The sequence below is a fragment of the Nipponia nippon genome, unplaced genomic scaffold (genome assembly GCF_047370975.1).
Source record: "Nipponia nippon isolate SJK-2023a ecotype South Korea unplaced genomic scaffold, ASM4737097v1 scaffold_11, whole genome shotgun sequence".
Lineage (NCBI taxonomy): Eukaryota > Metazoa > Chordata > Aves > Pelecaniformes > Threskiornithidae > Nipponia > Nipponia nippon.
The window spans coordinates 20,407,016-20,510,176 of NW_028262302.1; the positions used below are offsets into that span (position 1 = coordinate 20,407,016).

At 43.6% G+C, this 103,161-nt stretch overlaps 1 protein-coding gene across 30 annotated transcripts; it reads left to right on the forward strand.

The window, feature by feature from the left end:
• The first annotated feature begins 21,059 nt into the window (after nucleotides 1-21,059).
• Nucleotides 21,060-89,026, forward strand: MARK3 (microtubule affinity regulating kinase 3). Of its 30 annotated transcripts, XR_015702346.1 has the most exons (22): nucleotides 21,060-21,838; nucleotides 30,108-30,146; nucleotides 34,683-34,874; nucleotides 40,849-40,902; nucleotides 48,619-48,667; nucleotides 49,379-49,444; nucleotides 51,998-52,068; nucleotides 57,555-57,611; nucleotides 58,608-58,844; nucleotides 58,939-59,058; nucleotides 59,791-59,890; nucleotides 60,178-60,290; nucleotides 61,079-61,316; nucleotides 62,982-63,199; nucleotides 68,524-68,627; nucleotides 73,437-73,601; nucleotides 74,326-74,583; nucleotides 76,959-76,985; nucleotides 81,790-81,834; nucleotides 84,072-84,303; nucleotides 85,307-85,418; nucleotides 88,826-89,026. XR_015702346.1 is itself a non-coding variant. In XM_087747806.1 (21 exons), the coding sequence occupies exons 1-21, from the start codon at nucleotides 21,788-21,790 to the stop codon at nucleotides 85,328-85,330; spliced, it is 2,460 nt and encodes an 819-aa protein (XP_087603932.1). In that variant the 5' UTR covers nucleotides 21,060-21,787; the 3' UTR covers nucleotides 85,331-86,585. The 30 variants fall into 30 exon arrangements, 29 of the variants coding, with proteins under 29 accessions (XP_087603932.1, XP_087603931.1, XP_087603937.1 ...); XM_087747806.1 differs by lacking the exon at nucleotides 88,826-89,026 and having other exon boundaries at nucleotides 85,307-86,585; XM_087747805.1 differs by lacking the exons at nucleotides 85,307-85,418; nucleotides 88,826-89,026 and having other exon boundaries at nucleotides 74,410-74,583; nucleotides 84,072-84,712.
• The last annotated feature ends 14,135 nt before the right edge of the window (nucleotides 89,027-103,161 follow it).

The following is a 103,161-nucleotide window of genomic DNA, read 5'->3' on the forward strand; positions in this document are numbered from 1 at the left end:
CCGGGAGGTGGGACCAGTTGGACACCGAAGTCAAAAAGCCAAGCAAGCTGTCATCCAGGGCCTGGGTGCTGAGTGCCGTTTGCAGGGACAGCGTGAAGGCAGTGCCACTCACGTCACCTGCAGCAGGACGGGGGGCTCTGGGAGGGTCCCTGCAGCCCCCCTTCCCTCCCCTGCGCCCCGCGGCTCTCTGTAATGCTCCCATCCCAGGAGGGACCAGCCAGACCCTGCAAATCTCGAGGGAGTCCCTGCATTTCTAAGAAGTGGATTTTTTTCCCCCAAAGGCAGAGCGTGATGAGAGCTGGGTCTCTGCATCCCTATTTTATTGTTTGGCTCGGAAACATTAAACCCAGGTTGGGGCATTAAACCACCCCTTGTTTACACTTTCCCAGGTGGGTATTTTCTCCATGCTGTGCTGCTGATGGAGATGGCAGGTTTCCCCCTCCCCACTCTCTCCCCACCTCCCCAGACTTTGATCCCAGCAGCTCTGGAAACTAAGCTTTGAAAATACAGTGATTTCACAGACGTGTTGATTAGGAAATGAAATTCCAAGAAGCAAATGACAACCCGGCTGCACCTCTTGGCTCTGCAAGGCTGGAGCTCCCCATCAGGAAATGTATTCTCATTTTTTTTTGACACATCCAGGGTGTTGTATTATTAATAAAAAATGCAGACAGAACTTCTTAAGAGAAAATGACTTCCAAAGAAACTGCTTTTTTTTTTTTTTTTAGTTTCTCCTGTGAATCTGTCGTCTTCCTTGATGACAGCTCAATCCTTTCTCTCTTTTGCAGAGCAAAAATGAAGCATACATTTACCCCGGAGCAGGGACAGTCTCCTGGGCATGCAGAAAGACCCCAGGGATTTGCTTCCCCTAGCAGACTGTTAATCAAGGTTTCCAGTTTCATAGGAAAATCGATTTAATGGAGGATGGAGAGAGGGCTGGGGACCATCATGGTTAATTCTACAGAAAAATAACCCCAGCCTTGCAGTCCTGTGAGGACTGGATTGCAACCAGTCCATCCAGCTGGGATGGGGAGAGGACTGGCTGATGTGGCTGCCTCCACAGCAGCCGTGATGCCATACGGTGATTCTGAGTAGGTCTTTCTTATTCAAACACCCAAAAATCCAGCTCTGAAAAACAATTTTTTTTCTCCTCCCATCTGTATTAATAGCATCATGATTTTTTGAGTGCTCCTGACACTGTTCTGAGTATATCGACCCAGGATGGGAGGGTGTTTTGGGGCTGATTCTTCTCCTTTTTACTACTGGGAAAGCAGGGATTGCCCTCAGCAGGGGGATAAGCTTGGGCAGCTTCGCACTCCCAGTCTAGGACAAGTGGGATGCCGGATCCACCCTGCCTGGCTAGTCACCACTGCGGTGGCTGGGACCTGCCAGCCTTCACCGAGACCATGCTCCGGTCCGCAGCAGGGAGAAAAAAAATACGAAAGTAGGCTCCCATTTCTGGAAACTGCCATTTCCTTGGAGTCTCGATGTCTCAGCATCAGCCTGAAGAGACAGCTGCGGGGTGGCTCAAGCTCCTCTTGCTTCACCTGTGCGTGCTTTGCTCCCTTGGGAATCAGACCCCAGGGAGCTCAACCCCTCAGCGTGGCCCCGGCAGAGCTTCTCGCAGCCTGCCCGCCTCAGAGCCATCACACCCAGCGGAGCCCCAGGCTGCTTTGCAGGCACCCACCTGTGCAAGGAAGCAAACCCAGAAATGTTTGGGTGGTGGATGCGGACAAGGCGGGCTCAGCAGCTTAGCAGAGAGCCTGGGGATGGGACAGGATCCATCAGCCTCCAGTGCCGGCCACGAAGGGTGATGGCAGGAGCTGAGCTGGTTTGGTTTTAGAGGAGGTTCAAGGAGCTCCTTGAGGCTGGCAGAACTGCTGCAGGAGGGGAAAAAACAAAACGAGCTGTGCCTGTGGGGAGCAGCCACATACCCATGGGGTATCCAGCAGCCATGGGGTTGGCGATGGTTTAGACCCGCTGGAGGGTCACAGCTGCAGCAGCGGGTGGGACTTTGGGGGGTATCACAATTTGCTTTGTCTCCAGTTTACAGTTAAATGGAAGGTTTTTAAAGAAGGCTTGAAAGGAAGATGAGGAGACGGTCGCAGAACCTTTCTGCAAGGTAGAAATACCTCTGTAGGAGGAAGAAGGAAGATAATTCGCTGGGAAACATGGCAAGTATCCAGCAAAGGAGCGACCCATCTCTGGCTGGCACCGCAGGTTTGATGTGAAAAGGCTGTAAAGGGCCTTCCAGGAAAAGACAGATCATTTTTTCCTGGATGCAGTGAGGAAAGAAGAGCTAGGGAAGCAACGCAAAGAAAACCTGTCAAAGCAACAAGCCAGGAAAAGAAGCTTTGCAGAAGTGCTTTCAATGGGTGCACGTGCTGTGACAGGGGATGTATCAGAGCCAGAGACGTTAAAAGTATATAAGATGAGAGACGGTGCTGCCCTAGATGTGAAGGACTTTATGCTGCTCTTCTCTAGCTTGGATATTCAGAGATATCCAAGCAGACAAGGTCTGACCTCCAAACACTGAACAGAGGTAGACAACAATAGACCTGCAGATCATCTTCCCCACCAGCACAGAAAGGGTAAAACTATTTCTCTCAGTGGGTTGCCTCCCTTCCCTTGGTGCTGCTTAAAAATCACTCCAGAAATTAAACCCAGGGATCAGCCCTTACATCTGTAGCTTGTTCTGCACAAGACACCCCGTTGGGAAGGGATTTTTTCTGGTGAACTGCAGGGAACTCGTTTTGTGCTCCCCAGCGCTCCTGCTGCGGCAGGCCCCCTCCCTCCCGCCTCTGGGCCGGTGGCAGGAGGCAGCTCTGCCAGGGGACAGGGGACAGAGCTGCCCCTGTTTAGAGTGATCCCACAAAAACCACAGGCTGGTGGCAGCCAGGAGCTCGTGCTTCTGCCGAAAGTCCAGTTACAGGAGTGTGCGGGGTAAGCAGCTGCTATGCGGTGTGACGGCGCTGGAACAAAGGCAGCGGCTGAATTAATCTGCAGAAAGAGCCACCTTCCTTCACTCTGCTGCCTGCAGGGTGTTTGCTGCAAGTAATAACTGAATCACAACAGCCTCGGGTAATTAGAGGGTATGGAGCTCAGGCTCAGTTCAGCTGCAGGGAATCTTGCTCCCTTCCTTCCAAGGGACACTGTGAGTAGCTCTGAGGAATTCCGGTGCTGTCCTAATTAACGATGTATCCTGTTAATGGGTGATCCTACACGCTGAATGCAGGCGTCAGACAGCAGCACCAAGGTGACGGATTTACCCATGGGAGGGAAGGAGGTGTTCTGGCATCCCGGCCCTCTTCCAGAGGAGGGGAAGAGCCCAAGGGAGGGTGAGAAGCTGAGCTGCCAGGTGATGCTGTCATCTTCTCCGGGTCCTGTCTGCCCCCAACACTCCCTCCAGGAGGTAAAGTGCATCCTATTGCAGCCATGACTTCAAATGGAGCTGGTGTCCAGGGCCTGACTGCGGGGATGCGGCAGTGGCAGGAGTTTGTGACCATGGGGGGCTTTGGAGGCTCTGCAGAGCAGCGATGGATGCTCTGTCATGGGGCTACCCATGGGGGTTGGCCCATGAGCATCCATACCAGGGCCCAGACCCTCTCTCTGCCTTTCGCTGGCCAGTCTGACAGGCAGCCCAGTAGCTGCGAAAGATGAAATGGTGGCCCTGTCTATCTTTCAGTGCATGGAAAAACATTACTTCTGCGTCTTTTTCTGGAATACATGGGAGAGCTAAATATGCAGGTCTGCCCCTCCGGAGCTCTGAGCCTCGTGGTGGTGCTCGCTCCGGTGTGTGGGCTGGAAGGTGCTGCTGGAAGGAGCTGGGGACCAGCTGCACAGGGGAGACGTAGGCTTCCCAGGTTTGCTTTCCAGCTGGGGGAATCCCAATCTGCTTCTGCTCTCTTCCTCCTGGATAAAATGGAGAATAAAACTGAAGAGTTAGCTGAATCACTAGGGGGTGTAAAGCCAGGGAGATCTGAACCAGACCTAGTCTCTTACATTCAGGGAAATCAACTCCTGGTAAGATTTTCAGAGGAGGATGAACCAACGAGGCATTCGGATCTCCTGAGCTTTTGATGGGAAGCAAGTTGCTCCCATTTCATTCCTTCTACTGCTTTTTATGTTTAGGGCTCCTGAAACCCTTGTCTGCAGCAAATGCTCTCACCTTTGCACGCCTGGAGCTCTCTGGGGACCAGGACCCACCAGAGCAGTTATTACAGAGAGTTTTCCAGGGGCTGTCCCCTTCCCTACCCCTGCTGCTACTTCCCAGTTCACTGGCAGAGAGGAGGCACAGGCATGCACATGTTTCAGTATGTGTCTCATTTTTAAGGCATTTATTTTTAGCTTGTTTTTGTGGCCGGTAGAGGATTCCACAGGAAATCCTGCAGCCATGGGATCATGAAAAGCTCAGGTTCCCGATTGTGTTACATACGTTAACAGAGATGTGATCTACACAGGGTTTTTTCAAAAGCAGCTATAAATACTTCCTCCAGCTGCACCAATATCCCCTCGTCCCTCTTCCCTCCATGGCACCTGTTGACACTCATGTACCCGGTTAAGATCAGCTGCTTCGCGGGGAAGGGAAGCCCCAAGTCTGGAGCCATCCCTCCCTGCCCTGTCGCAGCAGCACCTGGCCGGCCTGTTTCGGGAGGCCGCTTGGGCTGTCAAAATCTGCATGGCCCCGAAGGGCCGGCTCTGCTGCAGGGTTTGCTTGGCTCAGCAAGCAGCTCCCTGGGGGAAGAGGCCCAGGAACCGGCCCCAGGTGATGTGGTGGCACCTTGCCATCTGAGCCCCAGGGCAAGGGCAGCCCCAGCCTCCTGGCCAGGCAGCACCACCACTGTGAGGAGGTTGTCAGTTCTCAGCCTTGCTTCCTTCCCAGTAAGAAGCTGGCCCGGGAAGCAGGGGTGCCCCAGGCTAGTGTGCACATGCGGGTTTGCTTTTGCAGCCGTGGGGTGCGCTGCCAAGTGCATCATTTCCCTCCAGCTGTGGAAGCAGCTGGCTCTTTTGCAAGGACCCCTCCAGGCTCCCTGGAATGAGTAATGCCTGCAGGGTTGGCCTGTGTTTGTAAAATATGGAGATGTGCAGTCTATGCAGCTCAAGTTTATGGCATCCAAGCGCAGGGGAGACATTTGGGTTATTTTGGCTAGAAGAAGAGGGACTTCTTGCCCATGAGAGGTGGCTCTCGGTCTCCCCACCGGCTCTGAGCATTGCAGGGGGAAGGTGCTGCACAGGGTACCCCAGCCTGAGCTAGCACATGCCTGGAGGAAGCACCTGCCAGGAATCTCTCCCATCAGTTAAACAACTCATGCAGCCTCCGAGCTCAATCCCAAAACCCTCCTCCATGTAGAGAAAACCCCAGCAAGGTGAGAGGGAGCTGTGCTGGGGCCGGTCCTTGCTTTCCTGCAAAGACACCAGCCCCGTGCTGGCGGCTGTGGCAGACGCCGCTCGGCAAAGTCCATCCCTGAGCTGTGCCCCTGGTTTTCCCAGGCCCACGTGTTGCCATTCCTGGCTGCTGGCAAGTCAGTCCTGGCCATGCTGGCCGCCTCCACAGCAGCTGTGCTCTGCTGCGCTGCAGAAAGCCTTGGCCATCCAGGGGAGCCCGTAATATAGCGGTTGCAGACGGTGTTCCCCTTCTACGCTGGGATGGAGCCAAGACTTTGCTCCATAAACTTTCTGTTTATGCAGAAATTATTCAATTCATAAAGAGAGATTCCTTCATTTGCCGCTCTCTCCTCTACACAAGAAGCTCCCTGTCCTGCTCTCTGTCCTCCTATCCGCCCGGGTGACCTGTTCCCCTCCACCAACACAACTCAGCCTCAGCAGGTGCAGGACTTGGACCAGGCTTCCCGCTCCCTCGGAGAGCTGGAGTCATGACGCAAATGGTTAAATTTGGTGGAGGAGTTAATGGTTAATGGTGGAGAAGAGTGACCATCCCACCAAGAGCTGTTCAGACATCTTGCATCTCCTTAGCTCACTGGCTCCAGATCAGGCTGCTGTGGGAGCTGGCAAGCATGGGATGGAGCTTGGCTTGGGGTCCCTGTGGTTCAGGTGAGTGCCATAACCCCTCGCACTCCTCTGGCCCTGGGCTTGTCCAGAGAGTCCGTCCTGGAGCCAGGAGAGCCGCCTGATGAAAGTTTAGCTGAGCCTGAACCACAAAACATCTTGGCTTTCACAAATGAGCATTTGCTGGTGAAAGCTCACCGTTGGCTGCATCGTGAGACTTGGAGCCTGATGCAGGAACGGGAAGATGCACTCAGTTCAAAGTGAAAGCAACCGGACATTTACCCCGTTGCTTGGAAACTCTTCTGATCCTCGCCTACACCCTCTTAAACTGCACCTCTGAGCGTGCCACGCTCCCAGGCTGGCAGCTGCGTTCATGTCACATCCCTCTTTGTCAGCGTGCAGGACTGACCACGAGTCAAGCAAAGCCCTTCTCCCCAGGTAGACCCTGCTGAGATCCTGATGTGAGTCCTGTACAAGGGGTTTCAGACGCGTGTTGTCAGCCGTGGGATGGATGCACAGCCCCGCTGTTGCTGTACCCCAGTAGGCCCAGCAGCTTGTGCAGACGGGATGGCAGAAATCCTAGGAAAGGCTTGTGATACCAGCATGGAGAAGAGTGCAAAGGGAAAAGTGGGATTACACAGGCTCAGCTGATGGAGGAGAAGGTGAAGCCCTGGGCCAGAAGCAGAGAACAGTGTGCTTGGAGGTAAATTTGGTCTGTTTATGGGGATTTCAGACGCAGACCAAAACACTGCAGTAAAGCCCATCCTGGAGGAGCTCTCGTCACATACCGTGGGAACTGTGAGGTCCCTGGTCCTCCGACTACCCAGGGCCTCCTGGATCTGGAGAAGGTCTTGGCAGAAGGATCGAATGTAAGGAGCAGGGGAAAAGGAACAGCAGTATTTGCTTTCTTCTGCCCTGCTCCTCCCAGGCTGTTGCTTTTGTCAGGGCTCCTGACAGCCCTTTCAGCTGAAGTGCACTCCAAAAATGTGTGCCGGGGTTATATAAGACTCCGGTACCTTTGGTGACTCACGCGCCTTGTCCTGACATGCCGTTCCCCACAGCCGTTGTGTAACCTCACCGGGAAAGCACGCGGCGGCTGGCCCTGGCGATGGGGAGCTGCCGCGGGGATGGGGAGCTGCCCCGGCAATAGGGAGCTGCTGTGGGGACGGGGAGCTGCCGCGGGGATGGGGAGCCATGGCCCTGGGGGTCTTCCCCTCCCAGGGAAAGGCAAACCCACTGAAGGACCATGCCATCCCTCTTGCGCAGGGAGAGGAACGAGTCCTGCCACGGCACGGGGTTGGTCCTGCAACCGGAGGGACTGCTGGGGAAATGAAAAATGCAAGATTCATTGGACTAGAAAATTTGTGGTTGGCATCCAAACCTGTGGTTTTCCCTGTTGTGTGCTTGTAGTGAAAGGTCTACTAGTGCTTGTAATGAAAGGGCTTGTTGGTAGGAGGGCAGGAAAGGGGATATCTTCTTCCCTCAGCCAGGAAATCTTCCTCCTGCAGTAAAGGAGCCTGAGTTTTCTCTCGTTTAAGCAGGGAAACGTCAGGATGGACTCTGCTGCCGGCAGTGGAGATACCAGCTGTCTCTCTGGCACAAAAGGAGGATCAAGCCTTTGGGGAGCTCCTGGAGCTTGCAGCGGATGCACAGGCAGGGCGAGAGGCAGCCCACCTTGCAGCAGCAAGGGGTGCAGGCACCCACGGGCAGCAGCATTGGGAGTGAGCTGATATTCCCAGCAGTGGGGTGGGGACGGAGCCGCCCGAGGATGTCAGGATGGATAAGCCCATAAGGGCAAATAGCACATGGTTCCATCTCAGTGTGAGAGGCTGCAAAGGGGAGCGTGTGTGGCTGTGTACTGGGCAGCGAGTCTGCCCCGGGCTCCTCGCAGCCTGGTCCAGTTTGCCACATTTTGCCATCTGCTGGGATAGCATCTCCTGTGGCACAGAGCATGGCAGGGGCCGGCGGAGCAGAGGGGACCTCGCGCCGGCCTCACCTTCCCTCCTTATTCACCATTTGCAGCAGCTGGGCGGACACAAACTGCACTTGGGCAGCTGTACCTCAGCATTTCATATTGCTGTGGTTTGGTTTGGTTTGGTTTGGTTTGGTTTGGTTTGGTTTGGTTTGGTTTGGTTTGGTTTGGTTTGGTTTTTCACCCTGCCCATATTCTGTGTTTCAATGCATGTGCCACAAATCAAGCTCAAACATCTCAGCCCCCCAAGGCAGCAGAGCTGCTGTAGATGTGGGTATGTTGGAAGAAGACTGAGTGTTGGCAAGTCAGCAGCAAACGTCTGCTCCTCTGAACTCACGCTGCCGAGGAGGTTTGGACCTCGTCCTGCCTTGCATTTGTGTCTCTCAAAGAAATCAGAGGCACTGAGCAGCACGCTGCAGGTTCGGGTGCTGCCCTGTGACTTCAGGGCCAGCTCATCAGTTGGGACAAGTCAGGGTATCTGCACTGAAGGCAGTCCAGATGAGCAAATATTTTCCTGACATCTTGCCAGTCCTTGATTTCTGTCCAGGACTCCACACCTACCCCAGCCTACCTTCTGGTGCAGAAGTGCTGGGTTTGAATCATGCAAAGGATTCGCAGCCTGGCTCATTAGCTGAACTGAAAAATAAAGTTAATGAAACTCTTCTTATTCAGCCAAGGATCTGGTTCTCAATGTTTAGTAGCTCTGCAATGGAGTGATAACATATTGGGGCTGACTCTCGGCTTCATGACTCCACTTTTAGACTAGTGTAAAATCACAGTAATGCAGGCATCAGACTCATTATTTGTGATACAGTTATAAATTATACAATTTTTCCCCCTCAGTCCATAGCTAGAAATCACCACTTCCCACATGCGGCATATGCAATGCTTTATTTTTAAAAAATAACTTCCATCTTTCTAAAGGGTAAAAGCAGAGCAAAAAGATGAATTAATGTCACCTATTAGTAAGTTATGAAATGCTTACAAGCCCACAAAAACATGCAAGCATTCAGCTTGCTCAGGAAAGAGGGCAACTGAACCAAATTTCAGAGCGAGAACCTGGTGGAAAGCAGAAGACACCAGCTTCAGCAGAAGTGTCTGTTCCCAACTGCAGATCCGGTTCCCAGAAATGGCTCACCATGAAGCCCAGCACTGCTGACGCCGAAGGATGCTCATGAGAAGCAAACCAATTATTTTCCCAGATTAATAAGACAGAAGGATCCACAAGTCGTGTTCTAATGGCTACAACACCATGGCCACGATGAACTAAATTTGCAGGAACATGCCCTGCCTTTGCCAGCCATCCTCGTGGGCTGCTTGGGCACAGGACGTCTCTGCCGACTGGCAGCGCTGCCTGCTGTCAGCACGGCCCAGCGTTTCTGACTGTAAAACCTATTTCAGTCCCTTACATTTTGCCAGGCTCCAACCACCCGGGCTGGCCTTGGACACGCTGGCTGGCTGCCGCGCCAGGAGATCTCAGTCAAGGTAGTTTGGCAAGGGTGAGGCTGGGGGATAATGTTTTGTCCTCAACAAAAAGCTCTGAGTTGAAGAGGTAAAGAGATGCGGGTGTCCTGGGGACAGAGGGGGAATGTCTGAGATGGGGTGGGATGGACGAGGAGGGGCAAGTTGGCATAAGGAGCTGGGGGAGAGGAGGAGCTGGACCTCAGAGGACATGGGACAGAAGGAGGAAAGAGGAGTCCCTTCTCCCCATTAGGACGTGTCCCCTGCAGTGCCTGGGATGAACAAAATATTCCCGTCTGCATTTCTCCTCCGTCATCAGCTGAAACACTCTGGGCCTACGTCTCACGTTGGTTGACACATTGTGGATGGCAGCCTTCCACTGTGACAAACGCTTTGTTAGCTCCTGTCACACTTCTGCCTGGTGGCCTCGGCACTCCGGCTCTGCTGCTGGCCCCATCACCAAGGCATGGTGGGCCCACTGGGGATCTCCAGTTTGCTCCGCTGCGACCCAGGAGCGCCCGCGCAGAGGCGGGCACGCGTGCAAGCAACCTTTAGAAAGCTGAGGTGACGCAGCCGGCCGCTCCGGCGTTAGGAGACACGGAACGAAGGCTGCCTCTGCATGTTTCTCATTTCACTGTCTCCTCAAGGCTCCCCACCCAGGCTCGCCTCTGCACACAAAATGGACGGCCCTCACCTGCAGAACAACAGCTAAGCAAAAATCCTGCTCGGAGAGATACCTGAAGCAGCCCTGTGTGAGCCCTAAAGCAGTTTAACTGCTGAGCATAGGGGAAAGCAGCCCACTCCATTGCACTGATGCATTTATATTGCTCCCAGTAGAGGCACCCGCTCTAACCCAGCTAACCACACAGCACGGCCGTGCGCGGTCAGTGTATCCTGGTGAGCAGCTCTGAGATTTTCCTTTCTCCGTGCTGGCCAGAGTGTGGGCTCCACGCTGCCTTTGCAGCTGATTGCACAAACTTCCCTTGGACTTCAGCATCCGGGAGGTTTGCCGTCCCTGTTGAACTCAGCTTTGCAGGCTGCAGTCCCCTGGGGAGACGCCTTCCCCCCCAGCTCCGCAGCCTCCCCACCTCCGGCAGCAAAGCCAAGGGGACTCCTCTCCCAGGTGCAGCTCTGTGCCCCCAGAGCAGGTCCTGTATGCTGGGCACTCTGGAAAAGCAGCGTGCGGTCCTCTAATTAAAGCCTGGATCCTAATGTGCAAGTACAGAAAGGCCACATGCCAGCTGATTTACTTTGTAGCTTGAATAGCGTTTCTCTAATGTAGGTGGGTTGTTTTTTTGGTTGGGGTGGTTTTTTTTTTTTGCATGCATGCAAGAAACATAAATAGGACTTCATCTTTTATGCATTTCCCTGTGCTTTCCACATCCAGAGCTCCTCGCCATCATTTGACATCATTCCTTGTTTTGAAAGACGCACTTACTAGAAAAAGATATAAGGGTGTTTTCATCGCAGTACATCATAGTCACATACATAAAATATTAAAAGCAATATAGCTGAACCCAAAACCAATGCAGTACTTTAGAAAATAGTATTAGTCTTTTCACTAGGTGTTAGAGAACGTGATAAATCCTACTCTGTTATACATTACAGCCTTCATGGATTCCCAAGGGGAGCGAGTGTCACACTTAGAGATACCGGGAGGCTCTGTTATGAAGGGAGCAGAAGGTGGTTTCCTGTTGTATGTATGCACACACAGAGGGGTATAAATGTATGTGTGTGTGTATAGATGTTTACATAGCATTTGTCAGCGCTGCTGAGTTGCATTGGCTGTGTCTGCCCCACACCACTATCTGCCAAGGACAGAGTGCATTTCCTAAGCCCTCTCCCAGTCCATTCTGGTCTTCCTGGAGAAGCCCTGAGAGAAATCCTGAAGTCCAAGGGCACAATGCCATGGAAGGGGCTACGGGACATGGCAGTGGATGGCAAACACAGAGCAAACATAGCCCTGTGGAAACAACATGTTTTCCTCTAACAGGCAGCCCCATTAAATGAGACCTTTAATGGCCTCCAAACATCCTTGCTCAACTCATTGCAGTCGGACTTCGGTCCCAGGCGAGCCCAGGCTTGGTCTCAGGTGGCTGCAGGTGGTGCCTCAGACCTTCAGCAATGTCCCCTGGGGACAAGTGCCCTAGCAGGTCGTCTGCCTCATATAAGGAGGCAGAATGATTTTCCTCCTCTTAAAGGGTGTCCTAGAGGCTCATCCCTGCAATAACCAACTGCAATATTTACTGAAGCCAGGTAGTATGAGGAAACAAGAACTCAAGCCACCAAGGATCATACCCAGCATGGGACCTAACGTGGCCTCTCCGTTTGCTCCTCCTTAGGAGAGGAGCGGATTTACTCAAAAGGAAAACTCTCCCCGGGGTTAGTGCCCGCATGTTTTTCCAGCCACTAGCTCTCTGCCCATCCCTCAGATCCCTGTGCTTTTCCAGTCTGTCAGATCTTCCTTCATGTCCCACATGTGTGTTCCCTTCCTCTTCTCCCCCCAGAAGCCTCCCGCAGCCCACCCAGCCCCGGCCCCTCCGACGCCGTCCCCTTCCCTTCCCCTCCAGGGACAGCGGGAAACATCTCTCCTCTTAGTGGGGTTGAAACCATTTCATCTGCTAACACAGACAGACAAAAGTGCTTTCAGCAAGAGCTGTTTGAAAAATAGGAGGAAGCATTTACTGAATCTTTTAAAATCTGCTTTAAGTCCTCTCCATTCTGCTGGCTTCCAGAGGGAGGAATCTTCCCTTAGCTCAACAAGTCTTAGAAAAGGTTCATATTAAAAATTATTGGTGGCTCTTTTTCATGGGTGTTTTGGTTCTTTCTTCCTTTTTTCCATCTTGCTACCGAAAAAAAAGGGTAAGTATAAAAGGTTTCTAAAGCATTTGAAGTCATACCCCCGCATTTCTCTCCAATATTATCTTGCTTTTCAAAATCAGCTTGAATAATCTCTAATTATTGTGAAAGTTTTAAAACAAATTTAAAAGGCTGACTCCCAAAGTTCAGGTGGCTCAAGCTTCAGTAGCCACAAAAGAAAGTAAAACCAGAACCAACAGAAAATAAGAAACCCCTTTTACGGGCAGAAAATGTTAATGGGAGAAACGTTAAAGGTGTTAATAGTACCAATGCCACATTCAGCATCTCGTATAAACGGGGAAGGGAATGTTACTGTTGGCAACCTTAGGCAATGACGGGAAGTATTTATTAGCTCAACGGGATCCTATGTTTGCAAGGGTAAATCCTGCCAGGAAGACTTATCGTTCTGCTGCCAGACAAGCAAAGAGGCCAGCAGAAGGTAGGTGGCAAAGTGGGCACTCAATGAGGGCAGGCGAAGGGTGCAGAGCCCCCCGAAAGCAGCGCTCCCCAGGCAAGAGGGTGCCCTTCACGTGGTGCAGCATCCCTGGGGCTCCCCGCCTCCCTGCTCCTCATGGCTGCGGCCGCTCCAGCGGTATTTTTAGGAATGGTGAAAGGAGACTTTGGTCCAACAAATCCCAGGAGAAGTACCAGGCTAAAAAAGGGAAGGGCAAAAGGGAAGAAAAGCAATGAATGGTAATTAATGTAATATAGTTGTAGTTAGGCGTTTGCCTGTAAATCATGTGATGCTGTATAACATGTGAAAAGAAAATTAATGCAAGCTATTCAAAAGGAAACTCCATGATACACGCAGAAAACTCTTCAGCTGCACGCAGCAGGCTGAGTTTTCTCCACAGAGAATACCTGCAGCATGCACGGACTTCGCTGCCAAAAGGGACTATTCATTTATGAGGTTTATGTAGCACCAGGCACTTCAAGCAAGTCATACAGAGCTATGTGATTCATACAGATCGCAGACCTCATCCCGAAACCTTTATTGTCATCAGTGAAAAAAAGGCTAAGCTATGACTGGCACTCTTGGCCAGGAAGAAACAGAGCCAGTGCCCTGACTATTTTGGGATGAAGATGTCCCGTTCCTCCAAAGCCTGAGCTGGGAGCACGCCTTCCCCGCCGGGGCGCGCTGGCCAGGCTCGCTGCAGGGGCGGCTGGGGGGAACCTGGCCCTCACCAGCAGCTTCAGATACCCGTTCAGATAAAGACAGATGCAGATGAATACAGGACTTACTATTTGCGTGTGTTTGAAATTATGATAGTCCTAATTCCTGCTTTTTATTTTGATAATATTAAAACATCCCTTCTAATTCATTTTGTTCTTCTTTGCATCTTGAAAACTGTCCTGTGCTTAGATGATAAAACATCCTCTCTCTCTCCAGAAGTGTTTTTATGTTCTTGTGTGATGTGAATTCTAATCAGGATTGGAGCAACAGTATTAATGTGATATTTTTCCAATTCAATTTGAAGCTGTTGACCTTCTAGCAGGTATTTTCAAATCAGCAGTTCATCTTTTCCTACGAAACAAGCCCAAATATGTTATGTATTTGTCATCTCCTTGATGTTCTGAAACAAACAAAAAAAAAAAAAGGGAGGATGTTACTACACATTTACAGTAACAGTAGTAAGTATGGCTCTGTTTCTTCATCTCCTAGGTTGCTGTCACTGTCTGAGGAGAATGGAAGGCAAAAGGTGGGTTAGCACGAAAAAAGCAAAGGTGCTGTAAAGCACCATGCTGGGGACCATACACAAAACCCGTCTGCGCCGTGCATCCCTCTGGCTGGCCTTCCATAAATCCTTTTTTTAAATCCTCCATGCATTTAAAAAAGACCCTTTGTAGCCATAGCACTACGTTGTGATACAGAAACTCAAGACAAACATGCAGAGGAAATATTTCTTCCCATGCTTTTGCAAAGGTTGTTTACGATTGTAGAGTTAATTCATTGTTCAAAACCCCCTTGTTTCAGTAGAATACATAACGCGGCTGGCTTCGTCAGGGTGATTATCAAGGATGTCTTCAACACATAAGCACAGCACTACAGCTGCATGTGATCTCCAGTAACTTTCTGGGCAGTGGGGAAGCTCCAAAGGAAAGCAGATGTTGGGAAAGTTTTTGAAAAAGGCAGAGAGAAAGATCTAAGTATTTATAGGCCTGTCTCCTGACACGAGTCCCAGCAGTATAATGGAATGACTCATATGGATCTAGATTAACAAAGAATTAAGGGAGGGAAATATAATTAATGCCAATCAACAGGAGTTTATGGGAAGAGACCCTTTCAAACTGACTTGTTATCTTTCACCAAGGAGATTGCAAGATTGAGTGATAAATGTAACGAAGCTGATGTAAAACACCTGGACTTCTTTAAGGCCTTCAACTTGTTGCAGCAGGACATGTTGATTAAGAAACCAGAACAATACAAACCCAGTGTGACACATATAAAATGACTGTCTAACTAATCATCCCTTAAGCACCACCGTGGTGTTCCTGGAAGGGTGCTCGGGACACTGTGGGCAGCGGGCACTGCTCCCTGGGTGCCCCCCAAGACATTTGGCTCAGTGTCCCCCTCCAACCACTTATCGAGCCCTCAGTCCTTGTGCCCCTTCCCTTTGGTAGACCCTGGTAGACCCTGATAATCAGCTGGTTTTTCTCCAAGTTGTTTATTTTCCCCTCTAGCCCTTTCCCACCCTGGGATGGCCAGTGCGTTGTGTGAGTTTTCAAGGTGGTAATTACTTATCAACAATTTTTTAACAGCAGAAAAATGCAATATGGTCCTGTAACCCTGCAATATCGGTTCTTCATCTGCAAAAATTGATATTTTATCAAGGACTGTAAAGAAAGGAAAAGATTACTGATAAGCTTTGCAGATGACACTAAGACAGAGAGAAGAGGTGGAAATTAAAGGATGTGTCACTGGTGCGGAGCAAACCAGTTTGCAAAAATTGCACTCAGGCGAACAATACACGTTTGAGTACGACAAAAGTTAAAAATCATACTTGTAGGAATAATAAAGCATACTCAAAATAGGAGATGTGCATGTGGAGGGGAAGGGTCAGAGATACTGAAAAGGGCATGTGAGTCACAGCTGAACACAGGTTTTCAGAGTCCAGAGTTACAGTATCTGAGAGGGCTAAATGGGTTCTTTGGCTGTGGCATCAGCAAAATAAGCTATATCACATCTGTATTTGGGTTTCGTGGTATTACAGCTGGAATACCATGTCCACGTCTGGTATCCGCAGCACAAACCAATAGATAAGATGGAGACAAATCAGAGAAAACATGCACGCTAGTGCTTACAAATTGGAATAGGATGCCTTTTGGTGACAGACCCTAAGATTTCAATCTCTTCAGTCTCTTAAAAAGATGGCTGTGGGCTGAGCTGAGTCCTGGTTGGGAGTAAAAGTTCGATCACGTGGACAGTTTTCCTGGGTTGCTCATGGATTCCATGCCTCTGGCAATATTTAAATGAAAGATACAGTCTAAATCAAGCACAAGTTACTTCAGGGAAATCCACACAGAGGGACTTCAAGGCTTGGTTCTGCCTGGGCCTTCACCTGAGGTGCCTTCAGAGACTACCGAGGCTCAGCCCAAGCTTGGACTTGAACACACACTCTCCTATAAACAAGGTGGACTTACACATGGGTTTGGGTGTACACTGAGCTGCCTGTGTAGACACACTTGGAGGTCTCTGGAAAATAAAGGATTCTTCTCAGAGCAGAGCAAGGAAGGGTATAACCAACAGGGATGGCGGCTGAGAGGTTCCGCTGCCTACTGAAGGTGCAAATGGTTATTACAGGGGGGAGCTGCAGGCTGGATGCTAGATGCTCTGGGGTTGGAGACGGAGAAGGAAGCTCTGTCTAACAACTCCTTGGCAAGTCTCTCCAAGCAAAACCCAGCTCTCGGGGCTTATGGCGGGCCCTGGGAATTGCAGCCGAGCTGTGTACTTTCATTAGCCTGTCGACAATTTTAGATATTCCTTTTCAAACAAGCGTGGGCGATACCATTTTTAGATAACCTGTGCCCAAAAACCCTGGAATTTATCTCACCGCTACAAAACAATTACTTCCCACTAACACTTGGGCACACCATTTATTAATTTGCACTTGAAAACATTACGTGTGCTGGAGTCATCTATTCTTTTCCCATCATTGTGAATGGAGTCTTTGATTCAGTACCAACCACACAGGAAATGGCGTAGGAGGAACAGCAACGCGCCTGACTCAGACAGCAAAGCACCCGAAAGGATTTATGTTTAAGACGCAGCTCTGTTGGGATCATGCACTAGTGGGAATGGAAGAGGTTTGTTACAAAACACCTATTTTAGCTTCAAACATGCGGAGTCAAATTCAGAACTAGCATTACCACCAACTGGCTACTTGCCCTTTGCATCTCCTTTGTAACCCACAAGGCGTCAGGTTTATGGAAAGCTGAGGAGATATTTTCAATTCTCTCACTTTTCTAAACACTGACCTTGTGCCAACCCATGAGAGCAATGCTCCCACCCAGCTCTCTGGAGCAGTGTGATCCTGTCCCAGAGCACATGATCCGTATAGGCATTTGCATCAAGTGGTGGTGGAATTAGTGCAGGTCAGGCACTTGACAACGATCCCATCACAAAGGTTCACATCTCATGCACCATGCCATATGGCTCTGCAGGCAAAGCACAGCGTGCTTGGCCTTACAGGCAAGGAATTAAATGAGGCATGCAGTCCAGGAACCACCACTGTTTGCTCCCGTTTTCTCATAGTTGCAGCCCAGTGCCTGAACCTCCCGGATACCTGAGGAATGCAGAGCAATTGCACTGCCACGGCCGCTCTGCTGTCCCCAGGGACTTGCTCTTCTCCTGTATGGAAAGCCAACTTTGGGAGTTAAATGGGCACGGATCAAAAGAAGTCAACACACACAAGATCTTCTCCCACCTTTCAGATCTCATTCTCTGCTGGACATGGGGTCGAGGAGGAAGATCTTTCCTCTTTCCATTGTCTTCTCTGCTGTCAAAACCACATTTTGCCCTGGCCTTGCAGTGGGTTGCACTTGGGTCTCATTATAATTGAGCATGGACTATTGATTCAGGTTGCAGACAGTAATCAGTCCTTTTCTATCAATACCTTTGTCATCCCCATTTTCAAAATCACACACTTCTTCCTACTATAAAACACGGTTAAGATTGTGTATTCTTTGGAAGTCGAAATTTTAAAAAACAAATACAAATAATGACTTCAAACACAAGTAATGATCTTGGTTTTAAAGGCAACACTGATGATGAAACAGCCCTGGAAATCTTCCACTGCATGGGATTATCTTAGAATTTCTACAGGAAAAAAACCAATAAGGCATAGGAAAAAGAATGAATAATACTGTAGATGTAACACATTTTAAAATGTGTTTTGTAAAGGCTTAAAGAAACACCAAAAAGTTGCATCAGGGCTAACAACTATCATTCTAAACTGATATTTTTGTAAAAACTAAAATGATTTAATATTCGGGCAGATTCCCAGCGCACAACAAGGCAGCTATAACAATTACATCAGCTGATTCTCTGCTTGCCTCTACCAACTGATGTCTTTCAGTCCCCAGCCTTTAAAGTGAGGCGAGTGGAATAGAAATTCCTCAGTCAGTTCTGCATTTGCAATCCTTCTTCCAGAACCAAGACTCAAAACCCATGCATTCGAATACATTAAAATCAAGCCCTATGTTTTGTCCAGCAATTGCAACCAATTCCAACGTTTCTTGCTCCGATTGCAAATGCTGTTCAAGTTAGGGTCTACTCTGTGCAGCGCAGTGTTAAGAGATTCTTAGTGTGACTTTTAATGTCCAGAAGAAAAAATATCTAAATTCTTCACCACAATGATGCCGTTTTGTATCATATTGTTTTCTTTTGTTTTCAGTGTGTGGTGATGGCCAAAAGAGTGACATAAAAAAGGTACCTTAACTAGCAGATCTGCTTCCTGTGTGTCTTTGAGTCATATTCTCCAACTCTACTGGCAAAAACAAGTTTTTACAACTGTTAGCACTGTAACACTCAAAGCGCAAGTTATAGCCTATTCTGGATAACATACAAACATTGTCTTCTAAGTTCCACTTAGGAAATGACTGTCACTATCACTAGCGATAGCACAAGAACCAGAAAGCAAGATTTGATTATCAGACTGCTTTCTGAGTTTTCAGAGCCTTTAGATAGGAAAAAAATCACCTTCTGATTTGTGAATGCAGCTTAAGTAGTACCTGATAATATGCAGAATATTTATAGACAACAAAGAAGTAGGAAACCCATGCAATCAGTTTTTTGACTATGACCCAATTTCTAAGAAGAAAATGAATACACTTTGAAACAAACTCTTCTGTTTAAATGGGAGAAACAGTATATAGCAACAATGAAATATAAAAGAAAGTAGCTGCTACGAAGTTTGTCATTCCCCTGTGCAAGTTTTGCTACATGGAAAAAACAGCAGTAATCAATGTTGCCATTTATTGGCAATAAAACAGCAAAATCAGCTGCTGTTATTTTTGTGGTCTCAAGCATTTTCTTCAAAAGTTCTTATTTCAAAATCACTTTGGCAATCAGAAACATGGCTCTGAAAGACACAAACATTCCTTCCCCCACAGCTCCCCTTCCCCCTGCATCCCCATCCCAGCCTCTTTTGATTTGGGCTGTGAGTATTAAATGGGGGCTTTATTCAGGGCGATAGCAGAACTCCTATTGCATCAAGAGGCCTAGGATTTTCACCCAACTATCCACCGTTGTATAGGTCAGACTTTATCTGAGTGACCACTGCTTCCATGGAACGGCAACACAAGCACGTGTAACACAATGCGTAGCTTACTTTAATACCCCTTCGTGCCTGCGCACAGAACTTCTGCAGATTTCAGTCTTGCCAAGGCTCGGGACAGGTAAACCCAAAGGTGCAAACAGCACTACTGAGCTCGGCGTGCTGCTCACGCTCCGCGGATGGCTCCCCGGCTCCGATGCCTGCAGTTCAGCCTTCTCGTGCCAGCTGGAGTGCCCACGAGCGCAGCCTGAGAGCATTAGCCTGGTTAACAACCCAAGTAAACCTCGGTCTATTTTTACCTTTTTTCCGACTCTGTTGTAAGTCAATTACGATTTTTTAAAAACACATTGTAAAGAACATCATAGCCTACTGGCAACCGAAAAGAAAAATATGAAGCAGCAGCCCTGTGGCAAAAGCAGAGAGTCAGGAGATCTGGATACTTTTCCTGGCTTTGCTTTAGTCTTGGTGACTGACCTTGGCAAACCAGACACAGGCAACTCCCACTCCCTTCTCCCTGCAAAGGGTCCTGCCTGCTACCCAGAGAGAGCGGCTGCGCTATGAGTACGTACCGTCTGAGCATATACGCACACGGACATATATGTACGCACAGAAATATGGATCATTTGCACAAGAGGCAAGTACTCAAATCCAAAATTCCTGTCATTGACACAGAGCAAGGCGTTAGCTTTACTTGAGAGCGAGGAAGATAAGGCATCATGCAAGTCTACTGGGTTTCTCCTTCCGCAGGTCAGGTGTTGTGGAGCATTTTGTAGTCCTGATGATGAAGTAATAGACAAGCAACTTTATTTATATATTTTATATATATATTTATTGGGTAGTGTTCAAAGGTTATCTTTCTTCGCTCATGTCTCTAAAAGCGAGGAAAGTATTACCTACATTGCAGGATGGATTTCAAGGCTAAGCTGGTAAATATTTATAAGAGACATAAAGTTTGTCAGATAAATTATGCTTTAGAAGGACAAAATGTTATCGCTAGGCTGCCAGATCCCCAGAGATGCCAAGTTCTACAAATCCCACCAGATCTAGGTTTTTTTTTTCCTAGAGGTTCACATTTTCTCTGTAAAAAAACAGAAATGGATTTGTTTCTAAACCACCTATATACTGAATATACACAAGGTATTTCTCCTTCTCATTTGTAATTCATAATTAGATCTACTCATGACTATACTGCGATCGTCCTTGTACGCTTAAAAATGATTGTGCAGAGTAACTACTGGATATACGAAGCATGTTTTGATAGCCCAGGCTTCCACCCTCCTCCACCAAATGAACCAAGCATCACGTTGGTATACAAACGCAGTGCTCTGTGTCCCTTCTTTACCACACACCACCTCCCGGGCCGGCGGAGGCCAAGGGAAGGGAGGACACGCTTTGGCAGGAGGAGACCCGAGGACCGAGCCCCGAACGGGCCGTACGGAGCTCGGGCTCCGGGCTGCGGGCGGGCAGCAGGGCCTGTCCCCGCGTCCTTTCTCCGGTCACCGGCTCCCCAAGGAGGAGAGGCTGCCATTTCTCCCGCCACCCTCCGCGGCTTCATCCCCGCTGCCCCACGGTGCTCCCCGCCCCTCAGCTCCTCGCCCCGGCTCACACCGTTTCTCCTCTCACGCCCGGCCTGGCCCGGCCCGGCCGCACCGGGGGTCCCGCGGCTCCCCGAGGGCCTGTTTAGGAGTCCGCCCCCCCTCCCGCTGCAGGCCGCGCCGCCCCGGGGCTGCTCCGGGGGGCGAAGGGCGGCCGAGCCCTGCCTGCGCCCCGCCACCCGGGCCCCGGGGACGGGCAAGGATCCCGCTGATCGATCCCCGGAGGACAGGGCGGGGGGGCCGCCACACGAGGAAGGGCCCGACCCGGCCCGGCCCGGCCCGGCCCCGGCGGCCGCTGCCGGCCCCCGCCCCGCCCCGCCGCGGCCCCTAGCAACAAGCCGCCGGCACCGGCCTCCCCGGCGCGGCCGGGGGGCGGGCCCTTCCGGTTCATGTCGGAGCTGGGCTCGGCGCGGAGGAAGCCGGGCGGCCATCTTGGCTCGTCCGGGAGCGGCGGAGGGGCGGGGGGCAGGCAGGCAGGCGAGCGTCGGGCGGGCACCCAGCTTCCCCAGCTCGGCCGCTGGCCCGCGGGGTGCCGGCCTTCTCGGAGCCTGGGGCGGGCCGGGATGCGAGCGGCGGCCCGGTGAAGCGGGGCCGCGGCGGGGGAAGGAGAGGGGAGCCCCCTCGGCAGCGGGCCTGCGCTAGCCGCCGTGCCCCGGCTGCGGCGGAGAGCGGCCGGCCAGTAGGAGCCGGGCTGCGCGGCGCCCCGCTGCCGCCTCCTCCCCGCCCGCCCTGCGTTCCCCCCCGCGTTCCCCCCCCCCCTCCCCGGAGCCGCTCCCTCGCCGCCTCCCTTCCCCCGGCTCCATCCCTCCCCGCTTGATGAGGCGGCCCCCTCCCCGCTGCTGACCCCCGCGGACCCCGGCCTGGCCGTAGGATGATCCCGGAGGACTCGGAGGGGGCGAGGCCGCTCCGCTCCCCGAGGGGGATCTAGCTCGGGCGTGGGGCGCCGCCGGAGGGTGGGGGGCACCGACGCGACGCCGCCCCCCGCCAGCCACCTCGTCCTTCATGGTGGCTCCCTGCGACCACCATCTCCGAGCAGACGCGCAGCCCGGCCCGGGGGCCCGTGTGTGTGTCTGTGCGCGCCGCCGTCGCGGGCAGCGCGGCCGCCCGAGTGAAGTAAAATGTCCACTCGGACTCCATTGCCCACGGTGAACGAGCGCGACACCGAGAACGTGAGTACCGCCGGCCGCGGGGGGACCGGCCCGGGGGCGCCGGGCCCGGCCGGCCGCGGGGGCGTCGGCCCGCGGGGGGCTGCCGTTACCCTCGTCCCGCGTTCGCTGTTCCCACGTTACCCGTTTATTTTTGATTAATTATTTTTTACACACACACCCACACCCACACACACCCCTCACCCCCCCCCCCCCCCCCCAGCGGGGTTCGCGTGGTTCGTAGCATTTGCATCCCTCCCGCAAAGCCGGTGTCCCCTCCCGAACGCTTTATGCGTGGATCGGTTGGTTGTGGCGGTCACCGGGCAGAGGGGGGACCCGCGGCGGGGAGGGGGGCCCGGTGGGTTGCTGTCTTCTCCTCATGGGCAAGCTTGCTGCTAAAAGCAGCCGAATTAAACCTCCGGTAAACAGACGGGAGTCATCTTTGGAAGGGGTGGGCTAGGTGACCTAGATAATAGGCCTCTTCCCTGCTTAATTTGCAGGGTTCTAGATGATAATGACGCTGTTCGACTAGTCACCTGTTCAGATGACATTAAAAGGGTTTCTTTATTGGAATTATCTTCCAGACAAGGGAGCCTGTTCCTTCCCCCCCCCCCCCCGCCCCGGTTTTTCATTTTTTTCCTTAACAAAGCCAGGGTTTAGGACTTAACATTTTATTTACAAGATTGAGTCCAATGCTGTATTAACAATCGCACAGGTCGTATGCTAAAGGAAGAAAGAAAAAAAAAAAAAAAGTAGTCCTACCACATGAGCAGATAGCCACAAACGAAGCTCAGTAGGAAACTCCCTTTCTGCAGATAGGAACTGTGTTTCTTTTGAGTTAAAACTTACTTGATCCCGGTGTATCCTGTCTAACCATTTTTCTGCATAGGCTCTGACATGTCCCCAAACGATAAACAGAAGGGAGTTGTCATTTGCTGTAGTCTAACATGAGTCGATCAGTAAACTTTGTATTCAGCTTTCTGTAAAGGCTATCTGATATTCTTTAGAAGACACATGCTAAGCTTGACAGAGGAAGCTTTTTTTTTTTTTTTGCGAGGGTTTCTTATGTTTTGGACTGGCATAAAAAGTGGAAACTTTGGTTAAAGATCAGGAAAAACTGTTGGATTGCTCCAGACTATAAATAGTCCAAGAAAAGTGGTGGTAGCCCCATTGTTTAAAACAAGACCAGACAAAGCATTAGAAAACATGCTGCATGGAACAATTACTGCATTACTAGGGATTTAGATTTTATTGACATAATAGGCACTTCTAACTTCTGTGATCTTTATTTGTTTTAGCACTAGGTGCAACCTGCAGGCTAAGGGCTGTATTGAGCAAAAAGCCAGCTAAGCATATTTGTTTGTAAAATCTCAATGAGCTTCCTGCCTTGTGGAAGAAAATAATTAAAAAATTATGCGGCCCTTCCTATGCCATGGGGAGAATTGAAGTTGTAGCATACTCTACAAAATACTATACAAATTTTATTCAGATAATTGCTTTAGTCTATAAGCAAACCTGACTAAGGTCTTCAAGCTCCACGTATATGTGTGGAGGCCACCCAGTAAATCATTTTAGAAAGTGTTCAGATCAAGTTCTCTAACGTAATTAATTTAAACTCTGCTGTGGATAATGGTGGAAAGACTTGGTATGTGCTCAAGGAAATACATTATTCACAAGCTGTGTGTTCTAGCACTTGAAGTTAGATTTTTACATGTCTTCCACTTAAGGCACCTTGTTCTCACTTCCAAAATATTGGTCTAACACTTCTCTTTAGTAATCTTTGTAATTTAACATATGGGGATTGTCTTGCTTGCAGATGAATTGCTTTAGGTTTAGATTAAGGCCTGTCTTTCAACTGCTGTAATCTGGGCTGGTGACCACAGAAATACCTGTAGGTAGCGATATGGACAGGGAGTGATTAATCCGAGTAATCACCAAATCCATTGAACCGGCCCCCTCACTACAATACCGTATCCCTCAAGAAGCTGTCTCTGATGTTCTGGCCGTCAGCTATCTAGAAATTCACCAAAACGCATTCTTTTCAGCCTTGCTTAAAACTAAATTGGAATCTGACATTTAGTCTGCGTGAATTACCTCTACAGCTGTGAATGCCAAGTCTCCTTTTTTTTTTTAATACCAAATGTGACGATTTTGATACTTCAGCTAGCTGTTCTTCTACCCCAAAGCTGGGTGTATTGTGTTGGCAGGTAAATGGAGCCCTTGATTCTCTTTCACATAAGAGAAGTCTAATTAGTTCATATTCACAGGACTCTCTGAAGCTCAGTTGGGAAGAGGCGTAAGAGGTGCCAAGGTATTCAGACAGCCCTTGGGCCGTGGTTGTGGACCCCCTTAATGCCTTCTCTCTGCTTGGAAGGTTACCACTGCTGACAGAGGCTTGGCTGGTGTGGAATCTGGTTGAAGTGTGCTGATCATAGCTTATCCGTGCCTATACTTGCAGTTTTGAAAATGAAGTTAGCCTCCAGAATGACGGTGAGCGTAAATTATCATTGTCTATGCTTGCAGTTAACCACGTTCAGTGGTTGGCAACTCCTGTTGAACAGACAAGGTCTAACTGTCAGTACTTGATTTTTTTTTTCTTTTTTTTAAGGCAGTGTATACCACTTCTTATCGAGCCGCTTCATGCATGTACTGCTGAAGTGGAAATACTGTCACAGTGACTTTCCCCAAAAGCCACTCAGAGCTATCAAGCCTTTAGTGCCTTTGAGATTAAAGAATTTGGCTCCGAGTCACCTGGTTTTGAGAGGAAAGGCATCCCAGATGATCTGTGATCATAGGAACTTCACACTTGGACAGTTGGAAGCTGGCTGTTGGCCTGCGATGAGCTGGCTTCTCACCGCAAAGGTGGAGCAGCTCCTCGCTGGCCATGTCTTGTGCAGTAATGGCTGCCAGCTGCTCAGGGGACAGAAGCAAATGAGAGGATCAGATCTTCTCTGTCTTCTACAGAATTATGTTCTGCATGTGGGAGGAAAAGCAACAGAGGCAGCAGAGACCTCCTTCATCCAAAACCGGGAGACAAGGCAGACACAGACTAAGGACCTGTAGGTGACAGAAGAATGAGTAAACTTGTTTTACTAGTGATGAGGAGGAAGGCAGAGAAGATGGAGGAAGAAAGAGTGTGGAAATGCAATGGTAAAGGAAGGTAGATGGTGGAAAACAAAAGAGGAGGCACAGAGGAATGTGCATATGGCAGGATGGAGGACAAAGAAGTAGGAGCAGAAGAAACAAGATTGTGGAGAGTAGGACAAATATTCATTAAAAAAAATTCCCAGAGAGTGGTAAGATGATGGAGAACTGTAGATGGAAACAAGGAAATAGAGGTGGTATGGAGGTTGGTAGATAATTTTTTTAAGAGCATGAAATAGAAAAGAAAAACCTTAGACTAAACAGTTTAATTTGAACCCTGTGTCCATTGCACAGCTGTGTTTCTCGCAGAAAAAAGGTAACTGTTTTGAATGTTAGTACTGCAGGCCTATCTGAATTAAAATTTAAGTAATTTGAGGAAAAGCGAGACTAAAATATACTCTTATCTCCATGACTGTGCCTAATGTGAAAAATTAGCTATTGAAAAATGCCAGTGTGATGGCAACTGTGCTTGTACAAGCTTGTAAAAAAGGATTCTGTGCAGCAAAAGTATCTAATTTTTTTTTTATTTAAAAAGGTTTAGTAAAGGCAGGGTTAGGTTCAAAAATTTACTTTTAAGATACTGTGAAGGTTAGTGCAGTACCTCTTGATTTATTACCAATTAGCTATGAAATGCATTAGAGCATTTGCAGACAATATGCAAGCTTGCATTATTCTATATATTATTTATCAGTCTTCTCCTATTACAAATAGATCTGTAATCGGAATGCTTTCTTCCGTAGCATGAAATGCTGTTGGTTTGGGTTTTTTTGTTTGTTGGGGTTTTTTTGGGTTTTTTTTGGTTTTTTTTTTTTAAAGAAGCAGGTGAGGAGGGAATCATTCCTGTGGCCAAGAGTTCTGGTATATTTTCTTCTACAGGGACCATCTACGTTCTTCCATGTTTTTCACCAGTTGTCATAAATGTTCTGGTTTGAATTAAATTAGGTGAAGGTGGCAAAATAACTAGAAATAAAATATGTTTTAGGAATTCATCTGGGATGTATTTTTTTAATCCCAGATCTTCATAGAGCAGGAAAATGCTTTTTGTGCATTTCTTACTGCCTGGGATGCCTGGTAGGTCCAGTATTGTGTTTGTACTCAAAAAATACCCGATTAGGTTGCGTGACGTTGCGAGTCACTGACTGTTAGTATTTTCACATTTCAAAGTGAGAGCTTTTATTCTTCAGTTCTGCTAAACAGCCTGTGCCGTGTTGTTTAATCCTTTGGTTTCACTGTCAGCTGGGATGGATCGGAGGCTTCTGGGGGCGTCAGCCTTGGCTGCCTCTTTCCACCCATGATTTGTGCCAGCACTAATTACTGTGGGGCTGTGCGACGAGTCTGGTCGGCTCTCTGATCTGACTGAAATGAACCCTTAAGAAAGGTGGGTTTATCCCCATTCTGTGTGGCTGCAAATACAGACACAGAGGAGAGGATGGGAAGGTCCAGTTCAGGTGGGGAAGGCTAGAAATGCTTCTTACTATTTTTGTTTCGGTTTGATTTAAGCCAGTCATAGCACAGCACCCTGCGTCTATGATAACTTGAGTTGTGCCACAACTACAAAGACACATAACTGAAGTGGTCCACGTTTCACAAATTGTGGTATTCTGCTCCTGAAAACAAACTTCCTGTTTTCCTTTCTTACGTTATTTCACTAACAGAAAAACTAAGCTACAGAACCTTATTCCAGAAGTTGTTAAAAAATCAGACTTAGTTCATGTATTTTATTAGCACCACTGAATGTGACTTAAATTGTGGCCTGAGAAGTAGCAGTCTGGAAAACAGAACACAACTACAGAAATTATTGGAAGGAAATAAACGAGAGGAAACACGGGGTTTAGTACACTAAACTTCGTAGACTTCTCCCTAGGCTTTCTTACCCACTCACCTAATATCCTTACCTGCTCGATTCTCCATTTTAATTCTAGTCAAAAGACATCTTCGCGTCGAAGTAAGCGGACAATTCCTGTTGACTACACATCTCAGGTGACTCAAGTCAAAGGAATTCTAAGAGTGGAGGCATTTGTCTCTCCAGATCTCCATTTCGTATAAGTAGCATGTGTCTGCAACTTCCTCTTCTTCTCAGTCAAGTAATGCTGCCTCCTGGATGCCAGCCAGATCAAAAATGGAGCTCGCTTTTTTTTAGGCTCATGGCATATCAAGGTTGGCTCTGCTTAGCGTGGAGATCACATGCCACTAAAAATCTTTAGAACGTATGATGAATAGGTGCTTACTGCTCTTAAAAGATAAACCTGAAAGGTACTGAGTACACCTGTGGTAATACTCCAGTCAGTCTCCTGGATGAAACCCTTGGGTTAAGAATTCTTGGCCCGTAAAGCAGCAACTTGTTGAGCTCTGTGTGTGTATGTATATATACATATAAACAAAAATTAACTTTCAAATAAAATTTGTTCCTGCAGGGTTGATGCCTAAACAAAGTTTTCTATCTGCAAGCTCAATGTGGTCTTTTAAAACCAGCGGTGAGGGTTTTTTTTGTTTAGCATGTAATTACTGACAGTGATGATTCTGGAAACAACTTAGTTGGCAGTATTGTTGATGAAGAACAGAATACGGTTGGCTCTTCAGCTATTATTCCCCAGGCTGATGTCAATAAATATCCATTTTAATCAGCAGTAAAGAAACTTTGGCTGGAAAGATATGATGAATGTCAGATCTTGATAATGTGAAGCAACAAAAGAGCTTTTAAAAAGCTTTTCTAACTGGCACCAGACTTATCTTTTTGATTATATAAGCAGGATTTCTTCACTGTTGTGTTCAGTGCTAATCATGGAATTACAGATTCACTCTTTTTCATATGCTGTATAGAGTATGAACCAAATGATGTCAAATACATGGGCAGAAGCTATAGCAGTTGTACGTGGAAAGGACTCCTGAGCCAGACCCTGTATGCCTGCAAAGGGGAGCATCCTTTCTGTGCTGAAGGCCGTTAGTGCTTTGCTGTCGGTGCTCTCCCACTCTGATCTTCAGGGCAAGGGTGCAGTTGTCACTGGCTCTTCCCACCGCTGGTCTGTGGCCAGAACTGTGAGCGTTCAAGTGTTGGCTTTGGCCAGCAATGCTCCCTCTGCCAAGTGAAAGCCTCCTGTATGTCAGTCCATACTGTCCGCCTCCATCAGGCTGCCCAGTGTAGGGAGTTGCATTGCTGTGCTCAGTTTGAGCTGTAGCTGCGTTGTCCTGACTGTTACTCCTGTTGGTTGTTTTTTTTTTTTTTTTCTTTATTTCACCCTCCCTGCTGAGGTTCGGGAGAATTAGGAATGTGTGTCAAGAGGTATAGCCTGTGTGTGCTAAAGACTGTATTTACTCTTCAGGTTCTCCCTTTAAATTGGTGGTTTGACAAATATGACCTAATTAAACTAGCCACTCATTTTCATGAAGTGTCGTACCGGTTAAATGAGTGAGTACTATGGTAGGCTGAGAATTGCGCAGTGAATTCTTCACCTTTTGACAATGGAAGCATCCAAATTAGTGTTTTTTCTCCTTTATCAGCTATAATGTATTTCTAGAAGGTCTGTCTCTCTTGATGAGCTCTGATCCTCTCAGTTGTTCCAGTCGATCATAGCATCCATAATGGTAGGGCTGTAGCACACTTCAGTGAATAAATCTGCCTTCATGGATTGGTAACTTCAGTGCCACATTGGATAGCATTTTCCTTTGTAGGACAGCATTTAAAATTTCATGAGATGGAAGCCATGACTGTTCACGCTTAAGACTGATTATGTAGCAAGCTAGTCTAAAAACTGCCTTTTAATTATGTGTGTTGGAACCAAAGAATTGGTTATGCAAACATTGGCACGGGCATAGTGAGTCTGATAAAACCCACCTTGCTCCGTGTCCTGATTTGTGCCCTGGTCAGTGGTAGGAGGGAAGTAAGATCAGGACAAGTGCAGGACATCTTCAGCTGATGTCTTCCTATTTTATAATATAGGAAAATAATGTAATATTTTATAACATATGATTACTTAGGGATTCCCAGAGCAGTAATTGGTATATAGACAATTATGGTTGAGTGTTTGCTGTGACACCTCTTGGTGGTTGCCAGAAATGTAAGTCTGTGTTTTGACTTTCCAGTAGAATTCCTTCGTCAGCAGTCGCAGGATGCCCTGCTGTGCTGTTTCACTGATATATCTGCGCAATAAGGCGCTACTTCTGTGAATATCCTTGGGGCTAACGTTTTTTCTCTTACGCTGAGTAGTACTCAGCAGTCTGTATGTTTTTAAAGATGTTAATGATAAATGGGAAATAAAATACAACACATCATTAGGAAGGGCTGCAGTGAAATTTGTCTTCGCATGTTTCATTTAAAATACTTCTATGTTTTAAAAAACTGTGATATGTTTCCCGATAGGTTTTTCTATAAATAAGAGTGCTGGTGGGGAGTGCGCATCCAGAAATTATCCTGTATTTATATGTTGTGTGCCCAAGTTAGGGTAATGAAGCAATTTAGTGTCTCAAATGTTCATCATGTCCTGGAATGTTTAGATTATTAACATTGTAAAGGATAGGCTTTAAGTACAATTTTTTCTTAATATAATTAAAATTGCTGAATCGAATGAGGCTACCATGATTGTTAGTGGTCTGACAGCTTTCCAAGAAATTCTATAATATCACTTCATAGTATTTCATACAAAGATGAGGTAACAGCTAAGGTAATAAACATTCCTAGAGACTTTTGTAAGATTACATTTTATTAGTTCATTTGGCTGATGAGAAGGTAGTTTTCACTATTGTATAAAATAAATGCTTTTAAAAAAATGTTGATACCGTTTGTCCTCCCTGTTTTAGAAAGAAAGCTTCCTACTTACTGTAAATAAACATGGATTTTTGCAGGTCTTGGGCATTCTAATTTCTTAATGTTTTTCAGCTCTTCGAATGGATATCAGATTCTGTCTCTTCCAGGTTTTTCTCAGCTGTTGGCACCTTCTTAAGCAGTATAAGAACTCTGATACTAGTCCTCCTCTGCCCTGTGTGTTTTTAATACTCTGAATGTTAAGATACCTCTAATCATACCGATACTGGATAAAGCTAACATCTACCAAAAAGATTTCAGTTACCAGCACCTTCATACTTCATTTGCTTTTTACTTTCTTTCCTTTTCTTTTTCTTTCTCTTCATGCTAATCATTATCTGGCTATGAAAGGATGTCGGCTCATCATTGGGGGAAGGCTTTTGCGAAAAGGTGGGTTTTGCATTGTGTTCCAAATATAGTTGGTCTTAGGCTCAGTCCCTCCCTTGCAGAAAGGTCTCTCACAAATGGAGATGTTTTACTCCATTTCTGGGTTGAGTAATACCAGGGTGGGGCTGGGGGGAGGAGGAGAATGCTGCTTTTTTTTTTTTTATGAGAGAGGTTGTCCTGTTGGCTTGAAAATGGGTAGGTTTTTAGGGAGTCCTCCTATGTGCAAGCCCCCCCCCCCCCCCTTTAAAATATTTAAAAGATCTTGAAATGGAACCTGATACATGCCAAGATATGGAAGAAAGTGCTGTCTTGTCATGGGTGGATTTCAGGAGACTTATCTTTTAGAAGACATGATGACTCTGGCTAGCCTGAAGCTGCACAAAGTACCCAGTCTCCTTGCTTCAGTTCCCCATCTGCAGTATAATGGTCTTTCTTTGCATGAAGACGGGTCCTTTGGGAATCCCTCAGCCATGGCGAGTGTCATGAACGAGTGTTCCCCTTGCACAGAATGCACGTCCAGGAGATACAGCTCACCTACCACGATGTATGGAAACTTACTACAAATAAACACATGCTTGTTTTAAATCTTATGTTTTTAAGACAACTCCCCTTTCTTGTTGAAGCCATATAAATGTGGACCTGGGAAAGAACCCTGAAACTGAACAGAATCTTCAGGGGTGAGGGAGGCAAAATCTGCAGAGCTGAGGGTCTGCTTGGGAAAAGAGAAATGACCTGCATCTCAATTTAGAGACCAGAGGATGCTATTACTATTTCTCCGGGCTGAGATTGGAGCTGTTAATCTGTTTGCTGAGGAAACTACCCAGGGGGGTAGCCGAGTACAGCCAAGTGCCTTACAAGCCAATGTGTGACTTGAACTTTTCCTGGACCATCTATATTTTTGCTTTTTGCCTACACCATTTAGCTTCCCATCTACCTATCATGGCTTCTTGAAAATGATTTGGGTGGGAGAAACACTTTTACTCAGCTTTGAGTTTATGCCTGTTAGTACTGTATGCTACCAAGGCCTCTTCCTTCATTTCCATAAGCAAAAGAAAATCCATGTTGAAACCAGGAAGCTGTTTTCTGCAGTTTTTAGAAAGCTTGTGTTCTGTTCAATATAATAATCTTGTATTTGACAGAGGAAAGACTTGCTGATAGTTTTACTTATGTGAAGTGAAATATAGTCCAAATTCGATATGGTTGCAAATGGACAGATTTCTACAGAGCGAAACATGGCTATGAGCAAGTCAGTTGGAGAGAACTGAACTACTTAGGAGCACACAGCTTGGTATTAAAAAACCACAGCTGAAAAAGGTCATATTCTTGAAAGGAAATAATCTGGGTTAGGGTGGAAATGCAAACCTCCATACAAGGAGATTGTGTTAAATTTATCAACACTGGTCTAAGTAAGTTCACAGCTGTTAAGTCCTCCCTTTAAGTGCAAAGCTAGAAAGCGTGAAAAAAATGATAGGACAGAAGAAGTCATTCCTCAACAGAGGGCAGTGATGTTCTCAAGATGTGTTAACTGGGGTGGTTTCCTATGTGGAATAGAATTTGTTAGTATAACAGAATCTTTCTTTTACCTAATATTGTTTATGTGAAGTAGGATATGAGTAAGATCAGTTCTGAATAACCTGTACACAGGTCCTCTGGTTTGGGAATACATAGTACGTCATGCCCATGTCTCAGCTGCCTCCTAAGCTAGCTCAGGTCTAACAGTTTATTAGTTCAAGCACAAGACAGCACAGGTGCAGATACTCTGTTTTGAGTCAGCTGTGTGGTTCAAAAGCAGCCTACTTGCTGAATCTGTCTGCTGGAGAACCTGAGCTAATAAGCCCTGCTTGGAGGCAGGCTGGCGCTTGCTGAAGCCAGCTTCTGCGCCTGTGCCACGGATCCAGGTGTGAAAGGGCTGGAGTCTAAATAGTTCTGATACACTTCTTTTTCCGAGGTAGGTTATCAGCTCAGTGTAGTGCAAAGTAAGTAGTACAGCTGTATTCCTGGGATGCTGTACTTGAACTAAAAGTGAGCCGCCTTCTAGTATGTCCAAGAAATGTCCTCGTGGCCCTGTACAGAACATCCCAATCCCTGGTCACTGAGGGCAGCAATGTAGGAGGACATTAGCATCTAGCATCAGCAGTTGCTGCTTTTTTCTAGCTGGCCTGAATAACTTGACACTAGAAGGTACCAAAGGAGCTGACGGAGAAGTTCTCTGCATTGTGTGCCACAAGGTTTGTTAGAAGTCAAAGTTCGGGGAAGTATAGAGGATTGGCGTTGCTGTGCCAGTACATACAGGGGTAAATAAGATGGCCTGCACAACCAGCACCAGCCTGGCATTAAGGCATGCAAAACAGTGAGATTGTTGATACAGGATTTCACTGGCTTTAGTAGTTCCTTCAGCTGGGTGACTGCTCTTGTCCTTCCTCTCCTTGAGAATTATTGATCAATAAACGCTTATCCAGTTGGTACAGGTCTCGAGATATTATTGAGAACAATGAATTGTTACTAAGCATTGAATTTTTACTGGATCTTGTTACGGGTGTGCTTCTTGTTCTTGTGCCAGTTGTTAGTGGTTTGGAAGAAATGTATACTACTGCTCCTGAAAACTAGGATAAAGATTGCTAGAATATTAAATAGGGCAGGATGGGCCAATCATCGGGAACACATAATAACCAGCATGTAAGGAAACTCTGCATTTCACTTCAGCAAAATGTGACACCATGCATGTAAGGAACCAGGAATGAAAGTCATGGTGTGTGGTAAGGGAATGGGATGCAATAATTCTTAAAAAGAGTTAGAGTCAGTGTTGGGTGATCATTTACAGATGGTCTTCTGCCAAGAAGGCTAGTTCTGTCCGTGTAAAATCAGTGGAGTGTTAAACAGAAGATGCAGTCCCTGTGTTTAGTCCTACTGCACCTACTGTTGGTATGGCATGTCCAGTTCTAGCATCAGCCCCACAAAAAGATGTTAGAAAAATAGGAGAGGGTTCTGAAAAGAACAAGAAATGTTTCCTTGTCTTTAATCATTTTTACAGCAGCCTGTTTAGGGAACTCAATATATATATATATGAAACTTTGATCACGTTATCCATTCATTTTATTATAGTAATTAAGTACCTATATGGGAAGTACAAATCTGGTGACAATGCAGTAGCCAGGCGGGAAGGAGAAGCTAAAGCCAGATTGATACTACAACATTATATGCACCACAGTGTGTGTGTGTGTTTTTTAAAACAGTAACTATTGAAACAATTTTCCAAGAGTTGCTGTAGACTTCTATTAGTAGTATGTATTAAATGAAACGAATGTGTTTTTAAAAATAATTTGATCACAGCTGTTGCACTCAAATTAACAAACCAAGGAACTTAAGATGCCAGAGTATGTGGTCACAAGGTTACATCAGGTTATTAAATAGAGTGTGAAACTTGCCAAGTGTCATTCAAGCATGGATTTGTTCCTTTGTGCCTGTACTATGGTTGTTAGCTCTTGAGTTATGATCTCACATCCTTATGCTCCAGTGATTTTCAGACTGAGTGTTGCTGTATGCTGGATTTTTGGTTGTCCCTGCTGGGTTTCAGCAAGAAGAGTAGTAGCAGAAGAGCAAGATCTGGGATTTCTTGGATGACTGTGAATTTAGCGTGTCATCTTCTGTGTAGCCAGACATTTGCTCCACATTTGCAGACTACTGAGCATTTCTAACTAATACTTTAATTAGTGAGGTTGGTGTATAGACCTCAACTGTGAGTTGAGAACTAAGGGACATGAGGGGACCTGCTCTTTCGTAAACAGGCTGTCAGGAGATGAAAAAATACTTCACTATTACCTTAACCATATGATCTAATCAATAAAGACTGTTATAGGTATGATACTTACCCATTCGTTTTTACAATTAATAGCTGTTCGGGGAAACTGAGTGAAAGGAACTTAACAGATTGCAGACAGTATCTCAGATCTCTGTAACTGGTGCTCAGCCTATTAATATCTGAGGTTTCTATATGTTAGGTAAGATTTCTTCCCTTGTTCTCCAGGCCATCCTGGGTATTTTCAGTCATGAGGTTTTGTAGGAACAGGAGTCTAGTACAAGAGAAAAAAACCCTTTTGGTTTTTTATCAGTAGTATTAATCTGTCCAATAAGGGTGACCATTTTATTGTGTGTACTTTTGGAACAGCTTTGTTCGTGTCTCCTTTCCAAAGGCTTTCCTGCTCTAGTTAGACACAGTAATGCAGACAGAAATAATATCAAACACCTCCGTGTTCCATATTCAGCAGTCTAAGTTACTTACAAATGGTCGACTATTGCTGCAGTTCAGGTGGTGTTCCACTGGGTCTTTACCAAGTGATGAAATGGTTCTTGTGTTATGAACTGGGAACCTCTCTAGTTGTCCCCATCAGAGCAAAGTTCAGCGTGAATCTGAAGTTTGAGTTGGATCCTTTGAAGGTTTCTTCAAAGGAGTTGCTAATGTTTTTGAATGCTGTGTGCTTCTCAGCATTGATGTGTTTTGTCTTTATTCCTCAGCCTTATCTGTGTATGTTTTTATTGCAGCACATGTCCCATGGAGACGGACGTCAGGAAGTTTCCTCTCGAACTGGGCGCTCTGGAGCTCGCTGCAGGAACTCTATAGCTTCCTGCGCAGATGAGCAGCCGCATATTGGAAATTACAGACTCCTTAAAACGATTGGAAAGGGGAATTTTGCAAAAGTAAAACTGGCAAGGCACATCCTAACTGGCAGAGAGGTAAAGTGATATGGGTGTAAACAGTAGTGAATTGCTGTAGGTGTGAAGGTTCTCTTAGAATAGCATCGTCTAAGTCTGTGAACATTTAGCACATTTTACTAGAGATACTGCCTCTGATGTACAAAAAAACAGAAATGAAAAACTGTATTTTTTTTTTAGTAATGATTACAAAACAATTTCTCTTGAAGGTGGTCTCTTAAATTTGTGTTTTTTGACAGATCCCTGTCCCAGCTGAATTGTGTTCAAGTTTGCTGCTAGAATTCTCTGCTAAATCCTCCATTCCCAAAAAAGGGTTCGATATATAGCAATTAAATAAGCTTGCTGGAAAGACTCCCTCTTGGTGTCTCAGTACTGCACAGTGCAGGGCTGTATTGGAGGGCAAGTCAGGAATGAGAACTAACATATCTTTTTGATTACGGTCTGAGTAGCCCAAACACAGTATTTTCTTGCCAAAGCAATGTGTCTCCCAGGAGTTCTGCTAGTGTCTGCGGTGCTGGGCAGCCTTGGGAAGACACTCCAGTTTGTTCAGAGCAGTTTTGTGTGTCTTGCTCAGTGTTGTGTGGTGTAGACAAGCTTTCTCTTATATCACTTCATAGTGTCTAACTCGGCTCCATAATTAGTTTCTGCATGCCATTGCAATGTAATTACTAACTTGAACTTAATGATGGTTCTGATTTGGTGAAGTATAGTCCTGTTTGTTACAAGAAGGTGTTTCTTGGTGCTGTTTTATTAATAGCAACTCTACCTACTGAAAGAGGGAGAAACACCTTGTTGACCTTCTCTTGCCAAACATGTCTAATGAAGTAAATGTTTGTTGATACCAGCAAGGACTTTTAAAGAAGGCCATGTGGCTTATTGCAGCGCTTTAAGGGAATTTCTTTTTTTCTGAGCTAATATGGAGTTCAGTAGCACTAGGAGGAACAGAGGGGATGACATTTTGCAAGAGTTGTTGGGAGGGTGTTGTGGTTTTTTTTTTAAACTGACAGTTCCAGTGATCAGCAGTCTTCTGGTGTTAAAGTTAGTGCAATCATAGACAAAGGTTTTGGTTAATTACTTTCCATTTAAGCTCCCTCCTCTTTTTACTGATACTTAACACAGGAAATGCAAGTACTTGGTTAGTATTTCTTTTCTATTATTGTAGGTATAGGAGTTGGAGATAGGTATCATGTCACACATTGCTTTGCAAAAACTGAAGTACATTTTCTTTTATTTGCACGTAACTGTGTGTTGACCTCTGGTTCGTAATTTTTTTTATTTTTTGTATTTTTTAATTTTAACAAATAAAGTGATAGTGTAAAATCTTTGGCCAAATTTGGAAAGATTTAAGTACTAAGTTTCTTTAACTCTCATGGAATAGATGTCATCCAGTCAATTCAAAGCATAAATACTTTCCAGGACATGGCTGTTGGTCCTGCTTACCTAGAATGAGTGGCATTCCTTTGAAGGGAACAATTAAGCTAGTTTTATAGGAATATCTTGAAGGTATTTTACACTCTCTTTTTTTCTTTGTAAGAGAGATGAGTAAAAGTTTCTCATCTTGCTAGGTGAACTGTATAGCATTCATAATAATTACATATTTTAGGTGTGTACGACCAGAATCGTTCACAATATTCTGGATAACAATTTCCCCAGTGTCATTAATTTACCCTTGCCCTTACAGAAGTATTTATCTGATCAATCTTTAGATTGCGCTAACCTTTTTCATGGCTGTCACAATGATGTTTTTTGGTTGTGATCAGCAACAGCACCTTGTACTTTGTTGAATCTCACTTTCTTTGCTAACTCATCTCCAAGGTTGTTTATATCAGTTTTCCATTGTATTTGATGGTGCCTCTTAACTCCTTCAACAGACTTAATCATGATGGTTTGACTCCCTGTGCCAAGGCCACTGATACAGATATTAAACAAGATTGATCCCAAGTCTTGTCCTTGAAAAACTCTTACTCATTTATTTCCAACCTGATATCTCTTTAGCCGTTTTTTTTAATTAAAAAAGCTCTGTGCATATTTCAGCTTCTCTAGTTCAATAATTTCCATGCATCCTCCTTGACGAGGCTTTACAGTAGTCCAGATAGCCATGTCTTGTGTGTTTCCATAGGGCACAATTAACTATAGGAAAATATGTTGCATTTAACCCTTCTGTCTGTTTCCCTATTTTTTCCCTGCAAGTTTTGAGCTCAAGAATTTTGTGGTAAATGGCTCTACTAGGAAAAATAAAAGTTAAGTCTGATGCTTTCTAAACCTGTGCTGCCATTTTGTTCTTGATAGATGTTAGAAATCTGTGCTACAAGAATGCTTTATGTTCTTTTTTTTTTTTTTCCTTTAAACCTGCCACTCTTAAGAATTCTGGGATAATGTTCTCAGTCTGGCCTCAGCCAGACGGCACTCATCTTCCTGAATTTGTGATTTCCTGCCTTACACACTCATTCCTGCTGGCTGTCCTGTCCTTGTTCCTATTCTTTTTTCCATCTTATGTACCAAAACCTAAAATAAAATGCTTAGTTTTGGGAGTCACGCTTAAATGAGTTTTCATCTCTACTGTATCCTTGCTGTATTTGAACCCTGCTTATTCTCTTGTTACCTATGTGGCTATTCTTAATGTCCTTTTAAGTGTCCAGTTCAGTTTCACTTTATGGCAATTCCTTCTTTATATCTCAGCGCTAATTAACTTCTAAATCATGCAGCAGATCAGCATTTTCCTGTCACTTCTTGGGAGGAGGGTATGTTTGTTCAAGCATTCTTCTAGGGTAGTTGCTCATCTTCTTACATCTGGAGTCCTTCCGTATGAATTTTCCTGTTGCTTGAGATCCAGCTTTCGTGTTTACAACTGGAGTAAGTTCCAGGACTCTCTCATTTCCATCTTTAGTGTTTCTGGAGGATGTATGGTGAGAGCTCAGCCTCAAATTACAGAAAGGGAGAAATGTTTAGCCCTTCGGGGGGTGATGAGAACATCAGCCTAACTTGAGGGGTTGAATTGTCCTGCCAAGGAGTGCGCGGCCTTCTGCTCACTGCACGGGTATGGAGGGAGGGTTAGCTTCACTGTGCTGGAGCTGGGTTTGGAAACACTCTCCTTTGAGATCCCCTGAGCAGGAGAGCGTTATTTGTAGTCTGTCTGCCCTTTTGAAACCAAGAATCTTCATTGTAAATCTGCTTTTGTTAATTCTTTGACTTTAAGCCATGCATTTTCTGTTGTAATTTATCAAAGGTTATTTCCTCTGACAAGTTTGCTATACTTGCCAAAATTAATCTAAAAGATAAAACTACCTTTTGGTGTTACTGAGGTGGTTAGAATCACAGCCAAAAATATATGGGTCCTTCTGTTTTTAAAGTCATGTGTTCAGTTAATAGCCATGAAGCTGAAGTTTCCTAGTGAGATAGGATTCTTTCTGGATCCAAGTCTGACTCCAAGGAATCTATTGTCATCTTCTTTCTGTTCTTGCCTTGGAAAAAGTGAAATTGGAGGGAGAAAACATTCTGAATGGTAGCAGTTTGGCCAGCTTGCTCAGTGTTTCAACTTCTGATTGCTTTAACTCCCTCATTCAAGTCATGTAGGAGGAATGTTTTAAGTCATGTTATTGTGAATGGTGAAAGCAAAGTTAATTTTAATTCTACTAACAATCTCACACAGAATATCGTGGCTGATGCAGCGGTGTGATGGTGTAGCTGGACTTGCATTCCTCCAACATTGGCCGTAGCACACAATACTTGAAACCGTTCCAGGTTCACTTTGTGTAAAGAGAGCAAAGTTTCTGCTTTGGAAGGCAATTTGATGCTTTATTAACTATGCTTAGTAAACCGGAGGATTTTCTTTCTCAGGCTCGTCGGAACTGTTCTTGAGGGGAGGCTCCCTTTGCCTGTGATTTGCAGACCTTATCAAGGCACCTGAAATTGCTCCCCGTTCTGATGATGGGTTCAAGCTCTCAAAGTCAGTGTTAAGACATTGTACTCTCAGTGTTCACATGGATAGGAATTCTCTGAATTCATCCTGCCTTCAAGGCCGTAATTAGTGCACTGAACAGGCCTGGGAGTCTGCCTTTCAGAAAATTGGGGTGTGTACCTTCCCTGTATCTCCAGGGCTAAATTTGTTTGCCAGTGTCAGAGACCCCTCTGACCATCTGGCACCAATGCACCGTGTGAGAGTTGAGCTGTGTTGCAGAAACCCAATGCCTTAAGACTTCATGGGTTGAAACAAGTTTACATCTTTTAAAGATTGACCAGAATGGTACAGCTCAGAACACAAATGCATCTTTTTTCTGAGTGGAATGCACTTAGCAAGCAAACAGCCATCTTATGTGGCGTGGGTAGTCTTGGGACACCAGGTGGCTTTCAGATAACATTATCTGCTGTTGAAAAAAGCAGTGGTCACTCTACATCCAGCATGGATTTATAAGAGATTGCAGGAAGTGAATAACTTTGTTACCTTTGTGACAATAGTTCAACAGGCATAAAGGTGGAGATAAAAATCTTTTTTGGTTTCGTACACAGCTGCTAATATAAAAATACCTATTGCTTAATGTGTTTATCTCTTGTTTGTATTTTTGAAGTGATTTCTCAAGGTTTTGCCATGGAATTTTGCCTCGGGAAGTAGTGATCTTTAATTTCAGTAGCATACCTTAGAAGAAAATACTCCCCAAAGCAAAAGTAGTCTTAGATGGCTTCTTGGTGACATCTCATTCTATCTTGTATCTAGAAGGGCTCAAAATAAATCTTGAATCTCAGTTTCAGAAAACACCATATCCATCACAGAATTCTGTGATGCACACTCTGTTCCTCTCTTACCCTCTTCATCATGATGATCCATCTATGTATTTTTGCACTTGAATGTAGGGAAATAAAATTGCTTTGATATAAGATATTCTTTATTCTTTATGTTGCCAACCCCAAGTTAACGAGATCACAAAGATAGCACTCAGTGATTCAGGGAAATGGGAGCTGTGGCATGGGAAGGAGCATTGTCTACTATTAGAGCCAAAAATTCAAGGGGAATTGAAAGCCCTTGCTTCACACCAGTGAGGTATTATAATCAGCTGAGTTGCAGCATCTTGCCTCTTTGAGAGGCACCATCTCCTTGGCTTCTGCAGAGTTTTTTCTGGTATGTTTAGTCTCTAATTTAGAAAGGAAAAATACCAATTGGCATGTAGTTCTAGAAAGATTCACATTTCCTGTTCTAACTTATCGTGTATCCAAATTGCATTGCACAGGAGCTCATCTTTGTTGCTTATTCATTGCCTCAAATCTTGAGGTTCTGACTAGTTACCATGGTACTGAATTTCTCTTTTGATTATTTTGTGAAATTTTTATTTTGTTCTTTAGCATTTCTGTGCAGTATTTGATGAGAAGATGAGAACCAGTAAAGGAAGGAACTCACTCAAATTGTTGTACTACAGCCAGTGGGTTTTTGTTAATGCACAAATGATATTTCTTTTCATATCCATCACGGAGCAAATTGATACAAATATTCAGTAAATTTCCAAAGGTGGACTTAGTTCTTGCAAAATTTGTGTGGAATTACTTTCAATTTGCTCTGAAATCTCAGCTTTTAGAAGCATCTTCACAAACTTCCAATGTGCAGTCAGTACTGTGTAATCTGTTGTGTAATTATACTGTGTAAATATTATTGGTAGGCACACTGCTCTCTATCGGGGCACTGGCTGGTGTTGGAGCTTCCACTGGCATAAATGTGATGGTCTTAATGTCAAGCAAAAGACTAAGTGAGCTTCTCTCATCTTAATATGCTTAAAATACTAAGGTTTTTTCCACTCTCCTGTTTAGTTTGTTGCAGTAGAAATGAGTTACACTTTAGCTGTTAATTCTAAATGTTTCTAGTTTAAATACAAGTACATAATTTGCTGAAGAAGCTTGAATGGGTTTTGTGTAAATTTCATGTTTTCTGTTTCCATTACTGGATTTGTCCATCTTGTAATAACACTGCGTTGTTCATATGGAAAATACTGATTATGAACTCTTCCTTTAGGTTGCCATAAAAATAATTGACAAAACACAGCTGAACCCAACTAGTCTACAAAAGGTAGGTTTTTACAGTTAATCTTTCGACCGTACTGTAACTTGTTTCGTGTCGCCACCTCCTTCCATTAACCCTGAATGCCTGTGCTGGAGAATCTGAAGCATTGCATACCTTGCACACGTCTGACTACTGTATTTAATAACTAGTTTTGTAACAGATATTTTTGACAACCCTGCAGTTGTTTGAGAAGAACTCGCACAGAGCTGTAAACTGAGAAAACAGCGGTGCTAGCCACTTCCTTTGTCTCCCAAGCATAGCTAGCTCTGTAGAGAGGACGTTCGTGGTTTGGTGTCATGCCCCCATGTCTCCTTCATGCTGGTCCCTTTGTTAAGCTTAATAATACAAAGCTTATGTTCTGTCCTCTTAAACTGGCCTTGAAAATACTGCCTCTGAACTGAAGGCCAAGCAGTATCTATGCCTTTCACGTAGTTTGCAGCAGAAAGGGTGCTGCAGTTTTATGGAACAAATTGGAGCATGGCTATTCTGGTTTCTTCCCTCTAGCCTCAAATGTTTAATGTGCTGTTACAGTTGTATCGCCTTATCTATTTTAGTAAGTAGTGATAAATCCTACTCTTTCATCGAGCAAGCCAGTCTGCTTTGGAGTGCCTGCAGGAAGTACATTTAAATGTCACTTTTACCTAGGACTTTTCTAACTCTGTCCTTTTAAGTGCTGCAGTCAAAGGCTTTTTATTTACTTTTGAGTACTTTGATAAAAAAGCTCCTTGCAATATTTCTGTTTGAATGAGAGAATACCCAGAACTTACCTGCAAACAGCGTGAAATAGCATAACCAGAGTAAATTGGAAAATATACACATTTGGATTTTATACAAATACTAAAAAGATCGTGTGACTAGATGTTTTTATCAAAATTAATGGTGCAAAAGTAAATTGGAAAAACACACAAGTTCTTACATTGTATGGTTTGGTTGAGAGGCAAAGAATAACCTATAGAAGAAAGGCTCCATCATCTGAGCAGGTAGCAATTTCCTACTGACTCTGTAGACCGGGTAAAAGTAGATAATGTGGTTCCAGTTTTCTCAGAATATTTTTCAGCCTAATCCCTGAGGTTATTGGTAATTTCTGGGTAAGCAGGCAGGAAATGAAATGCAAATTAGGTAATATGATGGATTAGATAAAGTTGATTTGTGTGGCAGATCTGTGCAACTTTGAACACCTGAAAAAAAATCGTTAAATGCTTGAAGCACTTGGAAGAGAAACAAAAGCTGTGTGATCTGAAGGGGAGGGGTCAGGGCATGGGAAAAACTGTCAGAGAAAAGTAGAGGGGCTGCGTTTTCAGACAAAAATGTAAAATCTTAATCCTCCAAATGGTGTTATCTTGAGATTGGGCTGTAATGCTAGCTTGAGCTCGTATTCAGGTACAAAGCAAACCTTTTACAAGTCACAGGTGTTCAGCTGGCAAGGCCGCAAGCTGGAAGTGTGCTTGTGGGCCCTTTGGTTGCTGGGTTTCAGCCTGCTCAGTGCCCAGTCGTGTCTCCGTTGTAATTTCATTTTTATTTACAATTTAGAAAATTAGATTATAGAGTGTGATTTGTAAATTGGTCTTGTCTGCTGCTGGGTTTCTTAAATGGGAGCCTAGAAGAATAGTACAAAATAGCAGGGTGGAAATCGGATAAAATTTGAGGAGTGAGATTGCTATTGTGCTCTCCTCTCTAAGCTCATTTGTTATACGAGCACAGAAAAAAATTAGCAAGATATGTCAGCGTTCTCAATTCAAAGACTGAAAGTAATTTTCTTAAAACTAAATGCCTGCAGAGCAGGCATGTAATAAGGAGAGCAGGCAACGCAATAAGCAGAGTGAATGCACAACTCATTACTTAGCAATTTTGCTTTATCAAGGCTTTTTTTTGCAAACCCTTGCCCCTTTCCCCCCAGCGCTGTCAGCAGTGCAGTAGCCTCGGTGCATTTGAAGCCAACCGCGCACGCGACCTGTAGGTGCAGGGGAAGCTAAGATGGAAGTGCTTCTGATCTTGCGCTTCTGGAGAGAGCGATAAAATATTTGAGGTATGGTGGGGAGGGCAGGGCTGTGCCGAGAAGAGGGTGTGGTATATAGTGTCTCAGCTGTGGTGTAGCTGCATACCCTAGTCAGCCTTAGGTGGGGAAACAAATGGTGATTAAGGCTGCCGGTTCTGATTTCTTTGTATTACGTCTTCCACGCCGGTACTTCAGCTGCCAGAAAGAAGCTAACCTTGTTAAGGACTTGCTTTGCGTTCTGGAGCAGTAGTTCCCGGTATGCCCTGGCAGCGAGCTCTGGGCGGCTGCGGTCCTGACTGCTCAGTACTCAGCAGCGCAGCTCTTCGAAGAGTCGGGTCTCTTGCCTGCTGCTGGGGAAGTCTGTGATAGCCACATGCAGCTACTCTCAGCCGTTGTTTTAGGACCTAATTACTACTGTGCTGCTCTTGCTTAGCGAAGAGGAAACTGTAAGCGGTACTTCCCTGCTTTGAAAGAACAGGGAATTCGTAGAGCTTTTTTCCCATGCTGGCAGTGTTAGTCATAATCACTATTCTCCGCAAACGTACTTGTGTACCCAGTTCCAGTGAATATCGGTCTCGCTGGAAACAAGTGCTGATGCTACAGTAGTTCACTTCCTCCTAGACAAAAAAAAACCCACCTTGTTTTTTTTCCTTTTGAATTAGCAATGCCATTATATGCAAGGTTTTTTTTTTTTTTTACCAAGCCCATGTAATAGCGCTAAATCACTTCTCATTTTCCTTTTTTAGAACTTGGCTCCTCAGCCAAATATTTTTGTTCATTATGTGCAGATGTCTTGCCACTTGTTTGGGCCATTTCTTTGTTAAAGCTTTTTAGAGTTCTTAAACATCAATTTTAACATGGACCATGTGTCAATCAGTATTTTAAAAACTGCAAGAAAAGGATGAGAATTTAAAATGCTCAGGCTTTTCTGTTTATAACAAGTATTTTTTCTGTTTTCAAGTTGTGGTTTGTTTGAGGCAAACTTGTATTGTGTAGCGGCTTCCTGCTTGAGGCTCCTAATTATGTATAGGGCATATTTCAGTGAGCAGTGAGCCGGAGGAGCCTAACACACAGGTAAAGCTTGAGCTGGCCTGGGACAGCATCTCGTGAAAAGCCCCCCACTCTCGGGGGAAGGAGGCCAGGATATGTTGGTGCTCTGTATCCGACCAACGTACTGACTTGCTTTTTAGCAAACTTTTTTAGTATTTTTAAATTTATAATATATATATTTATTTTTTAACTGAAGCTCTTGCAATAGCTAATGCAGGAACACTTCTAGTCTGTCTTTTGGTGTGTTCAAAGAGAGCTGGCTTAAAAGATGGGTCCTTCTTTCCCCCCCACTACCTTGTTGTTCCAGATGTGTCACCATAATAAAATTCAAGTAAAATTGATTCAAGATTATTATTTAGTGTGTGGCTGTGCTTCCATTGCTGGTTTGTTAGGATTTTTTGCTCAATTTGTCAGCTAGCAGCATTAATTAAATGTAATTCTTTCCCCATATCTAACATGGCTCGCAGTCAAAGGACCAGACCACAACAAAGCTGAAAGCCATTTGTTTGGCAGACTGAGGATGTTTGCCTAGAAACTTTTGTAGAGCTCCTGTTGACGGAAAATGAGCTGTTCAACGAGTTGGGAGTAGTTTTTAATCGGTATTAGAAATTAAACTGATAAGCACTGTTTTCAGTTGATTGTCTGCCTTTATCATCTCATTAGGACAAGTTCCTAAAACTAAGAAGATTATTTGCTGTACTGAGAACCTTCACATTACATCTTCTGACGTTATACCTTCTGCATTCCTGTGGCAGAGAACCTCAGATGTGTGGGCTTTTATCATACCTCGCTGTTTGCAATTAATTTTACTGTGTGATGATAATTACTACTTCATTTGCTAGAAGTTGATGCACATAATATGTTGGGGGAATGAAATCTAGGAAACCTTTTTTTCAGCATACTGTGTGAAAGTTGCATGATGTTTTATGTTGTACTATGTATTATATTCTATTTCTGATAGAAGAATACGATGTCAAGTATTTGCAGATATCTCTGTGGAAGCTGCTATCTGTGTCAAAATGCCAAACATAACATTTAAACTGACTAGGGGAGGAGCACAATCTGAAGTGCATTTATCTAACTAAAATTCTAATAGAGATTTTGGTGGTGTTTGTATCCTATTCTCAAGTATTTTTATTTCGAATTTCCTCTGAGACAAAAATAGTCTTTTTTAAAAAGCTTGTTTCTAGTCACCCACTTCAACAAATGGCTCATGTGTAGAAGCTACTTTTTGACATGCTTCATTTGGGTTAGTAATGCAGAGTAGTCGTCTTGTGGACCAATGATATATTTAGAGCAGCCCAAAATGTGGTATGAGCCTGGCTTTATAACATTAGACCATCAAGTGTACAGTGTACCATGGAGGAAGTAGCTAGCTCTAGCCAAGTCAGCATACTTTATTAAAAAAAAAAAAAAAAAGAAGGTTAGAATAATGAAAATATTCATTTACATGATGATACTGTGAATTTTAGCCTCATTCTTACTGTCTTATTCTGTATTGCCCTTGGTTGACTCGCTTGGTGGCACCAATTATGACTTTGTGTATATTTCCATACTTAATCCTGTGAACGTGTTTTTTTATTTAGGTGGGTGAGGTGATGATAAATAGGCTAACGGCTGAATAGCAGCCAAGGTCTTCATCTGTGCAGCAGTGGAGTTGCCCTTGGTGAGAGTCTGACCCAATAGGCTTTGTCTGAGTATCGGGGGTGGTACGTAACAACAGTCAATTGAGACCAAATTAAGCAAACTGTCTTCAAAACTTTAAAAACTGACCAGAGGCTTTCAGTTATATAAGCTGTGATTAAAAGTATTAATGGAGTATTCAGAATATATTGTGCACCAGTTCAGCTGAACTAAATGAAAAATAGGAAAAAAAAGCTATAGATTCAACTGCTTTTAAATTTCTGATGATCAGAGAGAGATGGTGAAGTAGTCTACCTTGTCTAATTGTATATGGAAAAGCTCCAGTAATAACATAGTTTAAAAAAAAAAGGCAATTTACTTACCTCTCTGGGGGAAAAAGAAAGCGTGCATGCGTTGTTTTTGAAACTCTGTTTTGCGTGGCCAAAAATTTACTTGATCAATCAATCCTGATTGCATTTAAGCAGCTTGTCATCTAGCGAAGTGTCAGGCATAGACGTGGATAATGATAACAAGATGTAAAGCATTTGGAAAACTGGTTTTGCTCTGTGTTCAGGTAGTGTGCCATTCACAGCTGTGGCTGTAGCATGGGGAGGAAGGTCTGTTGGGCAGTGCAATGAGGATTGCTCCCCAGATCTTAGCCTTTACAGAAACATCAGAAAGCAGAGAATGGTTAGAAGAACTGGTGTCCAAATTGTGATTTTTTTTTTTCCTATTTATGTATTTAAATCCCAACCCCCACATTTATTAAAAGACACAAAGGCACAAGGGTGTTTTGTTGACTCTGTCATTTTCTGTTTGTTTCCTATGTTTCACTTTTTTTTTTTGCTTTTATTGAGTAAGTACACCTACAGGTTTTTGAGTCATTAGTAATACGTGTAGACATACTAAATGACCTCACTTTATCTGAAATCTGACCTGAGGAAAATCTTGCAGCAGCACTTTTTGCTTCCTTACTGTTAACAACAATGCTGTTATCTCTTATTTACAAAACTCTTTATTTTCTCCCATGTCTGCATTCCTGTGGAGCTGTGGACTTTCGTTCTGCTTCAGTCTCTTTACATTAAGTTCAGTATGATCTGTTACGTTACTGGTATTGCTGTCGAAGTTGGTGTTTGGTTTATAGTAAAACCACTTGATTGCTCCCGCTTTTGGAAGCATGCTGTTAGAAAATAATTGAGGCTTAAGAATGTCAGCCCTCTGGAGTCTTGGGCTGGCGTGGGGGGGGCTGCAGAGGGAGAACAGCTACGCACTTGACTGCCATATAGCGTACCGACTAAAAAGATAATTCTTTGGGTTTTCCAAATACGGTAGTCTTTGCGCTTCAGTGTTTTTTGTAATCGCTTTTTATCTTGCATCTTTTTTGGGAGAAGAAGTGCTACTACTTTCACTTCATCTGCTATTAGCCAACTTCATTAAAAGCAATGTTTTATATTGCAGTAACAACACCTGTGGCATTTTTAGTATTACACTTACAGGTTTGTCATATAATAGAATCATAGAATTGTTTGGGTTGGAAAAGACCTTTAAGATCATTGAGTCCAACCATTAACCTCGCACTGCTGAGTCCACCGCTAAACCATGTCCCTAAGCACCACATCTTCATGTCTTTTAAATACCTCCAGGAATTTATGTGCATCTTATAATTGTCTTTTGCAGAAGAGAGTTTTCAGAGGTGAAGATAATTAACAGCTGATCAGTAATAGACTTTGCTTTCAATTGTGGTTTGTTAAATGTTGTTCCTCTATTATCGTCCAGTTGCAGGAGGACAAAGTTCCCTCTGTGTGACAGGCAAAGTTGAACTGTTTGGAAGTAACTACTCAAGCAAGACCCTCTTCCCATGGGTATTGGTGTTGGGAGGGGGGCAAGATCCTTACAATCAGTATGTGGTCTCTGGATGCAGCACCGTCGATCTAACGTGGAGCTTGATATGGGCAGTTGTACTCCCTCACCACCCATCTTGCCAAAACTGATGTGCTGGGGTGGCCAAGGGAGCTGCAACAGAAAACTTAGAGATGGAGTGTTTTTGTTTGGGGGAGTTGTGTGTTTTATGAGATTTTTCTGTTAAATTCATTCCTGGAGCTTGTGCGTCAGTCCGGGTTAACACCAATGCTTGCGTAGAGGGAAGCGGTACGATCCTGTTGCATGGGAAGGTGGATGGTGAAGAGGGTGGGAGCAGGCTGATCCCTTTGAGGTCGTACCCCTGAAGTAATGGTGTTTCTTCTGTTTGCTGGGGATTGTTGGGTCAGGAAAACACCGCTTGTGTTCTGCCCTATTAATTTTGGCAGGGACGTTCAGCGTGTTGTACTGGCCGAGCAGGCTTGGAGGCTGGATGCCTGGCAGTGAGAGTCAGTGGAGCTGCGGTGACAAACCCAGGACTAGATGCTACTGTGCCTCAGTCGCCTTGCAGGAATGCTTCTGAAGGGCCGAGGGGGAGCCTTGCCTCTCCATCTCTCCTTAAAACTTGCTCCTTGCTGATGTAGTTGGATAACACGCTTTTTGTGCGATATAAGCAGCTGATTTTTCACCTGTGAGTTCCTGTGGTAGCACAGTAATTCCATGGCTTTAACAAAGTACTGAAGAGTGATGAATTCATACCGGTAACATACTGCAGTGGTCTTCAAAAGGTGCTCTGGTGGGGGTTCACGAAACTTTGGAAACTGTATTTTCTGTGAAGGGGGTGAAAGGTGGTATGAGATGTACTGGCCAGCAAGAAGCTGCATGGGTTCATAATGGTCTCTGACCCCAAAGGTCTGCAAACCTCAGAGCTAAGATCACTTCTCTCCTGAGCTATCTGGAACGCTTAGCGGGTGTTTTCAGGTTTTTGAGGGTTGATTTGTTTGGGGAGGGGTGTTAAAAGAAGCAGGCACTTAATTCTTCCCTCCAATAAGTGCTTATTTCATGAACTTCATTGAAATGCTAATAGTAATTTTTGCCCTTTGTGTTTAAATAAGTATATCAAAATGATCAGGCTTTAGGAAGAATGGGTGTGACCTATTTCATTAACTTATTTCATGTTTTTTTGTTTATTTCAGCTCTTCAGAGAAGTAAGAATAATGAAGATCTTAAATCATCCAAATATAGGTACCTTGTTTCTTTCACATAATTTTCAACTCTGGAGAAACTTCGGCTTTTTCACTGTTAAAATTGTTATGGTATGAGTTTAAAAGATGATTCTGCACTAGGGTGTCAATTTACTGTAAAGTAGCAGTAATAAATACTTTTTCAGAGCTGTGTCTTTAAAAAAAAAAAGTTTTGGTCCCTTTGCAGAAAACTGTTATTTGCATAGCTAACTGGTAGTTTTGCTCCTTTTGAGTATAATACTGATTTTGACTGAATTCAGGCTCTCATTAAGAATAAGTATATACTAAAACCAAGAAGCGCTCAAGAAATTGTTCAGGATTGTACATTTAAATGATGTAGCATTGTTACGGGACTGTCAGCAAACTGACTGATAACTCATTTGTCACCATGTATGCCAGTTCAGTGCATAAGAATGCCTATTGCTGATGCTCAAATCTGCGGACGTTCTGCTTAATTTAGTTGGTTTTCCCATGTAACAGAAGCAAAGTATTGTTTCTTGAGAAGATGTTGTTCTGTATGAATTGACCAAATGTGTTACATTATTTTTCCATTTAGGAACATTAGACAGAAAAAGCTTCTTTAGAGTAATAGTCTGATATTGTCAAGCAGCAAGCAAACAGGTTGGGTGTTTTTTTCTGACAGAATTCTCTGTGGAGTTAACATAATACTTCTGCAACTAGTTAACTGATTAATACTGGCTTTCTTTTCTAGTGAAGCTATTTGAAGTCATTGAAACTGAAAAAACTCTCTATTTAATAATGGAATATGCAAGTGGGGGTAAGTACCTCTCTGCTGCGATGACACATGTAAACAAATTGCCAAGTGGGAGAAAGCACTTGTTTTCTTTAAAGTTTTGCTTGCTTTTTCAACAAATATTAATGTCCTGGTAGTGTAAAATCTTAAGCAAAATCTTTAATATTCTCTGGGACTTCTTTGGGCAATATAATTAATTATAACTTTTAAAACCAACTTCTGAACTTATTGCAACTTAGTAACATTTGCTTTGTTTTCACAACTCAAATTTAACAGGAATCTTTATTGTAACGTTCTAACTAATTCTATTTGTTCCTGTCTAACAAATGCCAACCTTCTTAATTTATTGTATTCAGCTCCCTACCTCTGGGGCCCTATTTTGTATCAGATATTTGGTAGAAACCTGTTCAGATGGAATATTTCTGTGTTTTTTAACTGTTGCTTTCAAAAGCGCGAGTACTGCAACTTCTGTTTTTTAAATGTTGATGACATTTGACATATCTTGATCACAGACCTTCTGCTGTCAAGAATTGGTAGGCTTAGCCTTATGCCGTTTTAGGAGGAACTTAAACATTTATTCCTGATTGCAAAGGGGGAGAAAAAAAACACACATCATGCAATGTCAGATATTTTCACGAGAGCTAGAATTAAGGTATTTGGTCTTAAGTTACTCCTTCCTGGCTAAAACCTAATAGCACTCAGTTTGTCAGTGTGACCCTTTAGCATCAGCAGCTGGGAATCTCAAATAGTTGAGGCTTTTCTTTAGTTTTGGGAGGGAGATAGAGAGACTTCTTTTCAGAGAAGATCAGCGTTGAATTCTGACTCCGACTTTAGATTACGTGAAGTTTAACGAATTACTGTAAATCAGGTAATGTTTCTCTACCTGCCTATGTTTTCTTCTAGCAGCTCCCTAAATGCTCAGCCAAGATTTTTCTAAAGAGAAACAAAGTTGGTAAAACACCATTAAAATATTGGCTACTACAGGTGTTTGTGGAGGCATCTCTGTGCTGTTTGATGGTACTAGACTTAAAAGTGAAGTCCTGTTGCCATCTAGTGATTAGCTTCTAGGAGGTAGAAGGGCCAGTGGTTCTCTAAAACAGTGAGGATCTTTCTTAGGGTAATGGAGAGATACATACTGCACTGATCTAAAAGGCTGTGAGCAGTGCCCTTTGCACATGCTGTGTTGTGCAAGACAGGAATTGCTGGTAATCTCAGTGGCAGGCATCAATTTCCCATATTTCCTCTTTATCAAGATACTGGTCATGCATGATGCAGATGAACTCTCTGGCTGCAGGATGACAGAAACTATTGCTACAACTGCAACACTTTGCATAAATTCGGGTAATTCTTTCTCTGGTGTCATTTTCCCTGAATTGTGAAGAAGTGTTCAGGTTTGTTCCTTCAAGGTTTTGAAGAAACAGCTATGAAATACAGCTGAGAGTGTTATCCAGGTTGAGTATTAAATAATATACTCCAGAGGGAAGTAAGGCTACTTTGTAGAAAATCCTGACATTCCCTCAGATTGCTCAGTTGTTGCTTTCCCTGCTGTATGACTCTGGGGTTTTTATTCAAATTTGGTGGAGTTGCTTCTTTTCAAAAATAAATGTGAAGTTACTCAGCTCTTCCCTTGTGAAGTGGCTATCTACAAAACAGTGTTTTCTTGCTCAGTAGAGAATATTTAGATATTTGATCCACTTCTAAAGTTTTTACTAATTTTGCATATTAGCAAAGAATATTTAGAACTGTGTACTAGTCTGTGTTTGTAGAAGTTCTTATGTACGTGACTTGGGTTTTAGTAAAGAAAATCTCCCATGCTCTCACAAACATGTCAGTGTTTCATGGGCCAGTTGGCTGTACCTAAAGCTCAAACGTTGTAGTCTGTATTGACGTGCTATAAAATGACTGCATTGATTAAAGGGGAAAAAACCCAAAACACAACAGAACTTTTGGTACTGCTTTAGTAATCTCTTAGTTGTCCACAACCATACAACATTGAGCTTGTTCAGGAGTAATCCTTCTCAGTGTATCTTACAAATCTGATGGTTGTGTGATGGATTATGTCAGTGTGTCCTGCTGTGCTCATTATTGTGACCTTCCTTGTGGGTACCTCTTCCAAGCCTAGGTTAAAGCTAAGATTTCTGATTTTGGTTAGAACATGTTTATACATATGCACAAAGAAAAATTCTAGTGCTGATATGACAATATTTACAAATATTGTCAGATGTTCTCATATATGAAGCTTTTTTTTTGTGGGGCAAAAGAAACAGTTGTGAGAAAGTCTGTGAAAGGGTACATGTCATCTTTATTTACAAAACAGAAATATGCTGCTCAGTTTCTATCATAAATAATGGGAAGGAAATTTTTTTTTCTATATCCAGTCATTCATTAAGTCTTATTATTTTTCTTGTATAAGAGGTGACGGTGTAGTAAATTGCATGGCGGTTGTGCCTTGTTCTCTTGAGCTAACCTGTCATCATAAACTTGAAGTACAGTCATTCCAGTGAAGCTGCTGTGGGCAACTAGAAAGGAATCTCTAGATTCTGAAATTGGCATTAATGTATCATTATTGAATTGTAGGGGAAGTGTTTGACTATCTGGTTGCACATGGAAGAATGAAGGAAAAGGAGGCTAGAGCTAAATTTAGACAGGTATGTATAACATTACTATACATCAGCTTCCCCCCCATTTTTAATGCTGAAATGAGTAAAACGGCTGTCCTTTGCGTTTGACTTCTAGCAGTGTTCAGCATGTTGTGGACTTGTAGCCCCGAGTGAGAGAGAACTTGGGTTACAGTAGTACTTCGAAGGGGTTAGTCGTCCATTCAGTGGTGCTAGTTTCCTTAGTGCTGTGTGTCAGGGTGTCCAGGAGTGCCAGAACACAGTGACTGCTTGATTTGGAAGCGTATTCCATCCCAAAATTCATTTCCTCTGGGTTGTTTCATATATCCTTAGTTCAGCTGGTCTGTAACCTTATGGAAGTTATTCAAATGTGACAGGCTACAAACAGGCCAGTTTCAAAATGCAAGGCAGTGCCTGTAACAGGCATCCGTTCACATCCATCTGATTACATGAAAAGGTGCAGTTTAATAGTTATTCTAAAAAGTCATGGAAAAGTAATTTCTAGGCTTGTTAGTTTAGCTTTCTTTATGATGGATAAACTAGCCCTGCAAAGATGTTGGAATTTCATTGATCTGTAAAAAGCTTTTCCATTCTACAGTAAAGCAGTATTGAACATAACCAGATATTTTTGCGTAACTAATTAAAATCCACATCTCTGTTCTTGTAGCATCTAGAGTTTCATTTGCAGATCCGACTGGTCTGATACACTTTGATTTCAGCTCTTGTGCAGAAATTTGTAAATGCCTATGTTATTTCCATCCCTTTGGTCACTTGGATAAACTAGATAATGTTGGGAAAAGTAATAAATGTCAAAATTATGCTCCTGCTTAATGACACTTTGAAATAATGAATAGGGAAAAGAGTGTTTTATTGAATGATATGTAGGGGTTTTAAACTGGTGAATTGTGGCAATGACATGACACTGTTGGAAGGGGAGGCCCCGATAGCTTCAGTTCTTAAGTGTAGCCATACAAAAGTAGAAGAAATTTGATATAATATATGAGACTTCCAGGAAATTGATTCACGACTTTCACAAAATGCCTTGTAAAGAAAACATTTACGCTTCCCTAGTGTGGGTAGCCTGACCGAAAGGAACAATCTGGGAACTAGGAAACTGTGCCACAACTGTTTTGCTCCCTCTGCCTCATATAGTAAGAATTGTGTGAAAACAATATAAACAATAAGCTCAAAAGTAGCAATGAAAGTAAATAAAAATAGAAATGTATTTAACCTAAGGAGGCAACAAAAGCATTTCTGTGAAATCTTCATTCCTTTGTTTTCTGTCATCTCTTTTAATCTTGTATTTACCCTCTTTAATCTTTTGCAAAAAAAAAAAAAAAAAATCACGCAACACCAAAACCCAACCAACCAAAACAAGCAGCTGCAGACTTCGTATCCCCAGAAGTGATTTGTGATTACTGGAGCTATACAGCTTGATAGTAAGGAAATTTTTCTTTCCTCTTCAACAGAATCTTAAATGTCTTTTTAAAGCTGCTTCTCTCCCTTTCATATTCCGGCAGGTAGAAAACTTTCCTTTGTGATGGAGGGTTTCTGGTATGTGTTTCTGTGCTGTGTTGGAGTAGATGTGATGCGTTGTGGAGCAGTCGTTCCCACTTCAGCCGTCTCCTCTAAATCCCAGACTGTTGTCTTGCTCTTTGTAATGTCACTTGAAGAGTTTCAAAGTGACTTGAGAGGATTTGCTCTTCTCTCTGATATGAATGTTGAAAACTTCTGCTGGTATGGTTCTCTGCTCTTTGTCCTCAGTTTCTTTTATCAGGAGCTGTGTGGAAAAAGATCTTGCAGTAATTCCATTGAAATTGCACGTTTGTTCAACAATTACCAATTTTTTTCTAACAATTCGTCTCACCTTTAAGTGAAAACTTGTGGAAACAGGTCAAACATGTTTTACAGGTACACTTAGTGCTTAATTTTATGGGATAATGTGGGTAGTACAGGATATATGTGACTTCATTTTTTAAAATCAAATGTGAAGGGAAGGAATTTAATAGTTACCTGCTGAGCTGGGTATTTGACCCATCAGGAGTTGATTTTATGTACTTCAGACTCTCAGCTTGATTTTTTTCTTTTTTTTGTACTTTGGTAGACTAAATGCTGTTTGTAAAGATATATAGATGGCCTTGCTTGAATCCACTGAAATATGCAGAAGTATGTTTTCAGCCTCTTACAAGTCTTGTCTCCTGGCCCAGGCGGCTGTGCTCTGTCCTCCAACACCTGACTTCCCAGCTACTGAGCTCAACCAATTTTAGAGGACCTTGATCTCAAAGATAGGAGGTTCTTGAGAGCTTCAAAAGCATGAGTGCCTGGAAAAAAAGAGAGAACCCTAGTAATAACCCGAGGAGAGAAACTATAGCATGAGCATATTGCACTTTGCTAGAGAGAAGAGCATGCGCGCAGGACAGAAGTCAGGAAACTTTGATCAGTGCTTGGCATTTATTAGATACTAGGACTCTGACTGTGGGACAGTGTCAAAGGAAACTAGATCTTGCTGGGTTTGCAGGTCATAAAACTATTCATTTCACCTTACTGTAGTCCCAGAATAGCTTCATATAGCTTTTAGCCATTGTTGGAGGGAGAATGCTCTCTGTAGACCTTTTATCTGATTCAGTGCAGCTGTTCTCATGTTAGATAGGGACTTATGACATAATAGGGATTTTTTTTTTTAATTGACTAACTGATTTAACAGACAGTGGCTCTCTTTAAACTGAAGAAACAGTTGTGCCATGGTATCGAGCTTAGTTCTTACAATAGGTTGTATTATATCTTGTTTCCAGATCATGTTTCTTCTTTCAGTAGATGTGATTTCTGGATCAAACACTTGTGTTTTATCTGAGGAGGTACTACTTCTATAGCAGGTGAAGAGCAGAATTTGGTAATTCTCCCCTCTTTGCTTGTTAAAAAATTATTTTTTTTGTCCATTTTGTTATGCATACTTAAGGTTTTTAGCAGGAAAAAAAGAATGTAAAAGACAGTGATTGCATTATTCCAGTCACGCTTGACAAGGAACACAGGAGAGGGTACAAACACTAAAAATACAGCCATGCTCTGCAGTTCTCCATTTCAAGCTCCTTTTGTGCAGCCATGTGTGAGAAATTCAAATCCAGAATGTTTTGCATTCGTAATGTCACCTTGTTTTTCTTCCCCTGTTACAGGCTTTCAAGCAGTTCTGGTTCAGTCTTACCATCCTTTTTCCATAGAAAAATCTGCTCATATGGATAAGAATTAATGCAAAAAATGGGAAGCCAAGACTTAGGGCAGGGGGTCTGCCAAAATTCATGTGTGTTACTGCCCTCTCTTCTTCTACTGCAGCTGATTAGATCTGGCCTCCTTCAGTCCTCCGACTGTTGCCCTGCAGAAGCAGTTTAGGATTTTTAATGCTGGTAGATGTTAGGACAGATCTTGGAAAATAAAAAAATCCACAAACTATATCTTACTTGTACATTCCAGTTAAGAAAGAAAATACTCTTGACAGTGTGGAAGGGACCTTGAGAGGTCATTTATCTACCCTTTTGTCATTTAGTCCTTATGAAGAATGGTTTGTCTGCCTAGAGATAACTTGTTCTAACTTGTTCTTTAAAACCTATGATTATACAGATTTTTGAAATCCCTCCCAAGAATTGTATTTCAATGCTCCAATTGTTACCTCTAGCAAAAAGGTCTGCTGTTTCTTCCCCTCTTCTCCCCACCTGCCAAGCGTCAGCAAATTTCTCACACTCAAGTAGGTTGGGGGTGAGGGGGCTGTCAATGGAAACAGTGATGGAAGGTGGAAGACAAGGGAGTCAATCCAGTGCAGCCGTGCTTTGTGCTATTTTTCATTCAGTTTTGACTGCTGTTTTTCAATTATTAATGTCATGCACATTGCATTATTCCCCTTCCATGTAGACTGGACTCCCTTCTGCAGTCTTTGTGCTATCCTGTTGCAATGCAAAGTAGTTCAAAAGCATCTCCAAAGGAAACTGCTGATTGATCATCTGCTAGACCTTCTGCTCGTAGATAGAGTAAAAGTTTAGGAGCGAGTGGTATAGTGCTGTGTCTCTGCAGTCCGGAATAAAGCTTGAGGTGTTTGTCATGCTTGTCAGCCTTGGAAGCACCTGCAGAGCGAGCTTGTCACTGGCACTGAAGTAATGGTAGTGGAGAGGAAAGGAAGGAAGACCAAAAGGATGGTACAAGCAGTGGCATGGGAGCACTTCGGCAGTTTTCAGTAACTGTAAAAAGCTGAACTTGGAGCCTGAAAGAGGGAGCCAATGCATAAAGGAACAAGCAAAAACAGAATGAAAGTGTAGGGAATGGAAATATTTCAACTTTTCATAGACTGCTTGGTTTCTAAGGTGGCATTTTGCACCTGTGTGATTCAATAATACAGGGGCAAAAAGATTGTAACATTGGTGCTTAAGTTTTGAATGCAAAATTGGCTGGTAGGTCAGTTCTTTGACCTACCAAGAACCTTACTTTCACCTACTCTGTATTTGAGGACGAGAACCATTGCTTCTTGCCAGTACAGGAGGATCCTTAAGCTGGGCAGTCTGATGATGAGTTATTTTTTGTAACAGTAATGATACCTCATCTTTCTGTGTTGGAAATCTTAATCTTGAACAAAGAATGGAAATACATTTATTTAAGTGTAGTTATTACATTAAATCGGTTTTATGTGCAGTTCCACTTATTTTAAGGAGTCATAATATCTGCCTCAATTCTGACCATGTATGTGTGACAATAAAATGTATTTGACTGCATTTGTGATCATGTAACAATAAGGCTTTATCCAGCTTTTCCATACATGTAGAGTTCTGCAGCAATGCTTATGACTTTAAGGCAATACTGTACTAGGACACTGTACTGTGTAAATAGCTCATATAGTTTGCTGTATAAAGCAGGAAAAACTTAATGATATTTGGAAATGATGATGGAAGAAATTATTCCGTTACACTTGAGAGGCATAGAGAGTTTTTTCCATTGAGCTTGCTACTCTTGTACAGTATACAAAATACAATAAACCATATGCACTTAGACAGCAGGCCTCTGTCAGATGCACAGTTGCTTCTCACTGCGTAAGTTTTGACAAACAAGCTGTTTCCCAGTAGCTTCTGCAGTAGCTAAGCCCATTTCTTAGCCTTTTCATGCTGCGGCATGAAAAATCGCCTTTGGAGAGGGACTGGAAAACTTCAGTCTAGAGGGAAAGCTTTTATAGCTGTATACAGTATTGGAGTGGAAATACTTCAGTAACCTTTCTGAAAGTCATTGCTTCTACTGGTCTATAATTAGCCACACAGGAAAAACAAAATCCTCTTTCAAGTATAGTAGAAATGAAATAGATCAAATAACAAACACCTAAGTTATTTCACAGCTTTCCCTCAAACATGCTGGTCACTGTCATAGTTGGTTGTGTAGCTCTGAGTGGTAAGTACCTGTCAGCTTTAGTAATAAATGTTGAACTTTTTGATTAAAACTTCTGTTTCTTTGAGATGCCACTTATATAATTGGGCTTGTTTTCTATCCAGATAGTATCTGCAGTGCAGTATTGCCATCAAAAGCATATTGTTCATAGAGATCTCAAGGTGAGTAGCAAAAAGTGTGCGAAGTGTGTGTGTGTCAGCTTCTGTACCTGTGTGATCTTTGTTGTGCCGATAAAATGTAGTGTTTAATAAGCTGATTTATTTATTTTTTTGCATGTGTTTATAGAAAGGTTTGAGAAATATTTACAATATAGAACTATTTCACATAAAAGGAAGAGAATTTGTAAGGCTTTTAAATATAGAAATTTATTGGCTGCTGAAAGATAGCCTCTCACCCTGTAGTCAGATTCAAATCTGATGCACGTCAGTGTTAGCTGAGAGGTCTTTGGAAAAAAAGAAAAAAAAAAAAGGTGGTTTGATAGAGATATGACAAGTTTTGGTCTTGAACAGAATGAATTACCAGTTGTGATGATGAAACTGAAGTATGGCTTCTTTGAGGCTTGGCATGAAATGGTATATCCCTTCTTTAAACTGTGCCTTTTATATTAATAGTGTTGCTACATAACTTGTTCAACATGTCATAGCTTTGTAAGGTAAAAAAAAAACAAACCCAAAACCAAAAAAAAACCCAAACGAAAACAAACAACAAAAACACCATGCAAAATAAACCCCAAACACCACCACCAAAAAAAAAAAAACAAACCACCACCTGAAAAAAGTTTAAGGTTATGTGTATTACCAAACTTTTGCAAGAATGACACTTAATGTATGGATAGTGAGACTATATCTTGTTTCATCTTAATAGATCAAAAATGTAAGTTACAATACCTCAGGATGCGTTTCTGTGGAGAAAACAGCTGGTAATAAGACAGTTTTTTCAGGTAGCGTAACAGCTCCCATAGTCTGAAGCCATTGTACAGAGATTTTTAAAATAGGGGATATGTGAATGATAGACTAAAACATACCTGAAGACCTTGCAAGGAAGGGAATGTTAACAGATATTTCAGCTTTTTGCATTTTAAGAATGAGTGAAACAGACAATAGCATTTTAAATCAAGTATTTTAAGTTCATCTTACAAACCATTCTTTCTCTTGCAGGCTGAAAATCTATTGCTAGATGCAGATATGAACATTAAAATAGCTGACTTTGGTTTTAGCAATGAGTTTACAGTTGGAAATAAACTGGACACCTTTTGTGGCAGCCCACCATATGCTGCTCCAGAGCTCTTTCAAGGGAAGAAATATGATGGACCTGAAGTAGATGTTTGGAGTTTAGGTGTTATTCTTTATACCCTTGTGAGTGGATCTCTTCCTTTCGATGGACAAAACTTAAAGGTGCGTTTTTGTAGAACACATTGGGTGTATTTACCTAATGTTTTAAGTGATTTGCTGCTTACAACTCACTGTCTGTTCTTCTTTTGTTACCAAGGAACTTAGAGAAAGAGTGCTAAGGGGAAAATACAGGATTCCTTTCTACATGTCCACAGACTGTGAAAACCTCCTCAAACGTTTCCTGGTGCTAAACCCAACAAAGAGAGGCACTCTAGAGGTAATGGCACAAATAAAGTGCATCAGAAAGCTAGGCATAATATTTTGCAAACTATATTTTTGAGCTGTAACTTGTTATTGTCATACCATTCCTAAATAGTTTATTTGGAGTGGCTTGGGGGGGGTTGATTGAGTAAAGCATATGTCTTTTTTTTTTTTTTTAAGATTTTGTTTGCTGGGGTTACAAGACACCTGACCCCACAGTTACTTTCAAAATGAATGTGAGACTACACTGCATATGTTGTATGACTTTTCCCGATGGCTACATTGTGGATTCCTGCATTAATGAGTGATCCACCAGGGCATTTTCCACATTTTCAAATGTGAACTGGAAGTATTGACTGCTAGATTATGGTGTGGCTGCCTTTTGCCAGTGTTTTGTACCATCATGGAGCAGAAAGGCCAAAACAATACTGGCTTACGTGGACTTCCATAGTCAAGCCTGGACCTACTAGACTTGTCAGAGTTGACGCACTGCTCCTGGTCTGTGTTACGGACTTTTACCTTTCAGCTATGTGCTAGAATACAGCTGACTGGGAAGCAGCTTGGCTTGATGTGCATTGTTGATTCTCCTCACTGGAGCAAAACAAAACTGAGTAGGTGCTGGGGCCTGTTCTGGAAAAGAAAAATTAGAAAAGGCCTTAGTGTGTGGTAGATAGGGGAGTTGTTCTTTCAACAGCTCATTTTCTTTGCCAATAAGTGTATTGTACTAATAAAACCCTTTCTTTTATAGCAAATTATGAAGGACAGGTGGATCAATGCAGGGCATGAGGAGGATGAACTTAAACCTTTTGTTGAACCAGAACTAGACATTTCGGACCAGAAAAGAATAGGTAATGGAGTATTTTTCAGAATATGATACTGTTTGCATGATGTGGGTGTGTTTTGGGTTTTTTTTGTTTGTTTGTTTGTTTTTTTTCCCTTCCACCACTCTGTATTTGTTTGCCATTTGGAAAAAGTAACTATTCTTTTAATATTGATACTTCATCAGGCTTATGTTCTCACACTTAATTGTTTTGTTTAATTCTTTAAAGGTTCCATTCTTTCTCTTGAACTTAAACACTCAGCCAGCCTAAACATCACAGTGTTTGTTACTTAAAGAGTCTGTGTTTGTTTTTAGATATTATGGTAGGAATGGGATATTCTCAAGAAGAAATTCAAGAATCCCTTAGTAAAATGAAGTATGATGAAATCACAGCTACATACTTACTGCTAGGAAGGAAATCATCAGAGGTAAGTATCATTCTTACAAATGCAAAGAAACAAAGGAATCTGAAAGTGTGGTTAGCAAAGTTACAAGCAAAAATTAAGTCAGTAACTGTAGGCATTGCAGTCCTGCACAAAAGTCCATTACACTTAAGATCACATTATTCTAATCATCAGTGTCAACTGTCCAAATGATGCTGTGTTTGTTCTCACCCTGATCTGAGTCAGTAAACTCTTGCCTTTAGGCTCCCCAAAACTACCCTGCTTGCTCAGCAGTTACTCCTCTGAAGGACTTTGTTAGTGCCAGTAACTGCCAGTTACTGCCCAGTCTAGTCTAGGAGCTCAAGTGTGAATGTGCCAGCTGTAAATATTTCAGGAGAACCAAGGAGCAGGACCAAACAACCTAAAAAGGTTCTTGCATTGTAGATTACCTTTCCATCTGCTGAGAGGGCTCAGCATCAGTAAGCTGCTCTTGGTTCCTCTGCTGGAGGAGTTGGTGTGGTGTCTTCTACTAAATGTATCCTCTCTTCTGTTAAAATCTTAGAGAGCTCTGAGGATAGAGTACTGAAAGTAGAGATGGATTTTCTTCATCTGATTGTCCTTTGAGGAGCTGCAGATTCCTCTGAGTTTCGCCCAAGACAGTTGCACAAGCATCTAAGAGAATTTGGGGCCTCTAAGCAAATTCCTTGCTGTCACAAGATTTCCTGTGTACCAGAGCCACCTTCCTTCTGCCTCCCTGTTACTGCTCCTATAATGTGGTGGATGTTTAATTTATTTTGTCTGAACTTGTTTTAATATTCTCGTTTGTATTGTAGTTGGATGCAAGTGATTCAAGCTCCAGCAGCAATCTTTCACTTGCCAAAGTTAGGCCAAGTAGTGATCTTAATAATAGCACTGGACAGTCTCCTCATCACAAAGTTCAGAGAAGCATATCTTCTAGCCAGAAACAGCGGCGGTACAGTGATCATGGTGAGCAATTCTCATTTTCAGTGTTGCAGAATATAGTGACTTCCAGTTCCGTTCGGTTTCTGAATTTGTCTCCATCCCCCAAAGGTAAGGAGGATGACAGCAGTGTAGCTCACAGCATGGTGGTTAAATAATTTACTGAATAACTAATTTTTTTTTAAAATTGGCTTTCTTACAAAGCCTTCAAAAACAGCTTCTAGAGGAATGCTGAATACACCAACTTAATTCTCTTATTCTGCCTTGTGTTGTCCCTTGCATTCCTGACCGTGCTGGGAAAGTCTTGTTACACAAATTGAAGAGAATGTTGCAACCCCCTTTTTCATGAAAAGCACGGCACTCCTCCCCCATGCTCTTGTGTGTCTGTTCAGCTTTTGTTTTCTTTTGACACCAGTAGGTCAGCTTGTGTCTAAAACTTGGAAGAAATGACAATTTGCCAATATTTCTTGTGTCCTGAGGGTAGTGTCACTTGACTGTCCTGCAGGAAATAAATTTCTAAAGATCAGTGACTCAGACAAACTTAGAACTCTTCCGCTTAATGAGCGTGGAGGATAGTAGCTTAGGGTTTTCTAGATATCTTAAACATCTTCCTGCCCAGACACTAACTCATAAAAGGAGTCTATGTTTAGGTCTACTTTTAAATATCTCAAGTGCATTCAGAGGTTGTTTCCCTTGGGGAGTCTCCTGGGATGACAGTTATTGTGTTTTATGATGCCTTTTAATATATATTTATTTTATATATATTTTTATATGCATTTTTATATGTGTGTGTATAAACATACACTTTTTAATTAATTGTTATTAAAACACTGACTACAAAGTTGATGTATCTTGATGTATCTCTTCTGAGGAGGTGTAATTGAGATGGCAGGAAACACAATCCTGACATCCCCACAGGCTTTTTCCCAGTGTCCAGGAACCTATTAAAGCAAGAGAGAGCTTGGGGCTGTTGAAGGGGCGGCCTCGTTCTCAGTGTTCCTGGCACACCCAGGGAGGGTGGTGGCAGATCGCCGCTGCTTCTGGGCTGTTCAGGAGCGCAGTCCGCCGGCCATTAGTGCCACTGGTGGTCCAGGGTTGTGTCACCACGTACCTGTCTCAGGAGCCAAATTTTATCAGAAATTGGCTTGAACAGCGTGTGCCAGCTTTGTGCTAATGAAGGATCCTCTGACTTGAATGAGAATCAGTTAAGATTCTAAAGGTTTTTTTCCTACCAAACCAAACTAGTGTCAGTACTCAAACACCAGAAGACTCCATTAAATTTGTAATTCTTTCATGAAAATCAAGTAATATCTTTGCCTAATGAATTCAAATAATTGTCTGTTATTATGGCTCTCCTGTCCTTAGCAAGGTAAACAGAAGAGAGTTACCTATCTTTGAATTGTGATACAAGGGGAAGCCTTACTAGAGTTGACTTGAATATCAAATCTGTCAGATTTTATTTACAAAATGGGGGGCTTTGCTTCAGGGTGTCATGTCCTTGTGTTGTCATCGCCTCCATCCCGTCCCCCCCACCCTTAAAGAGGGGGAAGAAAAAAAAAAAAAGAAACATTTGGAAAGTGTTTTGTTTTTCACAAAATTTTACTGTCATCCAAAATATGTATATTTCAATAATTTAAATAATTACCCTTTTGCAACTCTGATTTCCAGTGTTAATTGTTTTGATTCTCGTGTGTGAATACATTTCCATTGCAGGGAAGAATAGCTAATGGACTTCCGAGAAGAACAATCCTTTTTCTGTTTCTTTTGTTTTTCAAGCTGGACCCTCCATCCCCTCAGTAGTGGCATATCCCAAAAGAAGCCAGACTAGTACTACAGACAGTGACCTCAAAGAGGAAGGAATTCAGTCAAGAAAATCCAGCAGTAGTGCTGTTGCAGGAAGGGGAATTGCACCAGCTAGTCCCATGCTTGGAAATGCCAGCAATCCCAATAAGGCTGATATTCCTGAACGTAAGAAAAGTTCGGCTGTTCCTAGTGTAAGTAGAAGTGCTTTTTTATCAAAACTGAAATATTTTCGAGGGGTGGAAAAAGTGTTGAACCTGTGATTTATCAGTGGTGTTGGTTTTACTTTTCATTCATCAAGAGTAAATGTATGTATCTCATACTCTTGCCTCTTCCCCCCCCGCCCCGCATCAGTGAGCTACTCAAGTTACCTGTTAATATTCCTGAAGTAGTTAGTAGGTATTAATAATTAGCACTAGCAGCTGTTAGTGAACAGACATAATTTGGGTATTAAAAAAAAAATAAAAAAAAAAGAAGAAACTGAACTCAAAGGCTGTCTCCTGAAATTTCATATGAGTTATTTCTGCTATCACCAACTTCTCTTCTGTGGCCTCTTGTACAGAAGAATGAAATCTCTATTTGTATTATCCCGTTTTATAGTTTCACATGTTTAAGGAACCACCTAATCTTTGTTCTCAAACAGGCTATTCCAAGTCATAGTTACATATATTAAGATTATCAAACAAATGTAGCTCTATAAACTATTCAAAGATGTATTTCAACCTGTGTTTGAAAGCAGTGTGCCTGGCTTTTGTCCTTGTGGGCTTCCCCCATCCACCCCTGAACTCCAACAACAGCAACAAACCACTCTTAAGGTGTGTAACTAGTGAATTTACAGGGTCGAGCAGTAGGCAGTGAGCTGAAAGAAAATCCTTTATTCAGTTCGGCTTTAACTTGTATACTCGTGGTGCCTCCCTCTGAGGCAAAGCTGGAAATCTGTTTTCATATAATTGCGTACAGTATATTGTTCATATACTCTTGAGTCTTGTAATATTTGATTTCTAAAACTTTGGGATTTTGTATTGAAAAACTTCCTTCTTTTCAGAAGAAATAACTTCCCAGTCCTTTATTCAACTTGCAATGGAGTGTTTTTTTGGGTTTTTTTGTTTTTTTTAAACTCTAACCCACAAAGCTGTCATATTTGCTCATATACTCAGCACCATTACTTAAAACAAATGAGAGCAGAACTTCCTGAGCTTACAGCTTTTTGACAATCTGAAGCAAAAGAAGTAAAATAAGATTTGTTTTACTTTATTGGCTCTGCATTGTCAGTTGGCTCAGTGGCTGATAGTGACTTGGCTGGAGGATTTCAGTCAAACAGATTCCTTGGAAAGACACGTTTTCTACTGCAGCAGCTGTTATTCATAAATGTGAACAAGAGCTCATGATTTTGGGGGACCCTTTTTTTTATTTTTGTGGTCCTCTGCCCTTTCCCTTCTTGGTTTTTCATCAGTCCAGAAACCGTTCAGATTTTTTTCTTCTTACATGACAACCCTTAGCTACTGAGTCTCAAAATGGTAGGATAATCAAATCAGTTTTGTCCTACATTGGACTTTACTCAGCATTGTGTAGTGCCTTATTCAAGGGCTTTGCATCACAGTTACGACATATTTTACATTTAGTGTCTTTAGTATTTTGATCTGCTGTGCTACACCACTCTCAAATCCACTAGTCTTATTTCAAATTTTGTACTACTGTAGCTGAAATAAAATTTCAGCTCATAACCATAGGATACTTCTCTCTTCTGATTCAGTGTGCAGCTGATCCAGCTGATCTTTTACAAGCAGTGGTACAAGGTGGTGAACATGGAATCAGACTGACAATGTCACTTAATTAGTGTTTAAAATTGTCTCTGTTTTATAGCTTTCCATACTGTGCAAACTCTCTTTCCCCCCACCGCCCCGCCCTAGCGATTAGTCTTTCGCTTTCTAGCTGTTGGGGATGGAGGGAAACACTGACTTTTTACGTAATTCCTGGAACTGATTAGAGAGTTCCATTTCTTATGGTATTGGCGTGCATCTAGAAGGTAAAAAAAGAATGTTGGAGTTACCATATTGTCCTGAAACTGAAAAAAGTTTGAGGTGGAGAGTGTTTGTGTTCTCACTGAGCACTTTAGTCCTAAAATCAGTAATATGATGAGAAGATCACTGAAGAGACAGAAAAATACTGTTTAAAAACAATTATTACTTTGACAGATACAGCAAAAGTAGTAGAACTGGTCCTTGCTGGAGACCCTTAGCCAGTTGTGTGCTGCTCTTACTAAATTACAAAGCTTACAAGCATGCACTTAAGGATAAGAGTTGTGCTTGTAGAGCAGATAGGTAAGTCTGGGGTTGGAGCAAGGGGCTCCAAGCTGTACTTCTGAAGTTGACAGAGCATTTAAACTCTTGCAAAAGAAATAGTTCTGCAAGCTGAACAAGTGCACGTGAAAAATCTTCAGGTTCATTGGGCAAATACTAAATTAATAACGAAAACCTGCTACAGGGGTTGCATAGTTAGCAGCAACTAATAACTCCTTCTTTATTACTCACAGCTTTGGATTTTTCCTCAATGCTTGTAATAAGGCTGTCCCAGAGCCCTTAATGTAGCTTTAAGAAAACTGGAAGAGGAGAATAGATGGTATGTTTGGAAAATCATTTAGGACCAAATAACATATTAGCGCTCTAAAATAGATAGATTGGTTCGTTATTGTAAGTCAGAAGCTGATTTCTTTGGAAGTTTTTCATCAGTCCTTGCCTTGGTGTCTCTTAATGTGAAAATAACCTGCTTAAGCAGCGGGCACAAGATTCTAGGTCCTAAAGAGGAGGACTCTGTACCACAAATTCATCCTTTCTGCTGTGATTGGACCTTGTGCATACGCTCAGAAGTCTGAACATATCTGCAAAGAAGGCAGACGATGCCACGCGGATGAACTTATGCAGCTAACCCTAATCCTCGGGGTTGTCATTCCGTCAGGGAGCATGGTGCTGTTGACACCAGTTTCAGGCTTCCTGTGGTGTGCACCTGTGCAGCTTAGCCGTGTCCAGAGATTAACAGTCTGTAGATTGGCTGAACAAAAATGTCGTAGCTGAGGAGCTTCCTAGATGAATCATGAAAGGAGGTCATAAGACTGTATTCTTGCTGAAACTGAAATTTGAAAGCTTGAAATGCTTCAATCTCCTCTCGCAACCTCTGAAATCTGAGCAAAACAACAACAAAAAAATGGATACTGATCCTTCTGTCTTTGTATTCCAGAAAAAGAGCTGGGAAAGCACATGTTTAGAGTTCTCTGATTTCAGATACGAATACCAAAACTTGTTCACTCCCTGAAAGCACATAATCTTTAAAGTTTGATCCAGCACAGAGATTGCTGTCTTGACTTTCTAGGTGTGCAGCATCACAGTACATTTTAATGTTATGTGGTGTCTTCTCAAGGGAAAAAAATGTTCTGAGGGAGCAGGTGGAAAGAAGGAAGCCACCCATTATTCTGCATATTTCCCACGAGACAAACACTGTCAGATATTCTAGGTGCTTCGTTTTCTAATATGTTCAGGAATGCAGGACAAAATTATATACAAATATTAATATTTAATAGTTTAATGTACCATTTGGTTTGCAAGGGCTCCAGAAAGCGTCTTGCACAGCATGGCCTCATGAACGTATAAACAAAACTTCACTCCCGGTGCACAGCTTTCATTGCTAGCAAGTTTAGAAAAGGGAGGGTAGTTTGCACAATGGCAAATGTCAGAGGAAAGTAGAAGAATCAATGTATTTTTAAAAATAAACAGACTTGAAGAAGAGGGATGTGTAAGGAATAAAGTACAAGGAAAGGGTGAGGGGGACTTCTGCTGATGCTTGGCACATGCCTATCCCTAAGGAATATGCAGTGAAGAATACTTGGGAACCCTTGAGACAACTACATACATCTTGTGATTTAATTAATAGTTCTGCTAATCTAAAATACTCTTTATACTCTTTGTACTTCTTAACACCAGGAGGTTGCGCAGTTCACTTTTTCATTTTTATTTGTCCATTCACGTAAAGATGTGTAACGTCAGCAGTCTTTTAAACAGACAAGATGGCTTCATTGTTAAATCTGCAGCTCAGGGATTGTGTTGCTTGAGACTCCCTGTATAGCAAATATTTTGCCTTAAGGCACTGGAGGAGCTTTTGCTGGTTATTGAGAATACTCTACTTTAACAGTTTTATTTCAGGTTCGGAAACAAAAAAAGGTTTGGCTACTCTCCTTTTGTGCTTGAACTGGTTTTTCCTTCCTTTTCTTTTATCCTCCTTCCCACGATTCTCTGCTGTGACCATTTATGTGAAACCTTTTCTTAATGCTATTTTAAGAATCCGCTGAATTTCCCTTGTCTATCATAGCAGTAATTCTTCAAAGAACTCCAAAAGGTTAGTTGAGCATGAAGTCCCCTGCCTGATTCTTAGTGGCCATCCTTACTCAACATGTGCTTATCCAGGTGCTGACCAGTCATTCCCTTAAGCTAGCCTCCTCCAAGACTTTCCCCAGCAGTGATGTTTAAAGTTAATATCCTATTTTGCTTCCTGCTTTTCCCCATGATCCTTTTCTTTAAAGAAAATTTTTAAAGGTTTTTTCCACTTTCCAACCATATGCAGTTTCCTGTGTTATGTTCTTGGGGTGGGGAGAAAAAATACAAGGCTTGCCAGCTCTTACTTCCTCTACAACCTGGGGGTGCATGTTTATCTGGACCACCATGCTTTTCCTGCAGTAATTGCATCTAACTTTTTATAATTCTGTTATCTGTGAATTACCTAGCTTCTCAGTCGTTCCTGGAAAATTGACCGCCAACTTGGGCATATCTCCACCCTCTTTCTCTGTAAAGACAGAGGCAAAGTAATTCTATTTCTTTTCTCCCCTCTTAAGTAAGGTCTGTAGTTTAAGTTCCCCTGGCTCTCTTGTCCTCAATGTATTATGCTTGTATTTAAATGTATATTTTTAAAAATGTCTTATTAAAATTCTCTGCAATTTGTCTCTAATTTCACTTATTCTTCCCTGGTCTTAAAACTTGTCTAGTGTTTTATAGTATTTTAATATTTGAAAGTCCATGTTTACCTTCCCACTGAATTTTACCACATTTTACCACATTTGTTTCTTAAGTCTTTGCTTTTCCTATCTTGTTCAAGGTTATGATTTTAACTGAAAGGAAAATTCTACAATCTATAAGTGGTAAAGTATTTCAAAAATAGGCTGTAAAGACATAGGCTATCCAGATGTAGATGAATGCTATACATGCTGGTAATTTGTAATTCAGAACATTGGTAATTAAAAACTTTAAGCAATATTAATTTTGAGCTATCAACATGAAATACGAGAACAACTTCTTAGAGATTGCATTATTCCTTAAAAATACTGAAAGGTGTTCATATATTAACTTATTTAATTATTGTAAGTTTTAAAACTGTGTAGAACTAGGATGAAGTAAAACAGCCTTCAATTATATGTAGACTTAACCCCAGAAAAGCCTTTTGTGGGGAATAACAAGCCTATGTTTTTTAATTGTAGAATAATACTGCCCCCGGAGCAATGACACGGCGCAACACATATGTTTGTAGTGAAAGAACCACTGCTGATAGGCATTCAGTGATACAAAATGGCAAGGAGAACAGGTATATGAAATGTCTTCCTATGGTGTATGTCCCTTGTCTTCACATTTCCAAAAAATTGTAATGCCTGATTTAAAAATCAGTAATACTCTAGTGTAATCCTTAATGAAAGGTGAGTACAGATCTCCGGTTATGAAGCACCTGTAAGTATGTTGTTTTTTTTTTTCTATGCTTAATTCATGCAGTCTTTATACTTAGAATGTAAAAGGAAGATCCTAATTTCTGGTTTAATACATGTCATATTTGTACAGCCTTCATCTTAAATCAGTTGTTAACTCCTGTGGACAAATAACATATGCTTGCAGAAGAGGCTTGTTTAGTGTCAGACTACAAAGTCTATCTCTCTTGGGCCATTCTCTTTTTACACTTCACTCTAAACTGTACTTTGTTGGGATTATTTGGAATACCGTTTTTTCTACGAAGTTTCAGGGAGAAAGTCAATTTTTTCTGAGCAAAGATGAAACAGTGATAGGCCATTGTCTTGGACTAATAATGTTCCTTACTGATATCCTTGTAGTCTAATTGCTTCCCAGTATTTTCAGAACTCCTCTTGAGAAGGGAAGCACTGGTATCTCCATATTCTGAGTGAAAACAGTCAGAGAAATAACAGGTTTCCTCTTACTTTACTGAATGAAAGCCTGACTGGAGCGTGCAATGGAATTCAAGTTAACCAGTTCATGTATTAGCACTATAGCCACATCTATTCCCATCCTTCCCTGTGTACCAAGGACTGAGGAGAACTGTAGAAAATAAATATAATAGTGAACGTAGACATTAGGTATAGAGTAACACGTGAAGAATACCACCAAATTTCCTGGCTGGCTGAGGTGCTTTAAGTTCTAACCAACTGTTCTTCACAGAATTTTACTGGTCTCAAAAGCTGGTAACAATTAAGTAGTTGACCGGCGCCAGGAGAGCACCCAGATAGCTCGTACTTAATAAAAATGCTTAAGCTTGGAGGAATGTGTACCTCTCTCCCACTCTTCTCAATTTTCTCCGCCTCTTCCTAATTTTATGATATATTGTAAAGGGTGGGAAGAAAATACTTTTCTTCTAGCTCACCTTGAAGTTGGTGAGAGATGTGCCATTTTTTGCACAGAATTTTTCCCCTTCCTTTTGGCCGTTTATAAGGAAGAGTGGCAAAGTTGTGATGTTGAATGGAAAGTCTGTCTGTCCCTCGTTTGAGCCCTGGAGCCTAGGGACAAAAGAACATGATTTTGACCCTGTCTCTTCCTCCTAGCTTTCTGCAAACCGAAAGTGATTAAGGCAAAAGTCAAGTATAAGTTTGAAGAGTGCCAAAAGTCTAGCTGGCCAGCTGGGCCTGCAGTCAACTGTCTTGTGAAGTACAGCACAGCTATTTGGTACTGTCTTTTAGTGTGTCTGTCTCAGCCTTCATTGGTTAGTCCTTGTTAATGTTACCAAGTTTGTTTAGATTAAAGCTCACCATCCTTTCTTTGATTTGATATGCTAATAGCTTTTTTCTTTCCAAACTCTTTGAGAAATGAATCTTCCTGTCCAAATCAGTTTTGATCAGATTTGATTACCTGATTTCTTGGTTTAAAAACATTTTTGTTTATCTTTTAAACTAATATCTTTGCAATATCTTGTCTACAATTTCTTTATTACATTTTTAAAAGTTATTAGACATTGTTTACTAGGAATGCTTGAGATTCAGATGTCCCCTTAATTCAGGAGTAACTTCATACTCCTAAGGAGCTGTGTTTTGAAGTTGTTATTTATTTTTTACCAGCTTTGAGTTTCTCAGCAAACTGCTGTCTTTCTGGTTTGTCACATATGGACATTAAGCTCAAAATTAACATTGGCAACTATATTAATTTTATTTTTGACCAATCCATAGTTGGTTATCCTTGTGTAATTTACCTTTTATTGTCAATATGGTGTCCAAACATCATTTGCTTATCCTGCAAACTTTAGCCCTATTTGGGTCATTTGAAATGTCTGAGCATTTATATTTTCATTGTCAGGAAAAAAAGAATATTCATAGCTTTTATCGTGTATTTTTGATTACTACTTTCATTACTCTTTACAGAGGGTTAAAACAAGAAAAGATAATGAGAATGCATTGCTGTTTTACAATTTGAGACTTCTCATTGTCTGAAATGCCTCAACACTAAACTGCACATTCATTTTGGCACAGTTCCAGAATTACTGTGATTTGGCACAGAGTTCAGAATTTATGTCTGAATGTATTTTGTTGCTGTAACTGGGCAAAGGCTTGACTAATCACGTGAAATGCAGGGACCTTTAATGCAGGGGCCTTTAACGCAGGCTAAATAAACATGGCTATTGACAGGACTGGCTCTTCAGAATGAATTTTGCCTGCCTTCAGGTGTTTCTGTAGTATCTCTAATAGTATTGTCCTCTCAACATGGCAAAAAGTACCTTTAGATTAGTACCTTTAGATTTGTAGTGTTTTTTCTTCTGCGAAGCAAGATCTGAAGTAGAACCTGGGCTTTGTATAAAGCCAAAGTTTTGTTAAAAATGTTTTCTGTGCTTTTGAAATGTCTATTGGTGGCAAGTGTTAAAGGCAGGAGCAATTACTATAAATGATTTGTTACAGATTGGATTTTTGATTTTCCGTAGCCAGTCAGATAGTAACTGTGACCCAGTGAAAACTTGGGAGACTTGCCTTAAAAGGCAAGATGTGCACATTTAAAGTCTCTCTTCTTTCTGTAGAGAAAGTAGTAAAATGCTGCCGGTTCTTTTTTTATCTGGTACATTGAATTCTGAGAAGGCACTATTTCGGAAGGTATGGAAACTCTGAAGAATCGATAGTCAGCTACTGGACTTGATGTTGGAGAAAGCAGTCTTGAAGACCCCGTGCCAGACTGGTAGAAGCAAAGGGTTTTTAAGTCTCACATCCCTGCTTTAACACATTGTGTGGCTGACACAGACATTCTGCTGGCGATGACTCTGTTGGCTTTCCTCCAAAGCCTGAGCATTAATTAACGTACTTGGGGACTCATGAAACATTCTTCATAATGATAGGCAATTGCTTTAAATCATTTGTAACGCAAATGATTTACAACAGCCTCAGATTTTTAATAAGCCTTGGCACTAATTGGTGAACGTTAGCTTGCTGTTTCTGTGTTCCCAGGCTAGTAATCCAAGGAAGCTGATTTCTAGCAAAGCTTCAGAGGAAGAAATAGAAATGCTTTAATATGTGTCCTGGTACCTTATTGACACCTTCAGCTGTCACATCTTTGGAGGCAGGTGACCAAATAAAACTTGGGTCTAACATGTTGTAAAACTAGATTCTTTCTGCTTTATCTTTCACAACAAATTGAGAGGAAAGGAGCTAGAAGTGCTTGAGAGGCTAGTGGCCGATTGTTTGGGGATTACTTGACTTCGGGGTATTGCTTTTGAGATGAATGTTCATTTCCTTACAATTTCTTAATGCCCTGGGGTAATGTAAAAGCTGGGCTGTGTTGCAGGCTTCGTTGCAGTAGTGGGTGTAGTCGGCATCCTGCTGGATTCAGCATTGTGAAGAGATGCATGCATGGCTCGGATGAAGTTTTTTAGATTCTGAAAAGTTAAAAATAAACCAAAATGAAGGAGATTTTGCTAACCATTTCAGCCATTCGTTCTCATGTCTGAGCTGTGAGGTGTTTTCTCCTAGTGCTTTGAGAGCTAAGCCTGAGAAATGCATCAGCTGATACTTGTAGCTGGACTAGCGTTCTTCTCTCCACAGTCTGACACACCAGAATGAGATAACAGGACTTGAACTTCAGTATGTGTAGCCATGAACTAACTTGGAAGTGAACATGCAGTGTCATGAAGCTGTCGCTGACAATTACTTTTTTCTTAACCTCGAACAATATTTCTGAATTACAGTTGCCTTACTTTTAAAGCAAACTTAAGATGAATGTTTTATGATGTTGTAGCCGGAAAGGCCCAATACATCTTGCGGCCTCTCAGTTTTCTCCCATCCTTATCATTACTAGATAACGTGAAGGCTGCAATGAGTATTTTGGTCCAAAGAAACAAACAGATTTCATGCTCCTATTTTAACATATTATATAGCTGGCAGCTTACTGGCCATTCTGCTAAGACAGCACTGTAGACCATTCCTTCAAAGCCTGAATGGTAATTTGGAGAATTTAAGGTTCATGGCCAAGCAATATGAGATGCTCTTCAACAGTCATACCTCTTCCTTCAGAGGACACCAAGTGCTATTCATTGCCTCCTACATGTGCAGGTTGATTAATAGTAGCCTTTTTGTTTGGGCCTCCGTGGACTTGTTAAAGATGATGATACTGTTGGTTTTGATTGTGCCTGTGAAGTCCCTCAGTTACCAGCTGTAGATCAAGATTTGACAGCTTGCCCAACTTACATTGATTTCTTTTAACACAGATACATTCTGAAAACAACGTATTTCACTGTGGTAATGGAACTATCATCAGTCTTTTGGAAAGTGCAGTTGGTGGGGTTTTTAATGCATTTTTTAATGTTAAGACTAACACAAAATACATCAGTGCTTTATACTAGTGCTTTGGCACAAACACTGGGTTATTCGGGTTGTGTACATCAAGGAGGGTATCACTGCAAACTAATGCTAATGGTAAGAGAATGATCACTTCATAGATGTCAAGTGCTATAGTAAGGATGTTTTTTAAGGGGAGTGTAGGGTAGTTGCTGCTGTGTTTACATAGAAGAGGGCTGTTAGAGTTCGTGTTCTTTGATAAATATCAGTTAATAGAAGGAAAAGTTTGCTTTTTTCTATGCAGTAGTTTGTTGTTGGTCCATCATGCTCTTCTTTCTGCCTCTGCCTGAACCCAAACCCCCTCACAGCCTGACAGAAATGTTCGCTTACGCAGCTAGCCCTGCTTCAGTTTGTACTACATCCTTCTCCAGTGTTCGGCTGCGACATCAGAAGTCGATGTCCATGTCAGCCTCTGTGCACACGAAGATGATGTTGCCTCCAATAGACAATGGCGCAGATAACTTCAGGCCTATGTAAGAACCTGAAATCGTTGTGAAACTAACTTACACCCACTGCTTCTTAACTTTGTGCTGTGGAATTTTAGTCCTAGATTGTTCTAGTATATATTGCCCACAAGATGTGTGTTTCCTCATTTTTTTTAGTCTTGTTTACATTTGTCTTGTGGTGTGTCAGGCTGTCTGTGACATAATCCTGCAATAATGAACCTTATTTTTTTCCCTAGTGTTAGGAGTATTGGACATTCCATATTGTCAAAGTTTGTGGGAGACTTTAACTGTGTATCCTGAAGGACTTCACTACTTGGAGTGGTTCGCTTGTAGAGAATTGTGTGGGATACTTCCAAATTAGGAAGATTTTCAAAGATGTATATATAGAACGTGCAGGGAGAGACACTAAAGTTGCCTATCGCTTCTCTTTCCTGGGAGGAAACTTTACTCATCTATTCTTTTATCAGTCTTCTCAGTGAAACATTGTATGCCTAGATTATCTGGTCTTTTCCAGGATACTCCTGTTGCATTTTTCTGCCTATGTAGGTTTCTGTTTCGGCAGCCTTTTAATCCTAACTTCTTACAAGTTTTGATTCCATACAGTGCTGTAATAATGTTGGTATTTCCAACCCTGGCCTATATAAAAGTGTCTGCTTATGCTTTACTGTAGAATGTAGTGTTTTGTGTTTCCTGCAGAACCGTAGTGCTTCTGTAAAGAAGTTCTAGCATTGTTTCTTGTTTTCTGCTCTAGCACTATTCCCGATCAAAGAACTCCTGTTGCTTCAACTCACAGCATTAGCAGTGCCACCACACCTGATCGTATTCGTTTCCCCAGAGGAACGGCTAGTCGGAGCACTTTCCACGGCCAGCTCAGAGAGCGACGTACTGCTACCTACAACGGACCGCCAGCCTCCCCCAGTCTGTCCCATGAAGCAACGCCACTCTCACAGACTCGAACCAGGGGTTCCACTAATCTATTTAGTAAACTAACTTCAAAACTAACAAGAAGGTAAGCCCCTTAAAATGGTAATGCAACATTTCCTTTTTATCGGGTAGTAGACATACCTAGTAGTTCATTGCTTAGGTTGTTTTGCACACATTCTCTGAAGAATGGCTTAACTATTTCTGCAACTTGGCTTATGATTTTTTCGTAGTTCTTTTTGGTTACAGAAGCCATTTGTTTTTAGCAGTTGAATCAAATGGGATAAAAAGTGAGACAGCTTGGTCCGTGCTGATTTTTCTGTGCTCGTTGTCCTTATGTCTGAGGTACAAATGCTGCAGAGCTGAAAGGTTTCAGCTCAGTTCAAAAGCTGCTCACTCTGACTGCATGGTCTATCAGTAGACAACATGAACTAGGATCCCAGTCTTGATATTTAATGTAGCATTAGAAGCTCAGGTTGTGTTTCTCAGTCACTTATACTGTTAATATTTTCAGAAAACCCTTGCTGGCAACACATGAATAGAAATATCACAGGTGAAGGGGTAGGGGCAGGAGACAAAAGCTTCTTTTGGCAGTAGTGCTAGTATAGGTCATATTAAAGTAAGGCAATACTGTGGTTTCAGTCTAGGCAGGAGTCTGGCCAAACCTTGAAAAACTTACTCCTATTTTGACCTTTAGTTCATGTGCAGATTCTGGTTTTGGTGTGCAGGTGTATTGGTCTGGCCAAAGCCTAGCTTAAGCAGGTGTTGTTTCTGCACTAACAGTTTTTATTCTAATTGGTCTTCTAGTTGCAAATCCACGTATGATTTAAATTAGTTCCTACAAACCCTAAAATTGAAACCCACCTATTTTCCTTCTATATTTAAAACCTGTTGGTTCACATACCGCATACTTCAGACCACTCTGATATCCACAGCTTGTGTTTGCAGAAGTGAGGGTGTGTTTATCTTTGCCTTAAGATAATTTCCATGCTTTTACCCTCCTCATCATGTGAAACTTTTTGGAATACATCATTCTGATCTTGGCCCGCTTGCTTCTGTTTTAGGTTTATATCACATCAGCACCAAACCATTTCCTTCCTGTCTGTTCTGTGACTATACATGCCTCCCTCTCAGCATCCTCTTCATAGTCTCGTATTCTTACAAAACAATGTTAAGCCAAACTCCAGTTTTTCACAACTGGCTGATTTCAATTTAGAGAATGAATTTCTTTAAAAATGTAGAAGTTGTTTCTGTGAAAAACGAAAACGTGACAGCCTAGCGCTTGGTAAATGTTTTACCCTGCTCAGCTCTCTGCCAGCTAACACTTTCCTGGTGGCTGGTTTTTTTTCTTCTTTTTCTGGAGAGAGAGATAAAGGATTAATTTTAATTATTTTTTTTTTAAATAATTAAATCATCTGCTTTTTGTCAAGTGAGGTCTTAATCAAAGACATCCTTTTGGCATGTCTTTCTTTCTGTACTTTTGTTTGTAATATCCTTACTTAATTTTCCATCTGACGTTCCAAATGCGGACGCTCAAACTGTGAACATGCAAGCTTTTCACTTGTGCTGCTGGAACATACTATTTAGCATTGTGTGTCACTCGGGTGTTCAGGCAGCATTCAAACTTCTGTCATTACCTCCGAGTTTCAGCTTTTGCAGTGCAGTGTGGTTTTCTTGAAGAAGCTTCTCCCCGCTACTTTTGGCAATAGTTTAAATTCCATCTGGACTTGATGAAATAACGTGCAGTTGTAACACAATAGCTCTGTTGCAGATGGTTGAGTTTGCACTTGGAGGACCTCTTAGGTTGGGGCTCTGTTATACTAGGTGCTGTACAAACTACTAAGGAGGTGGATAGTGCCATCAAAGGACATGGTTATGTTTCTTCTCTTTAAATAAATTAAACCTTAAAACCTGTTAATTTATTCTAGCATTCCTTAGGGGGGATCAGAATCCTTTTGATTATGAACTACTTATGTTCTGGTATAGGCAATTGTTACAGCTTCTGCCACTAAATGAAATACTTAAGGCAGTTTTTGGCACAACGTGGCTGACCTAATGTTATGAAGGAAGGAAGAAACCTAACTCTGAAGATACTCAAGATCTAATTATAGTAGAGTTACTGATGTTTGCTTTCTATTTGAAATGAAGAAAATCCAAACATATTTTTATGTGGCTTTGCAGATTATGAGTTTTAAAGTGTTTTGACACCAGTACATTTTTTTAATTCATAATAACTACTGGTGGCATATTTCCCAGAAAAATTAAGTTCGGAAGTCGCAATGCGAAGAGTTTGACTCTTTCAGACCTTAAATAATCATCTGCCTAATCTCAGAATGTATTGAAGTGTAATTTCATTGTGCGTTTTAAATGAGATCTTTTTGCATGTTTCGCTCTAAATGGCTATTTCAATTTATTTTGTACAAACCTTTTTGTTAATTATTATTTTGGCTTAATTTCTTTTAGAAACATGTCATTCAGGTTTATCAAAAGGTAGGATTTATTTATATTTAAAAAAAAAAAGTGGCTCCTGCAATTAACAACAGATTTGGCTTTCTAGCCTTGGTTTTCTGAAAACTAAACTTTCTGCTGAGAACTAAATACTTTCTTGAGAGGAAAGCATAGAATAAATCCATTAACTCATGATGATACTTAAGAATCTGTGGCACCTGTATAACAAGATGCTAAGCATGCCTTGTGAATTCTTCTTTCTTTGATAGAGTTGGTAGTACCAAAGTAATTCTGTTCTCTGTACTAATACACTTAGCATGCTTATGTTTGAAGAATGAGGTGTTTGATAACAATGATGAAAGTATAAACAAAACATAAGGTTACAAGCAAATAAAGGTAAGTGATGCTAAATTTACATTCTCTATCTCTTTGTTTTATGATACTTTAAAAAAAATCAAAGTGTTGTCTGCAGTTGATAAAATAGAAAGCAAACTGAGCATAGTTGTCAATCTAACAGTTTTGTACAGAAGATTGAATGAAGATGCAATGGCTGTGTATTTTAAAATGGGATGCATTCGCTGAAGTGAATTGCAACTGAAGTGCAAATAGAGCGCTTCAGTTGTAAACAAAAAGTGTAACATCTGTGCAAATTTATTAGCAAAAGGGAAAAGCTTGGAAGTTTGATTCACATTTCAAGCCCAAAGGATTTAATTCAGTTTTACAATTTGGGAATGAATCAAGCTGCTATATATCTTGTTAATCCATTATGACTCGTGAAAGTTGGTTATACAATCTTGATCCGTAGGTAAATTTTCCAGCAGAATTTTGTAATACTCTGTTTAGTTGTATCATATCTTGGAGCTTCTTAAAGGGTGGTACTTTCAATTTCCAACTACTGATCAAAAATAAGGAGACAGGGCCAAAAACCAGACATCTGTTTTAACTTTTAAAATGCAAGGCTATGCACGTGATTGTAATTTGAAGTTTGTCAGATCATTTCAAGGAAATACTTAAATTAAGGAGGCCTGAGATACGTAAATTGCTGCCTAAATTTGGGGTTGTTGTGTACAATCTGAGTCTAAAGGTACCCTACCTGATTAAATGAGTAAATTCCACACCACAGTAATAATAATCAGGGCTCTTCCAGACATGCCTATGTTTAGAACTGGTGTTGGTTGGGTTGTCTGGCATTGTCACAGCTGACTTGAGAAAAGGAACATGCACCAACCGTTAGTTAAGGAAAGAAACCATCCAACACGGTATACAGATGAAACTATGCAGCGGCAATAGTTTTAACCCAGCCTGTATCGTGAGCTTTGGGGTGCATACCACTTTGTGAGACGGAGCTTTCGTCTCCCTGTGGTCACGTTCCTTGTAAAACAAAGGATTGTCCTCTGTGCAACCTTCACAACTGGATGCATATAAGTTTGTTACTCTGCTGCTCTGAAGAAAGATGAAAAATGCTAATATGAGTACAGTTTTAAACTAGAAGGTTGCTGTTCAAATTTGAGACTCCAAAAAGGTAATTTTTTTAATCATTGCTAAAAATTTTCCTTTGACTTGAGGCCAGGAATCTCAGACTATTGTGGAAATAGCTGCTGCAGCTTCCGTGAATATGTCTTTTGGATAAGAGATCTGCAAAGTCTTACACCACCTACACAGGACTAGACTGTGCTTTTTAAATTCTGTTTTAAGTGTGCGTGGTGTCCCTCCATACCTGATCTGTATGTCGGTACAAAATTAAATTTAAAATGTTGGGCGTTTTGGCAATTTCTTCTTGCTTTATGTGCTATGAATCTTACCTAAACTCACTGTCTTTAAGTTTAAGAACTTCTGTAACTCAGTAGCATATATATATAGTACTGCAACATCATTTCAGGGAGCTGAACAAAATTAGATAATCAGTCACTCCGTTTTAAACTACTGAGTTCTAATACTGTACTCGGTACACAGAGGTATAAAATATATATATACACACGCATATATATATCTTGTACCATGCACTGTCCTTGCCAATCTGCATATTGTGGAAGTCTAACTTTTTTTCTGACAGCAAAAATCACTTTCTGTGTTCTGGATTTTATTGCAGCATCTTTTCTCCATTTCCATAACTTCATCTTATTTTAGCGCCTTGCACTTTTTGCTGTTTTTCCATATCTTTTTAGACAGTTTTCTTTGTGTTTACTTGAATTTTGAATGCAGAGTGTACAAAGATGTAAAGAATAGAAAACACAGCGTAACTCAGGACAGATGTATGGAAACATTCTTATTTGTGAAAGCCTTTCACAAACCGTAAAGGAGATAGTGTATAGGCATTGCATGACAAATGAGAACATAACTTGCCTGTATATTTGTTCCATTCTCAAGACCAAGGAGCGTCTTGGTCTGTAAAAGCAGAAAATTTAGAACATAAACTAGCAATTTGCGGTTCCTGCAGAAGCAAAGATTGTATTAGCAGCGAGGAGGCCTCAGGGCTGCATCTGACTTGCAGACCCAGCGAAACAATACTGGCAGTACAGTAAGTGTCTGTTCCCAAAGCAGCAGTGCTGGGCTGTAGAACTGGACCATAATCATGTCCTTCGTGAAGGAAGGAGCATCTAGAGAGGCTGGCACAGCTCTCCACAGCTTGGCCTGATGGCTCATATTTGAAGATGCGTGTCACCAAAGCAGTTCCTCGTGCTAAATGAACAGAACACTGATGCATGGAAAAACTGAACAAAGTAAGGATTTTCTGAGAGGCTGCCATGAAAGAGTGTTTATTATTTCAAAGTGGCAGGTATTTTGTAAATAATGGCCTTTCTTAGAGTACAGTGGTTTAGAAACTGAATAGTTTGGCTTAATTTCAATGTGAAAAGGGTCTAAGAACATCCTTAGGGATTTTCCCCCCCCAGACTTTTCTGGATGGATTCCAGTAACAGTAAGATTATTCAATGTTGGGGAGACCGGTTATGCTCTCGTTTTCTACAACCTTTGGCAAGTTTCAAAAAAAAAAAAAAACAAAACAACAAAAAAACCAAAAAAACCCAAAAAAACCCAAAACCAAAAACCACAAAAAAAATCCATAAATGCTTGCAGCTCTTAAAGCTGCCATCTTCCACTTCGTAGGAATACAGTAGGCTCTTTAAAGTTCAAGTACTCCCAATTTTTCAGTTGAGCAGCGTCTTCAAACTTGTTGCTTGCTTTGCCGAGTAAAACGAGCCTTTCCCAGATCATCTGAAAGGTGTGGATTTGTTCAGTTGGTACACGTGAAGGTTTCTCCCTTCCCACCTACCCCCTTCTCTGTCCTACAGAGTGTTTGTAAAGGATGAGTTCATGGACTATATATGGAGACCTTAAAAATCCTTTTCTACCTTCTCCTATATATCCACCACAGATAAGGAGCACGAGATCTCAGGAAAATAACTGCCATTAAAAACCCACTTTGAAGCACTAGAATTAGCTGAGGACTTGTCAGTTGTTTTCTTCTCGTTATCTTCCCTATACTTTTTGCTCGTGACAGCCATTCATTAGTCAGTGGCCAACGTTTCCTAGCAGAGACCCCGTCATACCGTGTGCTGTGCAGTGCCTCAGAGAGCAGGGTTCTGATCGGATGCTGTTGTGACAAGCAGCTCATAGCTGAGTGACTTACTGCTTTCTTAATCTCATTTCTATTGCAGTAGCAGCGTGAATTTTGAACGAGGAGCAGGCTCCATAGCCTGTACAGCGAGTGCTGCCACCATGCTCCTCACGGTGCTAGCACAGCATCTGTTCTCTTGTGACAGGGACTGCGCAGTCATCTTACAAGCCTGTTCCCTCGCTGCAACCCTCCAAAGGAAGGAAAGGAGGAAATTAAGCCTTGTAACACCCCACAGATCCTGATATAAATACCGCTGCACATTAAAAAATAAGCTTACTGTCTTACATTCCTATCCCTAGACACCTGTCAACCAAACTGTTTTAATAATTTACGTTATTCAGTGAAGCCATGTACTAGCTTAGAGTAGTCTTGATAAAAGCCTTATAAAGGCAGCTTCCCTGTGAGCAGAATTAACGCTGAGATGTCAAACCATGGTGCTGCACTAATGGGAAGGTAGAGGAAGATGGTTTTGCCCTTAATTCTGCTTGATACCGGGCTTTCAAAAAACGGTAGTGATCAGTAAGGTAGCTTCAAGCCATGCAAGAAGACAGCAGGCTTAAGCTTAGTCTTAGATGTGGAAGATGCGTCAATGTGGGAATTAATAGGATGGAGTTACCACAGCTTGAGAAATCTTGCATTTACGTCTAAACTTTTGTTAAAATGTATATGCATCTTGTTCTTTTGTGTTAAGGTATTTGGTATTGTTTAAACACCTAATACCTCAGATCTGATGTGCATGTAAACACACAGGATGACCAGACTTGTCTGTAAATAAGGTATCTTTTCAAATATATATTATATTCCCAGATAAAACTTTTAAATATCGTTAGCCTAAAAATAGTTGGGAATTATTTCTCTTTTAGGAGGTACTTACGAAATAATACAATAACTTCAATACACTTTGTAACTTCGGTTTCACATTTTCTGCTTTTAGAAGTTCAGCTTTATTCAGCGAGTTCTACAGTATTAATAGATGTAAACATACGTTGTAAAAATTATGATGGTCTTTTTAAAAACTGTAGTTTATAGACTTCCATTTGGTTTGACAATATTTATATTCTGAATTTGGTCTAACCTACGAAGTTCTTTACATCTCTGTTGCTTTGTATTTTAATACACCTTTGGTATGATTGCAGTATCTTTTAGCAGCTACTCAGATATTGTATATTGTAGTGTAAGATTTGTCTTCTCTTTCCCACTTCCTTTTGCTTCTGCATTCTTTTCAATGAGGCTCCCGACTGAATATGAGAGGAACGGGAGATTTGAGGGCTCAAGGTGAGGGTAAAATTTTTGTTTAAAATGTTACGTAGGTGAGTTTGAACCTTTCTCCCCTTGATTATGTGGCATAGTGGCTTCAGGCAGCAGCTTTTGTTTTGTGTAAGGCTTTGAAACTAAACAAAGAAGCATTTCTGTCTGCAAAACAGCTATTAAAGCACTGACTGACTTGGTTCTAAACTTTCATCTTTCCTGTTGCCTTTTCCCCTGTGTGTTTGTTTGGGTTTGTTTTTTTTTTTTTTTTTTTTTTGCATTTTAGTCATTACAATTTGCTGTTGTCTTGTAGATGTCTAGGTAAGTGGTCTCTAGCGAGGCTGCAAATGTGTAGGATAACCACTGAAGGGTGATAAGATATTTCTCATCTCCAAAATCACGGATAGTTAAACAATATTTTTCATGTTATACTCTTCTTCCAAAATCAGCATATCAAAAAGTACTAGAAATGATCAGACTTGTGCTGGTTCTGCCAACTGTTTTCAAGTAGAAAAAGCTTTCAAAAATAAAATGAGCATTGAATGAAAGTTGGTGTTCCCCCTGCCCCCTTACAGCCTTATTAAATTAAAACCTTAAAGTTAAAACCAAGTACTCTTTAGTTTGCTTGCTGGATTTTATAACATCTGGCAAATCACATAGCTGGATTTGACAGCATAGTGCTGTGACTCTCACAGTTACTGGAAGCCTTTCTAATAGAAGGTAAAATTATGAAATAGGTTATCTTTGAGAAATATATTCATTTGACCTTCCTATCACTTTTTGTTTAACTTTTTCATAATTTTCTGCTTAACGGTGGTAGAAGGAAAGCATTGTGTAACCAGAAGTTCATTGCCAACTATTTTAAAGAGCAGCTTGACTTAATATTGTAAGTTGAACTTTGAAGCTCAACATGAGACCTAAACTGCATGGTTTGGGGTCAGTTAGGTGAAGTATTTTCAGAAAATATTTAAGCATGACAGTCAATATATTTCAGTCTCTTGTCCTGCGGACAAGTAAATTTGAAGAGGCGACTGACAGCGTGCAAATACTCATAAAGCAAATCTACCATATTTTTTCCCTGGAGGTCCAAATGTAGTTCCTCATTCTTTAGCTGCGTGACCACTGATTTTAATCGAAGTGGAAGAATCATTGCAAACTAGAAATTTCTGGAACGTTTCTTTTCTTTTCTTTGTCCTATATAACTTTATTTATCCTTACCAAAGGAAAAGCTTTTTTTATTTAAAAAAAAAAAGTTGCAGACTTGGGAAAGGTAGCATCAATATTTTGTGCTTTATCTCTTAAAACTGTGACAGTAATAGTAACCCTCTTATTTGCCATCTTTTCTAACAACGTTGAGGAGGTGTCCAGTACCGACGTCCAGCTCTCCTTCCTGCATTTCAGCCTCAAAGGCACTCAGCTGCATAGCTTGTAGCAGCAAAAGATTTCATCGCTTTACCTCTATCAGTCATTGGTATCAAACAAATTACTGACCAACTTAGAGACAAAATATCTCCTCCCTGTTGAAGGTAACCCCAGTAGCCTACAATGTGGTGGGTCTCTAGTGATCGTCTCAAACACCAGTGCCGGAAGGCCAGAGTGAAACCGAACCTGCCCAGAACCGGGTGGCAGTAGGTGTGCGACCCCTGGCAAGGTCCCCCAGTCCTGCTGTCCTTCCTCCTGCTTGCACCTAGCTACTGTGGGTCTCCGTGGGCCCTCCCGGCGCTTGGTCTCCAACCTGCTGCACAGGAGGAGGTGCAGAGGAACCCCCAGGACCTTTCTGCATGGGCTCATCCCCATTGCGTATGGGTGGGCACCTCCCATGGGCTGGCACTCCCACCACCTGGGCTGAGCACCCTTTTGTCACAAGTCACCGCTATTTGAATGTTCCAGAAACTTCTAGCACAGAGCTGGTGTTTCAGCTGTCCACGTGGCCTGAGAATAGGGCTTTGAGCAGAACCTGCCTTAAAATCGAGTCGTAGGTGATGCATGTAGTTCTGCCTCCACAAGGTCATTTCCCTCCTGCTCCTGACTCCAGTGACTTCCAGTTGTGTCACCCGTCGTACCATACCTTCGTTTCAGCCCCAACAGCTAATGCTTTACCTTGACTGTGTGTTTGTACAGCAGCTAGGAAAGCGGGGCATTGCTCGCAGCCAGAGCCTCTAGATGCTGCTCTAATACCAGTAGTGTGCGTTTAGTTTGCTTCACTAACATGAAACGCGGAGGAAGTAGCTGGCCCTGCTAACTAACACATTCCTGTCTTTCAGCCGCAATGTAGCTGTGGATCAGAAGGACGAGAACAAGGAAGCCAAGCCTCGGTCGCTGCGTTTTACCTGGAGCATGAAAACCACCAGCTCCATGGATCCCAATGACATGATGAGGGAAATACGAAAGGTCCTGGATGCCAATAATTGTGACTATGAACAGAGAGAGCGTTTCTTGCTTTTCTGTGTCCATGGAGATGGGCACGCGGAAAATCTTGTACAGTGGGAGATGGAGGTGTGTAAACTGCCAAGACTGTCCCTGAATGGAGTTCGCTTTAAGCGGATATCGGGAACATCCATAGCTTTTAAAAACATTGCTTCCAAAATTGCCAATGAGTTAAAGCTGTAACAAGAAAAATAGTTAAGTTGTAAATTAGTTAGCAATTTCAAGTGGTTTTGAGAATTCCAATGGAAATGTATAGAATAACATTTAGGCAATAACTTCTGCATCCTTCTGAATAGTGATATTAAAAAAAAAAAAAAAAGCTGCTGAGCTGGGAGGGAGAGTTGGACTTTTTTATAAGTGCACTACAGCATTAAAGTTGCCTACTATGTAAAATATTACCCCTTCTGCTTTATTTCCATTGCTCCTAAGTCTTTGACAACAAATTGAAACACAGAATATATTCATTTAAATATGCCTCCTGTTTGTGTGGACGTGTGAATGTACAGTATGTGTGTATAATATATAAAGTATTATATGTAAACAATTCATTTACAACATCGAGCTGTACCAGTACCTCTTTTTGGGCTAATTTTGGTGCTAAAAATTGAAATGGCCAAGGAGGAAACACTTGAGTTAATATTTAAAATAACTGAAGCGATAACCAGTAAATACAGGTTTACAGTTCACTGCTGTGTTAAGAAAAAAAAAAAAAAGTGTGTGAAGGGTTTGGATTTACGGTTGTGAACATTATTAGGTCTGTTTTCTAAGTAGATCTCATGAGATTATTAAAAATTCACTTTTACTGAGTAAGTCTTGCATTATATTTTGCCCACCTATTTATTATTTAAGTCTGAATCAAATTTTTAAAATGTAGTTGATTTGTGCATTAAAATTTGGGTAAACGCTTCCATTCTTCTGCTTCTGCTAAACTACTAAAACTGTATCTTTGTTCTTTTGGCTTATGAGTATTGATCGCAGCTAAGAACACTCTTCCGTTGTTCCACCGTTCCTCTGCAGAATGAGGCAGTCTAAAAGGATGTGCTAAATGCTTACTAGTGACTTTTTCTTTCAGACCAAGTTCTCCACGTTAGACTAGGTCAGACTGATACAAAGCAGAAAAGGACTCTCAGATACCGACTGTACTTTGATGCAAGTCGCTACGTCCGAGTCGGTGCCGTTCTGAGGTATTGCTGCACGCGTGGCAATGCTTCCCTTTGCATTCTGGGCGCGCACGGTATTGAAACCCAAAAGTGGGAATTAAATTGGCTACTGATCTCTGTTGCAATGTCAAACGTGCTAAACTACAGCCACAGGCAGTAGCAGTTCAAACTTCTCCTTGCAGCTCTCTTCCAGCGTGCTTCCACTTGGCTCTGGTTGTATTGCTTTTGATGGCTTTATGCCAGTTGTGTCTCTGGCTTCTGCTGCGGAGGGAGTCTGCTGTCGCTCTTTTAACGTGCAGTGTGGAAACCCGCCCTGGATGAACTCTCTGGTGGCCAGCTAGCTTTCTGTAGGACGCGAAGCTACTCTGGGATGGTCCCTGCTTTTTAACCATCACTGTGGTGAGCCGGATTTGATTTTTGCAAACTAGAATGAAGAGATTTCTTCATGTGTTGTTTCCTACTGATACTCAGTTTATTTCACCAAGGACTTCTGTAGATAATATCCTGCGTTATCTACTTGACTTTTTGTATTAATGTTTCATGGTTATATTTCAGTGAAGCACTTAAGCATGTACTTAACATGTGCTTTAAACTGGAGCCTAAATTTGCATTTTAAATTTGCAGTGAGCTAATAGTTATTCATAGTACACAGTTCAGATTTGACCCGAGGTGAAAACGCAAAATCCTTAATATTTTGCAGGTTAGTTCTTGTGATCTGTAGTCTGTGAAGGCAGCAGACTTCCCCTCTCTTTCCCTAAGCATTGATATTGATTATGCTAGTTTAAAGGGTAATCATGGTTGTTAAATGTAGTAAATATTCCTGAATTTGCATTTTATTCTCTGTATATTCTGTGTCACACCATGGCTTGAGAACTCCAGGTGCTACTGGAGTTCAGTTGGCTTTCAGTGCTCTGGCCGTACCTGTGCTGCTCAGTATGATTTTTTTTTTTTTTCCATGAAAATTCCATTTTGTAATAGCAATAAGACATTTCAGGGCAGTCGTACTTTCTCAGGTGAATGGTCACCTGTCCTTTCACTTCCTACGTTTTAAGCACTCCTCCCAATGTATTTTTTTCACCTGGCAGTGCACTTTGTTGTCTGAACTGAAAAAGTGTTCTGATAAAATGATGTAAATCTGTATTCGATGGAAGTTCCAAAAGATTTCATATTAAATGTTTTCTGAAATACTGTCTTCCTACTTCACCTGTTAAGTATGTAATTGTTTCTAGAAAGTGCACCAGTATCATACTTTGGATATTTAAAGTTTGTACTGAAGTATTTTTCTTAAAGTGTTCTCAAAAGGTTCTTTCAGAGTAAATCTGTATTTGAGGTATTAAAAAAAAACAAAAACAAACCAAAACCCAAAGAAATAATCAGAAACAGATTTTTAACAGATTCCTTACCAAATGCCTTGTAAAATTACCAAGTTGCAAGAACATACCCTTGTTTCTTTAGCATACCGCATGCTCACTCTTCAAGCCTCTAGGAGTTGCCTGGAAAGGAAAACGGCTTCCTTCAGATCTCCAAACCAAAGATGAACTTCTTCCCGGACACAGGCCTTTTACGTGTTCATATTCCTTGGGGATCTGTGTAGGTTGATCAGCACTGCTGGTGATACGACTCTGCAGACCTACAGCTGGTTTTTCTCTCCTTAAGGGACAAGTTTTAAAAATAATCGGAGGTCAATATGTGGTGAGGAGGTAGCAGCAGGACTAGGTGTTTTGAGATGCGTGTCTAGCACCCGAGAAGTGGTTTTATGCAATGGTGTGACTGGTGTCCCAGAACGCGTGGTCCGAGTGGTCTGTTGGGGGGTGTTTGTAATGCGCTTGTGACTAAAGGTTTGCATCACTAAAACCCGTGTCACCCAGTTCTGAAGGTGTCTCTTGGTTGCTGGATCTGGCAGGGAAAAATGCCAGTTTGGTTTGGGAGTTGACTGCTTTAAGTTAAAGGTTTTTAGAGATACGTACATTAAAAAAGAAAATCTGAACACTGAGCAGGACCAAACAAGTTCAGATAAACTTTTTCTCCTGCAAACCTTTCGGGCACTTGGGCTTTCTAAAACTTCAGTCTGTTTTACCCCTTCAGAAGGTCTAAGGTCCTCAGCCATGTTGAAAAGAAGTAGAGGGAGGTGGGTTAGAGGAACAGCTAGTCCTGCGAGTCTTAAGTGTTTCACATGCTACTTTTATTCAAGCTACAGCATCTGGTCCAATCTTAGTGGGTTCAGAGATTTTTAGTACAGGTTTGCTCAAGGTTCACCTTTTTCTCTTGTACTACAGTGAAATTTCAAGATCAAATGTAGGTGAGATACTGTATCCCAAATTTTTTTTAATCGCAGCATTTTTTGTCAAGGTAAATTTAAAAAAAAAAATATCTGAAATTAGTATCCATGTGTTTATGTTAAAGAAATTAAGTCAGAGGTTCAGGAGTCCTTCTAGTCATATGGAAAGATTGTAGCAGATCTGGAATATAAGTAGAGCTCTCTCCCAATTCAGTTAAAAGCTCAGATGTACATGGGCCTATTGGGATAAAGTGTAGAGACTTTTAATCGGTCTTTCCCACAGTGTGCTGTGGATTGCAATTTAATTACGACTGCGGCCAACCCAGAGAACTTTGGGTTTTCTCTGCTAAGCCCTGGTCTGGAGCAGCAGTACCTCCACGGCCACTTCAAGGTAAAACCCGCTTGGTTCTGCTGGTTTCGGTTCCCGAAGGGGCCGGGTACCTCGCTGGCTACGGGCAGAGGCCGCCTCCAAACTCGTGGCGTTCTCTATCAGATACAGAGAACGCCACGAGTTCGGAGGCAGCCTCTGAGATACAGAGAACTGTGTGGCCAGCTGTTTCTTGCTGTGCCGTCTGTGATCAGCTGTCCAAGACCGTGTCTTGTCTTTGTAACCTGAAGAGTTAAATATTTGAGAATCTTGGTTAGTAGATGGTATTTCTGCCTTGGGGGGGGGGGGGGGGATACTAATGTAAAATTTTATTCTCCAATTCACATTGCAGATGTTTAGGAAATATGGCATACGGTTTTGCAAAGCTGGTCCTACTGTAGATTAATGTTTAATTTTAAACATGTAGATTTTCAGTTTCCCATATTTCTAACTTGTCAATACAATCTCATTTCTATAAGTTTTCATAGAAAAGCCCTGGAGCTTTCCTGCAAAGATAGGCTCACGTTATTACAAATCACTGGTGCTGCCCATTAAACCCCGGATCTGACATTCTGATGAAGTGTGGTGGTGAAAATCCCACCTTTGGCAGGAATTTTTCCCACCACTAGCAGTGAATTGTTTCATTGGTCTCACCACCAACCATTACTCCATCGCTTCAGAGAAGAAACTGTTACCCAGCGAGAAGCAACCGAAGTTTTGGGTAAAAGCTCGACCTAGTGCAATTAATAGGAATTGTTTTAAAAGTCACACTTCTTCATTCCACAGGCCCATCGGTGTCCTGTGTTACAGTGGCAGTAAATGCTGAGAGAGGAGAAGTCCAAGAAACAACACAAATGTAGTAACCGTGGGTGTGTGTGCTCCTTACTTCTGACGAACTAAGCAGCAAAAAGCTAACCCTTAAACTTACTCAGCTCGATGGGTTTTTGTGTTCCTGTTTCTGCTGGTCTCTGCTTCATGCACTACCAGGTACTGCCTCCAAGGAAAGGGGCTGGATAAAGGGAGCAAAACCATGGAGTCTCTTCACCCCATGCTTCTGAAGGTGAAACAGTATGCTATTTGAAGCAAAAGAATTTGAAAGACCCTTAACTGCTCTTTTTTAGCTTTCCGAGAGTGTTCTAACCTTTGGTACAAACAGTGGGCTCTCATTCCAGCAATAACTGAGAACAGAAGCTGTGTCAATACTAAGACTATGAATCCTGTAAATATCTGTGCAGAGCAGCTGCGTTCAGGGCATTAATGGCCCTGAGTTGGGAGTTCGTCCTCACCTACAAGTGCCATTAACACCTCTTAGTGGTTGCGACTTGGCAGGTAAGATATTTATTGCAGAAAAAAATGCTTTTGCTTGGTTTTTTGCTTATGTGTGTTGAGCACTTGGAACCGTGTGTTCTGAGACTCGGATGTAAAATTAATGCGGGGCGGCCATGGTTATGGTTGCTGTGGGAACGACAGCATTGAATTTCAAGGCATAGAAATGTTGCTGTTCTCAGTCATCCCGTTAATACCCTTATGTTATCATTTAATAAAATCCTTATGCAATTCAGGGCGTAAAACCAAAATATTTACACAGTTCATGTTTCCTTGTAGTTGCTGATCACACTGAAAGTATTAGGTGAATAAAAATCAGATACTCAAATATCTCACCATGAAAATAATTCTGTTAAAGCATATGGGGATGCAAAATCGGAAAGCGAACTGCTACTGGTGTTACAATCACACAGTTTTCAATCATTTGCCTATCTGGAGGTGAAGGCCTGTTTCCTTGGAGCGTCTCTTACCAAGACCTCGGCTCAGTGCGAGCCCTGTAGTTGAACAGAAACAGCAAAGTCTTTCTAAGGACAGAATTATCCCCCCCCCCCCGGCTTACCCAGCCAAAAGGCATGAAGTGAAGTGCTTTCGCACATGTTTCCGCATAGATGGAAAAAACACCGGCCTGAGAGGAGCTTGGAGACACTTGAGAGCATCTGTTTAATTGTCCTCTGTCTGCGGTGCCCAAAGGAGCAGGAGCAGGGGCTGGCGGCGTGGGGCTGCCCAGCAGGGCCGGGGGACGGATGGATGGACAGATGGACGGATGGATGGATGGACGGATGGTTGGTCCCTCCTGGAAGGACGGGCGAGCTGCACAGAGGGACGTTGCAGTGTCTGCAGTGGCCACAGGATGTCTCTCAAATGCAGAAACGGGGCTCTGGTTGTGTTCATCTGGAATATCTTGAGAGAAGAGCTCCAAGGATCACTTGCTCCACGCAGAGCAGCGATTTCACATCGGTTATCGGTGTTGCCATCCGCTCGGCAAACTTTGACTTACTGTTAAAAGCATTAGGGGGAAAATGTACCACAAGATATTGACCAAAGTTGCATATTTTTCAGGTTGAAAAATACCCTAATGCTATGTTTAGCTTTCCATTATGTTTTATTGCTTTCGGAGCTGAGGTGTAGTTAAATGGTCTTTAGCTTTGCTATGGAAAACCTGTAGGGCTGCAAAACCCTTTTCCACTTCTTTGTCAAGCCTCGTTCTGTCTCCTTTCCTAGAAAACGACCATGTTGGGCAGCAGGCTTTTCTGCTGAGAAAGGTAAAAGGAATATTGAATATTTAAACTCATTTCCAGCTTTTTAAAGAGTAAGAATCTTTGTTTTCCTGTTCGGAAATTTAATTACTGAAGGTATTTTGCTGTTCATCCTTTAGTAATTGGTCTAATCAAGGCTGTAAGTTGCAGCCAGCCTCTTCTAAAATAATCTGGGATCACTTGCCATTTGTATTTCACTGTATTAAGTAACTCTCTAAAGCTTTATGCTTGGTATTTTCCATGCCTGCGGTCTGTTTTAATCTTCAAACAAATCTTGTCGCTTGTGCTTTCAGTAGGCAAGAAGTGAAGCTTCCTTATTTGCTCAGGATTTTTTTCAGATTACATATTTTGCTGCAGCTTTCACTTTTATTGTAATCAAAGTTTTGCTGTTAGGGGATTAACAGTGACTGGTACTAATATTTATCGCTGGGGTGTTTGGATTCAGCGGGTGGAAATGGAGAAGCTATTTATTTCGGCCGATCTCAGACTTCTCCGTGTTCTTTCTGTGAAGGAGCCCTGCAGCTCGTCCCCTCCTTCCCGCAGCTACAGACCCCATCGGCTGCTGCCGAGCCCCTTCCTGCGCCTCCCAAGGCGATGCCCTCACAGCGTTGGTTGCGGTGGGAGTCGCGGCGTGTGCAGGGCTCATCGCTTCGTGCGTGGCCGTGCCATGGGAGCAACAAAAGCAGAATTTTGCTGTCGGGAAGTTTTGTTCCTCATCACCAATCTGGGAGCAGCCACCAGAGCAAATTTGTAGGGTCAAATATATATATTTTAGTGGTTTTATCTAACTGACCCCTTTATGAACCTCTTTATGGCATCTGAAGCTTGTTGCTTTCTCCTTATCTCCAGAGATGAGCCTTGGCTGAACCCTTCTGGCCGAATGCTTCTTCGAGCTAAAGTCTAGATTCAAGGGACAGTCCCTTTTTGAGGTCTCCTGTGGCGTCAGAGCTCCGTGAATCTTTCCAGACCAGGTCTGTAAGTGGTGTTCTAGCTGGGGAAAGGAGTACAAGTGCTCCAGGGCCCCCCGAAGCGTCTCAACCCTAGTCTGTGGTACAGAGCCTGGCAAATGCAAAGGGATCTCCTCGGTGTTAGGTTGCTGAAGTGATTCTTCAGACCTGGGGGACAGTTTAACTCAAGTACGAGGCTGTAGTGCATGGTTGAATTTAGAGCAGTCCCTAGGATAAGGAGGAAGGAGAGTCATCTCTTTGGGATGACTTCAGTTCCTAGGTGCTTTCCAGACTTACTGTGGCATCAAACACCTCACCAGAAAGCATAGTTAATTAGAAGTATTCTGTAATGTATGCAGGGCCTGCACAGTGGTGGGCAAGGAGCGCAAGAGCAAAATGCCCCAGCGAGGAGCGGTGTGGGCAGGGGCAGGACTGTCCTGTTGTGGCTCTCCAGGGAGCAGCAACCACTGTATTCATGGTGCAAACAGCTCTTGGGGTAACGCTGCAGCTCGCAGGGGCTGCATGGAGAGGCCCGCTCCTCTTCTGAGCTCTGTTTTCAGGGGCCTTGCAGGGACGTTTATCTCCAATCTGCCCATCGATTCTGGTTGAAGCGAGCTTGCAGGTTCAGCAGCTACAGGGAGGACGGATCGAGCGGACACAAGCACAGGCGCTCACACACAGTGCATGGCTACATAAGGCTTGTTTCTCTGGGAAAGCAGCCTAAAAACCGTGACAGTTCACAGCAGGGACCAGATCTGCTGGATGAAGAGGCAGCTCTCCTTAAAAGGTCACTTTTCAGGTCAGAGCTGCGCTTGGGGTGAATCCTGATGGAATAGGGATGAATTCTGCTGTGCACAAAAGGGAGCTGAGCTCTAGTTTGTCCACTTAATGACTTGCGTAACTTAAAATACCAAAGACTGTTCTCCAATTTTCTTTCTATTGCTGATATTGTTAGCTTGGTCTGCCAGGGTGAGTATTGCATGATGTAAGACAGATTATTTTTTTTCTTGACTATTTTGCATCTGGCTAATTCTGCTGAAGAAGCGGTGAAATGTGGAACCACCTTTGCAAAGCAGTAAAAGCAAAGTCAGTGACAAAAGCATTTGTCAAGGATAAAAATAAAAAGGAGGGATGAGAGCCAAGGTTTATGGGGAGACACGCTGTTTATTTAACCAGCATCCAGCATCTCTCATTAACTTACTGTTACCTCTACCTTACCCTCCCCTTCTGTCCTACAACAACATGTGAGAATAAAGAATGTTTCATCCGTGCCTTGTTTTGTCACTCAGATGATGCCTTTTTCCAGTTTTCTGTATGGCTTGGAAGCAGTAGCGTTCAGCATTTCACTCTGCAAAGCTGAGTTTCATTGATTTAGCAGCTGAGTTTGGGGAAGGCAGGGGATGAAAACAAGTCCTAAATTTGGACTGAACCAAAGATAGACATGCTGCTAAATGGAAAACGAAAAACCTGGAAGTAAAGCTCTGGATCAGCATGGTATTGCATTGAAATTTGTGGTTATGCTGATGGCACCTGTTACGCTCGCTGCTGTAACTTACCCTTTTATCTTTACCTATGGCATATGTAAGTGTCCTGGCTGGTGACAGGTGGAGCGTGGTGGTGGCAGTCACCTCTTCTGTGGTATCGGCTGGTTGCAGAGAAACGGGGTTTGTGCTGCTAAATTCACTGGTGATAGAGTAACCCCGTGGGTAGGGCATTGCAGAGGTTGGAGGCCAAATTCTGACCTCTAAAAGGGTCTGATTTCCCCCCCACACTCTTCCCCAAGGGCCATGTGGGACACTGTGCTAGGGCTCTGCTGCCAGCAGCGCTCGACCTTTGCTGCTTATTAGAGCAAGGAGTGTATGCCTGGAGACAGAAAATGGTAATTTCTTGCCCTTACTTAGCAAGTCTAAGCTATGCTGGCCTGCTGCACCCAGAGCTCCTGAGAAATCCCCTTCTACACAACTTCAACCTGCAGAAGCCCCACGGCCTGAGAGCTGGGAGCCCCTGATTCAGTGCGAAAGTGGCTTCCCACAGAATATAGGAAGAAAAGTAAGGGGGGCGGGGAGGGTGCTGGTCCATCTCTGTTATGAGTTCTGTGTTGTTTTTCCAACAGCTCAAACCTTTTTACCAGTATCTCCTCAAATTTGTGTGTACTTTTGGTATGACATCCAAGTCTTTATTGAACCCTTTGCTGGGGCTGGGATAGCTGAAGCCGTGTCCTCTGCCCAGCCCAAGCACCCTGCAGCCTGCCCAGGGGGCAAATCCAGAAGCTTCCATTTCTCTGTGTCCGCAGCAATGGAAACAATACCGTCTGTCAGTCTTTTCAAATAGAATTACCCTCGTGCAGAACACAGCTCTGAAGATTACAGCAAACATGCGATGTCAATGCTCGTTGCTGTAACTTGCCCTTTCTTTAATTACCATACGGACAAGCATCCTCGTTGGGGACATCGCCAACATCTGGGTCATGCTGGCAGTGACCTCTTGTGCAATATTGGCCATGCTGAACTGGCTGTGCTAAAGGAGGATTGTCTGGACGCCTTGCATGATGCTGCAGTACACCATGAAGGAGCCAGGCTCTATAGGTGTGTATAAGTGCACTACAGAAGAGAAGGCACCTCCAGTCCCGGTGGTGACTACCTAAGCTGGAGTACCTGGCATTCATGCTCGTTCCAGGCTGACAGGAGAACTAAGCCTCAGTCTCTTCTCCAAGCAGTGCCTGACACCCACCCCAGCTGCAGAGCACCCTCCAGCCTGGCTTCTCATGCAAGACCAAAGGGCTGCTGCACGGGTAGCTTCTGCAGCAAGGACCCTCTTTGTGCAGCTTAGGAGGAGCTCCACCAGCTCTCCGTGCTCTGATGAAGGCTTTGTGCCAATGTAGAAAGCTTCAGTGTGCTCACAAAGAGGAGATGTGGTCATCAGCAAATCTGAGCTCCCAGACCAGTTCTTCAGATCGTAGCGCAGCAAGCTGTCTGTGCTTGCATGGTGTTGTACGATTTGCTGTTGAGCCTAAAGGGTGCACAGCCTCCTTTCCCCATGTTTCTGGGGCACATAACGAAGGAAATGAGGTGTTAAACCCGGTAGGAGCTAGAACACAGCCCTGCTCAGCCTTGATGCCATCAGAGACAAAAAGGCCTGCCAGCAATCCCACTCACCAGCTGCCATGTGGAAAATCCTGGAGTGGGCTGAGGTTCAGGAAAAGGTACTAAAATCTGTCTTTGCGGGTGACGGGGTCCCTAACTAGGCCATCTCCTGAAGCAGGAGACTGAGAAGAAGTGGAACCGAGTCCAGAAGAGGAAAGGCTGGAGTGATCTGATCTCTGCTTCTATTCTATTTTCAAGTAGGTAGAATAGATCAATAGATTCGAAAATGGAGTAGCAGCGGTTCCCTCCCTCAGCACCCTCCTCCCAGGCATTGCTGAAGGATTGGGTCAGTTCTGAGGAGAGTCACTTGTTGTTCCTCCTCCCTGTCTGGTGCTCATAGCAGCCTTATGCTGCACCCCTCTAGGTCAATCCCCATACCACCAATGCACCATCACCACTGGACACCAGCCCGGCCTGCCTGCAGTGAGGGTCCGGCCTGGCAGGTGTAGAGGAGCACCAACAAGAAATAAGAACACCCACTGATCCTTCTCTAGTTACGGTTTTCCACAAAAGAGCGCCCTGGTCTGCTGCCATCTTACCTTGCATTGCAGCAGCCGTGGCAGGTGCTGCCCCAGGTGGAAGCGAGCTGGAGGATGAAGGACAAACCACAGCCTAATCATAGCAAAAAGCCTCTCCCTATCTCAGCTGGTTTCATTTCTCTTTTCTGGCCTGAATCCAGGCTGGGTTGGGGCCAGGACACTTCCTAGCCCTGGTTTCTTGTCTAGTTGCTAGATCAACTTCTCCTTTGGCTGGCTGGATGCTCTTCTGCTGGCCGCTCCTCAGAAGGACCTTCCACGTCGGCCAGGCTGACCCCTGTGCGAAAGGGGAAGGGAAGGTCCTGGCCTCACACGTGGGGAGCGGTGCTGCTTGTGCAAGTGTCTGTCACAAGGCAGGAAGAGTAGGAGTCAGGCTTTCCCAAGTCTCAAGTTAGATCTCTTTCTGGCCGCCACAATGAGTGTGGGTAGGCTGACGTGTAGGACAACAAAAGCTCTCTGTTGGTAGATGTAAGCAGAGTAGTTTGAGAAGGTCCCAAATTTTCTTTTTGGCAAAGTAAAGCAATGATTTTTCACGGTGTTGTGAGAACTTTGTTGAAATTTTCTCTCCTGGAGAAGGGAAAGGGGTTCACAGCATCCAAGGATCTTCATCATCAGGAGGACCTTCAAGGCTGTATTACAGTCACAGCTCAGCAAAGAACTAGGAGGAGGCATAATTCATCAACCCTACGGTTATTTGTCCTGCGCACAAGCTGCTGCTGTCCTTTTTTGGAGGTCATAAATATTCACAGTCAACTCAGGCAGATGGTCGGCCAGTCATGTCTCTGGGGAGCCAGAAAGTCTCTCGAATACTCACTGTAAGGAGCTGGTATCTGTTTGAAGCAGCGCTGAAAAGGGCTGTTCATCTCATTGACAACCCTGGCTACGGCCGAAGCATGGCCGCCTGTGTCAGCTGGACAGGAGCTGTCCTGTGCAGGTCCCCAGGAGGGAGCTGGGGAACATATGCTGAAGGCTCCCTGGATGGGCAACTGTGACCATCTCACCACCACCGCTGAAGGAAGCAGCAAGCTGTTTTGTGAATCCCTGAGCCAGCAGCAACCCAGATAAACCTCGAGTGTTGGCTCTTGCTTAGCCTGTCATATGCTTGAATTCAAGGAAAGTTTTCTCCTTTGGCAGAGAAGGAGCAAAGCCGCCCTCTGGTTTGGTGCTAGCCAAGAGCCTCGCTGCTTTCCCTCCTGCCCCAGCACTTGCGGTTCCCGGGCTGGCTGCTGGCAGGCTGTGCCTCCTGCCATGGCCACGGTCCTGCTCTCTTGGGCAGCTCCTCCCCACATGCGACACACTGCAGACGATGTCCCCAGAGGATCTAAGGAAGGAGTACTTGTTACCAGGAAGGACAGGTGTCTCAGATGCCTTTTGAAGCCTCTGAGCCCTGGGAGAGGGCAGGGCTGTGTGTTCCCGGAGCAAGAACACGCCAGCACTCTGGAGGAAAAATGGTTATGGAAATAATAACAACAGTGACAATCAGAATAGGTGGGATCGAGCTCAACACAAAGACAACGTGTCGGCTGAAGCAAGCATCTGTTTCCGTGGAAAAAGTAATCTTCCGCTGTGATGAGCCCGCGTCTCTCCTTGCCTTTGGGGAGCTGGGAGGAGGAGAAGACAGGAGGGACGGAGGTGGCTCAGCACGCTGGCGGCCAGGCCTGGCTGTGCCTGAGCTAAAGGCAAAGCTCGATGCCTTGGTGTGCACGCAGGAAAAAGCAAGGGAGCTCTTTTCCCTGTTCGCTGCGCTGGGGCAATGGCAGCTACAGCTTTTGTGAACCTCTGGGCCGAGCTGAACCTCAGTGGGGTGAGCACATCAGCAGAAACCCTAACGCTTTGCAGGAAACATCATGTCAGGTTTGGCCCCGTTCAGCTTGGTGGACTCTGAGGTGACAGGAGGGACCATCTGTGGTTTAAAACAGGTCAGCCCCAAAACTGCAGCAACTCGTGGTGGCCCTGGGTTTGTGGCCTGCAGATGGATGGTTTGGAAATATAGCTCCAAAGCTGTGTGGAGACCTGTCCGCAGCCTGCTGCTGTGGAGTCAGCCTGGGTTTGGAGAGTGATGCAGTTGGAAGTAACCAAATCCTGGACAGTGAGGGGCTGTGCCCTGTCTGCTGTCGCCATTTGATCACAGATGGTTGTGGTGGCAGCCTTCACCGCCTGCCAAGCTCAGCGTCCCTGAGCCCAACCCAAATCCAGCTGGGTGCCGGGGTTCCCAGTGGTGGGTGCGCTCATGTGCCGTGACCCCACTCACTGCAAGCAGTGTGGTCCCCTGCTGCCAGCCCCTCGCGTCTGGTGGGTGCTGGCCTGCCCTGTCCACCCCCTGTAGTGGAGGTTGTCCTTCAAGACCTCAAGGGGCTGGTGCCACATCCCCCTCTCCTGAACTGCGTTCTTGTCACCTGTGGAGTGATGTTCAGGCTCAGAAAGCATCACTCAGACCTGCAGGTCATGCGAGCCCCCACTGATGGGGGGCTGCCCCAGGGCAGGGCAGGAGGGTCCTGCCCCATGGAAACACCACCCAAGTGGTGGGGTGGGGGCTCGGTTCCTGGGACCCATCGCCCCTGGCTGTAACGGCAATGCCCTGCTGTGTTTTGGAGCTGCACCCTTCACAAAATCATGAGCATCTGAGGTCCTAACGAGGCCTGCCAAGGATTTCTGCTGGGCTGTAGCTTCCAGCCTGTGTGAACATCAACCCAGCTGGAGATTAAACTATTGTTTAAACTATTCCTTTAATAGGAACAGACAGTTACCCGTTACTAGCGTGGGGAGAAGAGAGCATTCCCCATTCAGAGCTTGCACACAGGCACCGCGAGGGCCGCGGGTGGACCACGATGCCCTGATTTGGAAGTCTCTTGCTCGACCCAACGACGCGAAAGGCGGCTGTTTCCTGTGCCTGGGCCAAGGGCGATTTTTTATTTAGAAGCTTCCTCGCCTGCTCAGTGTAGAGGGGAAGTCAAAAGATGCCAGCTTGTGCTCCTGGCCTCTGCCAAATGTGACTTTGACCTACAGCAGACACGGGAGCTACCACCGGCCTGTCAGAGCCTCCTCGGCGTGCAGGGCTGGGGTTCGCTGGCGCTGCCATTTATGGGGCTCCAGGCATCGCCCTGATTAGATAGCGCTCGCCCGGCACAGGGCAGCTCTCCCTCCTGAGCCTCGCGGCGTTGCCTTGCTCCTTGAAGGCCACCCCGGGGTCCTGCCGGGGGGAGCCCCCGGGATGGGGGCTCCTGAAACGCTCGCCAGCGTAACTAGGAGCTGCGTTTAAAAATGAGCTGAGAAAACAGCCGAGCTGGAGGGCATTGCTCCTGTTTCCATGAGAACGAGGGAACACAGGCTGCCAGGGCAGCGCCGCTCATGCCTCGGCTTTCCGACCCTGCTTTCACCCCGCAAGGAGATTTCTCCTTGGCTCTTCCCTGCTTTTACCCCCTTTCCTTACTGGGGGTCCTTCGGGTGCACCCTCGCTGTGGTCCCCACTCTCTGCAACTACTCCTGCTCCCCCCAAGCCCTCCAAGCCTTCCTGGGGAGCAAAGCCCCATCCTGCCACCACCAGCACCCCAGGTTGTGGAGCACGAGGGGTCCCACACCCCAAAATGGCCAAAACTTGGAGGACACAGCACAGCACCTGGAACAAGGAGCTGGGGGCTGCGGACCAGAGGTCGGCCACAGCTATTGCAGGGTTTTACTGCTGCCAGTGCTTGGGTTGGCCCAAGGGTCTGCCCTAAGCTGGGCTGGACGGTGATTTCCCCTTTGGTGCCCTCCCCACGCTGGTGGGAGCTGACCTGTGCAGGGGACCGGGCTCTCCTGCTGCGAGCGGACTACGAGGCTCTTCACCTCCGATAACATGCTTTGTACAGTCTTTTCCATTCCCAAGAGAAATTCTGCAGGAATTTTCTATTTCTGCAGGAGAGGCAGCAGGGAGAGGAAAGGTTGAGCTCTCTTGAGACCTTTGTACTTTATTTTTACTTTTGTTGTTGGGTTGGGTTTTTTTTAGTCTTGAGGAAGGAACAGACTAAAAGGGGCATAAATAAAATCCAACTAGTTGGGACAAAAATACTTGGTTGAAATCCTCGTCCAGGGCTGTGAGTTTGTGCGTGAGAGAGACACTCAGCTAAGGGAGGATTCTGCACCTCAAATCAGGATTTTTTTCTCTCTATTCCACTGGAGAAGAAGAAGAGTGACCAGGTTAACCCTCACCTCTGAAGAGGGCGAGCGGGAAGGCAGAGGACCATGTCCAAGAGCCACCTTGGCCATCCTCTCCCCAGCCTCAGCAAAGCTGCTTCCCCCAGTCTGTGAAATGGGGCTAACCATACTCTTCGAGGGCTGGTTAAAAGCCTGCATGATGCTTTGCTAAATGCAACATCATACAAGTGCAAAGTACTGTTAGCATGAAGCCTGGCATAAGCTGAAGGAGAGATCTTGTTTTCTTTTCCAAGCCAGAGTTCGGGGTTTCACTGTTGTTGATGCCCCCGAAGCCCAGCCCTGGAGGTGTCCTTCTCCTGGTTAGCATCGCGTCCCCTCGCCTGGGGGGGTGGCAGGGGGCTTTTTTACCTTGGAAAGGAAAGAAAATACTGCCAAGCTTTCAGCTGCTTCTAAAATATGCTTTAGCTGCATGTTTCACGCAGAGTGTAAGTGCCATTTCTTAAAATAAATATATATGTATTTAATTTTCTTGTCTTATTTTCCAAAGATCCCACAGTCTCAGTGTGGCTTGATAATAGACCCTCGCCACAGGTTACCTTTTCTGAGAGGCTCATTTCCAAGTCCCAAAATATCTCCTGCATCAGCTCGTTTGGGGACTGTAGCCAGCCGGCCACGGCCACCGTGTCCCGGGTGCCGGCATGAGCACAGGCTCGCCGGCGCGGCCAGCTTGCTGCCGCCGTCCACAATTACCTCTGCCGGCACTCCAGGGTTGTTCTCAGTGGGGTGGAAGGACAAGAAAGAACATGTTGAAAAACAGCAAACGGCGAATTATGTGCCAAGTTCAAAGATGAGTGGTTGGCTTATTAGGTTTTCCCCTAAGCTCAGTATTAAGTAATGCTAAATGACCTGCACAAAAATCAGAAGGGAGGATTAATAAAGGCTTAATGGTGGGTGTTTGTGTTCAGAAGTGTCACGGGACTAACAGTGCCGGCAAACAACAAAGCCTTCCCCCTCACTGGTACCCACTGGAAGATGTTCCTGAGTATCTTAACAATTGTATTACCTCACTTCCTAGTTTTATGAGTCTTTTTAATAACCGTTTCCATGCCCATTCAGCCTCAAATAGCTCTATAAATGTATTTCACTGTCACTGTATGTCTTCTTGAAGTGTTTATTCCAAAGCCGTTGTTTTAGGTAATCTAATGTGTGCTTTTGGTGGTCCCTGATCAGGGCTGGCTTTAACTGAAAGTGAATAAACTGAGCCGAAAGGCACGTCAGCTGGGCATTTAAACAACCCCTGTACAGGATGGTGGATCGCCGAAGAAGTTGTTCCTGGGGGAGGCTTCACTTTTGAACTAGGTTTTATGCAAAATCTCAATGTGGCCGCATCAATGACAAGCAAAATGGAAATGATTGCGAGGGAGGACAGCGTACAGGTACCCCAGGACAGTAACGGCTGAAAGGGCACGTAGGCTAAATACAAAGACATGTCATTGCTGGCTTTGACACCGATTATATAAAAGTATTTGGAAAAGATACGGTGGCCATCTGCTGTCTTACGCCTTTTCATGGGCTCCAGCTGACCTACCGCTTGGTACCATTTCTCATAAATACTGCTTGAGGGCTGATCCTTTATTCCTTGTGAGGAAAAACAAAATGCAACTTTTGTCTGCTTTTAGAACTGTGTTTTATACTACATGCAAGGCTCTTCCCAGCCAGGCGTTCAGGGGTGTCATGGCCAAGCACCAGGACTGCCCAAATTAATTCAAGGTATTTCGAGGGGAGCAGGAGGGGGGTGTGCGGAGGGGTGCTCAGCCCCTGGAGACACCCTGGTCCCCCCAGGAGAGGAGAGGGACGCGTCATCTTACTGACAATGGGTTGTGGCATCAGGCAGTGATGCCTGGACTCAGGTGAGCCCAGGACTGCACCCCGAAACAGGCAGTCCCCTCGCCTGTGTGGGGACACGGGTGACCACCGGCATGAAACACTGCCAAGTGTCTGCGGCCACCAGTGGGAGAAGAGGCTGGATGCTCAGGGGTGGCAGCTGGGGCCAGACTGATGATTCCTGCCGGGACTGGGGCCTGGTTTTGTCCAAAATTTAGGTTACTGCTGGGAAGTGAGACACGTGAACCCAGGCAGAGCCCTGTGCTGCCGCAGGGACCCTTCTCCTCTGACAGCCCCCCATGCCAGGGGTGCTGCCCCACAGCAGCAAACGGCAGGTCCAGTGGAGATGGACCTTCTTCATCCTCTGCTGAGGTTGTCCTCATCACTTTGTTCTGGCTCAGCAGTGGCACAGGCTGTTGCCTGCAATCCGAGGCAGGCAGCTCCCCTCACACTAAGCTGCAAGGTCTCCATCTTGCTGACAAGTCTCTTTGCAAACCACAGGGTTCATTGCAAATAAAAACCACCAAGAAAAAACAGCCCCAAAAAAGGCCAAACCACCAAGTAACAGAAAACACGTAGCTTATGGCTCTGGGTTGGTCACGTCCCCTGCTTGCTGACTGTGAGGTTAGCTCAGCCTTTCGCCCGGGCGAGCCCTGCCCCACTTCCTAGCACCCCACAGAATGAGTAAGTCAAAGTGAGCGCTTTGGTGAGAGAACCGCTGGGCAGTTTAGCTATTGCACAAGGATGGCTGACGCTCAGATGCAAGGTGGGATACACAGCAGCTGCTGCATTAGTGTGCATCTCACACGGTCCTGCAGAGAGCTGGCTGCTGCAACCCCTACTGCCTCTCAACCTGACTCTCTTCCATGTTAATGCAGTCAGGAGGTGCCTTGCGGTGAGAAATGGTCCGTATGGTCACTGGTGGCAAGGGACACTGGCCAGGACACAGCCCTTTGGGACAACACTGAGGTGGGGAGGTGCAGCCTTCCCCAGGACTTACCTCCTGCTGCTCAGATGGGGCTTCACAAGCATTTGCAGGGGGGGGAAGGATGGACCTTCTGGGATGCTGTGAGATCTGGCATGGGCTGGGGATCAGCCTCTGGAGAGCCATGGGCAGAATGGGGAGGTGCCCAGAGCACCCGGAGGGCACCGAGGCTGAGCGCCAGGGGCAGCTGGGTGCACTGCAGTGGTTGCACACGTGTCCATGCGTGCCTGGCCTTGAATTCCCGTCTCTGCTCTCCTCCAGCCTCCAGGGCAGCTGTAAAAAATCCTCAAGCCTCTCCCAAGGCTTTCAGCAGTGAGGAAATAGTTGAACTGCTGATTCCTCATGGCCCTTTCCACCCTCTAGGGAGGTGCAAGGTTTGGGGCACTGCTGGGGCCCACCAGCCAGCCCTCCATGGGAGAAGAGAGCACCCCATGCCACCCACCAGACGGAGGAGAGGAAGCAGTGCTGGCAGCAGCATGTCCCCTTGGCCCGGCAGCGGGGCAGGAGGGACATCCCAGAGGCAGAGGGAAGGAAGACAGACACTTATTCCAGCTCAGGGGAAAGAGCATCCTCAAGATGTTCAATGATGTTTTGCCTTAAAACAATGGCTTATAAAAAAGAAGAGCCAGCCATCACTGTCCCATGGTGAGGAGCTGACGCTCTGGAGCCGTGAGCACTCCCGTCCATCGCAATCCTCTTCTCATGCATGTTCCCACGAGTATCTCTGGAGCCATCTCTCCCCGGACAAGTCCCAACTCGGAGGCTGTTACAGCAGCAATCCAATATGATGGTATCCCGATGCCCTTTGCTGAAGACAGCCCACTCGTGGAGCAGCATGGTCCCATGGCTGTCCTGGTGTCCATCCGCACTAGAGACCTCTCCTCTCATGCCCATCTGGACACGTTCAGTCA

Coding starts and splice junctions, on each gene's coding strand:
- MARK3 (XM_087747796.1), top strand. CDS start 21,788: ATGTCCACTCGGACTCCATTGCCCACGGTGAACGAGCGCGACACCGAG. Junction 21,839..30,107: donor ACGAGCGCGACACCGAGAAC/GTGAGTACCGCC, acceptor TGGCTATGAAAG/GATGTCGGCTCATCATTGGG. Junction 57,612..58,607: donor TTGTTCATAGAGATCTCAAG/GTGAGTAGCAAA, acceptor TTTCTCTTGCAG/GCTGAAAATCTATTGCTAGA.